The sequence below is a fragment of the Anomaloglossus baeobatrachus genome, chromosome 10, assembly GCF_048569485.1.
Source record: "Anomaloglossus baeobatrachus isolate aAnoBae1 chromosome 10, aAnoBae1.hap1, whole genome shotgun sequence".
NCBI lineage: Eukaryota > Metazoa > Chordata > Amphibia > Anura > Aromobatidae > Anomaloglossus > Anomaloglossus baeobatrachus.
In genome coordinates this window covers 185,585,350-185,729,528 of record NC_134362.1, presented here as the reverse complement: position 1 = coordinate 185,729,528, position 144,179 = coordinate 185,585,350, and the positions used below count along the sequence as shown (strand labels likewise).

The window sequence follows — 144,179 nt, the reverse complement described above, 5'->3', positions numbered from 1 at the left end:
GGCGGAGCAAAGTGCGCCTGCGCAAAGTGGAAATGTGTCTGTACAGGTACGAGAATTTGCCCAGCAACATGGATGGTGCCGGAAGTGTTATCCATGTTGATCATCAAGAGGCCGAGATCAGCGCCGAAAAGTGGGACGAGAACGGCAAAATAAATCGCCAATGGGACCGCACTCAAGGATTTACATACATGGTGGGGGATTTTATAAAGGTATTTGTGGGGCCTGCAGGGAGGTCCGGGCATAAGGTGATTCTTAAGATGCTAGTCTTGGCCAAAATCTGATGACCGGTTCCCTTTAAGCAAAAAACAAAAATATAATTCAGGAGTATTGTTCAGTAGCCATGTTAAGAATCTGAGCCCTGAGAATCTCCTTCTGTCGGTACAACCATGGCATCGTGCTGGACCTACTGATCGGAGGAGATGCAGGTAGGAAGATTGCAGGCCGGGCTTCTGCCCCGTGGCATGGACTAACAACTTGGCCACTGAACCAGGTTGCTGCAAATCTTTTTGCTCAACTATTTAGTCGTCCGGCTCTCCCACCATAGGAGATCCCCAGATTGAAGTGAATGTGAGCGATCGATAAACTCGTTCTGCCTTGTTGATCAGAGCTGTTTTTGTTTTTTCTTGAAGACATGTGTATTAATGAGACAGCAGCATGAAGCGGCAGCCTTGAATGCGGTGCAGAGGATGGAATGGCAATTAAAGATGCAGGAGTTGGACCCAACCAGCCACAAGGCCCTGTGCGTCAATGAAGTTCCCTCTTTCTATGTGCCAATGGTGGACGTTAACGACGACTTTGTGCTCTTGCCAGCATGACAAGGCGGACTCCTGAGGTTTTATTTTATTAATTTTTTTTTTTTCTTAACTCGTAAGTGGCAAGGGCCGGCCCCCTTGGCTTAGAAGAGCTCAGACTTCACTTGCATCTTTTTCGCTTGCTGATGAATCCGCTGCTTTATGAGAGGAGGAAGCATTTTGATAAAACTAATACGGAAAAAAAAACGAGAAAAAAAAAAGAAACCTTTTAGAGGAATTGCACTTTCTTCACAGCTTAAGCCCACCAGTCCTCCAGGTAGCAGGCGGAGTAAGCTACCGTGTGGAAGGAGCATGCACAGGCGGAGTGACGGGGAGGGGGAGCAAGGAGATCAAAGGATACCCCGTGTGTCGCCGTCACACACACGGCTGCGATCTGCTCCATTGTGCTTCAGAGACGTCGCAGAGAAGAGCCAGTGGAAGGAAGGTGCACCCGATCACCATGGCTATTTTTTTTTTTTTTATAATTTTTTTTTTCAGATCTGGTTGTTCAAAAACTTTAAAGAAAAGACTTTCATTTGACTACACCCCCCCCCCCCCACCCCCCCGCGCGCGCCCTTTTACGTTTCGTTCCATCTTGTCAATGTGACGAGAAATAATCGCCTTCAGCCGCTGACTACCTCACGTCAGCCGTTAAATTGCCAGGCCGCCGATGCAAAGTGGGGACGGTCTGTTCCTTTTAAATTTGTATTTTTATTTAAATTTGGTTTATTTTGCAGATTCTGCATGTGATTCTTACTGGTTTAGGATTCCAAAACGTACCCCAATCCCAGTCTATGCTTTGCGTCCAACCACGCCAAGCATCGGAGATCCCCACCCCAAATTTCATTTTTAAGAGACATCGCTCGATTTGTGTCACTTTCTTTTCCCTCCTTTTCTCCCTTCTTAACAAAAATCTTTTAACCTTTTGGGCATTTTGTTTCTCTTGTTGGAGAAAGTTAACTTGAAACACTACAGAGCCAATACTCCTATAATGTATGAAAAAACGCGAAAAAAAGAGAAAAATCTAAAAAAAAAAAAATCTGGTAAATTATGTACAGTTTTTATACACATTACCCTATGTACTTTGCTGCCTTCTAGATAAATTATTTTGCAAACACATTACTGCACAGTTGTAAATAACTTATGTACTGTAACATCACTTTCAGTTTTGTGTAAAGAAATAAATGACTTTAAAAAGAAAAAAAAAAAAACAAACAAAAAAACAACTTTGTAATATAGTTCACCCTAGGCAGCACTTCTCTGATGAGACGGGTTCTGGGAGTGTGGGCGACAGATGGGCCAAAAAAAGAAGAATCCTGTTCAGTATATATTTTTTTTTTATTTTTTTTTTTGTCCCCATATATATATTTTTTGTAGTGTTTTTTTTTTTTTTTTTTTTTAAAGTCCGTACATAATCCGGCAAGAAGGGGCTCGGGTACAACACAAGCAGTGAACCGTTCGATGCTCGGTTGTATGTCTTAGTGATCCGGTGGATCAGTTTTGGGGTTTTTTTTTGTACTCATAGGTGTGATATCTAAGCTGCGGCTGGTTAGTATGATTCGTAAGGTCTGCTTTTAGCACGTTTGTGATCGCACATGTAGTTCTAATAGAGCTTTTTCTACAAGCTCTACCCGGAGGGGGTGTTTGCTTCAGGCTTTTACCCAGATGGGGTCTTGGGACCGGCCGTCTAATCGGAATAGCACAAACTCCCTGAATACAGATCTGGCTTTTCGTGAGACAGATGCACACGATTTACTCTTGGATGTCAATATCCATTGGCCTCGGCATGGACATTCCCACCTCCGTCTTGTCAGTTTGGGCTTCACCTTTTCTTAGCCGAGAGCTCACCATGCCATTTATACAAATAACCTCGTGACGCTGCTTGTTCTGAAGACCTATCAAGACTATGAGATTAATGCAAACAATAGTAAAATGATTTAGTGATTTCTCCCCCCAAGACTTTCCTCTTATTTGACCCCCGCAACTGGCAGGTACAGGTCCACACTATGACCACCACCCCCAAAAAGGAAGACTAATCGCGGCTTTCCTGCTGGCTGAGCTGGTATCAGTAGGCATGCTAAAGCCGGGGATATTTGTTTATTCCCTGCTCCTGTAGTTAGTGGCACGTAGACCTCCAAATATTTTTCATTTGCATTTTTTTTGGGGGGAGCAGGTTATAAGAAGTTTTATTTCCAAAAGTCCATTGCACAAATGACAAAAAAAAGTCTAATGACTAAAGGTCTTTACCAGGAAAAAAAAATGTTCATAATCTGTAGCAACTGTAGTGGAAGCCATTAAAGAAAAATAATGATATAATCCTTTTATGGGGAGGTAAAACTATTTAGGGGGGGCTTCAGCGCACGGAGTGTAGCAACTACTAATCTCATAAAGTACGTCTAAAACTTAAAACAAAAACATCTACATTTTAGAGGGTTTTTTGTTGTTGGTTTTTTTTTTTTTTTTTACATCAATATGAAACCTAAAGGGTTCTCTCGACAGTCTGGTATATTGGGTACGGATGTGGCCCGTGCCAAAAATTTGTCTTTTACATATTGCCTAATCTTGATGGGGAAATGGCAGGTCTACATAAGAAATGCCGAATTGAAGCGTCTGTATATCACACCGGCTGTGGGACATTTCATCGCCGGGCTGTGAAATACGGACGTCTGACGTGGGCCCTAAATTGAGGAATCTGAGGACCTGTGATCCGACTTGGGTTCTTTCTAGCAAGTAAAATTGGATTAAAAAAAAAATGTTCTTTCAAAGATTCTGTAAAAATCCGACTAAAACATCACTATCGTATTAAAAACAAGTCGCACCCAGTATCTTCCTGCAGACGGAGCCGCTTCAATGTGCTGATGAGTATCTCTTGCTACCCTCTTCTTTCCCAATATCCGTCTTCACAAGTTTTGGATTTTTTAATTTTTATTTGCAGCTTCAGACTTTTTATTTTAAATCTACGTATTGGAAATAATTTTTTTTCCCAATTTTCAAATTAACCTTTTCCGATTCCAGGGCACGAGTCTCTTCCACAATCAAAAAGTAAAGTAGCAACTATTATTTATTCTTCTCTCACCTGTGGTATGTTTGATTCATGTCTCAGCAGATTGTAAATTTCCCTCCTGTAATGGTTTCTACGAGACATTGTACATAAGTGTATATATTATATCGAGCTAGCAGGTCGCTCCACACCCTTTGTTACAATTCACGTCCGTACAGTGTGTGGATTGATACAGCAGCCAGAATTGCGTTCTTGATATATGTAACAATGTAATTTTTTTTTTTTTTAAATTCTCTTCTATTTTCCACTTGTTTTGTGTACATATTGTTTTGGCAGTGCTGGTGCTGCCTTTGCACTGCGCTGCCCTTTTTTTGCGGTTCAATCATTCAGCTGTATACAACTTCCTGCAGAATACAACACAGTAAAAGAAAAATTAAAAAGAAAAAATGTTATTTTCTACAATTGCATGTACAGAACGAAGGCCAGAATTACTCTTGTCCCTCAGAGATAATGTTCATAAATAAATTAAACAAAAAAAAAAAAACCTAAGTCTTTTGTTTCATTTATCAGTTGCTTCCATGATATATCTGGAAATTACATATGAGCAAGAATAGTATTGGAAATGCATGTATTTTTGTTTGTGTTTTTTTTTTGTTTTTTTTTTGTTTTTGTTTTTAAAGCTCCGCTTGAATACACATTCACAACTTTTCACATAGTGTCTGAAGTTTTAATTGGGGAGGGAGGGTGTCTTGACTTTTCCTTTTGTTTAGTTGGTTTTGTTTTGGGTGGGTTTTGTTAGTCTTTTTTTTGGGGGTGTTCATTTTTGTTTTAGTGGTTTTTTTTGTTTTTTGTTTTACTTGTTTTTTTTGGTTTGCTTGTATATTCTTTGTTTTATTTTTTTTTTTTTGTTCTCTCATTTTTTGTTCTTTTTTTGATCTTGTAGTTTTCTTTGTTTTTTTTTGTTCTTTTTTTTTTGTTTTTTTTTCTGCTTTTGTTTTTTACTTTTGGGGGTTTTTTTCTTTGGGTTTTGCTTTTTTTTTTTTTTTTTTTTTTTTTTTTTTTCCACTTGGATTTTTTTTGTTTGTTTAGCTTATCCAGTTTTTGAAGAGAGCCGCACTCAGCCAACGATTTGACACTCACATGGGACCGTTGCAATCAATGGGGGGGCTCTTTAAATCCTTCAGTTTTGGCAATCAAAATTTCAGACCTCTCTCAATTGTACGAACACAGTTATTCTTTGCATCTGATAATAACATTTCCTTCCGTGTTTTTTCATGAAAATGTAACCAGTGACCCTCTTCTTTTTCTATATGGCACTCTCTGAATAAGCTATAGAGCCAGAATATACTTCTTAGAGGCGTAATATGAATTTTTGCATTCGTCTTTGCCCGGTAAATTTGGTGTTGTTGCAGTTCCTTTATAGTAACCTGTACAAATACATGAATAGTGAACCCCAAAACATTTCCCTTATACCGAAAACCTCTAGTCACTCTTGACTCTTGTAACAAAGTTCTGTTATTTCACGATTGCAAAACTGGGAGTTTTCACTGCAGAATTAAATACTCTGTAACCACGGCCCTTTGGATTACAGTGTGATCTACAAATACTGGCCCGAATCGAAAAACATTCCATGACCTACAATGGGTCCCCAATTCTGCTCATCTCCTCGGTCATCTGACGGTACAGCAGCATACGGTTTTGGTGCACAGATATTCCAGCTTGGACGGCTGCCGGTTTGTAGAGGTAAAACCTGCTATCCTTTTTTAAGGGAAATTTATTGCGCTTTAATTGTCTCTTAATTGATGGTTCACTTTAATTTAGGGCTGGCTGATACCTGCACTTTACACAGACCCATCCATGCAGGAAAAACCTGCTTGATTTACCTACTGAAAATATTACATGTACTTAGCAAAGTCCGGCTTATGAAGTGTTTACCTTAGGTGTAATGGTATAAGGGTTGCTTTGTAATTGAGAAGTGTGGGGGATTCTCCACCCCGTAAGCTGCTTTTGCAATCATCAATTCACTGAACGATCACAACAATGAAGAACTTACTAACAAAGGAAAAAAAAATTTTTTTTTATTTATTACCTAGAATATAATGCCATATATATGAAGTGCACTAAATTATAGAGATCCTGATGGTTAATCAAGAAATGACTAAGGAACAAATATCCAACATATAGGGTGTCCCTAAAATGAAGAGTAATCTGCACCCACACCACCACGGGTCTCTTGTTACAGCTCTACGTGTCTAGTCATCGCATTCGTCGGTGACTCGTTTGACTTTTATTTGATCTATTAACCTCCTAAAAACATTTAACCCCTTGGTCACCACCAATACGACTTAAGTGACCTGAAATATAACTGATCAGCATCCCTCGTCTGGTGAAAAATATAGCAGCTGTCTGCTGTACACTATGGCGGACACCCTGCTGCATCAGTCACGATCAATGTTGATACCGACCAAGGCTGTTTAACCCCTTTAGATGCTGCTGTTCATAGTTACTATGGCACCTAGATGGTTAAGGGCATCTTAAACCCTATTGGCACCCAGGGATCATGGTTGTATGGTACTGATGGCCGCCGTTACAATTCATGGCCAAATAAAGGCTGTAGAGTCTGATGGCTATAATGACCTGTTTAGATGTTGGGAAAGAATGTTATTTTTACCACCTAAATGTTGCCGTCATGCCATGTTGCATTCATTCCTGAAAAGAAGTTTTGTAAATTAACTTGAAAAATGAGTGCTACAATTTTAAGGCTTCGAACATCCTAATGAAATAAAGGAACATTTTACAGATGGTTCTAATGTAAAGCAGACATGAGTTAAATGTCTTCTTGTGTGTTTTTTGTTGTTGTTTTTGGGTACACCAGTCCTGGAGGTATTGCAATACCAGGTCAATGCATGGGGTGGTCAGAGCGAGCTCTTCTTCCATCTCTCCCTGTTCTAAAAATCCATTTAATATATGGTCCCCAGATAGGGGATGTATCAGATATTAAACTGACAAGACCAGATACTACGGATCTTAGCCAAAAGGCCAAGAAGTTATTTTATTTTTGGGCTGTGACTATCCGGATTAGCATACAGTGATTGTTGGGGTGAATGATGTTAATGTTTTTTGTTTTGTTTTTTTTTTGTTTATGGTGCTGATTAAAAATGTGATTTTACGTTTTGCTAGACTGACTCTAGTTTCTGAGATATTACTTATCGCAACAAGATTGAAAAGCATGCAGAATTGCAAAAATATTTTTGTTACAGCTGGTAAGTAAACAGTCTAAAATAAAAAAATAATTGCAGTGACTGGAAAAAGTTGTGTATGATTGGAGTAATATGTTAAATCTTAAACTCTGCTTATGCAATTTCCTTTTATCTGTGTCATCAGGACAATCACATTGGAGACTCTAGCAGTCATTTGCCGGCGTGTGTGCTTGCGGCCCGTCTGCCGGCGTGTGTGCTTGCGGCCCGTCTGCCGGCGTGTGTGCTTGCGGCCCGTCTGCCGGCGTGTGTGCTTGCGGCCCGTCTGCCGGCGTGTGTGCTTGCGGCCCGTCTGCCGGCGTGTGTGCTTGCGGCCCGTCTGCCGGGGTGGGTGCCTGCGGCCCGTCTGCCGGGGTGGGTGCCTGCGGCCCGTCTGCCGGGGTGGGTGCCTGCGGCCCGTCTGCCGGCGTGGGTGCCTGCGGCCCGTCTGTCTGTGTCTTTCATGGATGTGGTAAAATTGGAATAGTTTGAGTTCTTCCAGCTTTTTAGTGTTTTCATGTTCCGTCCAGGTAATGATCTACAAATTTACTTTAAGCGTTTACCTAATTTGTCCACAGCCCTAATATATTCCTTCATTAATCCTAGCTTAATGTAAAGCGGTGGTAGAAGGATTTTCTTCTTGTCCACCAGCGGCTTGTTGATATTTGGAGCGCCAGTGATAATTTCTTCCCTTGTAAGACATGACACTTTTGTCCAATGCTCTTGCTTTTGCCCTGCTATCCCAGAGGCTCATGCAGCGTTGGATATTTCATGTATCCAGATTGCCTTCCAAGCAAGAAGTTCACCATCTTCAGATCAACCCCTGATGTTAGGCGGTAATTTTAAGGAGGTATCACAGATCATTAATAGGGTTTAGGTCTTTAGACTCTTAGGGTACCTTCACACTTAGCGATGCAGCAGCGATCCGACCAGCGATCTGACCTGGTCAGGATCGCTGCTGCATCGCTACATGGTCGCTGGTGAGCTGTCAAACAGGCAGATCTCACCAGCGACCAGTGAACAGCCCCCAGCCAGCAGCGACGTGCAAGCGACGCTGCGCTTGCACGGAGCCGCCGTCTGGAAGCTGCGGAGACTGGTAACTAAGGTAAACATCGGGTATGGTTACCCGATGTTTACATTAGTTACCAGTGTGAGCAGGGAGCCGCGCACACTGAGCGCTGGCTCCTTGCTCTCCTAGCTGCTGTACACATCGGGTTAATTAACCCGATGTGTAATGCAGCTACATGTGCAGAGAGCAGGGAGCCGCGCACACTGCTTAGCGCTGGCTCCTTGCTCTCCTAGCTGCTGTACACATCGGGTTAATTAACCCGATGTGTACAGCAGCTACATGTGCAGAGAGCCGGAGCCGGCAGCATAGGCAGCGTGAGAGCTGCAGAGGCTGGTAACTAAGGTAAATATCGGGTAACCACCTTGGTTACCCGATGTTTATCTTGGATACAGCTTACCTCAGCTGTCAGACGCCGGCTCCTGCTCCCTGCTCGCTTCATTTGTCGCTCTCTTGCTGTCACACACAGCGATCTGTGTGTCACAGCAGGAGAGCGGCTTTGAAGAAAACGAACCAGGGCTGTGTGTAACGAGCAGCGATCTCGCAGCAGGGGCCAGATCGCTGCTCATTGTCACACACAGCGAGATCGCTAATGAGGTCACTGCTGCGTCACAAAAAGCGTGACTCAGCAGCGATCTCGGCAGCGAGCTCGCTGTGTGTGAAGCACCCCTTACCCTCAGTTTCTTTCGCAAGGCAGTGTTGGTCTTGGAGGTGTATTTGGGATAGTTATGTTACAATATGAAGGGAGGGGGATCCTGCTGATTTTCAGTATCGTAGTACATGTTTTTCATGGTTCCCTCAATGAACTGTAGCTCCCCACAACCAGCATTATTCATGCAGTCACAAACCATGACACTTAACCACCATGCCTGACTGTAGGCAGAACACACTTGCCCAGAGAAGAAATCAAAATTGCTGCATCAGTCTTAACCCCTTGACAACCTAGGACGTGTCTACATCATCCTAGGTCTCCCTCCTTTTGTGGGCTTGTGCGGCGAGCTATGTTTGTGCTACAGGTGGCTACCAGGTACTGTTATACGGTAGTCCCCGGATCTGCAGAAGCTGACAAAAATGCTGATCTTCATAGAAAACCACTGTAGAAGTGGTATGCAAATGATTTTTCAAGTGCTACGTGTGGGACAGAGCACATGTGCTGCCTCATTCTACACCTAACTGCTTGTTGCACCTTACTCTACATTTAGGGACCCTCTATAGCAGGGGTCGGGAACCTATGGCTCGCGAGCCAGATATGGCTCTTTTGATGGCCGTATCTGGCTCGCAGACAGGGCTCCTACCTGTCTATGGGAAGGATGCATGCACCGCGCTCCATCAGGCCGCGGTGCACGCTGATATTGGTAGTTGGGGAGCATGGACTACATTTCCCATAACTCCCCCGCCCGTGCCCCTCCCGTGACGTCACCGGCCGGCAGCTCCTGTGCACTGACTGCACATCTTCCCCCAGGAGGGCGCAGGCTGCCCGGGGAAGGGCTGGCGGGGACGGCCGGCGGGATGAGGCTGAGCTGAGGCGGCGGTGGAATGGAGATTGCTCTGCTGTGCGATGATGACATCTGTAAGTGGCGGCATGGTGCAGGGCGGGTGGGATCCCGGCGTTCCCGGGCGCATCACTGCCCTTCTACCCCGAGTTGTCCGTAGCTTCAGCCTGGCATGTAGCAACTATTCCCCGCTGTCAGGAGGGGCGCATACTGCAGAACGGAGCCGGTGCACGGGGCTGGGATCCGCACCGGCTGCTATGAATTGCAGCAGCTTGATATGAGCAAGTGCATGAGAATTATCCGCAATGACCAATCAGGATGCAGCTCTCACCTTCCAAAGGACCGCTGAGAGATGAGAGCTGGAATCTGATTGGTTGCTGTCAGCTGCCTGTCTCTTCCATTAGTTTTATGAATATGGGGGGCAGGCGGTGTGTCTGCGGCTTTATTCTCAGGGGTCCTTCCTGTCCAAACAGCGGCATCTGGCTGGTCCCCGGTAGTTCCATAGATAATGAATGGAGTGAGAGCACCACATCACTAAAAGCCCCCAAGCATGAAATATAGGTGGCAGAAGTCCTTTAATTCCAGGGGAGTCCTGAGGGAGAGGTTTTATTTGGGGAAATGGCTATGTTCACACTGTAGAACAGATTTTATCTGTCGCTGAATCAGCGGCAGATAACATCTGCCGTAATCAAAATTTTCTCTATGCAGATTTCACTGCATTATGCTGATGCTTATTTATATTTACGGGAATGCAATCTGCAGCCCCGTAGAAGTCTATGGGAGTTCCGCCAAATATAGGACACTGCAATAGGTTGAATCGCAGCAGATTCTGCAACTGTGGCATGGATGCAGAATCCACAAGTCTCCATAGACTTCTATGGATAGCAGATAAAATCAGCGCATATTTAAAAAAAAAATCTGCAGTGTGAAAGCAGCCTAATAGTGTCACAGGCCAATCACCGCTAACTGATGCCTGTATACAGCACTTAAGGCAGTGACACCCCTGTGCTTTCCAGGATTGCGGTGGAGGTGATAGGATGTGACATCTTGCACAATCCTATCACAGCCAGCGCTGCAGCCTCCACTATTCCAGGTAGCGGTATACAGGCAGCGGATAGCAGTGATGGGACTGTGACATCAGTGGTGGTCCTCTACTGTTAGAAGCCCACCGCTTCCACCAGGTGTTTTCAAAGACACCCCACGTTTTTGGGTGACAGTAATATAAGACTGTCTTATTCTCAGAGAAACTAGATTTTTGGCACACTTAGGCTCCTATTCACACTGAGGAATGAAGCACTGAAAATTGTACTTCATTCTTCAGTGTTGGCGCGATGAACATGGGCTGTGTATACTGCCCAATTTGAGTGCAGAAATGCTTCTGCGAGTCCTGTGGGCTCCCATTGACATTGACAATGCGTTGTGTGACATGTCCAATATTCCAGCTTCTTTCTTCTGCGAATGCCTCAAAGCTGGCATTCTCTCAACATCAGGTGGGAAGAATGCCAGCTTCCAGTCATGCGCAGGAAAAAGAAGAAGCCAGACTGCTGGACTGATGTCATGCATCACAATGTAAGTTATTTATTTGATTTTTTTACTGCTAATTACCATTGTTTCAGTCCAGTTGTGGCTTTATACAGCAGGGAGGAGCATTCCTTGCTGTACTAAGTGAACATTGGAGCGATTGATCTGTCAATGGCCCTTTAAACATATTGTACGGCTCTCGCGGAATTATATTTCAAAATATGTGGCGTTTACGGCTCTCTTAGCCAAAAAGGTTCCTGACCCCTGCTCTATAGGTTGGGTGTTTTTGTTCCCTAGTCCTTTCCTGAGTAATCATCAGGATCTGTGCACCTTATGTGATTGGTATTATATTGGAGGTTTGACCCCTCTCCCTACCTTTCTTTGAAGGCCGGAAAAGCCCTTAAGGATTTTTATTTTTTTTTCTTTGTCGCTCCATTGGGAGACCCAGACAATTGGGTGTATAGCTATGCCTCCGGAGGCCACACAAAGTATTACACTAAAAGTGTAAAGCCCCTCCCCTTCTGCCTATACACCCCCCGTGCTCACGGGCTCCTCAGTTTTTATGCTTTGTGCGAAGGAGGCAGACATCCACGCATAGCTCCACAGCTTGGTCAGCAGCAGCTGCTGACTAGGTCGGATGGAAGAAAAGAGGGCCCATAACAGGGCCCCCACCATGCTCCCTTCTCACCCCACTTTGTCGGCGGTGTTGTTAAGGTTGAGGTACCCATTGCGGGTACACAGGCAGGAGCCACATGCTGTTTTCCTTCCCCATCCCTTAATGGGCTCTGGGTGAAGTGGGACCCGGATCGGTCTCCAGGCACTGGGACCGTGCTCCCTCCGCAGCCCCTGGGAATCTGCAGGATAGGAGCTGGGTATCGTCAGGGACAAGGCCCTGCTACTATGAGGTACTCTGTGTCCCCGTGGGGACCGCGCATGGAGCGCTGGTGCCATACACATTACAGCACTGCTGGGTGTGTTAGTGCGCCGGACATGGAGCGCTTGTGCCAGACACTTTCCAGCACTGCTGGGTGTGTTAGTGCGCCGGACATGGAGCGCTTGTGCCAGACACTTTCCAGCACTGCTGGAGGTGTTAGTGCGCCGGGGGACTACCGCGCGGCCGCGCTTATTGCCGGCCGCGCTTATAACTTTAGTCCCCGGCTTCTGCGGCCTAGTGTCGTTTATTCCCGCCCACAGGCCTGCCAGTCAGGGGAGGGGCGGGACGCTGCACGGATCGTCAGCGGAGGGCTGGAGCATACATTAGTATCCTCCTCCCTCCTCACTCAGTACAGTGGGGCACTGGATTCCCGCACTTTTCTTGGGCACGCCCACGGTCTCCTCCTCCCCACAGAACGCCGGCAGCCATTCCTGTCAGCGATTCAGACGCTGGAGAGGAGAGACCCAGGCAGGGAATCTGGTGACCACACAACCGCTCTGAGCGGTCGGTAAGCAGCACCTGTGGTGCTGGCCCCACTGAGTACCGAAGTGTGTGTGTATGTGTGTGTGTGTATATGTATATATATATATATATATATATATATATATATATATATATATATATATATATATATATATATATATATATATATATAATATATGTGCTATACATTGCACTGTACGGTCGCTCTGTTGATTTTTGGCTATATACCCTCCTGGTTGTTCTCAGAGGAGACAACATGTCATCTGCAAAAAGCAAGGGTGCCAAAGCACAGGCGTACTTTGCAACCTGTACCTCATGTACAGCTGTACTACCGGCAGGTTCCACTGACCCTCATTGTGTGCAATGCTCGGCCCCTGTGGCACTTACTCAGCCGGAGCCTCTGCTACAGGTGGCCCAGGTGGATCCACCTGCTACCACTGTCCAGGTGACAGGGACGGAGTTTGCAGCCTTTGCTGACAAACTGTCTGAGACTATGGATAAATGGTCTGCTAAAATACTGGAAGCATTGCAGTTCAGACCGGTGATTCAGGCCCCGGGCTCTATCCAATCCTTGAGCCCTGGTCCCCCTCAATTGGAACAGCAAAGTGCCCCGGGGATAACCCATAGGTCCCAGGGTGAGGTCTCTGACACGGACCGCAGTCCCAGGCCGCCCAAGCGGGGTCGCTGGGAAATTCCCTCCACTTCATCACACTGTTCAGGGTCCCAGCAGGGGGACTCTCTGGAGGATGAAGCGGAGGTATCAGATCAGGATTCTGATCCTGAAGCCGCTCTCAACCTAGATACACCTGAAGGTGACGCAGTAGTGAATGACCTTATAGCGACCATCAATCAGGTGTTGGATATTTCTCCCCCAGCTCCTCCAATTGAGGAGTCTGCTTCTCAGGAGAAATTCCGTTTCAGGTTTCCAAAGCGTACATTAAATATGTTTCTGGATCACTCTGACTTCAGAGAAGCAATCCAGAAAAACCGAGACTGTCCAGACAAGCGTTTTTCCAAGCGCCTTAAGGACACACGTTATCCCTTCCCCCCGAGGTTGTCAAGGGCTGGACTCAGTGTCCTAAGGTGGATCCTCCAATCTCCAGACTGGCGGCTAGATCCATAGTTGCAGTGGAAGATGGGGCTTCACTCAAAGATGCCACTGACAGACAGATGGAACTATGGTTGAAATCCATCTATGAAGCTATAGGCGCGTCTTTTGCCCCAGCATTCGCTGCCGTATGGGCACTCCAAGCTATCTCAGCTTGTCAGGCGCAGATTCATGCAGTAACACGTACGTCTGCCCCGCAAGTGGTGTCCTTAACCAATCAGGCGTCGGCGTTTGCGTCCTACGCCATTAATGCTATCCTGGACTCTGCGAGCCGTACGGCGGTGGCATCCGCCAACTCGGTGGTACTCCGCAGGGCCATGTGGCTACGTGAATGGAAGGCAGACTCTGCTTCCAAAAAGTTCTTAACCGGTTTGCCATTGGCTGGCGACCGCTTGTTTGGTGAGCGATTGGATGAAATCATTAAACAATCCAAGGGAAAGGATTCATCCTTACCCCAGTCCAAACCAAACAGACCTCAACCACGGAAGGTACAATCGAGGTTTCGGTCCTTTCGGACCGCGGGCAGATCTCAATTTTCCTCGTCCAAAAGGCCTCAGAAAGATCAGAGGAACTCCGATGCATGGCGGTCTAAGTCACGTCCTAAAAAGACCGCCGGAGGAACCGCTCCCAAAGCGGCCTCCTCATGACTTTCGGCCTCCTCAAACCGCATCCTCGGTCGGTGGCAGGCTCTCCCGCTTTTGCGACACCTGGCTGCCACAAGTAAAAGACCGATGGGTGAGAGACATTCTATCTCACGGTTACAGGATAGAGTTCAACTCTCGTCCTCCGACTCGTTTCTTCAGAACATCTCCACCCCCCGACAGAGCCGAGGCTCTTATGCAGGCGGTGGGCACCCTGAAGGCGGAAGGAGTGGTGATCCCGGTTCCTCTTCAGCAACGGGGTCACGGTTTTTACTCCAACTTGTTCGTGGTGCCAAAAAAGGACGGATCCTTCCGTCCCGTTCTGGACCTAAAGCTGCTCAACAAGCATGTGAAAACCAGGCGGTTCCGGATGGAATCGCTCCGCTCCGTCATCGCCTCAATGTCCCAAGGAGATTTCCTGGCATCAATAGACATCAAAGATGCTTATCTCCACGTACCGATTGCGCCAGAGCATCAGCGCTTCCTGCGCTTCGCCATAGGGGACGAACACCTTCAGTTCGTGGCACTACCTTTTGGCCTGGCAACAGCCCCACGGGTCTTCACCAAGGTCATGGCAACAGTGGTGGCAATCCTACACTCTCAGGGACACTCGGTGATCCCTTACTTAGACGATCTACTTGTCAAGGCACCCTCTCAAGGGGCATGCCAACACAGCCTGAACATTGCTCTGGAAACTCTCCAGAGTTTCGGGTGGATCATCAATTTTCCAAAGTCAAATCTGACACCGGCCCAATCACTGACATATCTTGCCATGGAGTTTCATACTCTCTCAGCGATAGTGAAGCTTCCGCTGAACAAACAGCGTTCACTACAGACAGGGGTGCAATCTCTCCTTCGTGGTCAGTCACACCCCCTGAGGCGCCTCATGCACTTCCTAGGGAAGATGGTGGCAGCAATGGAGGCAGTTCCTTTTGCGCAGTTTCATCTGCGCCCACTTCAATGGGACATTCTCCGCAAATGGGACAGGAAGTCGACGTCCCTCGACAGGAACGTCTCCCTTTCTCGGGCAGCCAAAGCTTCCCTTCAGTGGTGGCTTCTTCCCACTTCTCTGTCGAAGGGGAAATCCTTCTTGCCCCCATCCTGGGCTGTGGTCACGACGGACACGAGCCTGTCAGGGTGGGGAGCGGTCTTTGTCCACCACAGGGCTCAGGGGACTTGGACTCAGACAGAGTCCTCCCTTCAGATCAATGTTCTGGAGATAAGGGCAGTGTATCTTGCCCTAAAGGCGTTCCAGCCGTGGCTGGAAGGCAAACAGATCCGAATTCAGTCGGACAACTCCACAGCGGTGGCATACATCAACCACCAAGGCGGGACACGCAGTCGGCAAGCCTTCCAGGAAGTTCGGCGGATTCTGCTGTGGGTGGAAGCCACAGCCTCCACCATATCCGCAGTTCACATCCCGGGCGTAGAAAACTGGGAAGCAGACTTTCTCAGTCGCCAGGGCATGGACGCAGGGGAATGGTCCCTTCACCCGGACGTGTTTCAGGAGATCTGTTGCCGCTGGGGCATGCCGGACGTCGACCTAATGGCGTCCCGGCACAACAACAAGGTCCCGACGTTCATGGCACGGTCTCAAGATCACAGAGCTCTGGCGGCAGACGCCTTAGTTCAGGATTGGTCGCAGTTTCAACTCCCTTATGTGTTTCCTCCTCTGGCACTGTTGCCCAGAGTGTTACGCAAGATCAGGGCCGACTGCCGCCGCGCCATCCTCGTCGCTCCAGACTGGCCGAGGAGGTCGTGGTACCCGGATCTGTGGCATCTCACGGTCGGCCAACCGTGGGCACTACCAGACCGGCCAGACTTGCTGTCTCAAGGGCCGTTTTTCCATCTGAATTCTGCGGCCCTCAACCTGACTGTGTGGCCATTGAGTCCTGGATCCTAGCGTCTTCAGGATTATCTCAAGAGGTCATTGCCACCATGAGACAGGCTAGGAAACCAACGTCCGCCAAGATCTACCACAGGACGTGGAAAATATTCCTGTCGTGGTGCTCTGCTCAGGGTGTTTCTCCCTGGCCGTTTACCTTGCCCACTTTTCTGTCCTTCCTTCAATCCGGATTAGAAAAGGGTTTGTCACTAGGCTCCCTTAAGGGACAAGCCTCTGCGCTCTGTCTTTTTTCAGAAGCGCCTAGCCAGACTTCCACAGGTACGCACGTTCCTGCAGGGGGTTTGTCACATCGTACCTCCTTACAAGCGTCCGTTAGAACCCTGGGATCTGAACAGGGTGCTGATGGTTCTTCAGAAACCACCGTTCGAGCCAATGAGGGATATCTCTCTCTCACGCCTTTCGCAGAAGGTGGTTTTCCTAGTAGCAGTCACTTCGCTTCGGAGAGTGTCTGAGCTAGCAGCGCTGTCATGCAAAGCCCCCTTCCTGGTGTTTCACCAGGACAAGGTGGTTCTGCGTCCGGTTCCGGACTTTCTCCCTAAGGTGGTATCACCCTTTCATCTCAATCAGGATATCTCCTTACCCTCTTTTTGTCCTCATCCAGTTCACCAATGTGAAAAGGATTTGCACTTGTTAGATCTGGTGAGAGCACTCCAGATTCTACATTTCTCGTACGGCGCCCCTGCGCCGCTCGGATGCACTCTTTGTCCTTGTCGCTGGCCAGCGTAAAGGGACACAAGCTTCCAAATCAACCCTGGCTCGGTGGATCAAGGAACCAATTCTCGAGACTTATCGTTCCTCGGGGCTTCCGGTTCCATCAGGGCTGAAGGCCCATTCTACCAGGGCCGTGGGAGCGTCCTGGGCTTTGCGGCACCAGGCTACGGCTTAGCAGGTGTGTCAGGCGGCTACCTGGTCGAGCCTGCACACTTTCACAAAACACTATCAGGTGCATACCTATGCTTCGGCAGATGCCAGCCTAGGTAGGCGAGTCCTTCAGGCGGCGGTTGCCCACCTGTAGGACGGAGCCGGTTGCGGCTCTATTATGTGGTATTATTTACCCACCCAGGGACTGCTTTTGGACGTCCCAATTGTCTGGGTCTCCCAATGGAGCGACAAAGAAGAAGGGAATTTTGTTTACTTACCGTAAATTCCTTTTCTTCTAGCTCCAATTGGGAGACCCAGCACCCGCCCCTGTTTTTTGTGTACACATGTTGTTCATGTTGAATGGTTTCAGTTCTCCGATATTCCTTCGGATTGAATTTACTTTAAACCAATTTATAATTTTTTCCTCCTTCTTGCTTTTGCACCAAAACTGAGGAGCCCGTGAGCACGGGGGGTGTATAGGCAGAAGGGGAGGGGCTTTACACTTTTAGTGTAATACTTTGTGTGGCCTCCGGAGGCATAGCTATACACCCAATTGTCTGGGTCTCCCAATTGGAGCTAGAAGAAAAGGAATTTACGGTAAGTAAACAAAATTCCCTTCTTTTCTTATGAAAATGTTATTTAATCTGGCCCCAATCCTACAAATTTTAATGTTTACAATAAATATTTTGCTGCAAACTGGCTCATGAATGGCGGCCACATTTGGTAACACGACCCTCCAGAGCGATAATGCAGTGTCTGCTAGTATTCATGACTGTCAGGTTTTGCAAAATTACATGTGTACAAAGGTGACCATTAGAAAACCTAGACGATAAGGAGTTATCACTATGGACCTGTCTGCACTGCTCCTACCCCCAGACTTCTGCTTCAAGACAAAGAAAGCCCTGCAGAAAAATGGGACTTTACCACTCAAGTTTTCCATCAGTCACTTCTGTGCATAACATGACACTTTACAACATTCCATTGACCTGTAAGCTGCATTAGTAGTTTTGCGCACACTCAGCTATTTTTTATTTAGCTGGACAGATCCCACTTTAAACAAAACTCTGCAAGACAAAGTTTCTGTATTAAAGAAAAAAGTGTTTTTCTCTTCCAAGAACGAAAGTCTTTGTGCTTTGGCGATAATGATTGGCTCAGCACCAGCTGAGGATATCTGCCAAAAGGAAATTTTCAGAATTTCCTTAGTGATCATTTCTGGGTCTAACAAGTATTCTGAGTAATGCAAATCACCAAGACTCGCAGTAAAATGATTCTGTAGTTATATGTTGTCAACCTGATGGGTCATAGAGCAAATGTTGCAAACTTGGTATGTCAGTTGGTGCAGAAGTAAAATTGATAGCATGCTGGCTGTTTTTGTGCCCATGGTCTGTTATTTAATTAAAATATGTTCCTTTTAGCTGGGAGAACTATGGCACCACGAAAAATGATGTGCCAAACTTATGGGCAGAATTTGTAAAATCTGGAAACTGTTTATAACATAATTTCAACACCAGGTGGCAGCAGACTCAAATTCAGTGTCTGGTTAAAGTTTCCAAACTACTAGAAAAAAAAAAACACACCGCATGGAGTACAGTGTGTATGATGATACAAAAAAAAATTAAAAAAATATATTTTTTTAACAAAATGGACCCTGAGACAAGTGACAATAGAAACTGCTCAAATGGCAGTGTGGGGATAACATTTATTGTAGGCTTTTCTGAACATTTCTGAGATAGCGGAGCATCACATTGGAGTGGAAAGTTTAAAAATTAAGGAAAACCGACGTCTTGTAGTTTTTGTTAGCGGTGGACATGAAGAGTGTGAAGGAGATCTTGAGAGGACCTGAAATTATGTGGGTGCAGAGGTATTAGGAGATTATGGTAGAAATGTACGGAGGAGCCGGTATAGGGAGGCATTGAGAATTTAGGGTAAAGTACGACGGACGAGATTATAGAGGGAGGCGTCAGGAAATTAATGTAGCAAAGGATGGAGACTGTAGAGAAGGACAGAGGAGACTGTAGAGGGAGGCATTGGGGAATTAGGGTAGTGAAGGATGGAGGAGACTGTAAAGGGAGGCATTGCGAAATTTGGATAGCGAAGGATGCAGGAGACTGTAGAGAGGCATTTGGAGATTAGGGTACAGAAGGACTGAAAAAACTGTAGAGGAAGGCATTGAAAAATTAGGGTAGAGAAGGATGGAGGAGACAAGAGGGAGGCATTGGGATGGAGGAGACTGTAGAGGAGGGAGGTATTGTGGAATTAGGGTCGGAGTAACAGGAGACTGTAGAAGGGAGGCATTGGGAAATTAGGGTTGTGAAGGACTGAGGAAACTGTAGAAGGGATGCATTGGGAAATTAAGGTAGAGATCTATGGCGGAAACTGCAGAAGGAGGCATTGGGAAGTTAAGGTAGAGGAGGGAGGAGGAGACTTCAGAGGGAGGTATTGGGAAATTCAGGGTGATGAAGGAGGGAGGAGACTGCAGAGGGAGGCATTGGGAAAGCATGGTACAGATCTATGGAGAAGACTATAGCGAGGCATTGGAAAATTTGGGTAGAGATCTATGGAGGAGACTAGGGAGGCATCAGAAAATTAGTGTACAGGTCTATGGAGGACACTGTATAGAGAGGTATTGGGAAATTAGGGTAGAGAAAAATGGAGAGCACAAGATGTGTGGGCACAGAGTAGGAAAATCAGATTATTGAGGGCATAGGTCTGGAGTTTGTGTGGTTGGGTAGCAAAGGATTAAAACAGAAGTATGTAGGACAGGTTGTGAACTGAGAGTTAAATGTATGGAAGAGGAAGGTTATCTGCAACCTTAGAATAGTTCATATTTTGAGCTTTCAGTTTTCCCATTTAATGGACCAGAACACCATAAATTATAAAGGCAGATGTGGTCTGTACCTGGATCATAGGCAGATTATAATGAGAGCCATATGGGCAAACGCCCATGGCCTGAAGGTTCAGGAGCCGTGTGGCCAGATTGTCCTTACTATATTGTGTTTTGCTCCGGTATCGGCAATGCATGTATCTGGCCAGGGAACTTTCCTGAATCTCTGCTGCAGGTATACAGAATGGCAGCGCAGCTCCAGTGGGTGAGCTCCCATCGCTTCTTCCATTAAACAAATGTGCATCCTATGTAGTTTATGTAGTTCCTATTACAGGGTCGGTGTATTTCCATTTTTGTGCTGGAACCACCTTCACTCTCCCATAAAGTAGAAGTAAAAATAATTTGTGTGATAATACATCCTTCAATGTTTAGTTTCATCACCACGCTGGAGCATGGATAGTCTTAGAGTAGATCAGATTAGGCCTCTGGTATTATTAGTTCTTAACGTTGGAGGGTTCAGTAATAACTTGAGTCGGGGAAAAAAAAAAACCTTTAAGTTGAAAAACTTGCTGTACAAGTCTGTGCTCCTCTCTTAAGGTCAGCCTTGCGACAGACACTTGTGGCGCTTTCTGCTAACACTTGTGAGGTCGTCTTTGCCTCCTGAAATCCACAATTACCTATGCTGGGCAAATAATCTTACGCAGATCTAAAAATGCCGCATTGCTATGACGCAGGTGAACATCGAGCACTGGAACTTTTCCTTTTTCGCCACTCTTTTTGGATCACTCAAGTGTCGTTACCATGATCAAACAGAATGAACACTAAAGTCATTGCACATCCCATTCTCGTCATTGAGCCACTAACGCTCATGACTGTCAGTTCTCATCTCAAATTTTCAGGCCAGTATGTAGCTTGAAGTTTATGGGACAGTAGCAGGGCCACCACAATCATCTCCCTCTCTTACGAGACATGAAGGATCCCGGTCTGCAACCTGCATTTTGCCTTTTGTGAAACTACACTTTTTAAGGGTGCTTTCACACTTGCGTTCAGCGCAGTCCGTCACTATGGAGAATAGCGCAGTCCGTTAACGCGCTGCGCTATTCTCCATAGACTTGTATGGATGACGCACTGTAACGCAAGTGTCAGCATTGCATCCGCCGGACGACGCAGCGTCGTTATTTTGACGCTGTGTTGGGCGGAAGGAGCACAGCATATAACGTTTTTTTGAGCAGCGGAATCCTTTGGATTTCACTGCGCATGCTCTCTCTGGCTCCCTGCACCCGTAACCAGGGTACACATCGGGTAACCAAGGAACCCTGGTTACGTGTGCCGGGAGCCCGACACTTCCCCGCTTGGCTCCGCCCCCTCCCGCACTCCGTATGTATACATGCGCACACTCACACTCACCTGTCCCCCAGCGATGCAGTCTCCATGGCACTGACGTCCTCAGCCATGGCCCTGCTCGGCAGCTCCACCCACTTCGCACTCCGCCCACATTGTCGGCGACTGAACGATCAGCTGATCACCCGGCGGCCGGCTACTGTGAGTGATCGGCTGATCACCCGGCGGCCGGCTACTGTGAGTGATCGGCTGATCACCCGGCGGCCGACTACTGTTAGCGATCAGCTGATTGTTCACAATAGTCTGCCGACGGTAAAACTGTAAAAAACCCAAAATGGATTGCGTTGTTTTGCAGCATCCGTTGTGCCACTATATGCAACACATCCGTTGCATCCGTCACACAACGCAATGCAACGGATACTGTTCAACGCAAGTGTGAAAGTAGCCTTAGAAACCTCAAGCACCTGTGCTATGGATTTGAAATTTGCATAAAATAAATTTTATGCTGTCCATGTTGACATGGATTAACCGCATCACGTTTGTAGCGGTCCTTACCACTTCAGATTTTATGTTGGCATTTACCTTTTGGAAATGCCGCCAAGGATTCTGCATTGGTAAGATCCGCTACGTGTGTGGTGTGTTTAATCCAAGATAACTGGAAACCTCTCTGTCTAGTGCCGGATCCAGGAGCATGGCTCTCTCAAACAAGAGGTTTCCATGGCTTAGGGACAAGAAACATGACAAGTCTCCCTTTTTAAATGCAATGTATACTTTCCGTTTTTATATTTTCTTTTTTTTGCAATTTCCTCTTAAGCTTGCATGTGTTTCTATACACTGCAAGCTGCTTTGTCTTCTGACTGTCAAAATCACAGTGAGATACGCTTGGGAGCGTTCACAGCTCTGATTATGGTCATGGTTCTGATCTAAGATCTACATATATTTCTCCATCTGGATAGTGTTCATATTCATAAGACATCACAATAGGTAATGTTTAATGGTGGCAAGCCAGGGTCCTTCTGAAGCTCTCCAGTGTCTCCTTCTTTCTGCGTGGCATGTGACAGTAACAGGTGATGTGGAACATAGGATGCGTGATGCCACTTCCAGTTAGGTTCCTCTGTAAAATACATGGCATTATACTACAGGAAAATGGAAAATCTGCAGGTTTCGACACAACAAGGAGTTGTGGGATTGTATCCTAACCTGTCCTCTACAGGATTCTTGGGTGAATGAAGAAGAGCGGCACGGTGGCTCAGTGGTTAGCACTGCAGTCTTGCAGCGCTGGGGTCCTGGGTTCAAATCCCACCAAGGACAACATCTGCAAGGAGTTTGTATGTTCTCCCTGTGTTTGCGTGGGTTTCCTCCGGGTACTCCGGTTTCCCCCCACACTCCAGAGACATACAGTTAGGGACTCTAGATTGTGAGCCCCATTGGGGACAGTGCTGCCAATGTATGTAAAGCGCTGTGGAATTAATAGCGCTATATAAATGAATAAATATATTATAAGAGGAGTCCCATCCAATTTCATGTCACACGGGGTCTCAGTCACTTGGCTATAAGTGACCCTGACAGAAGACTGTTCTAAGGTTGCGTTTTCCATAAAATCTGTTTCTGCAGAGCTCAGCACGAACCCAGGCCCAGTGAGTATTCCTGCCATGAGTAAGGTCCCACTTTGAAGCACAATCCGAACTTATGATGTTTCTCCTCTTTTAGAGGGCCAAGGATCCTGCGCCTAAAGCTACAAATTGTAAATGTGCCATTTGTAGTAAAAAAAGCTTCCATCTTCCCATAAAAATAAGTTTTATGCCAGGGGTGGACAGAAAATTTGTAAAAAGGAACAGCCCTATATTATGGAAAAAAGTAAGGGTGATGGTGCGTCAGGCGATTGTTTGCCTCTTTCTCTGTCATTTACTTTGGCACCGTTGGGAACAAAAAAAAAAATGTACGTACAACCCGAAGGACAGTTTAGACTCTGAAGCAGATGTATCCATCCCTGAGGATTGGCTTGAAGAATAAGAGCTAACTTCAAGTCGGAGTTTAGAACAGCAAGACGAGAAACATTTTTCTTCCGAAGACCTGGAAAAACTCTTATTGGCAGTAAGAGATACAATGGAAGTTGAAGAAAAAATGACTTCACAGTCTAGGATGAAATGTTCGGAGGGTTAAGGTCAAGGAGGAAAATGGTATTGTGTGTGTGTGTGTGTGTGTCCGGGATTGGCATCTGCACTGTCGCAGCTACAGCCACAAAATTTTGCACACTCACACTTTTGGACCCAGAGAGCGTCATAGGCTATGTTGTGAGGCGAAATTTTAACCCTGCGCGTTCCAATTTACCAATCAATTTTGCCCCTATCTACATAATGGGGGAAAAGTGTATCCACACCGTCGCATTTAAAATCACAAAATTTTGCACAGACACCTCATGTGACCCAGGGAATGTCGTAGACTATGTTTTGACAGGAAAATTTAACCCCGCGCTTTACAGTTACTCTCCATAAAACATGCCTCCATTAAAGTAAATGGAGCCTGAAACTACAGGTTATTAGTAGGAGTTGTGATTGGTTGCTATTGGAACAAAAGACATACATAGTATAAGAAGCTGTTATGTGAGGTAATAAGATGTCGGTGGGGAGACGGATAGAGAGAGACAGAAAGGGAAAGAGACAGACAGACCTGCAGACAGACAGGCAGACAGGGAAGGAGGAAACAACCATAGAGACAGACAAAGATAGATGGGGAAAGATACAGACCTTGATATAGACAGACAAGGAAAGAGACAGGCAGACCGGGAAAGAGATAGACAGGAAAAAACAGACAAAGAGACAGACCTGGAAAGAGACAGATGGGGAAAGAAACAGAGAGATCGAGACATACAAAGAAAGAGACGTATAAAGAGGCAGACGAGGAAAGAGACAGACTGGGAAAGAGACAGACCTGGAAAGAGACAGACGGAGCACATTACTTGGCCAATTTAGTTAAATCTGTGTGGAATATCTGGTGTGGAAATATATGTTGTGAAATGCTTCTATTAGCTTAGTTTTTGCCTTTTAATAATTACATTTCTATCTTTGTTTTGTGGTTTTTGTGTGCACGATACATTTTTGTTAATACATTCTATTTTGTTAACAGCAGTTATTAACCCGGGCGAAGCCGGGTAGTACAGCTAGTTCATGATAACATACAGAGATTAATTTTGGATGAGTGGGAGTCTCCAAATAAATGGCTGATCATTCAAGGAGAACTGAAAGATTTTCCTTTAGAAGAAGACATGGCCAAATGTGGTCCAAAATTCTTTAAGTAGAAAGTTTTCCTTACTGCCTCTCTTACAGAAGGTGACGTGATTCCTAGTAGATCTCAGCAGAATCGTTCAAGATTGCAGCAAGATCTTCAGGCTTATCAAATACCAAAAAGAGAGCACTTTGGTTGAAGACGTAGAGTAAAGCTATTGTATCAAAATCTAAACTTTGTTCTGTCCCTACTGTATGGTCCGGCTGTGGATGATCTGTTGGAGAAAGCTTCTAAGAAATTGCTACCTGAATAAAACCATCTTCAGGAGAAGATTCTTTCGTCCATCACAGACCCAGACCCCACAATACAGGGGGAAGGGGATATCAAGAAGTTGGGGTTACGTCAAAGGGGGAAGAGGAAGAAATATTTTTCTGAACCAGTGGCAAGAAGGACAGTGATGCCAGGCAAGTAGGAGGTATAATTTTTAGAATTTGTCCTTTCTGGCAAAAAATGTCTTTGTATCAAAGAATTCTGCAATCTGTCAGTGGGAACAAAGATTGAGTTCTCCTCCAAACCCCCCTACCCCACACAATGACTATAACATGTCATTTCTGGGATTACCGAAAATCCTGATCTCAGGGCTCCAAGACCTAAAAGTATCAAGATTGAGTTCGCTAGTTCCAGTTTATCAAAAGTTACTACGATTTGTGCTCCCGCAAGGACAAGATGTTCTTTTCCACGTCAATGTTTTTCCCCTCTGGATTTTTTCAGCACCTTGAATGTTCTCAAAGATCATGGCAGAGGTGGTTGCATTAATCAGAAAACATGACATTTCAAGACAATGTAATTCTATCTTGGGACCTAAATATTGTACTAAAGAATTTGACTATGCTTCCCTTCGAACCAATGTCCCAAATTCATATTACCAGTCCTGGAAAGTGGCTTTCTTAGTAGCTAGAAGAGTGTGAGCTCCAGGCTCTCTCTACTAGGAAACCATATCTGAGGATCCTAGAAAATAGGGTGGTGTTCCACCTAGATCCATCGTTCTTGAGACATTCGGATCGCTGTTGCTGCTATGGGCAAGAAATAGTCCTCCTTTTCCAACCATGTAAAAGCCATGATCTGTCTTTTCCTGAAGTGCTGAAAGCTCATTCCACAAGAACCATGTCCGTCACCTAAGCCAAAAAGGCTAGTGCCTCCCATCGTTCAGATCTGCAGAGCCGCCACCTGGTCTTCAGTCAATACCTTCTTCAAGTACTATAGATTAGGTTTTATGACTAATTTAGCTTTTAGAAAGAAAGTTCTCCAGGAAATTGTCTCTCCTGAGCGTTATTCTTTGGTATTCCTCCTGTTTGTTGCCAGGGAGGTGATTAGAGAAAATAGAATTGGTCTTACCGGTAATTCGGTTTCTAAAAACCCTCCACGACAGCACAGGTAGCTTCCCACCCTTTTGTTACTTTGATTCCTTAGTAGAGCTAGTCGAACTCGCAAAAACCTGCTAAATTAAAAAAAAACAAAAACCCGGATCCGCTCCGGAAATTGGTAACCATATAGGTCTATGGGGACCAGAATCCGGAGATTAAGGCTATGTGCGCACATTGCGTACTAGCCCTGCAGAAATTTCTGCAGCGATCTGAAGAGCACATGTGCGCTTCAAATCGCTGCAGAAAATGTCCGTAGAAAAAAAAAAAAAAAGCCGATTCCATGCGCTCTGCCTGCAGCTCCTGCCATAGACAGAGCAGGAGCTGCCGGCAAAGCGCACGGAAGAAGTGACATGTCACTTCTTGAACGCAGCGCTTCGGGCAGCAGCCGAAGCGCTGCGCTCTAAGACGCCACGTGCGCATGGCCCCTGCACAATCTCCATAGATTGTGCAGGGGACGCAGGACGCATGCAGTTACGCTGCGCTACAAAGCGCAGCGTAACTGCATGAATTACGCACACGTGCGCACATAGCCTAAAAATGGTGTTGAAAGGGAGAGGGGGTAGGAGCACACGCAGTGTACTCACTGAGGCTGTGTTATGGCGGCACACTCCTTCCAGGTCACTCTTTTCCTTCCAGATCCGACAATTAACTCAGAATATTCACTGCTTTGTCCGCCCACAGGCACGTGTAATTGGTTGCAGTTAGAGTGCCCCCACCCTCAGTGGCAGTGTGTCCGCTGACTGCAACCAATCACAGGCTCCAGGATGGCCGGTGGGGGGGGGGGGGAAGTAGTGCAAGTGTCTGCGGGTATAAAAATAAATGAATAAATTAAACAATCGGCGCAGTGTCCCCATATTCTGATGCTAGCACAGATAAAGCCCACGGCTGCAGCCCCCAGCTGTTGGGCTTTATCTGTGCGGTGTATCAAAATAAGCCCGGAGTCACACGTACGAGGGACTCGCATCGCATCACCTAGCAATCACACACTCTCATTATAGGAGCGTGTCAGAAGAGTGTGTGGCTTTGCCGGGTGATGCCATACTTGTGCGACTCTGTCAGGACATCACAAGACACAGCCTGCCGCTCTCTGTACATGAGCGTACAGGTACATAGAAACACCACGGCCGATCCGCTCCTTTTAGGAGAGTGTGCGGCTTTGCCGGATGATACGATGTGGGACTCGCACGAGTCCCTCGCAAGTGTCAATCTGGCCTAAGAGAAACCGCATGCGGCTTTCTTTTTTTTATTATTATTTAAATAAATAATTTAAAAAAAAAACAATGTGCGGTTTTCCCCAATTTTGATACCCAGCCAAGATAAAGCCCGCTGAGTCCTGGTATTCTCAGCCCGCAGCCGCCCGGTATTGCCGCATCCATTTGATGTGACAATCCCGGTGCTTTACCGGCTCTTCCTGTTGCCACTGCACCAGACCAATTGGGGTTAATAACAGCGCACAGCTGCTACTAAACCCTAGGTTAGTGATGACACAGGCATCTATGAGATATCTGCATCATAGCCTGTAAATAATTACAAACGCAGAGAAAGAAATCCTTTATTTGGAATAAAATCCAAAAACACACCCTCACCACTTTATTAACCCCAAATACCTTTCCAGGTCTGCTGTAATCCACACGAGGGCCCACGCCGCTTCCAGCTCTGCTACATCTCACAGCGAGTGGCCATAGATCAAGACCGTCGGCTGTGGGTGTAGACAATGACTTCAGGCAGACACTGTCACAGACTGGGGGTGCGTCTGACTGCAACCAATCACAGACAACAGGATGGGCGGGGAAAGCACGGAAAGCTGTGTGTATGCGATGAGCCTAAGGCGCAGTACCGGACATGAATGCGTGACCTGGAAGCTTTTTGCCGCCATGACACCCAGTCACCGTATGAAACTCTTGCTTAATTTTTGGGTTTTTTTTTTTATCTTTCCTTTAATTTTCTCAGTGCCGAATCCGGATTGTACACCCGGAATCCTGGGTCCGGCACCCGGGCATTTTTGAAACCGCGCGGATTTGGACTTTTAGAGTCCAGGTCCGCTAAGCCCTATTTCTTAGGCTCCTTTCACATTGCGTTTTTCTCTACGTCCACAGGTCCCGTCGGGGCATGCGCCCGACAGGGCCATTCACTGCTATGGAGCGCACTGCATTAGCGTGTGCTCTGTTTTGTGCCATTTTGTGCATATATACGTTTCTGCAGACTGACACCCGCAGTGCGCTCCATAGCAGTGAATGGCCCTGTCGGGCGCATGCGTCCGGAGCACGCTTTGCAGAGTGGGGGAGGGGCGGTCCGGACGGATGCTCCGACGGGACCTGTGAGCGGAAGGTGAAATGCAATGTGAAAGGGGCCTAAGTGTTCAATATTTAAAGTATTCATACTAAGGTGATTCTTTAGAAAAACCCTGAGGATGGAGAGTTGGGAGAAGCTATTTAACCCCCTTGTGTGCCCTGACCCTATTAGTATGGGGAGACAACCTCCTGAGGTGCTGTCATGGAGGGTTCTTAGAAACTGAATTCTGTTTTCTTATTGGCCTAAGGGACTTTTTTTTAGGTTGCAAAGCCTGGGTGCGATTTCATCTCCTGCACTTATTATAGTTATGCCCCTGCCGATGAGGGATTGATAGCAGAGGGAAGGGAACAGTAAGGTGAATTGCATACCCAATGATCTGTCACACCTCCAAAGAACGGGAGCAGATGTACATGCACATTCACTGCATGACACGGTGGAGAAAGAAAACGGCGTGATCAAAGCGAGAGAGCACTGATGGCTCTGGACTCCACAAACCAGTTGCCCCATATCTCAGAATGATACACTTGTTTGGAGCTGTGCACACTCCCGATCAGTACGCTCAATTGATCGATTTGGGCTGCAAAGCGACAGAGCAGCTTGTAGTGTATAGAAACACCTGCAAGCTGCGGAAGATAAAAGGATTAGAAAATAAAACCGGTGACAAAACGCATAACCGAAAAAATGTACTACCAGTCTGTGTATACAATGAGGTCATGAATAGCAGTTCCTGATATAAGCGCTCCTTGTATAAGACCTGGTCTCCTAGATGCATATACTGAATACAGGCTGGTGAAAACAAAACTCAATTCAATATGAGTTCACATTCATTTTTGTTTTTTCTGTTTTAATCGTTTCACCTGCTTGAACCTGTTTAAATATCATAGGTGTAAACACAATTGTACAAATCTGCATTGCTCCAGGCGTGTTCGTACCGTGCTCTAGATCATCATCCCCTTGGGCTGGGATTGTGTAACTGGTTTTAACAAGCAAGACGGGTAAAGCTAAAACTCTCCATGATTTATTTTATTGTAATTCTATTATAAAAATGACACAATGTATGTAATATGAATGGCACTGAGCCGCAATACCAGGAGCAGCCTGTGGAGATTGGTGAACCTCTTGCAAAAAGAAAAATAAAATTGGATTTTTTTCTTTTCTAATTTTTAACACTTCGGATGCGATTTTGCTGTGTTCAGTCTGTGACCGCCGTCCTCATAATATGACTGGGACCAGGAATGTAACGCCATGAGTGCTGGAGGTAAAGCTGGCACACATGGACCGATTGTACACTCTGTAGGATCCTCTCTGCCGGCGTAGGAAGCTTCTCTGTAGGAGTGTGGTGGCTGATATACTGTACATACATATACATATACATGGTATTCCAGTCTTTTCTGGATGACGAATAAACTTGAGATATATTGTACTCTCTGAGTAGGAGAATTAGGCTATGTCCGCACGTCGCTTTTTACCTGATTTTTTGCTGCTTTTTCAACTGCAGCGTTTAATGCCAAAATGGTTGTGTTCTGCTTTTCAAGCAAAGTCTATGGGAATTTGGGTTTCTTGTCCGCACTATGCAGTTCAAACTGCTGCCTTTTTGTTGCAGAACTTTGGTCAAAAACTCAGCTTTGCAGTGCAAAACCCAAATGGCAAAAACAATTCACATGTCAGTTGTTTTTGCCATTTGGGTTTTGCACTGCAAAGCTGAGTTTTTGACCAACGTTCTGCAACAAAAAGGCAGCAGTTTGAACTGCATAGTGCGGACAAGAAACCCAAATTCCCATAGACTTTGCTTGAAAAGCAGAACACAACCATTTTGGCATTAAACGCTGCAGTTGAAAAAGCAGCAAAAAAGCAGGTAAAAAGCGACGTGCGGACATAGCCTTAGGGGCCTCCTTGAGGTTCCATAGGCACTACAAAGTCTGTGTGTGAGACATTACAGAGCACCAGGTCAGGGTGGTACCTGCTTCTTTATCTAGAATCTCCTGTGTACCGTATTCCGCCAGTATAGGCTGCCCAATATCAATGCCACTGCTAAACCTGGATAAAGATTTCTCCCGTGCCTCCCCCATACTCTGGAACGCTCTACCTCAGCACATCAGACTCTCCCCTACCGTGGAAAGCTTCAAGAGGAGCCTCAAGACCCACCTCTTCCAACAAGCCTACAACCTACAATAGCCCTCAGTCCAGTAGACCACTGCGCAACCAGCTCTGTCCTCACCTATTGTACCATCACCCATTCCATGTAGACTGTGAGCCCTCGTGGGCAGGGTCCTCTCTCCTCCTGTAGACTGTGAGCCCTCGCGGGCAGGCTCCTCTCTCCTCCTATACCAGTCTGTTTTGTATTGTTAATAATTGTTGTATGTATACCCTCTTTCACTTGTAAAGCGCCATGGAATAAATGGCGCTATAATAATAATAAACAGATTTAGGCAACGACTGAGTAAGGTCCCACACCGACCGCCCTATATAATATGCACATTTCTATATCATCCTCCTTGGCTCGCACATAGCAGTATCCTTTACAATTACATTATAGTGGATGATAGTACTAAAATCGAAGATAGTTTCATTTAGCTTATTGGTGCACGACATAAAGACTCTTGAATTGCTATAGCTCATATAATAAAATAGAACATATGGACGGATAATATCTCTATGTACAGCTGATAACACAGGATCCACTATTCACAATAGGTGATATTACAACTCCCCTCCTCCACCATTCAGAATCTGGTATGTCACAGCTCACCACCTCCCCCTCCTGCACAATGACCTCTATATACAGCAGATAACACTGGATCTACCATTCACAGTAGGTGATATCACAGCTCACCTACTCCTGTACAATGACTCATTACACCTCCTATATATTATTATTATTTATTATTATAGCGCCATTTATTCCATGGCGCTTTACAGTGAAAGAGGGTATACGTACAACAATCATTAACAGTACAAGACAGACTGGTATAGGAGGAGAGAGGACCCTGCCCGCGAGGGCTCACAGTCTACAGGGAATGGGTGATGGTACAATAGGTGAGGACAGAGCTGGTTGCACAGTGGTCTACTGGACTGAGGGTTATTGTAGGTTGTAGGCTTGTTGACAGTAGATAACACAGGAGCCACTATTCACAATAGGTTATATCAGAGCTCACCTCCTCCCTCTTCTGTACAATGACTGATAACCTCTATATACAGTAGGTAACACTGGCTCCACCATTCACAATAGGATATGTCACAGCTCACCTCCTCCCCTTAATGTACAATGACTAATGCCTCTACATACAGAAGATAACGCAGGATTACCATTCACAATAGGTAATGCAACAGTTCACCTCCTCCCCCTCCTGTACAATGACCTAAAACCTCTATATACAGATGACTTTGGATCCACCGTTCACAATAGGTGTCACAGCTCACCTCCTCCTGTATAATTACTGACCACACCTCTATATACGGTAGATAACATAGGATCCACCGTTCACAATAGTTGATGTCACAGCTCAACTCCTCAACCTATACAAACCTTTGAGCATTCTAGTGTGAACCAGTCTATTGGTGCTAATTTCCACGTAAACAACTCGTAGTGAGTATAATATTAGCCTAGTGGCCAATGTGAAAATGTCAATATATATAATTTGATGTGGAAAATGAAAAGAAGAAAAAAAAATGTTTAAAATAATAGTTTTGCTTTAAACAATGTAATTTTCTGATGAAACATTCCTTTGAAAAGCGTTTTGCCATGTGAAAAATTTTGTAATCTAATAAAGAAAAGGTAAAGAAACAAAACTATTTAATAATAAAATATGATTTACTAGCATTAGAAGGTTAATAAAAGCAATAATATTGTGTGTGTCTGTCTGAACCACTATACAATCACAATATTTATCACCTGCGGCTTGTGCTAAAACGGTCAAAAGATGGCAAAATCGTTTTTTGGTCATTTGCCACCTAAAAATAGGGGATAAAAGGAAATGAGAAGATCAAGCGAACTCCAAAAGGGTAACATTACAATCTCCAGCTCGTGCCACAGAGAACAAGCTTCAGATACAGAGGTAGGGAGCAGAAAATAAAGAAAATATAGCTGGTGGAAGGACAGTGGAGCCCCTGGGGCAGTGAGGACCCTATAATAACCCTTATATCGGGGCCCTGGGGCAGTGAGGACCCTATAATAACCCTTATATCGGGGCCCCTGGGGCAGTGAGGACCCTATAATAATCCTTATGTCGGGGCCCCTGGGGCAGTGAGGACCCTATAATAATCCTTATGTCGGGGCCCCTGGGGCAGTGAGGATCCTATAATAACCCTTATGTCGGGGCCCCTGGGGCAGTGAGAACCCTATAATAACCCTTATGTCGGGGCCCCTGGGACATAACGGCCTCATAATAACCATTAGGCTGAGGCCCTAGGACAGTGAGGGTCCTGTAATAACCCTTAGGCCGAGGCCCCTGGGACAGTGAGGGCCTTAAAATAACCCTTAGGCCGAGCCTTTGGGACAATGCGGGCCCTATAATAACCCTTATGTCGGGGCCCTTGGGACAGCGAGGACCCTATAATAACCTTTATGTCAGGGCCCCTGGGACAGTGCGGGCCCTATAATAACCCTTATGTCGGGGCCCTGGGACAGTGAGGGCCCTATAATAATCTTTAGGCTGGGCCCCTGGCACAGTGAGGGCCCTATAATAACCCTTAGGCCGTGGCCCCTGGGACAGCGAGGACCCTATAATAACCCTTATGTCGGGGCCCTTGGGACAGCGAGGACCCTATAATAACCTTTATGTCGGGGCCCTTGGGACAATGCGGGCCCTATAATAACCCTTATGTCGGGGCCCTTGGGACAGCGAGGACCCTATAATAACCCTTATGTCGGGGCCCTTGGGACAGCGAGGACCCTATAATAACCCTTATGTCGTGGCCCCTGGGACAGTGAGGGCCCTATAATAACCCTTAGGCCGTGGCCCCTGGGACAGCGAGGACCCTATAATAACCCTTATGTCGGGGCCCTTGGGACAGCGAGGACCCTATAATAACCTTTATGTCAGGGCCCCTGGTACAGTGAGGGCCCTATAATAATCTTTAGGCTGGGCCCCTGGGACAATGAGGGCCTACCCTTAGGCCGGGGCACCTGGCACACAGAGCTCTATGATAACCCTTAGGCCAGGGCGCTATCTGGTGTAATAGTCTATAACTAACTTTCCTGTGTGATCTTCCCCATTATAGAGCTCTGGGTAATTGGTGACTTTTTATCGTAGCCCTACACTTGCACAGAGGTCAGTAACAACCAATCAGATTGCAGCTTTCATGTGTCGCGAGCAAGTCTGAGGGTGAGAGCTGTGCGATGATTGGCTGCTGGTGTACTATCACTACCAATCAGATTGTAGTTTTCATGTGTAGCGCGCAGGTCTGAGGCTGAGAGCTCCGCTGTGATTGGCTGCAGGTGTATCACTACCAATCAGATTGCAGTTTTCATGTGTAGCGCGCGGGTCTGAGGGTGAGAGCTGTGCGATGATTGGCTGCTGGTGTACTATCACTACTAATCAGATTGTAGTTTTCATGTGTAGCGCGCAGGTCTGAGGCTGAGAGCTCCGCTGTGATTGGCTGCAGGTGTATCACTACCAATCAGATTGCAGTTTTCATGTGTAGCGCGCAGGTCTGAGGGTGAGAGCTGTGCGATGATTGGCTGCTGGTGTATCACTACCAATCAGATTGCAGTTTTCATGTGTAGCGCGCAGGTCTGAGGGTGAGAGCTGCGCTGTGATTGGCTGCTGGTGCATCACTAGAGGACGTGGCGCCGCCCGGCTCCTGCCAGTCAGCCGCAGACTCCCGGAGCCGCAGCTTCTCCGCCTCCTTCTTCGGCTTTTTCCAGTCCCCGCTTCCCGGACTCACATGGACTTTGACGGGAAAGTGTGGCCCTTGGCGGGCGGCTTCGGTCGCTACACCCGGCTGGTGGCCGCCGCCTCCTGGCTGCCCAATGTGTTTGTGTCGCTGGGCTTCTACTCGGACGTCCTGTACACCGGCGCCCCGGAATACCAGTGCCAGGGGGGCCCCTGCGGGGGGGACAACAGCAGCAGCAGCAGCCCGGGGGCCACCCTCCGCAATGACAGCAGCTGCCCCGGGGGCTGGAGACCCCAGACTCAGAGCTGGCTGCAGAGCACCATCATCTCCCAGGTGAGCAGGGCAGAGCACCATCACTAATGAGTCCTCGTTTTTTATGTACTGTCTCTTTAAAAAGAAAAATACTTTGTTGCAATTTTGATTCCATCATGGAACGTTATTAATTTTCCACCATTGAAGGGTTCAAAACTACAGCACCCCCAAATCCTGCAACATGTGCCCCCTGACCATATGACGCCATCCTCCTCACCCATAATGGAAACACTTTACCGAATAATCACTAAAATCCGGCGTTTTCCATAGAAGTTATTGACTATTTTGCTTATTTTCTGTTAATATATTATTTTTTAGCTGTTGATGGATCTATTATCTTTTGCGCCTCCTATTTCTTTTTTTCTTTTTTTTTCTTCAATTTTTATCAAGAATTTCTGACTCATTTTTATCCAAAATTGTTTTTATTTTTTTTTTTAAATTTTAAGAGATAATACAGGAAACATGGGAACAATAGGGAACATGGGAACAATAGGGAACATGGGGACAATAGGGAACATGGGGAGAATAGGGAACATGAGGGAAGGTGAATGTGAATTTTAAAAAGGTCTTAAATTCTATCAAGATATAGATTCTACTAAAATAAAAACATTTGAAGGAATATAAAAACTTCAGCCTAAATAGAATATTATACCAACATGGAGCTTTATTCTGAATAACACATTTCAGTATGCTGCCCATCTGGCGGTCATATTAACCCATTGGCCCCTGTAAGACACATAAGGGCCCTAAAAGAGAAAATCATAGATTTTGCTACACACAAAAAACATTCACAATAGGTGATGTCACAGCTCACCACCTCCTCCTGTACAATGACTGATAACACCACTGTATACAGTAGATAATACAGGAGCCACCATTCATAATAGGTGATGTCACAGCTTACCACCTCCTCCTGTACAATCACTGATACCTGTATATACAGTAGATATCACAGGATCTACCATTCACAATATATAATGTCACAGCTCACCTCCTCCTCCTGTACAATGACTGATAACATCGCTGTATACAATAGATAACACAGGATCCACCATTCACAATACGTAGTCACAGCTCACCTCCTCCTCCTGTACAATGACTGATAACACCGCTGTATACAATAGATAACACAGGATCCACCATTCACAATACGTAGTCACAGCTCACCTCCTCCTCCTGTACAATGACTGATAACACCGCTGTATACAATAGATAACACAGGATCCACCATTCACAATAGGTGGTCACAGCTCACCTCCTCCTCCTGTACAATCACTGCTACCTGTATATACAGTAGATATCACAGGATCTACCATTCACAATATGATGTCACAGCTCACCTCCTCCTCCTGTACAATGACTGATACCTGTATATACAGTAGATAACACCGGATCTACCATTCACAATATGATGTCACAGCTCACCTCCTCTTGTGCAATGACTGATAACACCGCTGTATACAGTTGATAACACAGGATCTAACATTTACAATAGGTGATCACAGCTCACCTCCTCCCCTTTCTAGACAATGACTTATCTATAACACATATATACAGAAAAGAAAACAAGTTCCATCATTCACTATAGGTTATGTCACAGCTCACCTCCTCCTCCTGTACAATGACTGATAACACCTCTCTATGGAAAAGAAGGTCAAATACACATTAGACCAGTTCCAGCTGAGTGCTCCAAATGGGACCAGTTGGCAGCTAATTGTTACGGGGGTGTCCGGACCCCGCCTCAGTGAAAAATGTTGGGAGGGATTGAAGCGTCAGGAACTTGGATTTTCTTGTGTCCGATCCTTTTGGTCTCTGTGGATGAGTTTTCAGCCCACAATTTACTCCCCTCTCCCCAGTGGGAACAAGCACCCTAGCGAAGCTCTACGAGTGTATGGGGAATGGTGACTAAAGTGCAAAGCAAACTGCTGTGCAGTCCTGTCCTTGTTCTTATCTGCAATACATAACCTGCTTGCTGATGGTTTCCAGAATGATTTTAATTGTTTAGGGAACAAAAAATACAAACTGACAAATGAGAAAAAGGGAATGGAGGCTCATAAGTGCTCATTTAGACGTCCAATTTTTATCATGGACCCATAGACTTAATTGTCCAATTAAAATTTGGGTAATAGGGGGCTCTGTGCTCCACGCTGTATATAAGGGGTAATAATAATAGGGGGCTCTGTGCTCCGCGCTGTATATAAGGGGTAATAATAATAGGGGGCACTGTGCTCCACGCAGTATATAAGGGGTGATAATAGGGGGCTCTGTGCTCCATGCTGTATATAAGGGGTAATAATAGGGGGCTCTGTACTCCACGCTGTATATAAGGGGTAATAATAGGGGGCTCTGTGCTCCACGCTGTATATAAGGGGTAATAATAGGGGGCTGTGTGCTCCACGCTGTATATAAGGGGTGATAATAGGGGGCTCTGTGCTCCATGCTGTATATAAGGGGTAATAATAGGGGGCTCTGTGCTCCACGCTGTATATAAGGGGTAATAATAGGGGGCTCTGTGCTCCACGCTGTATATAAGGGGTAATAATAGGGGGCTCTGTGCTCCACGCTGTATATAAGGGGTAATAATAGGGGGCTCTTTGCTCCACGCTGTATATAAAGGGGTATTAATAGGGGGCTCTGTGCTCCACGCTGTATATAAAGGGGTAATAATAGGGGGCTCTGTGCTCCATGCTGTGTATATAAGGGGTAATAATAGGGGGCTGTGTGCTCCACGCTGTATATAAGGGGTAATAATAGGGGGCTCTGTGCTCCACGCTGTATATAAGGGGTAATAATAGGGGGCTGTGTGCTCCACGCTGTATATAAGGGGTAATAGGGGGCTCTGTGCTCCACGCTGTATATAAGGGGTAATAATAGGGGGCTCTGTGCTCCACGCTGTATATAAGGGGTAATAATAGGGGGCTCTGTGCTCCATGCTGTATATAAGGGGTAATAATAGGGGGCTGTGTGCTCCACGCTGTATATAAGGGGTAATAATAGGGGGCTCTGTGCTCCACGCTGTATATAAGGGGAAATAATAGGGGGCTCTGTGCTCCATGCTGTATATAAGGGGTAATAATAGGGGGCTCTGTGCTCCATGCTGTATATAAGGGGTATTAATAGGGGGCTCTGTGCTCCACGCTGTATATAAGGGGTACTAATAGGGGGCTCTGTGCTGCACGCTGTATATAAGGGGTAATAATAGGGGGCTCTGTGCTCCACGCTGTATATAAGGGGTAATAATAGGGGGCTTTGTGCTCCATGCTGTATATAAGGGGTAATAATAGGGGACTCTTTGCTCCACGCTGTATATAAGGGGTAATAATAGGGGGCTCTTCGCTCCACGCTGTATATAAAGGGGTATTAATAGGGGGCTCTGTGCTCCACGCTGTATATAAAGGGGTATTAATAGGGGGTCTGTGCTCGACACTGTATATAAGGGGTACTAATAGGGGGCTGTGTACTGCACGCTGTATATAAGGGATAATAATAGGGGGCTGTGTGCTCCACGCTGTATATAAGGGGTAATAATAGGGGGCTGTGTGCTCCACGCTGTATATAAGGGGTACTAATAGGGGGCTGTGTACTGCACGCTGTATATAAGGGGAAATAATAGAGGGCTCTGCGCTCCACGCTGTATATAAGGGGTAATAATAGGGGGCTCTGTGCTCCATGCTGTATATTAGGGGTGATAATAATAGGGGGCTGTGTGCTCCACGCTGTATATAAGGGGTAATAATAGGGGGCTCTGTGCTCCACGCTGTATATAAGGGGTAATAATAGGGGGCTCTGTGCTCCATGCTGTATATAAGGGGTAATAATAGGGGGCTGTGTACTGCACGCTGTATATAAGGGGTAATAATAGGGGGCTCTGTGCTCCACGCTGTATATAGGGGGTAATAATAGGGGGCTCTGTGCTCCATGCTGTATATAAGGGGTAATAATAGGGGGCTGTGTGCTCCACGCTGTATATAAGGGGTAATAATAGGGGGCTCTGTGCTCCACGCTGTATATAAGGGGTAATAATAGGGGGCTCTGTGCTCCACGCTGTATATAAGGGGTAATAATAGGGGGCTCTGTGCTCCACGCTGTATATAAGGGGTAATAATAGGGGGCTGTGTGCTCCACGCTGTATATAAGGGGTAATAATAGGGGGCTCTGTGCTCCACGCTGTATATAAGGGGTAATAATAGGGGGCTCTGTGCTCCATGCTGTATATAAGGGGTAATAATAGGGGGCTGTGTGCTCCACGCTGTATATAAGGGGTAATAATAGGGGGCTCTGTGCTCCATGCTGTATATAAGGGGTAATAATAGGGGGCTCTGTGCTCCATGCTGTATATAAGGGGTAATAGGGGGCTGTGTGCTCCACGCTGTATATAAGGGGTAATAATAGGGGGCTCTGTGCTCCATGCTGTATATAAGGGGTAATAATAGGGGGCTGTGTGCTCCACGCTGTATATAAGGGGTAATAATAGGGGGCTCTGTGCTCCATGCTGTATATAAGGGGTAATAATAGGGGGCTCTGTGCTCCATGCTGTATATAAGGGGTAATAGGGGGCTGTGTGCTCCACGCTGTATATAAGGGGTAATAATAGGGGGCTCTGTGCTCCATGCTGTATATAAGGGGTAATAATAGGGGGCTGTGTGCTCCACGCTGTATATAAGGGGTAATAATAGGGGGCTCTGTGCTCCACGCTGTATATAAGGGGTAATAATAGGGGGCTCTGTGCTCCACGCTGTATATAAGGGGTAATAATAGGGGGCTCATATTGCAATTCCTGAATAGTATGTGAGTGCAGCTATTATTTGTTTTTCTTGTATTTTTCTTCCCGTCGTCTTCTGCTTTTTTCTTCGTTCCTGAGACTTCGGAGCCCTGGGGCGGTGAGGTGTGGACATACCAGCCACGTGTTTTGTGGCACCTTGACAGGTCTTACTGCCTGGGGGAAAATCGAGGCCGTCTGCAAGTACAGCATTAGAGGTGTAACCCCAGAGTGGTGGGTATATGGGCGCCGGACACTTGTGGACAACTCAAATTGCGCCCCCCCCATCATCCTGAGCTGTGCGGGGTCCTCTCGGGACCACAATTCCCTTCGATTCCTGAACACTTCATTCCGGCAGACGCAGTGCTGTGTTGTCCCTGGCATCACAGGCTCACAATTCGTGGAAATTACCTTAAAAAGCCGACGCTTCTGTACTAGATGTGCAACGTTTCAGGAATGCGGCTAAATGCCAGGAACGGCCGAGATGGACGTCAGATCTCAGCGGGGAGTCATCTTAATGCTGCAGAATTCTTGTCAGAAAATCAATGGAAGGACGCGACGGGGGGCCATGATGGATGACGGGAAACTGGTGAATAAGGCCGTTCTGACAACTTAACGTCTCAGATAAGGGCTTAATATTGGGCACGTGCCCATTGGAGGAAGACGCATGGGCATCATGGCCCAAAATAGTGCTTCGAGCAGTCCATGATCATTGGCCAGATACTGTCATATTATAAATACACAGTGGGTATAACTATACCCCAAAACGTGGGCACTGCTGGTAAAATAAGGGTGTATAATGTCACAGAGTTGGTAATTTTGGAGCATGAATGGTCGGGCAGCACCACAAGTTCCAGAATTATGCTGAGAGCGTGATACCTGTGTGGTGCCAGCTGCACCCAAACCGTGGTACAGTATCTAATCCACCACTGCTTAAGGTACATTGTAGCACAGATCTGCCCGTGGTGTTCCGTTATTAATGTACGCGCCATGTTATGTGTATTCTTTTGTATCGGGGGTCGTGATTGACAGGTTTGCTCCTCCTGATCCCACCGAGGTGAGAGATTCCGGTGTAAATACTTAATGATTCGGTGATTTCTTCTCTTATTAGTGGGACCTCGTTTGCGAGAATGGGTGGAAGGTGCCGCTGGAGCAGATCTGTTATCTGATCGGCTGGTTATGGGGTTACATCATATTCGGATATGTATGTGACAGGTAAGATATGAAGCAAAGGGTCTGATCTGCGCCACCCGGGGGGTCGGGGGGAGCTCATCTCATGATTATAGCCCACACAGCATGGAAATGACCTACCTGACCATAAGACTAGTCCTAGAGGCGGCATCAGCTCAGCCCACACATAGTCCCCACCCATTGCACATAAGACTAGTCCTGGAGGCGGCATCAGCTCAGCCCACACATAGTCCCCAACCATAGCACATAAGACTAGTCCTGGAGGCAGCAACAGCTCTGCCGTCACAAAATAATCGACCATAGCACATAAGACTAGTCCTGGAGGCAGCAACAGCTCTGCCTTCACAAAATAATCGACCGTAGCACATAAGACTAGTCCTAGAGACGGCATCAGCTCAGACGTCACATAATGCCCGACCATAAGACTAGTCCTAGAGGCAGCATCAGCTCAGCCGTCACATAATGTCCGACCATAAGACTAGTCCTGGAGGCGGCATCAGCTCTGCCGTCACATAGTCCCCGACCATAGCACATAAGACTAGTCCTAAAGGCGGACATTAACCTGTAGGGTGGTCGCCTCCAGTAGGTGGCAGTAGTGAGCCGGCTTTCTCTCACCTAGAGGAATGCTTGTCTGCATGGCTTCCCAGGGATCCTCGCCCGGCCTGTGCCTCGCTAGCCCATATTAATTTAAGGACTTGCTTAAATATCAGCTACAAGACAGCAGAGGGTATAGTCTGTTCCCACCGGCAGGATAATGGTGGCTCATGTGTTTAGCAAAGTGCATGGAGGTCATCAGTGTCTTCTATCATTCACTGTCTGATCATTGCTCCTCACATCTGCCTGTGTATTCCAGGTTCGGACGACGCAATGCTTTCATCAGTGCCCTGGTGGTGGCGCTGCCGCTCGGGCTGGCCCTGTGCTTCTGTCCTGGGTTCCTCAGCTTTCTGGCCATCAGGATAGTCTTCGGAGCGGCCCTAGCTGGAATCTTTCTGTCCTTCTACATTGCAAGTGAGTGCAGTATTCCTGCTGCTGGGAGGGATAATAATAATGTCTCCGCCAGACGTCCCACGTCTCTGCCCCTCCTCATGTTGTCTCCTGGTATTTGCTTTGGGTGGTTTCTGTGTTTGCTGGAACTTTGTGACCGAAATGTGAAGTAGCGAGGAGGGGGGTGAGGGGACGGCGTCTCCACCAAGTACACGTCAGTGTAAGGCGCTGTTCACATGTCCAGTAATCATCTATTAGAATGGATCCAGTTGGTAACAAAAAGGTTGTGCACAAGGGATATTTTTGTCCGATTTGATGATTATTGGACGTATAAACTCAACCTAACTCGATGCAGAAAAACCGCAACGTAGTGCAGTCCCAGCTAATGCAATGAGGTCTCTACAAATGTTTTTAAGAATTTTCTGGACAAAAATGGATCTGTGTTATTTAAAAACTGCAGCTCATCAATTCTGTGTGCAGAAGTCATTGAAGTCTTCACTTTTGCAAAATATAGGGTGAAATTGTCCACAAAATTGGCATAAAACTTGTGCCGAATCTGATGCGCCGAGATGCCGCGCGGGCTCTGCGCCGAGATGCCGCGCGGGCTCTGCGCCGAGATGCCGCGCGGGCTCTGCGCCGAGATGCCGCGCGGGCTCTGCGCCGAGATGCCGCGCGGGCTCTGCGCCGAGATGCCGCGCGGGCTCTGCGCCGAGATGCCGCGCGGGCTCTGCGCCGAGATGCCGCGCGGGCTCTGCGCCGAGATGCCGCGCGGGCTCTGCGCCGAGATGCCGCGCGAATCCCAAATGGTAGGATAGGAGCTAGTCTCTTTCTAGGCGAGTATTAAAATGCATGAAAACCATATATTTATATTCTCCCCCATCACGAATAACTCTGTGGAGCACTTGTTGGACAATTTAGACCAATTTTTGGGCCAGATTGTCAGCATGGCAGATCCCTCCTGGTGCCTTCAAGAAGGAAAATACAATATTTTAGGCAGCAGTGCGTCTTTGTGGCTCTTATCCGGGAAGCTGAGATATGAGATCCTGTTTGTTTAGGTGGTGGCACTTTGGAGCTTAGTTTTTGGCGGCCTGTGAGGGCATTGTGGACCTTCCCCTGTGCGTGTGATGTTATTTTTCCAGTTTTAATTCATAAGCGAGTACCTTGAGGCTTCCTGAGTGAAGCTATATATTAACCCACCCATGAGCCTCCCCGGGACCATAGAAAACCTCTCATTGGGAGCCTGTTGTGACTCAATGTCTTGATGTAAATAGAAATTACCGCAGTCGCTGAAACCACAGCCCCCATCTCTGCACAGATGTTTGCCGATAAATACCAGTGTAAATAAGCGCAGAACTCGTCGGGTCGGGTAAAACCAGCCAAATCTGAAGGAAGGCACATCGCACGAAATCTGCCGTTGCGTTCTCATGTAGGGACAGTTTATAGGAACCAGTTATGACTTAGGAATCGATAAACACCTAGGAGGAGACTGACTGTCCTGTCACTTTCTACTTTCTCATTATTCTGCTTTCCCGGATGTCGCAGCCTCTCAGGTAGGCACCATGAACGCTCCCCTACACTTTTATCTGCTCTGACTATTATACTTTTTTTTTTTCGCTAATAATAAAGACTTTTTTTTTGGCCCCCTCAGGGTTAGAGCTTTGCCCCCCTGGTCTCCGGCTCATGATTACAATGATTGGAGGATTTTTCTGGTTGGGGCGGTGAACTGCTCCTGCCGGGGATGGCCGTGCTGTGCGCCGACTGGAAGATCTTACAAGGGGCAATAATGGGAGCATTACTGTTACTGTCTGGATATTGGTGGTAAGTGACTGCAATGTCTGTGGCTCAATCAGGCCTTCCATTTATTGCCCTGAAAAATTGGATTGAGATGGGACCACCCCCGAGGAGCCATTATTAAAATTAGTCACACAGTCACTTTGTATTCCGCCTGGTCTAAAAATATTGATGCCACCGAAACAAAAGATTCCATCTGTCTTATTGTAATGATGATGGGTTCCATCCAAATCTCATTTCTCAGGGCATCAGACGGATACCCTGATGTGACTTGTATTCTGTGCTTCATTGTTTCCCGTATTGATCGCATCTCCCCCTATATGTAGCTGCCATTTACTCTTCCCTGAATCCCCCCGCTGGCTTCTGGCAACACAGCAGTTAAATCGATGCAAAGCCGAACTCTGCGTCTTCTCCAGGGCAAATGGAATTGACACCGGAGAGGATTTTGCCGGCCGGGAGACTCTATTCACAGGTGAGCGGCTCAAATACGATTTTAGCATTTAATAAGATCCAGAAATGACTCCACAGAGACCGGCTTCTCACCCAGACTTGCTGAAAACTACTAATTTTTCTTTACTGAGTGCATTTGTGTCATTCTCTCCCTTACAGAAATAGATTCCCTCTGGGAGGGTTTCCCTCGTCCTCGATATTACAGCTTCTGCAGTGTGTTCAGGACACGGCTTATTTGGCGAAACGCGTTGATCCTCGGGTTTACTACGTAAGTCTGGTCTCTAATCTTTGTAAGTCACGGTTTCTCTTTACAGTAATTTTTTTTGCTATAGAATCAATATTAAGTCCTCGATCAACCAAAATGTACGAGTGTAACTATAGGAACCCTGGTACTAGATGCCGGCACTGATACGGTACGGCTGTGTCTTTAATGGCTGCTGGTCTTTTCATCCAAACTCCATAGCCTTATTGGTGTATGCTTTTGGGTCTGTTCTCCAGTTCTTGTGTGCCACAGTTTCTCTTTACAGAAACGGTAGTTCGGTGATACCTACAGTGAATCATGGTGGTGGCTCGATGATGCCTATAGTGAAACATCATGGTGGCTCAGTAATATCTACAGTAAAGCATGGTGGTGGCTTGGTAATACTTTACAATTTTTGTTTTATAGAATCAATATTAAATCAACATTCAACTAAAATGTACAAGAGTGTAACTACAGGTACTAGATGCCGGCACTGATACGGTACTGGCTGCAGGTCTTTTCATCCAAACTCCATAGCTTCATCGGCTTATGATTTTGGGACCAACATTCATGGTCCAAGTAGGAAAATCTTTTTCCCTGTGTAAGTAATGAATTTGATGTCAGTATTCAGTCCCGTATCTTCTGCCCCTCCCGCAGGTTCATCGGCTGTGGCATCAGACCGTGCTTTGCTCGGAACCTCATGACTCTCGGTGGCTCTTTTCCTTATTTTCTCCAGGCTGGTAGTGAACTCCTTGCTTGTATTTTCCTCTGCATCACTGTGAACCACTGGGGTCGTCGCACAGTCCTGCTCCTGTGCACCATCCTGACCGGATTCTGCTCCCTGCTGCTCCTGGCCCTTACACAGTGTAAGATGCCCACCATCGCCGGCGCTCCTATATCCTGCCCCCTATACTTTTCAGTAATGATGGACTTCTATCTCTCCCATCCAGACCTCTTTACAGCAGTCTCCATAGCCATCTCCGTGCTGGGGTCCCTCTCTGCTCACGCAGTAGTGATGCTGAGTATCTTCTACGCCAGTGAGGTGTTGCCAACAGTAATCAGGTAAGTACACCAATCTCACCTGGGACTGTATATGATCTGCAGCAAGTAGGAGGTGGGGGTCACAACACTTCCATTAGGCCATATTCAGATAACCGTGTGCCTTTATTTTTTAACTGATCCTTATATGTTGCATGGCCAATTCTGATCAGAAAAGGGCATGCCCAGAGTTTAACAGAATGGACACATGGCTCCATAGGGAAAAAAAAGTGCATGTGATCTAGATATCACTGTCTTCTACCCATTTGACAAATGACGTAAGTTTACATTACTGTTGGGGAAGGGGTCCCCGCAAAAGTAAACTTACGTCATGGCAATCATGTGGTCCGGGAGCTCGGCTTAAGTGATGGTCACAGCCAAGGCTGGTGCTTGCGCCACCCTTAGCTGTTAAATCAATATCAATAACGATCACCACATTTAGGGGGTTGAGAGAGGGAGTGCGCTCCCTTTCCTACCCGATTGGGACCCACGCAACATGATCACCAGGGCCTGCAACCTGAGGTCAAATGACCACCTCCTGGTCTGCCAGGTTATGATGGCCTGTTAGACCATGCTACCTGCATAGTCTAACAGATGTTCTGTCAGTGTAACACTGACTGGTATAATCCATTTCAATACTTGTGCATTGCGATACATTATAGCAGCGATCAGAGTAATAAAAGTTAATGTCCCAGATAGGGACTAATTAAAAAGTTTTTTTGTTTTTTTTTTAAATATACAAAATACATAGATCTACTTTTGCTTTTCCATAAGAAGATGTATAATCATTTATATGACACAGTGAACCTCGTAGAAAAAAAAAATCTTCAGTTGCTGTTTTTTTGATTCTGCCTCACAAAAAGCAGAATAGAAAGCGATCAAAAAAATATTATGTGACCCATAATGGTACCAATAAAAACTCCAACTCATCCTGCAAAAAGCAAGCCCTCATGTGACTGTCGGCATAGAAATAAAAAAACAAACAAAAAAAACTATAGACTTTAAAAAATTCCTTTATTTTGTAAAATGTGTTTTTTGTCTGATAGTAGCCAAACTTAAAAAAAATCTGTAAATATGGTATTGCTGTAATCATACTGACCTGAGGAATAAAGCCGCCTAATCCCTTATCCACAAGGCGAACGGCATAAAAATAGCAAAGCCAATTCTTGATCTGCGGTTTGTTTTTTTAATCTGCCTCCCAAAAGATCGCTGTACAGCGCTGCTCACATTTATCCTGCGCTCTACGCTGAACACTTACACAGGGGATTATATGTAAATCTTTGATAAATGTGATTCAGACAAAATTACCAATGGAAAATTTACTTAAATGAATCAGAGGGAGTCCATTTCACGTCCCGTCTGGCCTGTGGTTTGGCGGTGTCCATCTCTAACCCTGCTTTTTAGGCATGCACAAAAGTGCTGTCAACAAGTTTTGTGCGGGACATCCCTGAACAGCGGCCAAATGGAGTCCGAAGTAACTCTACTGCCTCATTAATGAATTGGTCCGTCAAGAGCTTTATCTGAATCACGTATTTCGGAGATGTAGATGGAAATCCCGGTGAAAGTGCTCAGCGTAGAGACAAAATTGTCACTACACCTATAGATGAGTTTCCAGAGGAGTGTAATTTCCAAAATGTGGTCACTTGAGGGGGTTTCTGCTCTTCTAGCACTTAGGGGCTCTGCAAACTATTCTAGGAAAATTTGTGCTGCAAAATTCAAATGGCGCTCCTTCCCTCCCGAGCCCTGCGGTGCGGCTAAATAGGTACTGGACAGTCACATGTGGGGTATTGCTACGTTCAGGAGAAATTGTGTGACACCTTATGGGGCCTGTTTTAAATATTCATCTTGTGGAAATTTGAAATCTGGGGCTGATACAATGTTGTAGTAGTATAAATTGAATTATTTTTTTTTCTTCACTGCCCAATAGTATAAAATTCAGTGACACCCCTGCTCACTGGACCCCTGGATGATTTCATAAAGGGATGCATTTTTGCAAACTGGGGTCACTTGTGAGGGAGTTATGCTGTTCCAGCACTTTATGGGCTCTGCCAATGTGACATGACACCTGCAAACCATTCCAACTAAATCTGATTCCTTCTTGTCAAGCCCTGCCGTGCACCCAAACAGTAGTTTTCCACCACACATGGGTTATCTGTGTACTCAGTAAAAAATGCATCATACAATTTGTTGAGCAATTTCTCTGGTTACCTTTGTGAAACTGAAAAAAAAATGGGGCTAAACAATATTTTTGTGTGTGTGGGGAGGAGAAGTAAAAATGTATTTTTTTATTTTTAACTTCACATTGCTTTAAAGGGATTCTGTCACCAGGTTTTTGCTACCTAATCTGAGAGCAGCATAATGTAAGGGCAGAGATCCTGATTATAGTGATGTTACCTACTGGGCTGCTTAGTGTAGTTTTGATGATAATCGCCTGCTGATTATACAGTGATTTTATCACAGGACTACTTGGCCTGCTGCAGGTAGTCCAGCATATTCATGAGCTCTGTATAACTGCTAGATCTGCAGCAGCGAAAACAGGGATTGTATTAAAACTGCATCAAGCAGCTCAGTAAGTGACACATCGCTGGGATCAGGATCTGTCTCTAAATTATGCTGCTCTCAGATGGGGGCAGTAAAAACCTGGTGACAGATTCCCTTGAATGCTGTTTGGCTAATTAGTCTAAAATTGCACCACATTTATCAAAGTTTACATTGCTTAGTTTACTTTGGGCCAGAAATTTGCGCCCAAATTTTGGCATCATATGACAAGTTCCCTTTTGAAAGTTGTACAGCATGGCTTATATTTATCCTGTGCTGCTCAGCTGTAAAAGGAAATCCTGCCCTTTTGTCAGAGTGTCTAAAATGTATTTTAAATATGATTTAAATCCCAGTTTCTGGTACATGTAGCTTGATAAATCTCCCCATTGACCTCCTGGTGCCCTTAGGTTGTGTAGGATAAGGCTCTGTTCACATCACATAAATGTCCTTTTTTCGACCTATGTATGATCTATACCTTGCACAGTACTGCTTTCTATGGCCAGGAGCTTTCATGTTGTGTATATTTTATACCACTGGCTTACAGGATGTATATTGACCACTTTTCCATCTTCCCTCCAGAGGTTCTGGCCTGGGCGTTATTTTGGGGCTCAGTATGTTGGGCCGCGCTTCTCTTCCAATCATCGCCCTTCAGCAGAGATCCGGTTACTTCTTGCACCACGTTGTCTTATCCTCCTTTTGCATCTTATCGGTCCTGAGTCTTCTCCTACTGCCAGAAACCAAAAGGAAAGGTCTCCCGGACACGCTGAGGCAAGGCGACTGCCTGCGCCGTCCTCCGCTCCTCTTACAAGCCACTCAGGATGCGGTGCCGCTGCTTTCCCATGACAAGCCCCGTGCCGACTACAACCCGGATAACTATGCCCGGCTCGCCAGCGCCACCAAGAAAATGATTAGAACGAAGTCTAAAAATGGGCAAGAGAACAAAGCTCTGACCAACGATTAGACTCCAGTAAGTGGCGCGTACCTTCTACCTGATAGAGGCGCCACGAATCATTCCTTCTCACAGAGCTCTGGCCACGGCCGATAACTGCCACAAAGATGAATTTTATTACATGTATAAAATGTGGAATTATCAGGAAGTTTCCCAAAATGTAACAACCACCAACCCGTTTCCAGCGAGGGGTAACAACGTCCGGCCAAACAGTGACTCTCCATTGTGTATTAGTCCTCAGCGTTAACAGTTCTCTCATTTTTCGGCCCCCAGACCCAGGACCCTCTCACTTTACCAAACTTTCTAGCCGTAGCCGATCACTCCTCCTGGTCCCGCTCTCTTGCCGTTCCGTCTTACATAAACACGTGGATAGGTCATCTGCCTCTGTCTCCAAGAAATAAGACATTACTGGTCCTCACACTTGTGTAGCACGTCCAGCTGAAGAATAAGACAGAGGATTTATAGTCTCTTCATGGAGAGTCCTCATCATAGTCACGGGTTGCCATACATGTCTGCCAGCCGGCGGAAGCGTGGACCCCACTCCTGCAAATGGTCATAATCTTGGTCACTGTCGTCTTCGCTAGAGAAGATGGAGCTCAAGGTCCCAGCTACCGACCCCTCTCCTTCATAATCGTATATCAGTGCGGTGTCATACGGGGGAACACTGGGGTCCGAATCTGCAGTCTGCAATCCCTACAAGAAGACATAAGAAACGTTGGTTACCCCCCATAAATACAAAGGCACCAGAACAAAGAAACGATGATAAAACCCAAGGACTCACATCTTGTATAAAGTCTGCAATGTCAGAAGGTCGGTCCGAGGGTCTCCGGGGATAGCGGGGAAGCGTCTGACTGTACGGAGCGTCTCTCCGGATCGGAGGCTTGAAGCAAGGTGATGGCGGCACTGGCATGGCCGGATTTCTGAGACGGTTCATATCATAGGCATCCTGTGTGATCGGTATAAAGTATTGTTAGATTCTTCTGCACCTGATGGTGGTAGGAGGGTAGGACATTTTTTTGCCAAAACAGCGGTGTTCTTGTTACAGGCATTATAGTTCAGGCTCCTAGACAAGAGGGTGACGCTATTTGTAGAGGAATAGTTACATAGAAAAGTCTATCACCTTCAAACTAAAAGTGTGAACTAAGCCCATCCCTGTGTAGGTGGATATGCGATTTGCAACGTCCGTTTCGGCATACTAGAGTCAGCGATTGAGACACTAAAGCCAGGTCTGTGACGCTGAAAAGCTGCAGTGATTTAGAGGAAAGCATACATTATATCGCCATTTGGGTAATTCCTCCTGAAGACCGGACCCCAGCAGCTTCTCTCTGCACGGCTCTCATATAATAACAGGTCCCTCCATATGTCCACACGTCAGGGATGAAGCTGCGGGCATCCGACCTCTGGGACTAATCAACCAAGCTACTGAAATGGTAACAGGCCACCAGCCTGCTCACTATTTTTGCATGCCCGTCTCCTTCACTGGTGATTGACAGCAGCGAGTTGCCTGGAGTGGATATCATCACCAGTGAAGAAGGTGGACATGCAAAAATAGTGAGCAGACTGGTGTACTGAGCCCCTTAATTAGCATCCTTCTCAGGGGCATGCGTCTCCTTGTGCCTTACCAGAAACACTACTCCAGTCAGTGACTGGAGTAACATTTATGGTATAAAAATACTGCCACTATTAATGAATGTGCTGGGAGGAGGGGGCGCATTGCCCCAGCTCTGCCCATATTAGCAGAGTTGCCAAAAACGTCAAAAGTTTTGTGACTTTTCAAAAGCGTTTTATGCCAAAATATAAATATTTTGATGAATCTGGGTCTTAAGCTGAATGCTATCAAGGGGTTCGGCTAACTGTCAATATGCATGGGGGGACCAGCCAAATGATGGCCAGGTAAGATGTTGGCAGTCCGAAATCTGACATGTAGGATCAATCTTTGTCTCCCCTCAGATAAGCCACCATCTGCTGTGTCAGTGGACCGCTTTCTCATAGAGACCACTGGTGCACTCGGCTGAAAGTCCATTCCTGTGTATGTGAGAATCAACTGAGATGACTGTCAAACTAGCACGCCTGTGGATGGGAGAGTCTGAAAAAGCAGCGCGCCTGTGTATGGGAGAGTCTGAAAAAGCAGCGCGCCTGTGTATGGGAGAGTCTGAAAAAGCAGCGCGCCTGTGTATGGGAGAGTCTGAAAAAGCAGCGCGCCTGTGTATGGGAGAGTCTGAAAAAGCAGCGCGCCTGTGTATGGGAGAGTCTGAAAAAGCAGCGCGCCTGTGTATGGGAGAGTCGGAAACAGGAGCGCGCCTGTGTATGGGAGAGTCGGAAAAAGGAGCGCGCCTGTGTATGGGAGAGTCTGGAAACAGGAGCGCGCCTGTGTATGGGAGAGTCTGGAAACAGGAGCGCGCCTGTGTATGGGAGAGTCTGGAAACAGGAGCGCGCCTGTGTATGGGAGAGTCTGGAAACAGGAGCGCGCCTGTGTATGGGAGAGTCGGAAACAGGAGCGCCCCTGTGTATGGGAGAGTCTGGAAACAGGAGCGTGCCTGTGTATGGGAGAGTCGGAAACAAGAGCGCGCCTGTGTATGGGAGAGTCGGAAAAAGGAGCGCGCCTGTGTATGGGAGAGTCTGGAAACAGGAGCGCGCCTGTGTATGGGAGAGTCTGGAAACAGGAGCGCGCCTGTGTATGGGAGAGTCTGGAAACAGGAGCGCGCCTGTGTATGGGAGAGTCTGGAAACAGGAGCGCGCCTGTGTATGGGAGAGTCTGGAAACAGGAGCGCGCCTGTGTATGGGAGAGTCTGGAAACAGGAGCGCGCCTGTGTATGGGAGAGTCTGGAAACAGGAGCGCCCCTGTGTATGGGAGAGTCTGGAAACAGGAGCGCCCCTGTGTATGGGAGAGTCTGGAAACAGGAGCGCTCCTGTGTATGGGAGAGTCGGAAACAGGAGCGCACCTGTGTATGGGAGAGTCGGAAACAGGAGCGCACCTGTGTATGGGAGAGTTAACCAAACGAGAGGACATGTGTATGGGTGAGATGGCTGTTGGAGGAATGATCGCTCGGCTGACTGCCACCTAGCGTGTATGTCGAGCATTAGTGTTTTAATCTCTACGGACACTGCATGTGCGCTCCTTATACCCCCTACAAGCTGTGTTTAGTTTGCACTCTCAGTTTGGGCTGACACTCCCTTTGACATGTTATAAATGCACTCCGGTACCTGGTCCTCTTCTCCACCGCCTTGCTCATTGTAATTGAAGATATTGTCTCGTACGTCGTCCTCCGACTCGGACAGTAACCCCTTCTGTGCTGTGCCACTTGCCGCGCAGCGAAACAGGAGAAGCAGCAAAGCGAGGACTGCAACAAATAATGTGTGTATTAATGAGACAGATCTGTGCATTATATATATATATATATATATATATATATATATATATATATATATATATATATATATATATATTAGTCTTATTTGGTCTTGGATCTCGTGTACATTTGGAATTTGAGGCTTATACAGGTGAACCCGACTGACGGACGAGCTGCAGAAATGTCTCCTGCGACCAGGTGCAAGGGCCAGAGCCTCAATGTCACTGTGACCGGGCAGAACCTTCCATTGTGCACCATGTTTGCTCCACCAATAAACCCGATATTGTTAGGTCCCATGTGGCACAAGGCGCCTGTCACAGCACAGAGCTGATGGCAAAATAGCATGTGGGGAAAGATTAATGTGGTGTCTGGTACCGGACACTAAATTATCTATTTTTAAAACATAAAGCCCTTTTGTAATTTACTTTATTGGAAAATTCCCTAAAGTGATTTACTAAGTTTCACTTTTGAACACTTAAAGTTTTACAGAAAATCCCCTTATAATTATTGAATAAGTATTGTAAATTTTTAAAGGGGTTTTCCAGGCTTGGACAAATCCTAACAGTGGCAATGGACACAATGTTAGGATTCAGCTCTGTTTTGAGCGCCTTCATGTGACTGCAAGCATATGATAAATATTCTCATCAATGCTCACTGAGAAAAGGAGAAAGAAACGTGTAACCACAATTTATGCAACACTCATACTTGCAGCCACATGACGACCACTCACAGCTGCAATCCAAGTCCAATCCTAACAGTGAGTATGTTGCACACTGATGGCACTTGGCATACTATACTTGCAGAAAATTTTCCCTGCGGTGGAAAACTCCATTAGGGTACTTCTTTCTTGAGATGTTTTGTTTTTGGGTGAACTGGAGACATTTTTGATAAGGAAATTGGCTGAACTCACTATAACTGATTAGGTCTGTTGTGGATTTGTCACGGATTTTCACTCGTGGGATCTGAAGCACGGATCCGTGCAATGAAGTAAATGAGGTTTTACATGTGGAGGGTGGTTGGACACTATTCCCAGAGCTGTGTCATCCACGGCTTAAGCCACGTCAGTATTTTCTATCATGAAAGACGCACACATTTTTCCATTCTAGATTCCTCTCTATACGTTCCACTCCACATTACAATACAGATAACTGGATGTAAAGTAGTTGTTATTTTTGTTTGGTTTTTTTTTTTGTTTTAACTTGTTTTTAGTGAGTTTATATTTTTGTTTATAGGGTAGTATTCATTTTTGGGAAAAAAACCCCAAACCTCAGCTATGGCCGTGCCCTTTGTGACGGGGGGCAATAGTTGGGGGTGGGGGGGTGGGAAGGTTTTCTATTATACAGTGTTTTAATAACTATATTAGTTCCCATTGACTTGAATGAAGGAAATGCTAAAAATTAAAAAAAAAATAAATGCACTTTAATTTTACAAAGAAATAATTCTACAAGCAACGTCACAACGGCAGTAAACGTGGCGGCTCCTTTGATTCCATCCAGAGGAGGAGCCGATTTTCTGCTGCCGGAACAAAGATGCATATAATTGGGGTGGGGGACTGAGGACGCCTCAACTGAAGGCCCCCATACACATTAGACGGCGGTCTGCTGAACCTGCTGACATTGACGGGATCGGCCGACACGCTATGTGTCTGTGGTCCGGAGAGATGATGATTGGACATGTCCAATTTCGGACTGCTGAACATATTGTTGTGAGACTAGCCGCCGACCAACGTGTCAGTCAGTGGCTTTCTCATAATAAACACAGGCACATCGTCCGACAGCCATCTAAACTGCATGAGCCGACCAACTTCTCATGTGCAAGGCCCGACGGACGCCTATTGTGCATGGCCCGACGGTCGTCTACTGTGCATGGCTGACCGCCGTCTAATGTGCATGGCTGACCGCAGTCTACTGGGCATGGCCCGACCGCCGTCTACTGGGCATGGCCCGACCGCCGTCTACTGGGCATGGCCCGACCGCCGTCTACTGGGCATGGCCCGACCGCCGTCTACTGGGCATGGCCCGACCGCCGTCTACTGGGCATGGCCCGACCGCCGTCTACTGGGCATGGCCCGACCGCCGTCTAATGTGCATGGCCGATCGCCTGCCTAATATGAATGGCCAACCGCTGACTAAAGTGCATGACCGGCCTTAGACAAGTGTCCTTGTATCCAATGAATTCCTATGGTGCTGCGCTATGACCTGCACTACTACAACAAGGCGTCACAAGTGTGCTCCATCTCCCAACACGATTCGGCCATTTTTCCGCAACAAAGTCACAGCACTAAAATAGTCCAGTAACAGCAATAAGTGTTTTTTTGGGGTCATGAACATAAATTTTGGAATTGGCCCTCACTTTTCTTTGTTAATGTGCTGTGTTGTTTCGAATGGAGGACGCCCTTCCTTTCTGACACTGCCGTATATACCGTATCATACTGATTGGTATTGATCCGACATGACTTATTGTGTCCTATTAATGTAGGCGGACACATGATCTTTTTTGTTATGAAGGATTCCCATCTATGTATAATAATCCTCAGCAGCCTGAATGAACCACTTTAAATTATTAAATAAAATGGATTGTGCCGTACTTTGTCTGTGTTTGTATCTTATGAGTTTGGGGAAATTCTGTTTATGCACCGAGAAAATGCAATCGGCTTTCTGGTGAAAATGCAGCCTCCTGACACTGAGCTTCATCAATCCTTACACTTCAATAGTAATGGAATGAAAATGGCCCCCGTCCAGACCCTGACGTCACTTGAGAGGGGGCAGAGAGTTATTGCAGCTCTATATTTAGTGTTGGCTTAATGTGAAGTGTGCAGGACGTGTTTATTCAGACTTACCCAATAACAAGGCCACGCTGCTCAGTATAATGATGAGTGCACTTAGGCTGATCCCCGCGCCGGAGCTGAAGAGAGCGGCCGCGCTGCCACTACAGATGCCGACAGCGTCACATCGACATATAGACACATTCAGCATGTGCAGCTGTGCCAAGGGTGGGTCACCGGAGTCCGATACCAGCAAGGGCAGCGTGTACGCCCCTTCCTCCACCTCGCTGAGCAGTTCCAGCATCGCGTGGGTACCTAAGGAGCGGGGAGGAAGGACATGCTATACTAAGCAAATCTTAAGTATTTTGCAGGACTCTTTTTCTGGAGCACTGACCTCTGAAGTGGCACGCTGCCTTGCCAACTCCGAGAAATCACTATACAAATATTCACATTTCCATAGCGGCCTCTACCTAAACATTAAAGCCAGGGCAGTGCCATCTGGTCTCCATTTGCAAAGCTTCACAATGAGGTTTCATATCACAGACATTGATTTATACCTTCATTAAAATCACATGTGCATGATCCGATAAAAGCTCCCTCCTTACGCGTTTCGGTCATATGTCCTCATTCTTGGGTATGGCCGAAACGCATAAGCAGGAGCTTTTATCGGCTCATGCACATGTGCTTTTATTGAAAGCAAAGTGCTGGATCCTCCACTCATTTTTCTTCTCTGCTCCTGTGGACACCAGCTTCAGGGATCCAACAAACACTATTTTTTTTACTCACCATTGACCTCGCTGATGCTCCAATTAAGGGTCAGGGCGAAGAAGGATTGATCCAGCTGGAAGTGGAATGGGTGGGACTGGGGTGGCATGTCCTCATCGGTGGCACTCAGCAGTATTCCCTGCCCGTGGTGCGGACTGCTGCACAGCTCCGCAGAATGCTGCCACAGCACAGGAGCGTGGTCGTTAAGCTCTATCACCTCCACGGACAGCGTCCCTGTGGAGCTCAGGGGGGGCACAGCTGAAATACAAAATGAATGGGAGCCCTGAGGACCACCTCTGATTTGACGATCTCCCAGCCTGGCACAACGACACACTGCGACGTAATCAAAAGAAGAGCTAGGGACAGCGTCGGGCAATTGACCTGGCCGATGAAACGATTCACACTAACTCTATAAAATATACTTAAAACCACTTTACTGGTTTTGATCTGCAGATCCCAGTTAGGAGTGAAGCGATCCAGCATATTATAACCCAGTATAGGAAGTCTATCCGCTCTTACCATTATCAGAAGCCGCGATCAGCGCCGTGTACCACCCCCTCTCTAGATACGGGGACTTCCGGTCCATGCTGTATCTGGTCCCTATTTGTCCGGACTGAGCATCTACCAGCAGCCAGTTTGCAGGATCAGAAACCAACAAATATCTGGAAAAATAGAAAAGTAGATCACCACATCTGACGATTCCCAAGTGCTCAGACGTGTGCCATATTGTATAGTTAGGCAGGTTTGCCATTCAGGATCCTAGGAAAGTTGAGGTCATTTCAGTGTTCGTTGTTGCATCCACCTCTGCACAGTGGCTCCCGGTGTAGGGCGGCACCATTGAAATAAATGGGGCTACCTACAGCTCCCTCCAGAGACAGCATGAACAGTTATACTTACCTGTCTCCAGCGCTGCTGTTACTTCTGGGTCCTCAGTGAGTGCAGTGAATATTCATGAGCATAATGAGCGGGACCGGAAGTAACAGCAGCACCGGAGACAGGTAAGTATAAAAAAAAATTATTTTTATGTGACGTGTTTTCTCCAGTAAGTGTCACACTGATCATATCAATGTGCACTCCATGTGACACCCATACCACTGGAGAAAAATGGACGTCACTGTGCTTTTTTTTTTGGAAGTAAGCAGCCATGTTTTTCTAACACGGATACTGCTCAGTTCCATATTAAAGCGACTGTAATGTGAGGATGATCGGTCACATCTGCAAGTCCCTCTCTCTTTTGTTGGAGTGAATATGGAGAGGAGCACGTTACAAGTGTCCGCTCACCGAACGTCCTGGGACAGACTGACGTCTGGATCCTTTGCCGTTAAGACGCCGATGACGCTTCCTGGGTTAATCCTTTCCTTCACTCTCACCATCATGGGGTCCTCTGTAAACACGGGGGGTTCATTTAGGTTTTTTACATTGACCTTTATCCGGGATCGAGAGCGCGATGTGTGGGGGACGGAGGAGAGAAGAGGAGCTTCATTCTCGGCAAACACCGTCAGGTTATGCAAGGCGTTGGCTTCGTGATCTAGAGGCTTAAGGAGACAAGGCAGAGAATTATTTACTATGTTTTTTGACATAACTCCAGATCAGATAAATACAGGAGACATTTGCTGTCAGACTCATCACTTCACTGACGCGAGCTCCCATAATTGCACATTTGTACAGGGAGGTTTTACCCACAGGACACTACAGATGATTACTGTACATCTCCTGCAATGCAGGTGACCCTGAGGCCACACAGGGCTTTTCTATGCATTTCTGTGTGTGTCGACGGGAAGGAATTGTCCAACAGTGAGGATCTTTTTTTTTTTTTTTTTTTAATTTTAAATTTTAATTTTATTTTGTTCAATGAATGTATTTGAGGCTAAAAATCTAATTTTTTTATCAATTTTTTAAAAATATTTTGCACTATTTAGCTTCTACAGAATTTATTTTTCTATATGGTCTTAGATAAAAAAAAAAAGTATAAACTCTCCACCAGGTTCATCAAAATTAGCTTACGGATTGATCTCAGTTAACTCATTCGGCAACCAACAATAATGACTATAGAAGACGAACGGTGCAATATTTTTAATCAAACCCAAATTGCAAAAATAAGTTAAAAAATTAATTTTTAATAAGACTCAATTAAAGAAAGGAGTAAAAAAAAATATCTATTTTTAATCAGATCCAATTGCACAAAATAAATAAAATATTTTTAAATCAGACCTAATTGCAAAAATAAGTAAAAAAATATTTTAATCAGAACCAATTGCAAAAGTAAAAAAAAAAAATTATTTTTAATCAGCACCAATTGCAAAAAATAAGTAAAAAAAATCTATCTTTAATCAGATCCAATTGCAAAAAAATAAGTTCCAAAAACTATTTTTAATCAAGTCCCAATTGCAAAAATAAAAAAAAATCTATTTTAAATCACACCCAATTGCAAATAAATATATATATTTTTAATCAGACCCTATTGCAAAAAAATAAGTAAAAATTATATCTATTTTTAATCAAACCCAATGAGAAAAATAAGTAAAAGAAATATCTATTTTTAATCAGATCCAATTGCAAACAAAAAGGTTAAAAAATATGTATTATTAATCAGACTCAATTGCAAAAAATAAGTAAAAAAATATAAATATACGGTATATTAAGTCAGACCTAATTGCTAAAATAAGTAAAAAAAAAAACAACCCTATTTTTAAATCAGACGCAATTGCAAAAATAAGTAAAAAATATACTATTAATCAGATCCAACTGCAAAAAAAAACTAAAAATTATGTATATTTTTAATCAGACCCAATTGCAAAAATAAGTAAAAAAAAAATATCTATTTTTAATCAGATCCAATTGCAAACAAAAAGGTTAAAAAAAAAGTATTATTAATCAGACTCAATTGCAAAAAATAAGTACAAAAAAAATATATATACAGTGCCTACAAGTAGTATTCAACCCCCTGCAGATATAGCAGGTTTACACATTCGGAATTAACTTGGCATTGTGACATTTGGACTGTAGATCAGCCTGGAAGTGTGAAATGCAGCAAAAAAGAATGTTATTTCTTTTTTTCTTTTTTTTTTAAATTGTGAAAAGTTTATTCAGAGGGTCATTTATTATTCAACCCCTCAAACCACCAGAATTCTGTTTGGTTCCCCTAAAGTATTAAGAAGTATTTCAGGCACAAAGAACAATGAGCTTCACATGTTTGGATTAATTATCTCTTTTTCCAGCCTTTTCTGACTAATTAAGACCCTCCCCAAACTTGTGAACAGCACTCATACATGGTCAACATGGGAAAGACAAAGGAGCATTCCAAGGCCATCAGAGACAAGATCGTGGAGGGTCACAAGGCTGGCAAGGGGTACAAAACCCTTTCCAAGGAGTTGGGCCTACCTGTCTCCACTGTTGGGAGCATCATCCGGAAGTGGAAGGCTTATGGAACTACTGTTAGCCTTCCACGGCCTGGACAGCCTTTGAAAGTTTCCACCCGTGCCGAGGCCAGGCTTGTCCGAAGAGTCAAGGCTAACCCAAGGACAACAAGGAAGGAGCTCCGGGAAGATCTCATGGCAGTGGGGACATTGGTTTCAGTCAATACCATAAGTAACGTACTCCACCGCAATGGTCTCCGTTCCAGAAGAGCCCGTAAGGTACCTTTACTTTCAAAGCGTCATGTCAAGGCTCGTCTACAGTTTGCTCATGATCACTTGGAAGACTCTGAGACAGACTGGTTCAAGGTTCTCTGGTCTGATGAGACCAAGATCGAGATCTTTGGTGCCAACCAAACACGTGACGTTTGGAGACTGGATGGCACTGCATACGACCCCAAGAATACCATCCCTACAGTCAAGCATGGTGGTGGCAGCATCATGCTGTGGGGCTGTTTCTCAGCCAAGGGGCCTGGCCATCTGGTCCGCATCCATGGGAAGATGGATAGCACGGCCTACCTGGAGATTTTGGCCAAGAACCTCCGCTCCTCCATCAAGGATCTTAAGATGGGTCGTCATTTCATCTTCCAACAAGACAACGACCCAAAGCACACAGCCAAGAAAACCAAGGCCTGGTTCAAGAGGGAAAAAATCAAGGTGTTGCAGTGGCCTAGTCAGTCTCCTGACCTTAACCCAATTGAAAACTTGTGGAAGGAGCTCAAGATTAAAGTCCACATGAGACACCCAAAGAACCTAGATAACTTGGAGAAGATCTGCATGGAGGAGTGGGCCAAGATAACTCCAGAGACCTGTGCCGGCCTGATCAGGTCTTATAAAAGACGATTATTAGCTGTAATTGCAAACAAGGGTTATTCCACAAAATATTAAACCTAGGGGTTGAATAATAATTGACCCACACTTTTATGTTGAAAATGTATTAAAATTTAACTGAGCAACATAACTTGTTGGTTTGTAAGATTTATGCATCTGTTAATAAATCCTGCTCTTGTTTGAAGTTTGCAGGCTCTAACTTATTTGCATCTTATCAAACCTGCTAAATCTGCAGGGGGTTGAATACTACTTGTAGGCACTGTACATATTTAGTCAGACCTAATTGCTAAAATAAGTTAAAAAACCCCTATTTTTAAATCAGACGAAATTGCAAAAATAAAGTAAAAAAAAAAAGTTTTAATTAGACCCAATTGCAAAAAAAAAAGAATCATCATTATACCTGTCAAATAATTTAGATTTTACGAAGTCCCTTGTAAAAAAAAAGACAATGTTTTTCAAATTGGGCCCTAAACTCGTGTATTGTGCAACTGATCCTGATATTCTGTGGAGGAAAAGTCATAAACCCCACTCTTCTGGATAATTATGGTGCACACACCCCACCTAGAGACTATCATAGGGCACTACAAGTCCAATATAATTGTATCAGAATCTCATCTACCAGTGATCATCTGTTTATCATAGCAATGTTAATCTTTGCACCCGTTTTGGAGTGTTTTCTATATGTGTGGAAGTTGTTGTTACCTTCACAAGGGACAGAACACCCTCGTTGGTCTGCGGGTCTGTGCGAATGGCGAATGCGCCTTGGGGGTCTCCGCTGATGATTGAGTATTTGACCATCCAGTTTGGGGAGCCGCGGAGGTCTCGATCTGTCACGCTCACTCTGCCGATGTCTAATCCGCTGCTTTCCTCTGGGACGTCCATGACAAACTGCAATAACGAAAGATAAAGGAATACAAAAAATAAATAAAAATATAACGCAATAATACATATTATTATATAGGAGGCAGAGCAACAAAACCCAAAATATGTCCAACCAAACTGATGGATCCCAATATGTATGGGGGTCTCCCCGACTGTTCCCCGATGGATGATGTTCAGCATGCCGGACATTTGGGGTGTCTGCAAACGCGCTATGTCTCTGCTTCATATACAGATTATACTAATGGACCCCCCCAGTGTAATCTATATAAATACACAAATAAGCACAAAATCTAATCTCATATAATATATATATATATATATATATATATATACACATACATATATATATACATATATATAACAGTATAATATATATATTATACTGAGTGTATATGTGTGTGTATATATATATATATATATATATATATATATATATACATATACACTCAGTATAATATATATATATCTATCTATATATGTAATTGCCTTATTCTGTGTCTGTCTGTCTGTCTTGCTCCAAAATTGTGTCCTTACGGTGACACAAAGCTGATTGGCCGCTGGGCTCGCCATGGCCCCGCCCCCCCGCATGGATTGGCCGCTCGCCCAGGCTGCGCCCCCACACGGATTGGCCGGCCGCTCGCCCAGGCTCCGCCCCCCCACAGATTGGCCTCTCGCCCCGGCACCCTGCAGGCATTGGCAACTCGGCCACACCCCGCCCCCTCACGCAATGCAAGCTAGCTCTAGCCCCGCCCCCCCACGCATTCCCCGAACCGACACGGTCACGGAGCCACGACTACCAGGTGAGTACTGTACCCCTGGGAGCCCACATCAGCGTACGCCGCCAACCCAGCCGACACATACCCTCGCATTGCTGGGGTTGCCGCCGTATGCTGGTGTGGGCTCCCGTGCGAGCGGGGGACGAGGTACGCTGGTAACCATGGTAGCATAGTTACCAGCGCATCAAGGTCCTGCAGCGGCGGAACATACACACACGCACATAACAGCACACACACACACACACATACACACACACACATCAGATCACACTCACTTTCACACACACCTCACACACACATCACATCGCATCCACACACTCACAACATCCTGGGATATCGCTTGCTTCTCGGCGGCGATACTGTGCTGTGACCTTCCAGGACCTGCCGGAGGATCACATGGCCAGAAGCATGTGGTATCTCCGGATGTTGTGAGTGTGAGCGCGTATGTGTAATATCGTCAATGTGTGTGTGTGCGTGAGTGTATGCGATCGTGTGTGTGTGTGTGAGTGTATGCGATCGTGTGTGTGTGTGAGTGTATGCGATCGGGTGTGTGTGTGAGTGTGTGCGATTGGATCTGTGAGTGTCGGCAGAGGAGCACGGCGTTCTGGAGGAGGCTGATCCTGGGGAAGGCTGAGATGGGGAGGCTGGGAGGGGGGAGGCTGAGAGAAGAGAGGCTGATGCTGGGGGAGGCTGAGGCTGGGGTAGGCTGGGAGGAGAGAGGCTGATGCTGGGGACCGAAAAGGCTGATGCTGGGAGGAGAGAGGCTGATGCTGGGAGGAGAGAGGCTGATGCTGGGAGGAGAGAGGCTGATGCTGGGGGAGGCTGAGGCTGGGGTAGGCTGGGAAGAGAGAGGCTGATGCTGGGAGGAGAGAGGCTGATGCTGGGGGAGGCTGAGGCTGGGGTAGGCTGGGAGGAGAGAGGCTGATGCTGGGAGGAGAGAGGCTGATGCCGGGAGGAGAGAGGCTGATGCCGGGAGGAGAGAGGCTGATGCCGGGAGGAGAGAGGCTGATGCCGGGAGGAGAGAGGCTGATGCCGGGAGGAGAGAGGCTGATGCCGGGAGGAGAGAGGCTGATGCCGGGAGGAGAGAGGCTGATGCCGGGAGGAGAGAGGCTGATGCCGGGAGGAGAGAGGCTGATGCCGCGGGCAGAGAGGCTGATGCTGCGGGTAGAGAGGCTGATGCTGGTGTAGCATGGGGGATGGAGCACGATGGGGGGGTGCGCAGCATGGGAGATGGAGCACGATGGGGAGTGCGCAGCATGGGGGATGGAGCACGTTTGGGAGTGCGCAGCATGGCGGATGGAGCACGTTTGGGAGTGTGCAGCATGGCGGATGGAGCACGTTTGGGAGTGCGCAGCATGGGGGATGCAGCACGATGGGGAGTGCGCAGTATGGCGGATGGAGCACGTTTGGGAGTGTGCAGCATGGCAGATGGAGCACATTTGGGAGTGCGCAGCATGGCGGATGGAGCACGTTTGGGAGTGCGCAGCATGGCGGATGGAGCACGTTTGGGAGTGTGCAGCATGGCGGATGGAGCACGTTTGGGAGTGCGCAGCATGGGGGATGCAGCACGATGGGGAGTGCGCAGTATGGCGGATGGAGCACGTTTGGGAGTGTGCAGCATGGCAGATGGAGCACATTTGGGAGTGCGCAGCATGGCGGATGGAGCACGTTTGGGAGTGCGCAGCATGGCGGATGGAGCACGTTTGGGAGTGCGCAGCATGGGGGATGCAGCACGATGGGGAGTGCGGAGTATGGCGGATGGAGCACGTTTGCGAGTGCGCAGCATGGCGGATGGACCACGTTTGGGAGTGCGCAGCATGGTGGATGGAGCACATTTGGGAGTGCGCAGCATGGCGGATGGACCATGTTTGGGAGTGCGCAGCACTTTTGGGAGTGCGCAGCATGGCGGATGGACCACGTTTGGGAGTGCGCAGCATGGGGGATGCAGCACGATGGGGAGTGCGGAGTATGGCGGATGGAGCACGTTTGCGAGTGCGCAGCATGGCGGATGGACCACGTTTGGGAGTGCGCAGCATGGTGGATGGAGCACATTTGGGAGTGCGCAGCATGGCGGATGGACCATGTTTGGGAGTGCGCAGCATGGGAGATGGAGCACGATGGGGAGTGCGCAGCATGGCGGATGGAGCACGATGGGAAGTGCACACCTCCCCCCAACACACACACACACACACACACACGCGCGCACTGCACAACACACCACACTCACACACTGGGAACCACAAACAACTGCCCTACACAGACACCCACACACAACAGACAACGCTGCACACACACAATACCCAACACACAAACACCGCGGCACACATAAATATACGCACATACCGCACAACACACACATTGCACAAAACATACCTCCCCCCAAAACACACCACACACACACAAACCGCGCAACACACACACACACACAACGCTACAGACACACAGTGCTCCACAAACAACGCAACACACGCAACACACATACAACACCGCTCTCACCCCCCGTCACACCCAGACAACACCCAGAACATGTACAGCGCCTACACAAACACTTGGTAACTACACACAACAACATCTATATATATATATATATATATATAACAAAAATCATACATGAACTACACAATACGTAAATTCTAGAATACCCGATGCGTAGAATCGGGCCACCTTCTAGTATATATATATATATATATATGACCGGGACTATTACAGGCAATTCTGATTTGCGCCTTTACCTCTTCTTGGGTGAACACGGGAGCGTTATCGTTGAGGTCACCTATGGATATGACTGCACTGGCGGTGTTGGATAGCCCGTCTCCCATCATATCGGCCACCTGTACAGTCAGGTTGTATGATCCCACCGACTGTATGGACAAAGAAAGGAAAATTATTTAATATTCCATTAAAATCTCCCCAATTTTCGCCCATGTAGCCTGGAGGTTGCGTTACCTCTCTGTCCAGCCCCACTTGGACGGTGCGGATTTCTCCGGTGTCCTGGTGGATACTGAACATCTCCGGACTGTCCTGGTGGAGGATAGAGTACTTCAGCTGAGCGTTGTCGGTGTTGGCATCATCAGCATCGGTGGCGATCACCCTCATTACTAGTGTTCCTAATGAGGAGGGGGTACACCAGATGATTACAACATATACACTCCGGTTCTTTTCAGGGCAGCAGCGGGGAACCATGCACCTTTCATCAGCCAGAATACCTGGAATCGCGTTCTCCAGCACGTATCCTTTGAACAGCGCCTGTGAGAACACTGGACGGTTGTCATTTTGATCCAGAACGACTATCTCTAAATCAGTGGGGTCTTCGAGGGGCGCTCCATCACTGTCCAGTGCGAAAGCCTTAAGCTAAGGAAGAGGAGAAAGGTGGCCATGAAGCCTCAGTAATGAGGATACCATATAACGGTATTGGTGTACGATCTACCTTGAAGCGGTCGATCTTCTCCCGATCCAGCACCGCGTTCAGATACACAATCCCAGTTGTCTTATTAATGGTGAAGATTCCTTTGGGCTCCTCGTCCACCCCTGGCCCCTTGATGCTGTATATAACGCTGCTCTGGTATTGCTTATCTGACTTAATCTGAAAAAAAGGACACACAAATAATAACTTTACAGATGACTCTCCTATACACAGAGGACCTATTGCTACCTCAATTTTTAGCTTTAGTCATGTAGCAGAGCTGAGAGAGCTCTCTTGTCCACACTGGGCTCTTTATAGACATTGTACATTGAGAGTGAGGTGTCAACCACAGCATGGGGAGTGTACACATGACACTGTAGACCTGCAATGATAAGGGTCCTGCTGCTTAAACAAAAAAAATAAAAATAAACAACAGATCAGACTGTGACAAGACAGGCAGCCCTGAATATTCTGTCTTAACCCTTACAGCATGCTATCTTTAGCTTTACATAACAAAAACCTACTGACAGATTCCATTTAATTTAGTAAGGCATATTCTGTGCCATATAATTCCAAATGTGTACAACAGAGGGCAGCATTATACATATATTTATATATATTTAGTGGGTAGAGGGTGAATGCTGCCATCTGTTGTACACAATTGGAATTACATGGCACGGAATATGCCTTGCTAAATTAAAGGGAATCTGTCGGCAGGTTTTTGCTATGTAAGCTGAAGCTAGCATGCTGTAAGGGTTAACACAAAAAATTCAGGGCTGCCAGTCTTGTCACAGTTTGAGCTGTTGTTTATTTGCTATGTTTGTTTAAGCAGCAGGACCCTTATCATTGCAGGACTACAATGTTACATGCTTGCCAGTCCAACACGCCCCCTGCTAAATTACAACTATTGCAATTGGGCCTAGATGTACGGTAATATCTGTACACGACTCCCCACATAAAGGTATGGCCTTCCTTACCTGCACTACTTGCGAGGGGATGCTTTTAAGATTCTCCGAGACTGAAATTGTAGGAATCACCCAGGCTCTTTTAGATCTTTGCATTCCACTGATCGCCTTAAATCGCTGGTGCCATAGGTGCAGGACACTGACGTCTTCATCTTGTGTTGCGCTGACGACCTGCAGGACAAGATGGACACTTGTATAATCAGAAAACGTTATATGGAAAAAAGTGTTGCACCATTTTCCAGGAGGTTAATGCCAACAATCCACTTTGCTGTGGTAGAGAGATACAGCGCTGGGGCAGAGAACTGAATGTTTGCCCCCCGGTGGAGTAAAGTCTGATTATCACTCTGAGGAGTAGTGTAATGTCAACCATAATGCTCAGTTATGGCCATATGGCTCCTCACACAGCTATGGCCATATGGCTCCTCACACAGCTATGGTCATATTGCTCCTCACACAGCTATGGCCATATTGCTCCTCACACAGCTATGGACATATTGCTCCTCACACAGCTATGGACATATTGCTCCTCACACAGCTATAGCCATGTTGCTCCACACACAGCTATGGCCATATTGCTCCTCACACAGCTATGGCCATATTGCTCCTCACACAGCTATGGCCATATTGCTCCTCACACACCTATGGCCATATTGCTCCTCACACACACCTATGGCCATGTTGCTCCTCACACAGCTATGGCCATGTTGCTCCACACACAGCTATGGCCATATTGCTCCACACACAGCTATGGCCATATTGCTCCTCACACACCTATGGCCATATTGCTCCTCACACAGCTATGGACATATTGCTCCTCACACAGCTATGGCCATGTTGCTCCACACACAGCTATGGCCATATTGCTCCTCACACAGCTATGGCCATATTGCTCCTCACACAGCTATGGCCATATTGCTCCTCACACAGCTATGGCCATATTGCTCCTCACACAGCTATGGCCATGTTGCTCCACACACAGCTATGGCCATATTGCTCCTCACACAGCTATGGCCATATTGCTCCTCACACAGCTATGGCCATATTGCTCCTCACACAGCTATGGCCATATTGCTCCTCACACAGCTATGGCCATATTGCTCCTCACACAGCTATGGCCATATTGCTCCTCACACAGCTATGGCCATATTGCTTCTCACACAGCTATGGCCATATTGCTCCTCACACAGCTATGGCCATATTGCTCCTCACACACACCTATGGCCATATTGCTCCTCACACAGCTATGGCCATGTTGCTCCACACACAGCTATGGCCATATTGCTCCACACACAGCTATAGCCATATTGCTCCTCACAGAGCTATGGCCATATTGCTCCTCACACAGCTATGGCCATATTGCTCCTCCCACACCTATGGCCATATTGCTCCTCACACAGCTATGGCCATATTGCTCCTCACACACCTATGGCCATATTGCTCCTCACACAGCTATGGACATATTGCTCCTCACACAGCTATGGCCATATTGCTCCACACACAGCTATGGCCATATTGCTCCTCACACAGCTATGGCCATATTGCTCCTCACACAGCTATGGCCATATTGCTCCTCACACAGCTATGGCCATATTGCTCCTCCCACACCTATGGCCATATTTCTCCTCACACAGCTATGGCCATATTGCTCCTCACACACCTATGGCCATATTGCTCCTCACACAGCTATGGACATATTGCTCCTCACACAGCTATGGCCATATTGCTCCACACACAGCTATGGCCATATTGCTCCACACACAGCTATGGCCATATTGCTCCTCACACAGCTATGGCCATATTGCTCCTCACACAGCTATGGCCATATTGCTCCTCACACACCTATGGCCATATTGCTCCTCACACACCTATGGCCATATACTGCTCCTCACACAGCTATGGACATATTGCTCCTCACACAGCTATGGCCATGTTGCTCCACACACAGCTATGGCCATATTGCTCCTCACACAGCTATGGCCATATTGCTCCTCACACAGCTATGGCCATATTGCTCCTCACACAGCTATGGCCATATTGCTCCTCACACAGCTATGGCCATATTGCTCCTCACACAGCTATGGCCATATTGTTCCTCACACAGCTATGGTCATATTGCTCCTCACACAGCTATGACCATATTGCTCCTCACACAGCTATGGCCATATTGCTCCTCACACAGCTATGGCCATATTGCTCCTCACACACCTATGGCCATATTGCTCCTCACACAGCTATGGCCATATTGCTCCTAACACACCTATGGCCATATTTCTCCTCACACAGCTATGGCCATATTGCTCCACACACAGCTATGGCCATATTGCTCCTCACACACCTATGGCCATATTGCTCCTCACACAGCTATGGACATATTGCTCCTCACACAGCTATGGCCATGTTGCTCCACACACAGCTATGGCCATATTGCTCCTCACACAGCTATGGCCATATTGCTCCTCACACACCTATGGCCATATTGCTCCTCACACAGCTATGGCCATATTGCTCCTCACACACCTATGGCCATATTGCTCCTCACACAGCTATGGCCATATTGCTCCTCACACAGCTATGGCCATATTGCTCCTCACACAGCTATGGACATATTGCTCCTCACACAGCTATGGCCATGTTGCTCCACACACAGCTATGGCCATATTGCTCCTCACACAGCTATGGCCATATTGCTCCTCACACAGCTATGGTCATATTGCTCCTCACACAGCTATGACCATATTGCTCCTCACGCAGCTATGGCCATATTGCTCCTCACACAGCTATGGCCATATTGCTCCTCACACACCTATGGCCATATTGCTCCTCACACAGCTATGGCCATATTGCTCCTAACACACCTATGGCCATATTGCTCCTCACACAGCTATGGCCATGTTGCTCCACACACAGCTATGGCCATACTGCTCCACACACAGCTATGGCCATATTGCTCCTCACACACCTATGGCCATATTGCTCCTCACACAGCTATGGAGATATTGCTCCTCACACAGCTATGGCCATGTTGCTCCACACACAGCTATGGCCATATTGCTCCTCACACAGCTATGGCCATATTGCTCCTCACACACCCATGGCCATATTGCTCCTCACACAGCTATGGCCATATTGCTCCTCACACACCTATGGCCATATTGCTCCTCACACAGCTATGGCCATATTGCTCCTCACACACCTATGGCCATATTGCTCCTCACACAGCTATGGACATATTGCTCCTCACACAGCTATGGCCATGTTGCTCCACACACAGCTATGGCCATATTGCTCCTCACACAGCTATGGCCATATTGCTCCTCACACAGCTATGGTCATATTGCTCCTCACACAGCTATGACCATATTGCTCCTCACACAGCTATGGCCATATTGCTCCTCACACAGCTATGGCCATATTGCTCCTCACACACCTATGGCCATATTGCTCCTCACACACACCTATGGCCATATTGCTCCTCACACAGCTATGGCCATGTTGCTCCACACACAGCTATGGCCATATTGCTCCACACACAGCTATGGCCATATTGCTCCTCACACACCTATGGCCATATTGCTCCTCACACAGCTATGGACATATTGCTCCTCACACAGCTATGGCCATATTGCTCCTCACACAGCTATGGCCATATTGCTCCTCACACAGCTATGGCCATATTGCTCCTCACACAGCTATGGACATATTGCTCCACACACAGCTATAGCCATATTGCTCCTCACACAGCTATGGACATATTGCTCCTCACACAGCTATGGACATATTGCTCCTCACACAGCTATGGCCATATTGCTCCTCACACAGCTATGGACATATTGCTCCTCACACAGCTATGGCCACATTGCTTATCATACAGCTTTGTTATACACTCGAGGAGCACACAGAGCCACAAAACGAAACTCCAACCATGTCAGATCTGAGAATAAAAATAAAAAATGGACAGGGAATTTTACATTGACTTCTATCAGAAAAAAAAAATTCTGGCAAATGTCAATAGGTCGCTTCAGATAAACACCAAAATAGCAATAGTGGATGATATATAGTGCTATGGTTCCCACTAGATCCCGGTTGGCACCGCCCCAAAGTTTTGTGACTGTAAAGATACACGTGTCTGTAGTATAGAGGTACCTTTGAACAAAGATTAAAAAGGAGCTCTTAATATGGGAGCAAAGCCTGATCCTCCCCTCTCCATGACCCTCGATGAACGTCCGCCATTATCAGCCAACCATCTAATGTGTATGGTGCCACTTCTCCCCCAATAGCAGATATTGGGGAGAAGGATCAGGCTGTTGGATTTCATCATGCCCAATCCTTTTTCTAGCAGGAGAAAAGTCACCACCAGACATTCGAGTGAACCCTTACTCCCCTCTCCCCATCACGTTGGCTGAACTGAGCGTACAGGGGATAGAAAGGGTCAACAAGCCTGCAGCCAATAGATTTCTCCATCCTATGACCTCTTCGCTTTGTTTAGGGTCTGGTAGAACTAGTATCGGACACCTTCTAAACAAGGCCCTATCATTTTGGAATGATTTGCTCCTGTAGTATATTACACGTTTCCCTTGATAAAGACGGCGAAACGCGCGTTGGGAAGCCTCCCAGTGGTCTCCTGTTTGTAAGTAATTTATTGATTGCTTTCTTTGCATTTGTATGTGTATATTCCAGTATACTCCAGGTGTAATATCTTCAGCAGCTCAACTGTTCTATTGTGTCCTCAGGGATATATCTACAAACTGGAAATTATAGCCCCTACATTGTAGCATTTATTGCACAGGGTACTATATATCTTTCATCTCTAGATATACCAACTTGGTTATAAATACTTCTATTCCTGAATGGTATTTTTCCCTCTATCTGGTCAAATAGACATGTTGAATATACTTTTTTTCTGCAACTATTGAATGATGCTGTATTTAATGGACTAATGGATAATTAATAGAATCCTTCTATATATATATACATCTAATAACAGGTTAACAATTATGCTAAATGACTATATCATTGCTGGTTGATGTGGTTCCTCCAGTCTGATGGAGCACATATGGAGTGTTTCATGAACACATGTATTTTCCTATATTGCTTATATATATGTTGGTTTGATTCAGTACTCACATGTTAAAGTACCATTCTTTTAGGCACTAGCCTATCTATGTAAGGTGCGCTCCATGTCTGCTCCACCTGGTGGGGGTTGCATATAGTCCTCTATATATTATTAAAATCTAAAAACTGTTTTGATGTTATCCTACGCACTAGCCCAGCCTGAATGTAGGAATATGAGGAACCTTTTCCACAGTCCCAGCACCTTGAGCATCTATTGTATAAAATTGTCATTGTATACGTATGGTCTCATGTAAACTGAATTTATCCTCCTAAAATAGCCCTCTTGTTACAGTTAGGAGCACCTACTAGATCTTCTAGAGATTTATTTATGGTAACTTTGACCTTTTAATATCAACTATTTATGCTCCTTACTTTCCATACACCTACGGCTTTATATGATCTTTTGACTACATGGACTAATTCGGTTTCATTACTCCATAAGTATACCTAACATTATTTGCATTGATTGTAACTCTATGTATCTATATCCTGATTACAAGCGTTGGGAGACCACTGGGGGTCATCTTGTATTATCACTGTTCTGCATCCCCTCCCCCTCTCCTTCTTTCTAATCCCCGCATTTTAACCTTTCTACTTATTTGAATCAATAATAAATATTATTGTTTATATAACATGTGTTTCAGTGTTTTTTCTGTAGGTTTTCAGGGGATAGAAAGGGTCAACAAGCCTGCAGCCAATAGATTTCTCCATCCTATGACCTCTTCGCTTTGTTTAGGGTCTGGTAGAACTAGTATCGGACACCTTCTAAACAAGGCCCTATCATTTTGGAATGATTTGCTCCTGTAGTATATTCGCTCTTGTTGTTGCCCAGGTTGTAGGTCACATTGAGATGAGGAATGGCACAGGAATGATAAAATCGCCATCTTGTGTCACCACTATGTGCAAAACCCACACTCACTCCCCCCATGTTACTGTGTCTGATCCTTATCCCTATTCCCTAAGGAGTCTGGATGTCTATGGTTACCTAAATGTCAATACCATGGAGAACCCCCCGACACTGCCAATCATCACCTCCAAGAGCAGGTGCCACAACACTGGTGCCAAGAGGTCTATCCAGCAGCTCCTGGTGGATCTCCTTCTAGAGAGATCACATACAGGATTCTGGGAATGTAGAGAACGGAGCTGATCCCATATAATCCCCCAAAGACAAGTGTGAAGGCCAACAAGACCCAGGAGACCTTACAAGACACCATATCAGTATGTCTGCGATTCCTCACATCAATGAGGCCTTCACCAGCTTCACCAGTCGTGGTCCTGACCCCTCCATGTTTTCTTCCTTACCCAAAGTCTTCACTTTGAGGACAGATAGCCTCTGTGTTGATCGTGTATATTATAGTCATTTTCCAAAATTGAAAGGTGGCCCCAATGTGCACTTGCTGATCACATGGTGGTCCGAACACGGGAAAACCCAACAATCCTGAGAAGGGGGCACCAGAGCATGCTCAATACATCCCCCCGAGGGGCTCCGATCTATAAATCCTGAATCGCTTGTAAGGTGACAATCCCCATCATCCCTACTACTACCCACACTATACGTTCAAGAGTTATTGATTACCTATATCAGGTTTTTTTAACTCTTGCTCTGCCACTATACAATTCATATCAATGACTCCGGTGGTTCTCGTGCCCCCTTCTCAGTAACACATTGAGTAATTTGTCCCCGATTTCAGGATATCCAAGCTGCTGCCGTCTGCCAGAAAAGCCAAATGGTGCCTGTCACAGAGGGGTCAGCAATTAACGAAAAAGCCATCTGTCGAGGTTACTCACCCTCCTCCGCGCTGGACACTCATTACTGTCGCCAGAAGCCATTTAATTATGTAATAAATACGATATAATGAGATTGATTGTTTGCACGTGAGGCGGCATACAGTAATGGGACAAAATTATATACACCCCCTTTTAATAGATTATTGGGGGGGGGTCTATAATTAGTAGAGACTGAACATACCATTACTTCCAGTGTATATCCAGGACTATATAATCAGGATGAGGACAATGTACCGTCAATAGTGGGGGAGAAGTAGAATAATACCGTAAAACCAAACTTGATCAGTATTCTTTGAGGGGTAATCTTGTATACTATATAATGGAACAGAAAATCGGAGAGTTTTAAGGTGCTCAAAAACGGTGAGGTTTTCCAAGCGGAAATTGTTCTCCGTTTTTGGAGAAGTTTTCTTTTGTTGATGCGTTTTGAAAGAGTTTTTTTTTTTGCAAAACTGATAAGTATTCTTTTACGGGTAAACTTCTCTAAGAAGACAAGAAGTATTATATACAGTATAGTAGATCACAAAATAGGAGAGTTTTTAAGCGTTGAAAAAAGGTTTTCCAAGCGGAAATCGTTCTCCGTTTTTGGAGAAGTTTTCTTTTGTTGATGCGTTTTGAAAGGTTTTTTTTTTTCTTTGCAAAACTGATAAGTATTCTTTTACGGGTAAACTTCTCTAAGAAAACAAGAACTATTATATACAGTATAGTAGATCACAAAATAGGAGAGTTTTTAAGCGTTGAAAAAAGGTTTTCCAAGCGGAAATCGTTCTCCGTTTTTGGAGAAGTTTTCTTTTGTTGATGCGTTTTGAAAGGTTTTTTTTTTTCTTTGCAAAACTGATAAGTATTCTTTTACGGGTAAACTTCTCTAAGAAAACAAGAACTATTATATACAGTATAGTAGATCACAAAATAGGAGAGTTTTTAAGCGATGAAAAAAGGTTTTCTATGAGGAAATCATTCTCTGTTTTTGGAGTTTTCTTTTCCTGGTGAGTTTTCAAAGAGGTATTTGTTGTTTTTACAAAATTGATAAGTATTCTTTTACGAGTAATCTTCTCAAAGAAACAATAAGCATAATATATAGTGGAACAGAAAATAAAAGTTTTTAAGTAGTGAAAAATGATGAGGTTTTCTATGTGGAAATCGTTCTAGGTTTTTAGAGGAGTTTTCTTTTCCTGACGAGTTTTGAAAGAGTTTTTTTTAAAAAAATGTTTTTGCAGCATTGTATTGTGCCTGGTTCGGACTAGATTCCATCAGGATCCAATTCAAGGAAGTGACATCATAATAATAATATTTATTCACTTATATTGCGCCATTTATTCCAGAACTCTTTACATAAATCATCATCACTGTCCCCAATGGGGCTCACAATATAGGGTCCCTATCTGAATGTCTTTGTAGTTTAGTAGGAAACCGAAGAACCCACGCAAACACGGGGAGAACATACAAACTCCTTAGAAATGTTGTCCATAGTGGGATTTGAACCAGGACTCCAGCGCCGCAAGACTGCAGTGCTAACCACTGAGCCACCGTGCAGTGCTAGCTACTGAGTCATCGTGCAGTGCTAACCACTGAGCCACAGTGTAGTGTTAACTACTGAGTTACCATGAAGTACTATACACTGAGCCACCGTGCAGTGTTAACCACTGAGTCACCCTGCAGTATTATCCACTGAGCCACAGTGCGGTGTTAACCACTGAGTCACCCTGCAGTGCTAACCACTGTGCACAAAGCGTTTTAATGAACTTCTTCAAGGGAAAAAAAAAAGTCTTAAAAGCTTTTATAAAGTGCAAGATTTTGGAGAGAATAAGCTGCAAAAAAAAAAAAAAAGAAAAAACCTGAAAAAGCTACTTGGGAACATAGCGAAACAGGAAATCTGGTTTGGATAAAGGGTGTTTGTGTTTGCACAACTTTTGAGAAAGTTGCAATTGATGAATCAGCCGCAGACATCTGGAAACTCCAACCGCAATGACAAGCATATAAAAAACAGAGGCAAACACATAACCTGGGCTTCAAAAAGGCAGAAATTAAAAGAAAAATAAGGATAAAAATGCAAAAAGTGAAAAAAAAATGGCAAAAACTAGACAAAGGCTATGTGCGCACTAGAAAGTGCATTTTTCTTGAGAAAAAAAACGGACCCTATGAAAGAATCCCGCACCCACGGTAAAAACTGCAGTAAAACCGCACCCATGTTTTTGCCGCGATTTCCTGCAGTTTCGCCGCGGATTTACCGCGGATTTTCTACAAGTTGGTCCCCGCAGATTTTACCATTATCTATGGCAAAAACCGCAGGTACCTGCGGAAAAGAGGTGACATGCACATTAATTCCGCAGCGGAAAATCCGCGGGTATAAAAAAACCGCAGTGTGCGCACAGTATTTTTTAAAACCCATAGGATTTGCTGGGGAATGACTGCAGCAATGTTAGACACATTTTCTGCAGCAATTCCACGGCAAATCTGCGGCTAAATTCGCAGCGTGCGCACAGGGCAAAAAGGAGTAAACGCAATAATGAATCAGGCCCAGAGTGTGTTGTAGTGACCCATTTTACCCATAAAGGGGCACTCTACTGTTACTAGATTCCCATATGGAAGGATCACATCCGATTGCTTTCTGCTGATTAAGGCTGTGTGTGCACGCTGAGTTTTTGGATGCAGACATTTTCAGCAGCAAAACCAGCACCTTGTGGCAGAAAAAAGCACCAAGAAACGTACAAGTTTTTGGTGCGTTTTTTGGGTGAGCTTTTGTGCCATGTGTTTTTACATAGTTACATAGTTACATAGTTACTTAGGTTGAAAAAAGCCCTAGGTCCATCTAGTTCCCCCTTCCTCCACCAGTTGTACATTTAGTCACTAAGTCATTTATAACCAACAATGTTGTGTACTGAGGAAATCATCCAGCCCTGATATAAAGCTGTTATAGTATCTGCCATTACTACCTCTTGTGGTCGGCATTCCACAGTCTGACCGCTCTAACTGTAAAGAACCCTTCCTATTTAGCTGCCGGAATCGCTTTTCTTCCACTCACAGTGAGTGCCCTCTGGTCCTTAGTATTGTCTTTGGAAGAAATAAGTCATGTGCCAGTCCTTTATATTGACCACACATGTATTTATACATATAAATGAGATCTCCTCTGAGACGTCTTTTTTCTAAGCTAAACATATCTAACTTTTTCAACCTGTCATCATACGGGCGGCCTCCATTCCTTGTAATAGTCTAGTTGCCGCCTTTGAACTGACTCTAACTTCTGAATGTCCTTTTTAAAATGTGGAGCCCAAAACTGGATCCCGTATTCCAGATGTGGCCTTACAAGTGATTTATAGAGGGGTAACAATACGTTGGGATCAAGGGATCTACGGTAATCTCTCGTTTTATACAACCTAAAATCTTGTTTGCTTTAGCAGCTGCTGCTTGACATTGAGTGCTGCTGCTCAGCTTATTTGTAATGAGAATTTTAGTGAATTCAATGGCTAAAAGGGATACAAAATTCAGGGAAAAAAAAAACACCAAGAAACAACCACTCTAAGCTCTGGCGGCGGCCATATGTAACCACTCTAAGCTCTGGCGGCGGCCATATGTAACCACTCTAAGCTCTGGCGGCGGCCATATGTAACCACTCTAAGCTCTGGCGGCGGCCATATGTAACCACTCTAAGCTCTGGTGGCGGCCATATGTAACCACTCTAAGCTCTGGTGGCGGCCATATGTAAACCACTCTAAGCTCTGGTGGCGGCCATATGTAACCACTCTAAGCTCTGGTGGCGGCCATATATAAACCACTCTAAGCTCTGGTGGCGGCCATATGTAACCACTCTAAGCTCTGGTGGCGACCATATGTAAACCACTCTAAGCTCTGGTGGCGGCCATATGTAACCACTCTAAGCTCTGGTGGCGGCCATATATAAACCACTGCAAGCTCTGGCGGCGGCCATATGTAAACCACTGCAAGCTCTGGCGGCGGCCATATGTAAACCACTGCAAGCTCTGGCGGCGGCCATATATAAACCACTCTAAGCTCTGGTGGCGACCATATGTAAACCACTCAAAGCTCTGGCGGCAGCCATATATAAACCACTCAAAGCTCTGGCGGCGGCCATATATAAACCATTCTAAGCTCTGGTGGCGACCATATGTAAACCACTCTAAGCTCTGGGGGCGGCCATATGTAAACCACTCTAAGCTCTGGTGGCGACCATATGTAACCACTCTAAGCTCTGGGGGCGGCCATATATAAACCACTCTAAGCTCTGGTGGCGACCATATGTAACCACTCTAAGCTCTGGGGGCGGCCATATATAAACCACTCTAAGCTCTGGGGGCGGCCATATATAAACCACTCTAAGCTCTGGTGGCGACCATATATAAACCACTCTAAGCTCTGGGGGCGGCCATATATAAACCACTCTAAGCTCTGGGGGCGGCCATATATAAACCACTCTAAGCTCTGGGGGCGGCCATATATAAACCACTCTAAGCTCTGGTGGCGACCATATATAAACCACTCTAAGCTCTGGGGGCGGCCATATATAAACCACTCTAAGCTCTGGGGGCGGCCATATATAAACCACTCTAAGCTCTGGTGGCGACCATATGTAAACCACTCCAAGCTCTGGCGACGGCCATATGTAACCACTCTAAGCTCTGGCGACGGCCATATGTAACCACTCTAAGCTCTGGTGGCGGCCATATATAAACCACTCTAAGCTCTGGTGGCGACCATATGTAAACCACCCTAAGCTCTGGTGGCGGCCATATATAAACCACTCCAAGCTCTGGCGGCGGCCATATGTAACCACTCTAAGCTCTGGTGGCGGCCTATGTAAACCACTCCAAGCTCTGGCGGCGGCCATATGTAACCACTCTAAGCTCTGGTGGCGGCCATATATAAACCACTCTAAGCTCTGGTGGCGGCCATATATAAACCACGCTAAGCTCTGGTGGCGGCCATATATAAACCACGCTAAGCTCTGGTGGCAGCCACATATAAACCACGCTAATCTCTGGTGGCGGCCATATGTAAACCTTTCCAAGCTCTGGCGGCGGCCATATATAAACCACTCTAAGCTCTGGTGGCGACCATATGTAAACCACTCTAAGCTCTGGTGGCGGCCATATGTAAACCACTCTAAGCTTTGGTGGCGGCCACATATAAACCACTCTAAGCTCTGGTGGCGGCCACATGTAAACTACTCTAAGCACTGGTGGCGGCCATATGTAACCACTCTAAGCTCTGGTGGCGGCCACATATAAACCACTCTGAGCTCTGGTGGCGACCATATGTAAACCACTCTAAGCTCTGGTGGCGGCCATATGTTAACGACTCCAAGCTCTGGCGGCGGCCATATGTAACCACTCTAAGCTCTGGTGGTGGCCACATATAAACCACTCTAAGCTCTGGTGGCGACCATATGTAAACCACTCTAAGCTCTGGTGGCGGCCACATATAAACCACTCTAAGCTCTGGGGGCGGCCATATGTAACCACTCTAAGCTCTGGTGGCGGCCATATGTAAACCACTCCAAGCTCTGGTGGCGGCCATATGTAAACCTTTCCAAGCTCTGGCGGCGGCCATATATAAACCACTCTAAGCTCTGGTGGCGGCCATATGTAAACCTTTCCAAGCTCTGGCGGCGGCCATATATAAACCACTCTAAGCTTTAGTGGCGACCATATATAAACCACTCTAAGCTCTGGTGGTGGCCACATATAAACCACTCTAAGCTCTGGTGGCGGCCATATGTAAACCTTTCCAAGCTCTGGCGGCGGCCATATATAAACCACTCTAAGCTCTGGTGGTGGCCACATATAAACCACTCTAAGCTCTGGTGGCGGCCACATATAAACCACTCTAAGCTCTGGTGGCGGCCATATGTAAACGACTCCAAGCTCTGGTGGCGGCCATATGTAACCACTCTAAGCTCTGGTGGCGGCCACATATAAACCACTCTAAGCTCTGGTGGCGGCCATATATAAACCACTCTAAGCTCTGGTGGCGGACACATATAAACCACTCTAAGCTCTGGTGGCGGCCATATATAAACCACTCTAAGCTCTGGTGGCGGCCATATGTAAACGACTCCAAGCTCTGGCGGCGGCCATATGTAACCACTCTAAGCTCTGGTGGCGGCCATATATAAACCACTCTAAGCTCTGGTGGCGACCATATGTAAACCACTCTAAGCTCTGGTGGCGGCCATATGTAACCACTCTAAGCTCTGGTGGCGGCCATATGTAAACCACTCCAAGCTCTGGCGACGGCCATATGTAACCACTCTAAGCTCTGGTGGCGGCCATATATAAACCACTCGAAGCTCTGGTGGCGGCCATATATAAACCACTCCAAGCTCTGGCGGCGGCCATATGTAACCACTCTAAGCTCTGGTGGCGGCCATATATAAACCACTCTAAGCTCTGGTGGCGGCCATATGTAAACCACTCTAATATCTGGTGGCGGCCACATATAAACCACTCTAAGCTGTGGTGGTGGCCATATAGAAACCACTCTAAGCTCTGGTGGCGACCATATGTAAACCACTCTAAGCTCTGGTGGCGGCCATATGTAAACCACTCTAAGCTTTGGTGGCGGCCACATATAAACCACTCTAAGCTCTGGTGGCGGCCACATGTAAACTACTCTAAGCACTGTTGGCGGCCATATATAAACCACTCTAAGCTCTGGTGGCGGCCACATATAAACCACTCTAAGCTCTGGTGGCGACCATATGTAAACCACTCTAAGCTCTGGTGGCGGCCATATATAAACCACTCTAAGCTCTGGTGGCGGCCATATGTAAACGACTCCAAGCTCTATCGGCGGCCATATGTAACCACTCTAAGCTCTGGTGGTGGCCACATATAAACCACTCTAAGCTCTGGTGGCGACCATATGTAAACCACTCTAAGCTCTGGGGGCGGCCATATATAAACCACTCTAAGCTCTGGGGGCGGCCATATATAAACCACTCTAAGCTCTGGTGGCGACCATATATAAACCACTCTAAGCTCTGGCGGCGACCATATATAAACCACTCTAAGCTCTGGTGGCGACCATATGTAAACCACCCTAAGCTCTGGTGGCGGCCATATATAAACCACTCCAAGCTCTGGCGGCGGCCATATGTAACCACTCTAAGCTCTGGTGGCGGCCATATGTAAACCACTCCAAGCTCTGGCGGCGGCCATATATAACCACTCTAAGCTCTGGAGGCGGCCATATGTAACCACTCTAAGCTCTGGTGGCGGCCATATATAAACCACTCTAAGCTCTGGTGGCGATCATATGTAAACCACTCTAAGCTCTGGTGGCGGCCATATGTAACCACTCTAAGCTCTGGTGGCGGCCTATGTAAACCACTCCAAGCTCTGGCGGCGGCCATATGTAACCACTCTAAGCTCTGGTGGCGGCCTATGTAAACCACTCCAAGCTCTGGCGGCGGCCATATGTAACCACTCCAAGCTCTGGTGGCGGCCATATATAAACCACTCTAAGCTCTGGTGGCGGCCATATATAAACCATGCTAAGCTCTGGTGGCGGCCATATATAAACCACGCTAAGCTCTGGTGGCAGCCACATATAAACCACGCTAAGCTCTGGTGGTGGCCATATGTAAACCTTTCCAAGCTCTGGCGGCGGCCATATATAAACCACTCTAAGCTCTGGTGGCGACCATATGTAAACCACTCTAAGCTCTGGTGGCGGCCATATGTAAACCACTCTAAGCTTTGGTGGCGGCCACATATAAACCACTCTAAGCTCTGGTGGCGGCCACATGTAAACTACTCTAAGCACTGGTGGCGGCCATATATAAACCACTCTAAGCTCTGGTGGCGACCATATGTAAACCACTCTAAGCTCTGGTGGCGGCCATATGTTAACGACTCCAAGCTCTGGCGGCGGCCATATGTAACCACTCTAAGCTCTGGTGGTGGCCACATATAAACCACTCTAAGCTCTGGTGGCGACCATATGTAAACCACTCTAAGCTCTGGTGGCGGCCTATGTAAACCACTCCAAGCTCTGGCGGCGGCCATATGTAACCACTCTAAGCTCTGGTGGCGACCATATGTAAACCACTCTAAGCTCTGGTGGCGGCCACATATAAACCACTCTAAGCTCTGGGGGCGGCCATATGTAACCACTCTAAGCTCTGGTGGCGGCCATATGTAAACCACTCCAAGCTCTGGTGGCGGCCAAATGTAAACCTTTCCAAGCTCTGGCGGCGGCCATATATAAACCACTCTAAGCTCTGGTGGCGGCCATATGTAAACCTTTCCAAGCTCTGGCGGCGGCCATATATAAACCACTCTAAGCTTTGGTGGCGACCATATATAAACCACTCTAAGCTCTGGTGGTGGCCACATATAAACCACTCTAAGCTCTGGTGGCGGCCATATGTAAACGACTCCAAGCTCTGGTGGCGGCCATATGTAACCACTCTAAGCTCTGGTGGCGGCCACATATAAACCACTCTAAGCTCTGGTGGCGGCCATATATAAACCACTCTAAGCTCTGGTGGCGGCCACATATAAACCACTCTAAGCTCTGGTGGTGGCCACATATAAACCACTCTAAGCTCTGGTGGCGGCCATATGTAAACGACTCCAAGCTCTGGTGGCGGCCATATGTAACCACTCTAAGCTCTGGTGGCGGCCACATATAAACCACTCTAAGCTCTGGTGGCGGCCATATATAAACCACTCTAAGCTCTGGTGGCGGCCACATATAAACCACTCTAAGCTCTGGTGGCGGCCATATATAAACCACTCTAAGCTCTGGTGGCGTCCATATGTAAACGACTCCAAGCTCTGGTGGCGGCCATATATAAACCACTCTAAGCTCTGGTGGTGGCCACATATAAACCACTCTAAGCTCTGGTGGCGGCCACATATAAACCACTCTAAGCTCTGGTGGCGACCATATGTAAACCACTCTAAGCTCTGGTGGCGGCCATATGTAACCACTCTAAGCTCTGGTGGCGGCCATATGTAAACCACTCCAAGCTCTGGCGGCGGCCATATGTAACCACTCTAATCTCTGGCGACGGCCATATGTAACCACTCTAAGCTCTGGTGGCGGCCATATATAAACCACTCGAAGCTCTGGTGGCGGCCATATATAAACCACTCCAAGCTCTGGCGGCGGCCATATGTAACCACTCTAAGCTCTGGTGGCGGCCATATATAAACCACTCTAAGCTCTGGTGGCGGCCACATATAAACCACTCTAAGCTCTGGTGGCGGCCACATATAAACCACTCTAAGCTGTGGTGGTGGCCATATAGAAACCACTCTAAGCTCTGGTGGCGACCATATGTAAACCACTCTAAGCTCTGGTGGCGGCCATATGTAAACCACTCTAAGCTTTGGTGGCGGCCACATATAAACCACTCTAAGCTCTGGTGGCGGCCACATGTAAACTACTCTAAGCACTGGTGGCGGCCATATATAAACCACTCTAAGCTCTGGTGGCGGCCACATATAAACCACTCTAAGCTCTGGTGGCGGCCACATATAAACCACTCTAAGCTCTGGTGGCGACCATATGTAAACCACTCTAAGCTCTGGTGGCGGCCATATGTAAACGACTCCAAGCTCTGGCGGCGGCCATATGTAACCACTCTAAGCTCTGGTGGTGGCCACATATAAACCACTCTAAGCTCTGGTGGCGACCATATGTAAACCACTCTAAGCTCTGGGGGCGGCCATATATAAACCACTCTAAGCTCTGGGGGCGGCCATATATAAACCACTCTAAGCTCTGGTGGCGGCCATATATAAACCACTCTAAGCTCTGGGGGCGGCCATATATAAACCACTCTAAGCTCTGGTGGCGACCATATATAAACCACTCTAAGCTCTGGGGGCGGCCATATGTAACCACTCTAAGCTCTGGTGGCGGCCATATGTAAACCACTCCAAGCTCTGGCGGCGGCCATATGTAACCACTCTAAGCTCTGGTGGCGGCCATATGTAACCACTCTCTAAGCTCTGGTGGCGGCCATATATAAACCACTCTAAGCTCTGGTGGCGACCATATGTAAACCACTCTAAGCTCTGGTGGCGGCCATATGTAACCACTCTAAGCTCTGGTGGCGGCCTATGTAAACCACTCCAAGCTCTGGCGGCGGCCATATGTAACCACTCTAAGCTCTGGTGGCGGCCTATGTAAACCACTCCAAGCTCTGGCGGCGGCCATATGTAACCACTCTAAGCTCTGGTGGCGGCCATATATAAACCACTCTAAGCTCTGGTGGCGGCCATATATAAACCACGCTAAGCTCTGGTGGCGGCCATATATAAACCACGCTAAGCTCTGGTGGCAGCCACATATAAACCACGCTAAGCTCTGGTGGCGGCCATATGTAAACCTTTCCAAGCTCTGGCGGCGGCCATATATAAACCACTCTAAGCTCTGGTGGCGACCATATGTAAACCACTCTAAGCTCTGGTGGCGGTCATATGTAAACGACTCCAAGCTCTGGCAGCGGCCATATGTAACCACTCTAAGCTCTGGTGGCGGCCATATGTAACCACTCTAAGCTCTGGTGGCGACCATATGTAAACCACTCTAAGCTCTGGTGGCGGCCACATATAAACCACTCCAAGCTCTGGTGGCGGCCATATGTAACCACTCTAAGCTCTGGTGGCGACCATATGTAACCACTCTAAGCTCTGGTGGCGACCATATGTAACCACTCCAAGCTCTGGTGGCGACCATATGTAAACCACTCCAAGCTCTGGTGGCGGCCATATGTAAACCTTTCCAAGCTCTGGCGGCGGCCATATATAAACCACTCTAAGCTCTGGTGGCGGCCATATGTAAACCTTTCCAAGCTCTGGCGGCGGCCATATATAAACCACTCTAAGCTTTGGTGGCGACCATATATAAACCACTCTAAGCTCTGGTGGCGGCCACATATAAACCACTCTAAGCTCTGGTGGCGGCCATATGTAAACGACTCCAAGCTCTGGTGGCGGCCATATGTAACCACTCTAAGCTCTGGTGGCGGCCACATATAAACCACTCTAAGCTCTGGTGGCGGCCATATATAAACCACTCTAAGCTCTGGTGGCGGCCACATATAAACCACTCTAAGCTCTGGTGGCGGCCATATATAAACCACTCTAAGCTCTGGTGGCGGCCATATGTAAACGACTCCAAGCTCTGGCGGCGGCCATATGTAACCACTCTAAGCTCTGGTGGCGGCCATATATAAACCACTCTAAGCTCTGGTGGTGGCCACATATAAACCACTCTAAGCTCTGGTGGCGGCCACATATAAACCACTCTAAGCTCTGGTGGCGACCATATGTAAACCACTCTAAGCTCTGGTGGCGGCCATATATAAACCACTCTAAGCTCTGGTGGCGGCCATATGTAAACCACTCTAAGCTCTGGCGACGGCCATATGTAACCACTCTAAGCTCTGGTGGCGGCCATATATAAACCACTCGAAGCTCTGGTGGCGGCCATATATAAACGACTCCAAGCTCTGGCGGCGGCCATATGTAACCACTCTAAGCTCTGGTGGCGGCCATATATAAACCACTCTAAGCTCTGGTGGCGGCCATATGTAACCACTCTAAGCTCTGGTGGCGGCCATATGTAAACCACTCCAAGCTCTGGCGACGGCCATATGTAACCACTCTAAGCTCTGGTGGCGGCCATATATAAACCACTCGAAGCTCTGGTGGCGGCCATATATAAACCACTCCAAGCTCTGGCGGCGGCCATATGTAACCACTCTAAGCTCTGGTGGCGGCCATATATAAACCACTCTAAGCTCTGGTGGCGGCCATATGTAAACCACTCTAAGCTCTGGTGGCGGCCACATATAAACCACTCTAAGCTCTGGTGGCGGCCACATATAAACCACTCTAAGCTGTGGTGGTGGCCATATAGAAACCACTCTAAGCTCTGGTGGCGACCATATGTAAACCACTCTAAGCTCTGGTGGCGGCCATATGTAAACCACTCTAAGCTTTGGTGGCGGCCACATATAAACCACTCTAAGCTCTGGTGGCGGCCACATGTAAACTACTCTAAGCACTGGTGGCGGCCATATATAAACCACTCTAAGCTCTGGTGGCGACCATATGTAAACCACTCTAAGCTCTGGTGGCGGCCATATATAAACCACTCTAAGCTCTGGTGGCGGCCATATGCAAACGACTCCAAGCTCTGGCGGCGGCCATATGTAACCACTCTAAGCTCTGGTGGTGGCCACATATAAACCACTCTAAGCTCTGGTGGCGACCATATGTAAACCACTCTAAGCTCTGGGGGCGGCCATATATAAACCACTCTAAGCTCTGGGGGCGGCCATATATAAACCACTCTAAGCTCTGGGGGCGGCCATATATAAACCACTCTAAGCTCTGGTGGCGACCATATATAAACCACTCTAAGCTCTGGCGGCGACCATATATAAACCACTCTAAGCTCTGGTGGCGACCATATGTAAACCACCCTAAGCTCTGGTGGCGGCCATATATAAACCACTCCAAGCTCTGGCGGCGGCCATATGTAACCACTCTAAGCTCTGGTGGCGGCCATATGTAAACCACTCCAAGCTCTGGCGGCGGCCATATGTAACCACTCTAAGCTCTGGTGGCGGCCATATGTAACCACTCTAAGCTCTGGTGGCGGCCATATATAAACCACTCTAAGCTCTGGTGGCGATCATATGTAAACCACTCTAAGCTCTGGTGGCGGCCATATGTAACCACTCTAAGCTCTGGTGGCGGCCTATGTAAACCACTCCAAGCTCTGGCGGCGGCCATATGTAACCACTCTAAGCTCTGGTGGCGGCCTATGTAAACCACTCCAAGCTCTGGCGGCGGCCATATGTAACCACTCCAAGCTCTGGTGGCGGCCATATATAAACCACTCTAAGCTCTGGTGGCGACCATATGTAAACCACTCTAAGCTCTGGTGGCAGCCACATATAAACCACGCTAAGCTCTGGTGGCGGCCATATGTAAACCTTTCCAAGCTCTGGCGGCGGCCATATATAAACCACTCTAAGCTCTGGTGGCGACCATATGTAAACCACTCTAAGCTCTGGTGGCGGCCATATGTAAACCACTCTAAGCTTTGGTGGCGGCCACATATAAACCACTCTAAGCTCTGGTGGCGGCCACATGTAAACTACTCTAAGCACTGGTGGCGGCCATATATAAACCACTCTAAGCTCTGGTGGCGACCATATGTAAACCACTCTAAGCTCTGGTGGCGGCCTATGTAAACCACTCTAAGCTCTGGTGGCGGCCACATGTAAACTACTCTAAGCACTGGTGGCGGCCATATATAAACCACTCTAAGCTCTGGTGGCGGCCATATGTTAACGACTCCAAGCTCTGGCGGCGGCCATATGTAACCACTCTAAGCTCTGGTGGTGGCCACATATAAACCACTCTAAGCTCTGGTGGCGACCATATGTAAACCACTCTAAGCTCTGGTGGCGGCCTATGTAAACCACTCCAAGCTCTGGCGGCGGCCATATGTAACCACTCTAAGCTCTGGTGGCGACCATATGTAAACCACTCTAAGCTCTGGTGGCGGCCACATATAAACCACTCTAAGCTCTGGGGGCGGCCATATGTAACCACTCTAAGCTCTGGTGGCGGCCATATGTAAACCACTCCAAGCTCTGGTGGCGGCCATATGTAAACCTTTCCAAGCTCTGGCGGCGGCCATATATAAACCACTCTAAGCTCTGGTGGCGGCCATATGTAAACCTTTCCAAGCTCTGGCGGCGGCCATATATAAACCACTCTAAGCTGTGGTGGCGACCATATATAAACCACTCTAAGCTCTGGTGGTGGCCACATATAAACCACTCTAAGCTCTGGTGGCGGCCATATGTAAACGACTCCAAGCTCTGGTGGCGGCCATATGTAACCACTCTAAGCTCTGGTGGCGGCCACATATAAACCACTCTAAGCTCTGGTGGCGGCCATATATAAACCACTCTAAGCTCTGGTGGCGGCCACATATAAACCACTCTAAGCTCTGGTGGTGGCCACATATAAACCACTCTAAGCTCTGGTGGCGGCCATATGTAAACGACTCCAAGCTCTGGTGGCGGCCATATGTAACCACTCTAAGCTCTGGTGGCGGCCACATATAAACCACTCTAAGCTCTGGTGGCGGCCATATATAAACCACTCTAAGCTCTGGTGGCGGCCATATGTAAACGACTCCAAGCTCTGGTGGCGGCCATATATAAACCACTCTAAGCTCTGGTGGTGGCCACATATAAACCACTCTAAGCTCTGGTGGCGGCCACATATAAACCACTCTAAGCTCTGGTGGCGACCATATGTAAACCACTCTAAGCTCTGGTGGCGGCCATATGTAACCACTCTAAGCTCTGGTGGCGGCCATATGTAAACCACTCCAAGCTCTGGCGGCGGCCATATGTAACCACTCTAATCTCTGGCGACGGCCATATGTAACCACTCTAAGCTCTGGTGGCGGCCATATATAAACCACTCGAAGCTCTGGTGGCGGCCATATATAAACCACTCCAAGCTCTGGGGCGGCCATATGTAACCACTCTAAGCTCTGGTGGCGGCCATATATAAACCACTCTAAGCTCTGGTGGCGGCCACATATAAACCACTCTAAGCTCTGGTGGCGGCCACATATAAACCACTCTAAGCTGTGGTGGTGGCCATATAGAAACCACTCTAAGCTCTGGTGGCGACCATATGTAAACCACTCTAAGCTCTGGTGGCGGCCATATGTAAACCACTCTAAGCTTTGGTGGCGGCCACATATAAACCACTCTAAGCTCTGGTGGCGGCCACATGTAAACTACTCTAAGCACTGGTGGCGGCCATATATAAACCACTCTAAGCTCTGGTGGCGGCCACATATAAACCACTCTAAGCTCTGGTGGCGGCCACATATAAACCACTCTAAGCTCTGGTGGCGACCATATGTAAACCACTCTAAGCTCTGGTGGCGGCCATATGTAAACGACTCCAAGCTCTGGCGGCGGCCATATGTAACCACTCTAAGCTCTGGTGGTGGCCACATATAAACCACTCTAAGCTCTGGTGGCGACCATATGTAAACCACTCTAAGCTCTGGGGGCGGCCATATATAAACCACTCTAAGCTCTGGGGGCGGCCATATATAAACCACTCTAAGCTCTGGTGGCGACCATATATAAACCACTCTAAGCTCTGGCGGCGACCATATATAAACCACTCTAAGCTCTGGTGGCGGCCATATATAAACCACTCTAAGCTCTGGGGGCGGCCATATATAAACCACTCTAAGCTCTGGTGGCGACCATATATAAACCACTCTAAGCTCTGGGGGCGGCCATATGTAACCACTCTAAGCTCTGGTGGCGGCCATATGTAAACCACTCTAAGCTCTGGTGGCGGCCATATGTAACCACTCTCTAAGCTCTGGTGGCGGCCATATATAAACCACTCTAAGCTCTGGTGGCGACCATATGTAAACCACTCTAAGCTCTGGTGGCGGCCATATGTAACCACTCTAAGCTCTGGTGGCGGCCTATGTAAACCACTCCAAGCTCTGGCGGCGGCCATATGTAACCACTCTAAGCTCTGGTGGCGGCCATATATAAACCACTCTAAGCTCTGGTCGCGGCCATATATAAACCACGCTAAGCTCTGGTGGCGGCCATATATAAACCACGCTAAGCTCTGGTGGCAGCCACATATAAACCACGCTAAGCTCTGGTGGCGGCCATATGTAAACCTTTCCAAGCTCTGGCGGCGGCCATATATAAACCACTCTAAGCTCTGGTGGCGACCATATGTAAACCACTCTAAGCTCTGGTGGCGGTCATATGTAAACGACTCCAAGCTCTGGCAGCGGCCATATGTAACCACTCTAAGCTCTGGTGGCGGCCATATGTAACCACTCTAAGCTCTGGTGGCGACCATATGTAAACCACTCTAAGCTCTGGTGGCGGCCACATATAAACCACTCCAAGCTCTGGTGGCGGCCATATGTAACCACTCTAAGCTCTGGTGGCGACCATATGTAACCACTCTAAGCTCTGGTGGCGACCATATGTAACCACTCTAAGCTCTGGTGGCGACCATATGTAAACCACTCCAAGCTCTGGTGGCGGCCATATGTAAACCTTTCCAAGCTCTGGCGGCGGCCATATATAAACCACTCTAAGCTCTGGTGGCGGCCATATGTAAACCTTTCCAAGCTCTGGCGGCGGCCATATATAAACCACTCTAAGCTTTGGTGGCGACCATATATAAACCACTCTAAGCTCTGGTGGTGGCCACATATAAACCACTCTAAGCTCTGGTGGCGGCCACATATAAACCACTCTAAGCTGTGGTGGTGGCCATATAGAAACCACTCTAAGCTCTGGTGGCGACCATATGTAAACCACTCTAAGCTCTGGTGGCGGCCATATGTAAACCACTCTAAGCTTTGGTGGCGGCCACATATAAACCACTCTAAGCTCTGGTGGCGGCCACATGTAAACTACTCTAAGCACTGGTGGCGGCCATATATAAACCACTCTAAGCTCTGGTGGCGGCCACATATAAACCACTCTAAGCTCTGGTGGCGGCCACATATAAACCACTCTAAGCTCTGGTGGCGACCATATGTAAACCACTCTAAGCTCTGGTGGCGGCCATATGTAAACGACTCCAAGCTCTGGCGGCGGCCATATGTAACCACTCTAAGCTCTGGTGGTGGCCACATATAAACCACTCTAAGCTCTGGTGGCGACCATATGTAAACCACTCTAAGCTCTGGGGGCGGCCATATATAAACCACTCTAAGCTCTGGGGGCGGCCATATATAAACCACTCTAAGCTCTGGTGGCGACCATATATAAACCACTCTAAGCTCTGGCGGCGACCATATATAAACCACTCTAAGCTCTGGTGGCGGCCATATATAAACCACTCTAAGCTCTGGGGGCGGCCATATATAAACCACTCTAAGCTCTGGTGGCGACCATATATAAACCACTCCAAGCTCTGGCGGCGGCCATATGTAACCACTCTAAGCTCTGGTGGCGGCCATATATAAACCACTCTAAGCTCTGGGGGCGGCCATATGTAACCACTCTAAGCTCTGGTGGCGGCCATATGTAAACCACTCCAAGCTCTGGCGGCGGCCATATGTAACCACTCTAAGCTCTGGTGGCGGCCATATGTAACCACTCTCTAAGCTCTGGTGGCGGCCATATATAAACCACTCTAAGCTCTGGTGGCGGCCATATGTAACCACTCTAAGCTCTGGTGGCGGCCACATATAAACCACTCTAAGCTCTGGTGGCGGCCATATATAAACCACTCTAAGCTCTGGTGGCGGCCACATATAAACCACTCTAAGCTCTGGTGGCGGCCATATATAAACCACTCTAAGCTCTGGTGGCGGCCATATGTAAACGACTCCAAGCTCTGGCGGCGGCCATATGTAACCACTCTAAGCTCTGGTGGCGGCCATATATAAACCACTCTAAGCTCTGGTGGTGGCCACATATAAACCACTCTAAGCTCTGGTGGCGGCCACATATAAACCACTCTAAGCTCTGGTGGCGACCATATGTAAACCACTCTAAGCTCTGGTGGCGGCCATATGTAAACCACTCTAAGCTCTGGCGACGGCCATATGTAACCACTCTAAGCTCTGGTGGCGGCCATATATAAACCACTCGAAGCTCTGGTGGCGGCCATATATAAACCACTCCAAGCTCTGGTGGCGGCCATATGTAAACCACTCTAAGCTCTGGTGGCGGCCACATATAAACCACTCTAAGCTGTGGTGGCGACCATATGTAAACCACTCTAAGCTCTGGTGGCGGCCATATGTAAACGACTCCAAGCTCTGGCGGCGGCCATATGTAACCACTCTAAGCTCTGGTGGTGGCCACATATAAACCACTCTAAGCTCTGGTGGCGACCATATGTAAACCACTCTAAGCTCTGGTGGCGGCCATATGTAAACGACTCCAAGCTCTGGCAGCGGCCATATGTAACCACTCTAAGCTCTGGTGGCGGCCATATGTAACCACTCTAAGCTCTGGTGGCGACCATATGTAAACCACTCTAAGCTCTGGTGGCGGCCACATATAAACCACTCTAAGCTCTGGGGGCGGCCATATGTAACCACTCTAAGCTCTGGTGGCGGCCATATGTAAACCACTCCAAGCTCTGGTGGCGGCCATATGTAAACCTTTCCAAGCTCTGGCGGCGGCCATATATAAACCACTCTAAGCTCTGGTGGCGGCCATATGTAAACCTTTCCAAGCTCTGGCGGCGGCCATATATAAACCACTCTAAGCTCTGGTGGTGGCCACATATAAACCACTCTAAGCTCTGGTGGCGGCCACATATAAACCACTCTAAGCTCTGGTGGCGGCCATATATAAACCACTCTAAGCTCTGGTGGTGGCCACATATAAACCACTCTAAGCTCTGGTGGCGGCCATATGTAAACGACTCCAAGCTCTGGTGGCGGCCATATATAAACCACTCTAAGCTCTGGTGGTGGCCACATATAAACCACTCTAAGCTCTGGTGGCGGCCACATATAAACCACTCTAAGCTCTGGTGGCGACCATATGTAAACCACTCTAAGCTCTGGTGGCGGCCATATATAAACCACTCTAAGCTCTGGTGGCGGCCATATGTAACCACTCTAAGCTCTGGTGGCGACCATATGTAACCACTCTAAGCTCTGGTGGCGACCATATGTAACCACTCTAAGCTCTGGTGGCGACCATATGTAAACCACTCCAAGCTCTGGTGGCGGCCATATGTAAACCTTTCCAAGCTCTGGCGGCGGCCATATATAAACCACTCTAAGCTCTGGTGGCGGCCATATGTAAACCTTTCCAAGCTCTGGCGGCGGCCATATATAAACCACTCTAAGCTTTGGTGGCGACCATATATAAACCACTCTAAGCTCTGGTGGTGGCCACATATAAACCACTCTAAGCTCTGGTGGCGGCCATATGTAAACCTTTCCAAGCTCTGGCGGCGGCCATATATAAACCACTCTAAGCTCTGGTGGTGGCCACATATAAACCACTCTAAGCTCTGGTGGCGGCCACATATAAACCACTCTAAGCTGTGGTGGTGGCCATATAGAAACCACTCTAAGCTCTGGTGGCGACCATATGTAAACCACTCTAAGCTCTGGTGGCGGCCATATGTAAACCACTCTAAGCTTTGGTGGCGGCCACATATAAACCACTCTAAGCTCTGGTGGCGGCCACATGTAAACTACTCTAAGCACTGGTGGCGGCCATATATAAACCACTCTAAGCTCTGGTGGCGGCCACATATAAACCACTCTAAGCTCTGGTGGCGGCCACATATAAACCACTCTAAGCTCTGGTGGCGACCATATGTAAACCACTCTAAGCTCTGGTGGCGGCCATATGTAAACGACTCCAAGCTCTGGCGGCGGCCATATGTAACCACTCTAAGCTCTGGTGGTGGCCACATATAAACCACTCTAAGCTCTGGTGGCGACCATATGTAAACCACTCTAAGCTCTGGGGGCGGCCATATATAAACCACTCTAAGCTCTGGGGGCGGCCATATATAAACCACTCTAAGCTCTGGTGGCGACCATATATAAACCACTCTAAGCTCTGGCGGCGACCATATATAAACCACTCTAAGCTCTGGTGGCGGCCATATATAAACCACTCTAAGCTCTGGGGGCGGCCATATATAAACCACTCTAAGCTCTGGTGGCGACCATATATAAACCACTCCAAGCTCTGGCGGCGGCCATATGTAACCACTCTAAGCTCTGGTGGCGGCCATATATAAACCACTCTAAGCTCTGGGGGCGGCCATATGTAACCACTCTAAGCTCTGGTGGCGGCCATATGTAAACCACTCCAAGCTCTGGCGGCGGCCATATGTAACCACTCTAAGCTCTGGTGGCGGCCATATGTAACCACTCTCTAAGCTCTGGTGGCGGCCATATATAAACCACTCTAAGCTCTGGTGGCGGCCATATGTAACCACTCTAAGCTCTGGTGGCGGCCACATATAAACCACTCTAAGCTCTGGTGGCGGCCATATATAAACCACTCTAAGCTCTGGTGGCGGCCACATATAAACCACTCTAAGCTCTGGTGGCGGCCATATATAAACCACTCTAAGCTCTGGTGGCGGCCATATGTAAACGACTCCAAGCTCTGGCGGCGGCCATATGTAACCACTCTAAGCTCTGGTGGCGGCCATATATAAACCACTCTAAGCTCTGGTGGTGGCCACATATAAACCACTCTAAGCTCTGGTGGCGGCCACATATAAACCACTCTAAGCTCTGGTGGCGACCATATGTAAACCACTCTAAGCTCTGGTGGCGGCCATATATAAACCACTCTAAGCTCTGGTGGCGGCCATATGTAAACCACTCTAAGCTCTGGCGACGGCCATATGTAACCACTCTAAGCTCTGGTGGCGGCCATATATAAACCACTCGAAGCTCTGGTGGCGGCCATATATAAACCACTCCAAGCTCTGGTGGCGGCCATATGTAAACCACTCTAAGCTCTGGTGGCGGCCACATATAAACCACTCTAAGCTGTGGTGGCGACCATATGTAAACCACTCTAAGCTCTGGTGGCGGCCATATGTAAACGACTCCAAGCTCTGGCGGCGGCCATATGTAACCACTCTAAGCTCTGGTGGTGGCCACATATAAACCACTCTAAGCTCTGGTGGCGACCATATGTAAACCACTCTAAGCTCTGGTGGCGGCCATATGTAAACGACTCCAAGCTCTGGCAGCGGCCATATGTAACCACTCTAAGCTCTGGTGGCGGCCATATGTAACCACTCTAAGCTCTGGTGGCGACCATATGTAAACCACTCTAAGCTCTGGTGGCGGCCACATATAAACCACTCTAAGCTCTGGGGGCGGCCATATGTAACCACTCTAAGCTCTGGTGGCGGCCATATGTAAACCACTCCAAGCTCTGGTGGCGGCCATATGTAAACCTTTCCAAGCTCTGGCGGCGGCCATATATAAACCACTCTAAGCTCTGGTGGCGGCCATATGTAAACCTTTCCAAGCTCTGGCGGCGGCCATATATAAACCACTCTAAGCTCTGGTGGTGGCCACATATAAACCACTCTAAGCTCTGGTGGCGGCCACATATAAACCACTCTAAGCTCTGGTGGCGGCCATATATAAACCACTCTAAGCTCTGGTGGTGGCCACATATAAACCACTCTAAGCTCTGGTGGCGGCCATATGTAAACGACTCCAAGCTCTGGTGGCGGCCATATATAAACCACTCTAAGCTCTGGTGGTGGCCACATATAAACCACTCTAAGCTCTGGTGGCGGCCACATATAAACCACTCTAAGCTCTGGTGGCGACCATATGTAAACCACTCTAAGCTCTGGTGGCGGCCATATATAAACCACTCTAAGCTCTGGTGGCGGCCATATGTAAACCACTCTAAGCTCTGGCGACGGCCATATGTAACCACTCTAAGCTCTGGTGGCGGCCATATATAAACCACTCGAAGCTCTGGTGGCGGCCATATATAAACCACTCCAAGCTCTGGTGGCGGCCATATGTAAACCACTCTAAGCTCTGGTGGCGGCCACATATAAACCACTCTAAGCTGTGGTGGCGACCATATGTAAACCACTCTAAGCTCTGGTGGCGGCCATATGTAAACGACTCCAAGCTCTGGCGGCGGCCATATGTAACCACTCTAAGCTCTGGTGGTGGCCACATATAAACCACTCTAAGCTCTGGTGGCGACCATATGTAAACCACTCTAAGCTCTGGTGGCGGCCATATGTAAACGACTCCAAGCTCTGGCAGCGGCCATATGTAACCACTCTAAGCTCTGGTGGCGGCCATATGTAACCACTCTAAGCTCTGGTGGCGACCATATGTAAACCACTCTAAGCTCTGGTGGCGGCCACATATAAACCACTCTAAGCTCTGGGGGCGGCCATATGTAACCACTCTAAGCTCTGGTGGCGGCCATATGTAAACCACTCCAAGCTCTGGTGGCGGCCATATGTAAACCTTTCCAAGCTCTGGCGGCGGCCATATATAAACCACTCTAAGCTCTGGTGGCGGCCATATGTAAACCTTTCCAAGCTCTGGCGGCGGCCATATATAAACCACTCTAAGCTCTGGTGGTGGCCACATATAAACCACTCTAAGCTCTGGTGGCGGCCACATATAAACCACTCTAAGCTCTGGTGGCGGCCATATATAAACCACTCTAAGCTCTGGTGGTGGCCACATATAAACCACTCTAAGCTCTGGTGGCGGCCATATGTAAACGACTCCAAGCTCTGGTGGCGGCCATATATAAACCACTCTAAGCTCTGGTGGTGGCCACATATAAACCACTCTAAGCTCTGGTGGCGGCCACATATAAACCACTCTAAGCTCTGGTGGCGACCATATGTAAACCACTCTAAGCTCTGGTGGCGGCCATATATAAACCACTCTAAGCTCTGGTGGCGACCATATGTAAACCACTCTAAGCTCTGGCGACGGCCATATGTAACCACTCTAAGCTCTGGTGGCGGCCATATATAAACCACTCTAAGCTCTGGTGGCGGTCATATATAAACCACTCCAAGCTCTGGCGGCGGCCATATGTAACCACTCTAAGCTCTGGTGGCGGCCATATATAAACCACTCTAAGCTCTGGGGGCGGCCATATGTAAACCACTCTAAGCTCTGGTGGCGGCCATATGTAAACCACTCTAAGCTCTGGTGGCGGCCACATATAAACCACTCTAAGCTCTGGTGGCGGCCACATATAAACCACTCTAAGCTGTGGTGGTGGCCATATATAAACCACTCTAAGCTCTGGTGGCGGCCATATGTAAACCACTCTAAGCTCTGGTGGCGGCCACATATAAACCACTCTAAGCTCTGGTGGCGGCCATATATAAACCACTCTAAGCTCTGGTGGCAGCCATCTGTAAACCACTCTAAGCTCTGGCGGCGGCTATATGTAAACCACTCTAAGCTCTGGCGGCGGCCATATGTAAACCACGCTAAGCTCTGGCGACGGCCATATGTAAACCATGTTAAGCTCTGGCGACGGCCATATGTAAACCACTCTAAGCTCTGGGGCAGCCATATGTAACTACTCTAAGCTCTGGCGGCGGCCATATGTAAACCACGCTAAGCTCTGGCGGCGGTCATATGTAACCACTCTAAAACAGCGGATCACTGGAGAGTCGGGTGCAGGACTCACACCCATCTGATACAAATTACTTATTTTGAGCTATGGAAAACCCCTTTAAGTAATGCAATATAGGAATGGACTAAACAGCGCTACTAGATGTGACCCCAACATTTCCCATACATGTTTGCATGCATAAAGCCCAGTAGACGCCCCAAGGCAAAATCTATAATAGAGCCCCTAGTGGCCACCTCTGCACCCGTTCTAGCAACACCTATGTCGATAGCAGTGGTGTAATCTGGAACTTGGGCCCCAAATATCACCTGTTGTTAATAGTATTGTTCTTGTCATATGGTCCCCCCCTAGGCTCCAGGAGTGACCGTAGCCCCTGCACCCACTATACGCCCCTGTCCAGTATAAAGGAGAGGACATTACTTGTACCCAGCTTCTTGTAGATGAAAGCAAATACACACTTATCCCCGTATTTCCGGTCACACGACATATCTGTAGCCCTATTAAACTGTAGTCGTATTTCCGGATACGATGGACACGTCTGGCGTCCGCTATGTAATATTAGCTTCTCCCTCAATAAAACGTGCGAAGGAGAAAATACAGATGATGCTGTTTCTTTTTTGACTATATGGCGCAACATTTAACCCTTCGCCCACCGAGCAGGTGTGAAAGCATTAATGTGCCCCCCCCAACCCCCCTGCCGAGTGCAGTAACTGATTATCCAGCTGCCCAGAAAACAAATGTGGGATTAACTGGAGTATAGCTGTCCCCGGGGGCCCAGAAAGTGCCAGCTGCTGCCCCTGACCCCCCTGGATTTCAAGGGCGGCATCACATTACAGGCGTCCAAGGAATTTACCTCATTCCTACACAAAATTGGGAATGAGGCCTACCCAGCACCTACTGTCTGACTGAGGGATTTATGTCCCCTTTCATCATGTCCCAGCCAACCCTCATATCTATAATTATTTATTTACATGGCCCTAAAAATGTACAAGGGCGGCAAGATATAGAAATTCTGAGGAAAACTTGAGGTTTCGACCCTAGCAACCAATATGCAGAGGAAAACCTGAGGTGTTTTCCCTAGCAACCAATCAGATTTCAGTTTACGTTTCTCCAAAGCAGATTAGCACATGAAACCAGTGCTGTGATTGGTTGTCCCAAGGACCTAAATTAGCTATAAACCTACATGGCTGCTATTACAGCCCACAGTTTTTAAAGAGATGTAAATAGCACCTGTCTAGGTTTACAACTCCTGCTCAGAAATCTGGGTGAAATTAGTGCCATATTCTCTGTAATGGCTGCCACCCTGCTTTCCTGGGGGCATAATGACATAACTATCAGGTTGCTATGGGCAACATCACTGTATTACACCAATTTCTGAAAGCATGTAGAATAAAATGTACTAATACGTAAAGAAGGAGGCCTAAAAAAATATAGGAATAACAAGCTGGTAGATTTAGAGCATGAACGGCGTTATAAGCGTCTATAGACACAACACATCAAGAAAAAATAATAAAGTGGCGTTAGCAAAAATGGAATCTTTTATGGAGATGTAATAGAAAGCCATATACATGGCCGATCTATACGACTGCGAATGGATATCACAGAGGATATTGGCGACAGATATTGTACAGATCGGCTGTAACAGCCAATCAGATTGTAGCATTTTAGTTTTAATCTGATCAACAAGGCGTTATTACCAGGGGTGTAGGGGTCACAGGCTCACAAGGGAGCAAACAGTTCCCATGGAGTATGTGCGAAAACCAAAGCTATTAAAGACCCTTAAGAGTTGAAGGGTATTGGAAACTCCTAAGAAGAGCTCAGTGTGAACATGGCCAAAGGAGTCCTGGATTTTGTCTTGGCCAATCAGCTGAGGCGAACGCACTTTCTTGCATAGTATGTATGCTTCTTTTTTCAACTCCTATATGGAAGATTAGGGGGGAAAAAAAGTCCAGTTTACCCTCAAACCAGCACTCCGGAGCAAAGGAACCAATGGTGCATGTGGAGAAAGGACTAAAATCCAGCTTCACGGTGTGTGGATGAAATAGAAATTTATTGAAAATCCATCCAAGAGTAATTATATAGACATCAATGTCCATAGAAAGATTAGAAAAGACCTACGCATTTCGAATTACCCTATATACTCGAGTATAAGCCAAGTTTTTCAGCCCTTTTTTTATGCTGAAAACACCCCCTTAGCTTATACTCGAGTGAGGGTTCCACAAAAAATTATTCTCACCTGTCCTCAGTTCCTGCGGTGTCCTTTTATTGCAGCGCCGCAAAGCATTCAACTAAAGTAAAGTGCTGATGACCTCAGCAGCGGCCCAATGTACCGGCCACAATCATTGAGGGGTCTATGTGCCTTCGCAGGTAAGAGGACACCACAGGACCGGAGGACACGTGAGAATAATTTTTGCGTGTGTATATGTGAACAATGGCATAATAGGGGATAATAAGGGGACCATAATGAGGACATTACTAAAGGATGGGCACATTACTAGAGAGCTCATTACTACAAGGGACAATATGGGCACATTACTGTAGGGAACAATACGGGCTCATTACTACAGGGGATAATATAGGCATATTACTACAGGAGAAAAGATGGGCACATTACAACAGGGGAAAATATGGGCATATTACTACAGGGGACAATATGGGCACATTACTACAGGGGACAAGATGGGCACATTACAATAGGGGACAATATGGGCACATTACTACAGGGGACAATATGGGCACATTACTACAGGAGACAAGATGGGCACATTACAATAGGGGACAATATGGGCACATTACTACAGGGGACAAGATGGGCACATTACTACAGGGGACAAGATGGGCACATTACTACAGGGGACAAGATGGGCACATTACTACTGGGGACAAGATGGGCACATTACTACAGGAGACAATATGGGCACATTACTACAAGTAGCTACTGCATTTCCCAATATAGGCTTATACTCGAGTCAATAAGTCTTCCCAGTAGTTTTTTGTGGTAAATTAAGATGCTTTTGGCTTATACTCGAGTGTATACAGTATATACAAGATTAAGAATATTTATCATTCAAAACACGTTCTTTTTTAATCTATTAACCTTGATGTCTATATTTTATCTTTGGATGGACTTTCAATAAATTTCTATTTTATCAACTTATCGTGAAACTGGATTTTCATCCTTTCAAGACTTTTCTCACATTTGGACATCAGCAGATCTTTTGGTGGGGTAACATAAAGGCACCAACTAGGTTAGGTCTTGGCAATTCCAATTGAGACTACATCAGAAGACGACCCATGGAGGACTTTATTCATTAACGTTTTTTGCTTAAGAAAGAAATGAGGATATTAACTAAAGAGGCAGACAAGTATAATAAACATTCCAGCTGTCTACTTAACTGAGAAAGAAGATGGTAAGGCTAGAAGCCTGAGGGACCTTTACAGGAGCTCACACAGACATACGAAATGTCCACCATAAGTATTTAGGTCAAACACAAGTTTTTGTAGACCAGGCTCCTGAGATGTATTCAGTCCTAGGGCAGAGGAATGCCGGATTTATCAGTCCTTAAAGGGTTATTTCTCAAAAAAGTAAGTTACCCCCTATTATCATTCATTGAATAGGGGATAACTTGCTGATCAAAGGGAGTTCAACCGCTAAGATCCACAGGGACTTTGGAAGCCAGACAATGGTGCTCTGCACCTGAAAGGAGCAGAGATGTATATGTATGGCCTTCGTGCCGTTCATTGTCTATGGGGCCAACGAGTGCTTTGCTCAATTGTTTCCGGCAGCTCCTAAGATGACTAATGAAGCAGCGGTCGAGCATGTGCTCTATTCGGGACAGGATTGCAGAGCCCTAATCTTCGGGTTGCAAAGGCCAGATCTCGGCATCTCTGGGGGAACCTGCTGCGATCAGTACATTATTCCCCATCCAATAAATAGAGGATAACTTGACTTTTTGGGAAAAACGCTAAGCATTTTAATGAATTTTCCAACTTACCGTAGTTACAAAGAGTATTCTTCATTAATCCATCTATATCAAGTTGACCAAGAAAATTCTAATTCAGCCAATTCCTAGTAATATTCATTTTTCTGAAAAGATGTGTGACAACCAATAGGACGACCATTAAAACGTTTATAAGGAACGCCCCAGCTCTACACTACAGTTCAAAAGTTTAGGGTCACTTAGATATTTCCTTATTTTTTAAAGAAAAGCACACTTTTTTTGATGATGATAACATTAAATTAAACAGAAATACACTCTATACATTGTTAATGTTGTAAATGACTATTCTAGCTTCAAACGTCTGGTTTTTAATGCAATATCTACATAGTGTTTGCTAACTGTGTTAGAAGGCTAATGGATGTTTAGCAATCTCTTGAAAACCCTTTTGCAAGTATGTTAGCACAGCTGAAAACAGTTTTGCTGATTAGAGAATCTATAAAACTGACCTTCCTTTGAGCTAGTTGAGAATCTGGGGCATTACATTTGTTGGTTCTATTAAACTCTCAAAATGGCCAGAAAAAGAGAACTTTCATGTGAACCTCGACAGTCTATTCTTGTTCTTAGAAATGAAGGATATTCCATGAGAGAAATTGCCAAGAAACTGAAGATTTCCTACAACGGTGTGTACTACTCCCTTCAGAGGAGAGCACAAACAGGCTCTAACCAGAGTAGAAAGAGAAGTGGGAGGCCGCGCTGCACAACTGAGCAACAAGACAGGTACATTAGAGTCTCTAGATGCCTTGCAAGTCCTTAACTGGCAGCTTCATTAAATAGTACCCACAAAATGCCAATGTCAACGTCTACAGTGGAGAGGCAACTCCGGAATGCTGGCCTTCAGGGCAGAGTGGCGAAGACCTAGCCATATCTGAGACTGGCTAATAAAAGGAAAAGATTAATATGGGCAAAAGAACACAGACATTGGACAGAGGAAGATTGGAAAAAAGTGTTATGGACAGACTAATTGAACTTTGAGATGTTTGGATCACACAGAAGAATATTTGTGAGACGCAGAACTACTGAAAAGATGCTGGAAGACTGCCTGATGCCATCTGTCAAGCATGGTGGAGGTAATGTGATGGTCTGGAGTTGCTTTGGTGCTGGTAAAGTGAGTGGGAGATTTGTACAAGAAAAAAGGGAATTTGAATAAGAAAGGCTAACTCCATTTTGCAACGCCATGCCATACCCTGTGGAAAGCGCTTGATTGGAGCCAATTTCATCCTACAACAGGACAATGACCCAAAGCACACCTCCAAATTATGCATGAACTATTTAGGGAAGAAGTCGGCAGCTGGTATTCTATCTGTAATGGAGTGGCCAGCCCAGTCACCAGATCTCAACCCTATAGAGCTGTTGTGGGAGCAGCTTGACCATATGGTACCAAAAAGTGCCCATCAAGCCAATCCAACTTGTAGGGGGGGAGGGGAGCATGGGGTGAAATATCTCCAGATTACCTCTGCAAATTAACAGCCAGAATGCCAAAGGTCTGCAAAGCTGGAATTGCTGCAAAGGAGCATTCTGTGCCGAAAGCAAAGTGTGAAGAGCAAATTATTATTTCAAGTAAAAATCAATATTTCTCACCTCGTCACTGTCTGGACGATATTCTCTATTCATTATGCAACTCATTTGATAAATAAAAGTAGGATTTTTCATGGAAAAGACAAAATTTTCTGGGTGACCCCAAACGTTTGAAATGTAGTGTATGTATTGATCCATCTCTTGACCTCAGAAGGTGAGCATTAGTTTGTTTTGGAAAATGGTAAAAGAAGAATTTCCATATGATACAATAGCATTAAAAAAGCATCTGAAATTGGTCCAACATAGAACGGGATGAAAAAAATTACAGAACGCCAGCCCTATTGGTCAGAAATTGTTTTAATTACTGACACATTTATAATAATAATAATATTTATTCATTTATATAGCGCTATTAATTCCACAGCGCTTTACCTACAATGGCAACACTGTCCCCATTGGGGCTCACAATCTAAATTCCCTATCTGTATGTCTTTGGAGTGTGGGAGGAAACTGGAGAACCCGGAGGACACCCACGCAAACACGGGGAGAACATACAAACTCCTTGCAGATGTTGTCCTTGGTGGGAATCGAACCCAGGACCCGAGCTCTGCAAGGCTGCAGTGCTAACCACTGAGCCACCGTGCCAGCCATTCCATTGGGAACTTGGCAAATGGCGGCCATAGACAAGAATTGCTGTATTTTGCAGCCCCTATTCTCTATCCACAAGTAGCAGAACATTTCCGCATGGAAATTAAAGCATCCTATGGAGACGCATCTTACAGGCTGTAATATCATTGTAGCCGTCCTCCCGTCCACTGTCCCTGGCCAGGTACACATGGAGGACAGGCAGACGGGCACTGGTAATCTGATTACCTGCCAACTGCATTTTTTCCAAGGTTGGTGCCAAGATGTCCAATAAGGTCTAACTTCTAATATCCAACTCTCATGAGGTTATGTGCGCTGTCTGGGAATGAGAATATTCAAACAGACCAGAGGACCTTCCAGATGGAAAATCAGTTGCGTTGTACAGTTCCAGCATTGTGAATAAGATTTTACCAAAAATATCCACAAAATTGACCTGAAATGCAGCTTTCACAGTGTGTCAATTTATCCTGTTGATGTCAGTCCACTGCAAAAAAGTATGAACTGTCCAGCTTACCCGCACGTGCGACAAAAGGGATTACATTTACACCTGAGCAATTGCAAGCCAATATTGTGCCATGTGAGCATTGTGGGCATGAAGTGGGTGGATGTGACTCTTCTCTCCGCTCCCATAGAGTATTACAAATATGTCCAGCTGTCTGACCATGATATTTCCAGGACATGGTAGGAAGGCCACAGTGATGAGTGGAACAATGTAGGAATGGGGCTTATGGTGAATCGTAAACCAAAACTTTATTTATGACCTGATCCAGGGTCCGATCACAGACTACGGCCCCTTTTATAGAATAGCAGATCACCGTGTCACTTACGTAGAACTATGACTTATACTTACCCTATTAAAAAATATATCTAAAAAAAAATGCATACGGCTTCCCACTTTAGAAAGTTTTATTATCAATATCCCCAACCCTGTCTTTGCAGCAGCCTAAAATATCTTGTTGTACCTAAATCAATGTAAAACCTTATATATATTCTAAAATTATTGACGAGTGGAACATACAGCCAGGCCATATGTGATCATTTCCCATGACCATGTGTCTAAGCCATCCTCTCCGTGACCCAGATATACGAGGCATCCGCACCATGGCTAAATGGAGAAACATTTGGTCCTCACTGAGTCACAGATACAAGACATTCCTGACATTTCATGGCTGTCACAGATTCCTCCACCGTGTCCTTATGGCTGTTGGGTCAGATTGGAAAAACAGTGGCACGTAGGGTGCGGTCACGCATCCGTATTTTAGGTTCATGCTTTGTTTTCAAATAGTAGGATGCATATGGCACTATTCTCAACCTTCAAAATGATTGATACCGATGCAAACCCCATTAAAAGTCCTCTTTTCCATTAATGTGCATACTGGCACTGCCAATAGGAACATCATTTTATAAGTGGCCAAATCCTCCCAAGTATTTTCTTGGCTGATACTCTTACTTCCGTTCTGAGATAGCACTAAGTATCTGGCAGCTGTTCCCTATACTTTCCACCACTGAATTTTAAAGGCCTTGCTCAATTGTCCTCTGCAACCACTCACAAAGATGGCCACACGTTGGATCTCATCTTCACCTGCCTATGTTCACTATCTAACCCTTCTAACTCACCTCTCCCTCGTCTATCCACCGCCTACTCCCATTCTCCTTTCTAAGATCACAATTCCCATCCACAAACTTATACACCACCGTAGAAATCTCAAACACCTTGATTTTCACTTGCTTACTGAATGCCATCTCCCACTTGAAGAAATAGGTTCCTTATAAGATGTAGATGCTGCTGCCACTTTATATAATACTCCAATAGTTGCAGCTCTAGAATCCGTTCCCCCTTTCACATATACAAAAAAAAAATTAAAAAAAAAATCGCACAATAACAGGCAGCCCTGGCACACCAGCCTGACAAAATAACAGACGGGCTTCCAGGGTTGCTGAGCGGAGATGGAAGAGATCCCATTCCAACGAGCACTTCATCACATACAGTCTCACACCAAAACAAACCTACTTCTCACCTCTCATATCCTCCCGGTCTTACAACCGTAAACTGCTATTCAACAATTTAAATTCTTTCCACCATCTCCCAGAAACCTTACCTCTCCTCTCATTTCACCTGAAGACTTTGCCTCATCTTCAAACAAAAGATTGAAATCAGAGAAAGCTTTGGCCTATGGTCCCCACAGCAACTCCTCATGAAAACGTAGCCCTCTTTCACCAAAACCCGCTTCTCCGCCTATACACAAGATAAACTTTCCTCTCTACTCTCCAGATCACATCTGACCACCTTTGCACTAGACCTAATCCCATCCCACTTCATCCCCAACCTCATTACAGTCTTCATCCAAGCCCTAACCCATCTTTTCAACCTAATCACTAACAACTGGTGTCTTACCATAATGCTTTAAACATGCCTTTATCGCACCCATCCTCAAAAAGCTCTCCCTTGACCCATCCTCTGAGTCTAGCAATTGCCCCATAACACTTCTACCCTGTGACTCCAAACTACTGGAACAGCATGTCCATCTTGAACTGTCCTCTCTCCTTTCATCCTGCTCCCTCTTAGGCCGGTTACAATCTGGCTTCCGACCACATCACTCAACCAAAACTGCCCTAACTAAAGTCACCAATGACCTACGAACTGCCACAGCCATGCGATGCTGCTTTGTCCTCCTCCTCCTCCTGAACCTGTCCTCTGCATTTGACACAGTGAACCATTCTCACCAACGACAGATTCTCTCATCCTTCGGCATCACAGACTTGGTCCTACCTTGGGTCTCTCCATACCAAATAGACCAGACATTTAGTGTCTCCCACTGTCACACCACCTCCTCATCTCGCCCCTTATCTGTCTGTGTCCCCTAAGGTTCTGCTCTTGGAACCCTCCTCTTTTCCATCTACACCTTCGACCAGGAACAGCTCATAGTCTCATGGCTTTAAGTATCATCCCTATGCTAATGAAATGCAGATCTACCTCTCTGGACCTGATATCACCTCCTTACTAACAAGAATCCCAAAATATCTATCCGCTATTTCATCCTTCTTCTCTGCTTGATTTCCAAAACTTAACATGGACAAAACAGAATTCGTTATCTTTCCCCCATTTCACTCAACCCCCCAACAGACCTATCCATCCAAGCCAATGGATGCTCACTCACCCAGAGGAAGCGAGCTTGAGGGACTGATGAAACCCTTACCTCTGCTCTCTCCTTCAAACCACATATCTAAGCCCTTTCCACCTCCTGCCAACTCCAACGCAAAACTATTTCCATGATCCATACATTCCTTAACTTAAAATCGGCAAAAACACTAGTGCACGCCCTCATCATCTCCTGCCTCAACTACTACAACCTCCTGCTCTGTGGCCAATTTTCTAACACTCTTGCCCACTCCAATCTATCCTAAACACTGCCGTCCAAATAATCCACATCTCCCTCTGCTTTCCTGCCTCTCATCTCTGCCAATTCCTTCACTGGCTGCCCAGAGACTCCAGTTCAAAACCCTAACCATGTCATCCAAAGCCATCCACGACCTGTCTCCTCCATACATCTGTGACCTAGTCTCCCGGTACCTACCTGCAGGCAACCTCTGATTTTCACCTCCTCTTTCTCAAATCGCATTCAAGATTTCTCCTGTGCTTCCCAGAATACTCTGGAATGCTCTGCCCCAACATATCAGACTCTCCTCTACTGTGGAAACCTTCAGAAGGAACCTGGAGACCCACCTCTTCCGACAAGCCTACAATCTGCAGTAACCCTCGATGCACTATACCGCTGCAGAACCAGCTCTCTCCTCACCAACTGTATAGCACACCTGGTGAAAAAGACATGAATCGCACATCCCAATATCATACTTTGATCTAATGCTGCTAGGCTAAAATTAAATACCTGAAGATGAGATTCTTGGTTTAACATTCTGATCAGACTGTATGAAGCCCACTGCCACATCATGGTGAACCTTTGAGTGGGTCCCTAATCTATGCGCCTTAACGGTGTGGCGCTGTGCACCAACCACTGCAGCAGCGGCAATGCACCAGCAGGGAAGGTGACCTGGTGCCTAACACCCATGCTGCAAGGCAGAGCTCCCCATGACTCCAGGCCACACCGCCCCACAACCACAACAATGATTATTGCACTTGTCTCGATTACGTACACCCCTTTGCAAATGTAAAGCGCCATGGAATAAATGGCGCTATAATACCGACCAAAGATCACTTTATATCGCTGCTACTGCAAGTGAAAGGGTAACGCATCTGCAACAAGCCACAAAAAGTCAGAACCACTTGTATTTTTGCAATGGGGCACCATTCATTTACACTATCTGAAATATTGTACAGGCACCGCTGGCTCCTAATTAGTGGAAGGGCGATGCCACAATTGATTTGGATCACCTAATTGTGCTGAAGTATTGATAATAAAGATTGGCTAGTGTCTCAAATAACCGAATGTTTGGTGTGATTATTAGATGACTCTCTAGTAGTGCGGCACACAGCATTCTTTGGATGTGTCGTGACTTCTGTCCTGGCCAAAGTCACCATGTTGACCCAGCCTTATTTATCTCATATGTACGTCCAGCTTAAGAACTTGTAAGATAGATGTCAAGAATATTATGAATTGTTGGATGTTATATCTGTAAAATATGGAAGCTCCACACCTGAAGTGTTAGGACAGCTTTCAGGAGAAGAGATGACCTACAAGTGAGAGACGCAAGTGGAGAAGAAGACTTGGCCCACACGAGAAGCTTTGTGAAAAAAAGCCAGGGCCAAAAAGGGATGGCAAGGAAGAACGTTGGAGGCTGAACCTATGGGTGGTGCAGAAAGAAACCCGGGTATCCATTGGCAGGTGGACTAAAGGATATTATAAGTTGCTGGATATTATTTAATACATGGAAGCCCCATCCTTAAGTGTTAGGGCAGCTTTCAGAGAAAGAGATGACCGACAAGTGAGAGATGTAAGTGGAGAAGAAGACTTGGCCCACAAGAGGAGCTTTGTGAAAGAAGCCAGGGCCAGAGAAGGATGGCGTGGGATAAAGCTGAAGGCTGAACCTATGGGTGGTGAAGCAAGAGACCCAGGTGTCCATGGGCGGGCGGAATAATTTGCTGGATGTTATTGAATATATCGGGAAAATATGGAAGCCCCTGTCCTGAAGTGTTGGGGCAGCTTTCAGGGGAAGAGATGACCTACAAGTGAGAGACACAAGTAGAGAGGAAGACTTGGCCCACAAGAGAAGCTTTGTGAAAAAAGTCAGGGTCAGAGAAGGATGGCGTGGGATAAAGCTGAAGGCTGAACTTATGGGTGGTGAAGCAAGAGACCCAGGTGTCCATGGGCAGGCGGAATAATTTGCTGGATGTTATTGAATATATCTGGAAAATATGGAAGCCCCTGTCCTGAAGTGTTGGGGCAGCTTTCAGGGGAAGAGATGACCTACAAGTGAGAGACACAAGTAGAGAGGAAGACTTGGCCCACAAGAGAAGCTTTGTGAAAAAAGTCAGGACCAGAGGAGGATGCAGTGATGGAAATCTGAAGAATAAACCTAAGGGTGGTAAAGTCGTAAGTGGAATAAAGGAGGCATCCCATCCATACAGCCAGCTCTTGGCCGCATGTAGCCTACAAGTTGGTTTGGAGCATATGACGTTTATGTGTCAAGCCTTGGAAAACAAGCTTCAAGAGAGAGACCCCAAACATATGGATGTAAAATAAAAAAATTGAATTATGTGAATAAAGGGTCCCTCTCCAAAGACCAACCCCTTACCCTGACCAGATGTCCTTTAACAGATTTTCAGCTTCAGCCATCATCTTTGATAAGACCACTCCCAAAGAAGACCACTTTTCAATGAATTTTTGGATGGTCACCTCAAGTCTACATTGTGGGTGAATGTCCGTCACACGTTGCCAATATTCTAACTGTGCCGCGGCCCTTTCACTCGACAAAGCACAAGCTATCATAACGTCCGGGAAGACCCCTAATCCGGAGACATCTGTGTGGCATTCGTCATGGCATGATAGAGATATAATGATCAGAGCGGAGAGGCTTTGATCTTCTATGTGGACGAGGCTGGGAAATACCAAATATCCATTACTAGGATACTTTTGGACGTTACCCCTGTGTATATAGTGATCAGCTTACTGACAGACAACAGAGAACAGCAGCTTCGATTGTTTTTCTTTTTCCCAGAGGCGACCTCCATGATCCCAACACACCAGCCTGAGTGTTTGGCCTTATCCTGGACATTGCATAACCATTATTCCCAGTTAGCTAGTACCGGCCATTGCTCAGGTGCTTATCTCGCGGCTTCCTCCATCCGTCCGGCGCCTGGGACCATTTAATAGCCCATCTGTTGCTCATAAGCCAAATTCCCACCGGCCCAGAGTCTGGTCCTGTATCTTTTCTCGCAATTATGTCTTCTTTCTGCATTCTCTATAATGCGCCTTTAATCACGGGAATAAAAGAGCGGTGCAGTCATTTCATCATTACGCTGATTTTAACTGTACGAGGGCTGCGAGCACGTGCTGGGTCCTCGTCTGCTGATTGTATAATCATGAAGAGGTATCATTAATCTCCCCAGACAGATAAAAGCTCAGATACACATGTTTCAGTTCACAGGCTGCTGAGACAGAGATACCAAAATTATCATAAAGATTGCCATTAATCAAACCGCTGCCGCGAGGGGTGGAGGCGTTCTCCGCCAAAGGTGTTATTTTTTCCGCCGCTGTCTCTTTAACTGGGAATTATAATGACACTGTCTGAAATGTGTCGAGGAATTATTATGGGGGACATCTGGATATAATGAGTGCGCCCGCACTAATATATATGCAAAATTCCAGAAATGTCAAATAGAAACAGTCTGTCCTGATCATGTGCAAATGGCTCGGGTCACTGTGGGAGAGACCACCGAAACACTACGACGAGGCGAGCATCACTGTGGGAGAGACCACCGAAACACTGCGACGAGGCGAGCATCACTGCGGGAGAGACCACCGAAACACTGCGACGAGGCGAGCATCACTGCGGGAGAGACCACCGAAACACTGCGACGAGGCGAGCATCACTGCGGGAGAGACCACCGAAACACTGCGACGAGGCGAGCATCACTGCGGTCATCAGATCTCACAATACAATCTGCATACAATACTAAATAGATCTCTTAGGCCAGATGAGGCTGGTGTACTTACAACAGAATTGGCTGTACATTCCCTGTACATCCATTCTGCCATGGATTTTCACAGTAAGTACACCAGTCTCAACAGTTCGAATAGATTTTATATTTAAAGAGTTATTCAACACCCCAACAAAAAAAAAACAACAGGTTAACCCCTGCTGATCGCTGGGAGTCCGACTGCTGTGCACCCCCAATCTGAAAAGAGTGGAGATGCGCATGCTAGGCCTCCATGCCATTAATATCCATGGGACTGCTAAGTAGAGCTCTCAGAAATATCAGTCAGTCCAATAGACAATGAATGGAGTTGAGGCGGTGCATGAGCTCCTGTGCTCCATTCACGACAGGGCTGATAGTAGCTTTGATATTAGTGTCAATGGGGGTCCCAAGGGTTGGACCAACAACAATAAATCAGTAAGTTATCCCCTGTTATGAACAGGTGATAACTTAATCTTTTGGGAAATAATTAGTGATGAGCGGGCACTACCATGCTCGGGTGCTCAGTACTCGTAACTAGTGATGAGCGGGCACTACCATGCTCAGGTGCTCTGTACTCGTAACTAGTGATGAGCGGGCACTACCATGCTCAGGAGCTCTGTACTCGTAACTAGTGATGAGCGGGCACTACCATGCTCGGGTGCTCGGTACTCGTAACTAGTGATGAGCGGGCACTACCATGCTCGGGTGCTCTGTACTCGTAACTAGTAATGAGCGGGCACTACCATGCTCGGGTGCTCAGTACTCGTAACTAGTGATGAGTGGGTACTACCATGCTCAGGTGGTCAGTACTCGTAACTAGTGATGAGCGGGCACTACCATGCTTGGGTGCTCAGTACTCGTAACTAGTGATGAGCGGGCACTACCATGCTCAGGTGCTCGGTACTCGTAACTAGTGATGAGCGGGCACTACCATGCTCGGGTACTCAGTACTCGTAACTAGTGATGAGTGAGCACCCGAGCATGGTAGTGCCCACTCATCACTAGTTATGAGTACTGAGCACCCGAGCATGGTAGTGCCCGCTCATCACTAGTTACTAGTACAGAGCCCCCGAGCATGGTAGTGCCCGCTCATCACTAGTTACGAGTACTGAGCACCCGAGCATGGTAGTGCCAACTCATCACTAGTTACTAGTACAGAGCCCCCGAGCATGGTAGTGCCCGCTCATCACTAGTTACAAGTACTGAGCACCTGAGCATGGTAGTGCCCGCTCATCACTAGTTACAAGTACTGAGCACCTGAGCATGGTAGTGCCCACTCATCACTAGTTACGAGTACTGAGCACCTGAGCATGGTAGTGCCCACTCATCACTAGAAATAATCCTTCAATAATGTATGCAGTTTACATTGTGACAGGGAACACAGAACCTCTTTAAAAAGAGCAAGAAATCAAATCAAAATGTACATCGAAATGTTGCAGAACTTGCAATTATATAATGAAATGTTTATTTACAAACAACTGGAGGGAAAAAACTTTGAAAGAGAACTCTACTTAGTCGGTTTCACACATCATGGTCTGAATATGGAGCATGGTGTCCGTACAGGCCGTGATTCTCTGGACCCCAATTTAGCAGCCTCATAGGAGCAGATAACTTCAGGACAGGAGCCCTGTGGCCGGTCCGGCGATTGAAACTCTGAACGTTGTATGTGTGAAATGTCACATAATATAAATATATAAATCACACCCTCCATCACAATTATATTAACATGTAAAAGTGAATATTCCACATCTAATACACAGTTATTACATCGTTCCCTGCAGGTTACGCCGGAGACCCTCCAGTCACATTCATGTAGATCCATCACACTGTGTGTATATTATATTATAATATTATATATATATATATATATATACACACACACACACACACACACACCGTATGTATATATATATATATGTATATATATTATATATAAATAATATGTTATACATATACAACACACACACTCATATCTATATGCACTATATATCTGAGTATGTGTGTGTATGTATATATATTATTTATATATATATATATATATATATATATATATATATATATATATATATATAAATAATATATTATATATACACATACACACACACACACACACACACACACATACACACTTATACAGTATAGAAAAAAACCAAAAAGCATATATATATATATATATATATATATATATATATATATATATATATATCCAAAGACATACAGGTAGGGACTCTAGATTGTGAGCCCCAATGGGGACAGTGTTGCCAATGTATGTACAGCGCTGTGGAATTAATAGCACTATATAAATGAATACAATTATTATTATTATTATATATATTGTGAGAAGGTGACGTTGGTTGGGGGTCTGTGCCCTGAACAGAACTGGCCATGTCCTCCGCAGCCCACCAACCCACTTGAGGTCACGCTACGCCATGGGGGGGTCGGAGAAAAACTTTAGAGATCACTTTTAGGGTTTCGCCGCTACCCCAAATTGCTGTAAGAATGGAGATCCTATGGGTGTGAGTCCGCACAGGTGCTCCCTGCCGGAGGGGGTCTCTTACCTGGCCGCAGGCGGTCATCAGGCAGCACATGGCCAGGAGGATCCGTCTTCCCATCCTGCTTGGGATGAAGTTGTCTCTGTGGGAAGAGGACGAGGGTCTGTGTGTGCCTGGCTGTGTGACGGATTCCCTTTCCCCGGGGGTGACTGACAGCACAAGTGTTGTGAGTTGTAACTTTACTCCAGTGGGTGGGGTGGGAGGGGGAATCACTGGGGTGTCGGGGGTGTACGCTGTGTGTTTGTACAGGGGGGAGAATGGGGTCTGCAGCTGTGCCCATTACAGACTCTGCTCTGTTCAAGGTCACTTCCCGGCTCTCGGACCCCTGTATTCTTGGGGGGAAATCATACGTATGTGCAATGTAACACGTGCCACCTGTCTCCAGATCAACAATATCACCATCACAGGGCGAGAAAGCCAAGGGGTTAAAAGGGTCCGGTGGGGAACAGTGGCCGCTTGTTACGCCAAATCTCTCCAAACAATGCACTTAGGGGGGATAAAAAAAGTATCCGCTAAACCAAGACGCTCATCCAATTAACTCCGAGCGATCCCCACTTTCCAAGAAGGCGCCCAGAAAAATAAGCCAAGTGTCCGTCGTCCGTCTTCTCTGGCCAGTTGTGACTCGCACCCATAGTGACCGCTGCCGCTCCTCCATCTGGTGTCTGCAGCGCTGATGACAATACCTGATCTACCGGCTTCGGCCAACAAACTCCATTACACTAATGAAGAGCTGACTTAAGAGATTCGCATGATCCCCAAGACATTTAAGACGATGTCTGCTGCGAGTCCAGACTTCCCATGTTCAGACACTAATCATTTCCCCTTTAAAAAAAAGACAAAAAAATAACAAAAAACTAGCTTAGGGAGCGATGCAAGAGAATAAACTTTAAAAGGAGGAAATCTATCAGCAGGTTTTTGCTATGTAATCTGAGAGCAGCATGATGTAGGGGCAGAGACCCCAATTCCAGTGATGTGTCACTTACTAGGCTCTTTAGTACAATGAGTGTTTTATCAGCAGGAGATTATCACTACAGGATTAGGTATCTTGTTCCTCCAGCTCTGTATAACTCCACCCCCACCACTGATTACCAGTTTTCCACCTATGCACAGTATACATAGAAAGTTGCCAATCAGTGCGGTGGGTGTGGTTATATACAAGGGTGTGAGTGGGGTTATGCAGTCATTGGTGTGGGCGTGGTTAGACAGTCATTGGTTTGGGCGTGGTTAGACAGTCAGTGGTGTGGGCGGTGTTATACACAGTGGTGTGGGCGGTGTTATACACAGTGGTGTGGGCGGTGTTATACACAGTGGTGTGGGCGGTGTTATACACAGTGGTGTGGGCGGTGTTATACACAGTGGTGTGGGCGGTGTTATACACAGTGGTGTGGGCGGTGTTATACACAGTGGTGTGGGCAGGGTTATACACAGAGGTGTGGGCAGGGTTATACACAGAGGTGTGGGCAGGGTTATACACAGAGGTGTGGGCGGGGTTATGCACAGAGGTGTGGGCGGGGTTATAGTCAGTGGTGTGGGCGGGGTTATACAGCCAGTGGTGTGGGCGGGGTTACACAGACAGTGGTGTGGGTTGGGTTATACAGACAGTGGTGTGGGTTGGGTTATACAGACAGTGGTGTGGGCGGGGTTATACAGACAGTGGTGTGGGCGGGGTTATACAGACAGTGGTGTGGGTGGGGTTATACAGACAATGGTGTGGGTGGGGTTATACAGACAGTGGTGTGGGTGGGGTTATACACAGTGGTGTGGGCGGGGTTATACAGACAGTGGTGTGGGCGAGGTTATACAGACAGTGGTGTGGGCGGGGTTATACAGACAGTGGTGTGGGCGAGGTTATACAGACAGTGGTGTGGGCGGGGTTATACACAGTGGTGTGGGCGGGGTTATACACAGTGGTGTAGGAGGGGGTTATACAGTGGTGTGGGCTGGGTTAACCACAGTGGTGTGGGCAGGGTTAACCACAGTGGTGTGGGCAGGGTTATACAGACAGTGGTGTGGGCGGGGTTATACAGACAGTGGTGTGGGCGGGGTTATACAGACAGTGGTGTGGGTGGGGTTATACAGACAATGGTGTGGGTGGGGTTATACAGACAGTGGTGTGGGTGGGGTTATACACAGTGGTGTGGGCGGGGTTATACAGACAGTGGTGTGGGCGAGGTTATACAGACAGTGGTGTGGGCGGGGTTATACAGACAGTGGTGTGGGCGAGGTTATACAGACAGTGGTGTGGGCGGGGTTATACACAGTGGTGTGGGCGTGGTTATACACAGTGGTGTGGGCGGGGTTATACACAGTGGTGTGGGCGGGGTTATACAGACAGTGGTGTGGGTGGGGTTAAACACAGTGGTGTGGTTATACAGTCAGTGGTGTGGGCGGGGTTATACACAGTGGTGTGGGCGGGGTTATACACAGTGGTGTGGGCGGGGTTATACACAGTGGTGTGGGCGGGGTTATACAGACAGTGGTGTGGGTGGGGTTAAACACAGTGGTGTGGTTATACAGTCAGTGGTGTGGGCGGGGTTATACACAGTGGTGTGGGCGGGGTTATACACAGTGGTGTGGGTGGAGTTATACACAGTGGTGTGGGCGGGGTTATACACAGTGGTGTGGGCGGGGTTATACAGTCAGTGGTGTGGGAGGGGTTATACAGACAGTGGTGTGGGCGGGGATTATACAGACAGTGGTGTGGTTATACAGTCAGTGGTGTGGGCTGGGTTATACACAGTGGTGTGGGCGGTGTTATACAGAGTAGTGTGGGCGGGATTATACACAGTGACGTGGGCGGGGTTATACACAGTGGTGTGGGCGGGGTTATACACAGTGGTGTGGTGTATAACTTAGTATAAGAAGTATCCTCCCCAGTATAAGACGCTGCGCTCCCATCATTACCGGACAGACGGAGCCTCCTTGCCCCTTAAAGTGTTAACATCCTGTTACTTAAGTTTAAAGGGAGAATTGGAATTTCAGACGTTATCCAGAACAAACTCCGGATTTTGCCGATGTTCGGATGATATCACCCTGGATGTTAATTTCCAGTCCGTTAACCCCGTCAAGTCCAGATGGACGATGATGGTGCACAGCACTAGCAGGGGGAGCATATTATTGTGTGGTCATCAAAAGGGTGACACAAAACTTATACAAATTGAATGAGGAGCATGGGGGCACTGACACCTCTCAGCCATGGCTGGCACATCGTCTGCCCACGCTAGCAATGAGAGAGTTACGGATGAAAGGAGATGGGTGAGGCCAAGACAGCTGCGCTCCGTGACTCACTCTTACCAGGCACCGAGATTGTCAGGGACAAACCGGGGAGAGACACAAAACTTTTCAGAACTTTGGATGCAGAGCTGGAATATCGGGAGGGCATCACTACAGTGGCATTTTAAAAATTACAAAAAAGAAAATGGGCTAATACAAAAGTTTGGGCACCCTTGTAGATTTGTGTACTCAGATAACTTTGCCCAAGGTTTCAGACCTTCATTAGCCTGTTTTGGTTAAGGATTCTTCACCATCATTGCTAGGAAAGGCCAGGCGATGCAAGTGTCACATCTTTATAAAAACCCAGCCTCCTCTAACCTTGTGCCAAAGAACAGCAGCCATGAGATATTCTAAGCAGCTGCCTAGCACTCTGAAAATGAAAATGGTGGAGGCCCAACAAAGCAGAAGGCTATAAGAAGACAGCAAAGCTTTTCCATGTTGCCCGTTCCTCAGTTTGAAATGTAATTAAGAAATGACAGCTAACAGAAACTGTGGAGGTCAAGATAAGGTCTGGAAGACCAAGCAATATTTCTGTGAGAGCTGCTTGTAGGATTCCTAGAACCCCTGTCTGACTGCAAAAGACCTTCAGGAAGATTTAACAGACTCTGGAGTTATGGCTTGTTCACTGTCATCGTTAGGAAAGGCCGGGTGATGCAAATTTCACAGCTTGATAAAAACCCAGCCTCCTCTAACCTTGTGCCAAAGAACAGCAGCTATGAGATATTCTAAGCAGCTGCCTAGCACTCTGAAAATGAAAATGGTGGAGGCCCAACAAATTAGAAGGCTATATGAATACAGAAAAGTGTTTCCATGTTGACCTTTTCTCAGTTTGAAATGTAATTAAGAAATGGCAGCTAACAGGAACAGTGGAGGTCAAGATAAGGTCTTGAAGACCAAGCAACATTTCTGTGAGAGCTGCTCGTAGGATTCCTAGAACCCCTGTCTGCCTGCAAAAGACCTTCAGGAAGATTTAACAGACTCTGGAGTTGTGGCTTGCTCACTATTATCATTAGGAAAGAACAGGTGATGCCAATTTCATAGCTTTATAAAGACCCAGCCTCCTCTAACCTTGTGTCAAAAACCAGCAGCCATGGGTTCTTCTAAGCAGCTGCCTAGCACTCTGAAAATGAAAATGATGGAGGCCCACAAAGCAGGAGAAGGCTATAAGAAAATGGCAAAGCGTTATCAAGTTGATCTTGAAAATGTAAGTATGAAATGGCAGTTACCAGGAACAGTTTAGGTCAAGATAAGGTCTGGAAGACCAAACAAAATTTCTGTGAGAGCTGCTTGTAGGATTGCTAGAGAGGTCAATCAGAACCCCTGCCTCACTGCAAAAGACCTTCAGGGAAATTTAGCAGACTCTGTAGTTGTGGTACATTGCTCTACTGTTCAGAGATGCCTGTACAAATATGGCCTTCATGGAAGAGGCATCAGAAGAAACCCTCTCCTCCTGCTGCATCATCACCATAAAATTCAGCGTCAGAAGTGTGCAAAAGAACATCTAAACAAGCCTGAAGAAATGTAGATACAAGTCCTGTGGACTAAAAAGATTAAGATACAATTGCTTGGTCACAATGATCAAAAGGTATGTGTGGAGAAAAAAGGGCACAGAATTTCAGGAAAATAATATCTCGCCAACCATTAAGCATGAGGGTGGATCAATCATGCTTTGAGGTTGTGTTACAGCCAAAAGGCACCGGGAACATTTCACAGGTAAAGGGATGAATGGATTCAATGAAATTTAAACAAATTCTTGATGCAAACATAACACCATCTGTAAAAAAGCTAAAGATAAAAAGAAGAGAGAAGAATAGAGGTGAAAAGAGGAGAAAAGGGCAGTGGATGGCTTCTACGAAAGGATAATGATCCTAAACACACGCTAAAATCCACAATAGATGATCTAAAAAGGCGCAAGCTGAAGGTTTCACAATGGCCCGCACAGCTCCCTAATCTGAATATCATTAAAATCTGTGACTGGACCTCAAAAGAACAGTGCATTCAAGACGAGCCAGGAATCTCACAGAACTGGAAGATTTTTCCAAGAAAGAGCAGTTCATGCAAGACGAGCCAGGAAACTCACACAACGGGAAGACTTTTCCAAGGAAGAGCAGTGCATGCAAGACGAGCCATGAACCTCACAGAATGGGAATACTTTTCCAAGGAAGAACAGTGCATGCATGACGAGCCATGAACCTCACAGAACTTGGAAGACTTTTCCAAGGAAGAGCAGTGCATGCAAGACGAGCCAGGAATCTCACAGAACTGGAAGACTTTTCCAAGGAAGAGCAGTGCAAGCAAGACGAGTCAGGAATTTCACAGAACAGGAAAAAACTTTTCCAAGGAAAAGCAGTGCATGCAAGACAAGCCAGGAATCTCACAGAATGTGAAGACTTTTCCAAGGAAGAGCAGTGCATGTAAGATGAGCCATGAACCTCACAGAACTGGAAGACTTTTCCAAGGAAGCGCAGTGCATGCAAGACAAGCCAGGAATCTCACAGAACTGGAAGACTTTTCCAAGGAAGAGCAGTGCATGCAAGACGAGCCAGGAATCTCACAGAACTGGAAGACTTTTCCAAGGAAGAGCAGTGCATGCAAGACGAGCCAGGAATCTCACAGAACTGGAAGACTTTTCCAAGGAAGAGCAGTGCATGCAAGACGAGTCAGGAATTTCACAGAACAGGAAAAAACTTTTCCAAGGAAGAGCAGTGCATGTAAGACAAGCCAGGAATCTCACAGAATGTGAAGACTTTTCCAAGGAAGCGCAGTGCATGCAAGACAAGCCATGAACCTCACAGAACTGGAAGACTTTTCCAAGGAAGCGCAGTGCATGCAAGACAAGCCAGGAATCTCACAGAACTGGAAGACTTTTCCAAGGAAGAGCAGTGCATGCAAGACGAGCCAGGAATCTCACAGAACTGGAAGACTTTTCCAAGGAAGAGCAGTGCATGCAAGACGAGCCAGGAATCTCACAGAACTGGAAGACTTTTCCAAGGAAGAGCAGTGCATGCAAGACGAGTCAGGAATTTCACAGAACAGGAAAAAACTTTTCCAAGGAAGAGCAGTGCATGTAAGACAAGCCAGGAATCTCACAGAATGTGAAGACTTTTCCAAGGAAGAGCAGTGCATGCAAGACGAGCCAGGAATCTCACAGAACTGGAAGACTTTTCCAAGGAAGAGCAGTGCATGCAAGACGAGCCAGGAATCTCACAGAACTGGAAGACTTTTCCAAGGAAGAGCAGTGCATGCAAGACGAGTCAGGAATTTCACAGAACAGGAAAAAACTTTTCCAAGGAAGAGCAGTGCATGTAAGACAAGCCAGGAATCTCACAGAATGTGAAGACTTTTCCAAGGAAGAGCAGTGCATGCAAGACGAGCCAGGAATCTCACAGAACGGGAAGACTTTATGCCTTTTAAAGATAATTTAATCTTCAACTTGCTTAACTGTTCACAATAACAGTAATTTATTACCAGGGGTGCACAAATATTTGCATATCACTGTATCTTGACAACTTTGGGGCCTCAATCACCCGCCCTCCACCAGAGGGGCGATATACCAATGTGGCTCTCTTCTTAAATCTAAAGCTGGCCATACAGATCAGATTTTCTTGGTTTATTCGTCAACGATCTAACGTTTTTGGGGGCATCTCCCCAACAGATGAGAACGATTGGGCACGTGCAAGGAGATAATGCGTCTGATTTAACACTTGCGGGTTTTTTTTTTGTTTTTTTTTTTAAGTAATGAAGAGATTTATTTTTTTTTTATCCTCATTTGAAATAGGAGAAGCAATGACTTTTCTTACAGGTTTTCACAATCCGCAGTGGTTCCTCCGTCATGGCTTCCATTCATCTCTGGAGCTGATTATAACAGCAGCTGGCAGCGGTCAGGTCTGGATTGTGTACAATCACTATCACCCCTCTACCCGCATTAGTCAGCGATCAGCCGACCATTACTTCTACAGGATGCAATTAGGGTCACATTCAGGTGAGAGAAAGCAGAGGGTGTAAATACCGGATCTACAGACATTTATACTGACGGTCATGGATAATTCCGACTGCAGGCGGTCTTAAGATGCTGCGGAACCTTTTGAGGCCAATTGGCGCCCTTTATTGCACCTTCTTCCAACCTATAAACAGGAGAAGATACGTCAGATGGAAGGGAATAACATAACTGCAGGATCAGACTACAAAAAAGCAACTGTTTGTAGTCTGTTGCCATGGAGACACATCAGTCTGTATATGAGCTGCATACAAATAACTGTAGATTAGTTCTGGTAGTAATACCAAACACAAGCAGAAGGTGGCGACAGAGTCCATTGTATGTTGTACCTGAAACTTTGGCCAAAAAGTGAAGTCTTCTTCATTCACAAATGCTAAATGCAGCGGCAGAACCAGGAGCAGTAGAAGGTTATGGCTGGCTCAGATCCCTGCTTTGTGGGGCCAAATCACAACAGTGGGTCCTGATCAGGCCCAACCTCACCGCATCCAGCCGAAACTTCGCCCTCTGCTGGCGTTTTTGTTTTTCAATCATGCCCCTATTGGTACACACTGCTTCTGAATAGGTGACATAGGTAACACTAATTATCTCATCGGAGTGTGCTTGGTACTTGTAACGACTAGTGATGCGCGGGCACTACTAGGTGCTGCATCCTGACAAAGATGCAGGGCCTACCCCCAGGGACCTGGAAGACCACTGCCAGTACCACCAAAACACATAATATCCCCAGTTTCCCACTCCCAAGAAGGGATGACTGACTAGTCCGGGACCCAATGGATGGCCACCCAGAGGCAGAGCCAGTCAAGTCCATTAGATGGCAACCCGGAGGGAGGGGACAGACACTAAGACAGTAGAGAGAGTCCGGTAGTGACAGTTGAAAGGGACGGATGTGTCTCCAGACGGACCCCGGTGGCGTAGGAGAGTGGTTGCCAGGGAGGATAAAGCCAGGTACCTCTGGAACCAGAGCACCGACTAGGCACAGGGCCCTAGGTCAGGCGACAGCTTCAGGCAACCTGACAAATTCTGCACAGTGAGGGGACCTTCACGGACCTCAATGACCCAAGAATCTGAGGGCACCTTCACGGATCTCAATGACCCAAGAATCTGAGGGCACCTTCACGGATCTCAATGACCCAAGAATCTGAGGGCACCTTCACGGACCTCACTGACCCAAGAATCTGAGGGCACCTTCACGGACCTCACTGACCCAAGAATCTGAGGGCACCTTCACGGATCTCAATGACCCAAGAATCTGAGGGCACCTTCACGGATCTCAATGACCCAAGAATCTGAGGGCACCTTCACGGACCTCAATGACCCAAGAATCTGAGGGCACCAGCAGTAAAGATTAACCCAGGGACCGGAACAGAACACGACCCTACAGGGTGTGCACTGCCCGCCATACGGACGAGAGACTGCCGACAGACAGTAAGGAAGCCACAAACGCTCCAAGCTACGGGGTTCCACCAACCAGTGAGAGGTGTCGGGGAAAGAGACTACCAGGTCACCACACCGGCACTGGGACAAAAGGGACCAGGGGTCAGAACCAGCCGTCCTCAGTACCTCAACTCAACACCACAGTGAGTAAAAACAGAAGTTGCACTCCATCCCCACCGTGTGGTCTCCCTTCTTTCTGCGCCGGATCCCACCATCCACTCCCCAGGGCCCGGCCCTACTTGCAGAGGGCCTACCATCCAGGCTGCCACCACCATCAGCCCCAGAGGTAATAGACTGTGCATCGGCGGTTCCATCACCATAACCACAACCCGCAAGTGGCGTCACAATACAAACTCTTTCATCTCCCCTGTACATATTCACCATTAAAAAGCGACCCCAAGGGTCACAGAACCAGGCATCGGCCGTTTCACAACCGTGACACAGCATCCCCGTACATATACGGCCCGGGACCGGGTACCCCATAGCTCTGGAGCATCACACAACCACCACCCCATTCACACAGGGCTCTTCAGAGGATCATTGGGGGTCCCAGCACTTGGACCCCTAGCGAACAGGAAGTTATCCTCTGCTGTTGTGACATTTAGAAGTCCAATGGTTTTTCAACAGACTCAATATACTGCTTGGAGTGCCCGCCGTAGAGCCCCTTATGTATCAAAAGGGTTAACGAGAGGATTTTTTCACCTCTGCTTGTGAGTGTGTCTGTCAGCGAGACTTACTTCAAATAACTTATTTAATCAGTATGTATTGTGCGAATAAACACACCGAGGCGGGAGAGATGCTGCCGCAGGCTGTGGCGCTGTAGAGGCCCTCCTGGCTCCTGCTGTCACTGCTCATATAGTCACAGAAGCTGTGCCACCCAGGATACCCGCAGGCCGTGCCATCTTGTCAGCCCACATATGCTCAGCTGGTATGACAGCAGCTGGAGGTAAGAGGAGGTGTCTGATACAGCGTATATGATCATCCCACCTGACCAAACCCCCCCCGACCGCGCCGCCTCGGCCAGCGACAAAGCCAGAGACGTCCTCAGAGCCACAGCTGGGCAGGAGACTGGCACCACGACCTGTTGTACATACATATAATGATATAAAGCATATTAAAGGAACCGTAACCATAATGTATGCATAAAAATGTGACAAACGTGTTCACTACGACTACAAAAGGTTTAGTTCTCACTTCTCATATTTATTTATATTCTTTTTTTTTGCATTAGTTTTCCATTGTCCTGGATGGGAAAAATTATGCATACTAATGCAAAAATAATATGAGAAAAAATAAAATATGCCGTAAAAATATGCAGAAAATTTATTATTTTTAGTATTTTTTGCATGAGTTTGCATCATTTTTCCCATCCAGAAATATGGAAAACTTATGCAAAAAAAAATACTGAAATAAAATATGTTGAATGTATATATATATAAAAAAAATATATATATGTATATATATACAGACACACACATATATATATATATCTATATACACACACATACATATATATATACACACACACACACACACATACATACATTATACACACATACATACATTATATATATATATATATTATATGGGTACAGAAGTATTAAGACCCCTTCAGATTTTTCACTTTTTGTTTCATTGCAGCCATTTGGTAAATTCAAAAAAGTTCATTTTTTTCTCATTAATGTACACTCTGCCCCCCTATCCCCCATCTTATTAGAAATGTAGAAAGTTTTGCAAATTTGTTAAAACAAGACAAACTGAAATGTCACATGGTCATAAGTATTCAGACCCTTTGCTCAGTATTGAGTAGAAGTGCCCTCCTTTTGAGCTAGTACAGCCATGAGTCTTCTTGGGATCCTGGATTTGGGGATCCTCTGCCATTCTTCCTTGCAGATCCTCTCCAGTTCCGTCAGGTTGGATGGTGAACATTGGTGGACGCCATTTTCTGGTCTCTCCAGAAATACTCAATTGGGTTTAGGTCAGGGCTCTGACTGGGTTGGTCAAGAATGGTCACAGAGTTGATCTGAAGACACTCCTTTGTTATTTTAGTTGTGTGCTTAGGGTCATTGTCTTGTTGGAAGGTGAACCTTCGGCCAAGTCTGAGGTCCAGAGCACACTGGAAGAGGTTTTCTTCCAGGATATCTCTGTACATGGCCGCATTCATCTTTCCTTCAATTGTAATCAGTCGTCCTGTCCCGGCCCCAAAAAGCATGATGCTGCCACCACCATCTTTCACTGTGGGGATTGTATTGGGCAGGTGATGAGCAGTGTCTGGTTTTCTCTACACATACCGCTTAGAATTATCACCAAAAAGTTCTATCTTCATCTCATCCGACGAGAGAATCTTACTTCTCATAGTCTGGGAGTCCTTCATGTGTTTTTTGCAAACTCTATGTGGGCTTTCATATGTCTTGCACTGAGGAGAGGCTTCCGTCATGCCACTCTGCCATAAAGGCCCAACTGGTAGAGGGCTGCAGTGATAGTTGACTTTGTAGAACTTTCTCCCATCTCCTTACTGCATCTCTGGGGCTCAGCCACAGTGATCTTGGGGTTCTTCTTTACCTTTCTCACCAAGGCTTTTCTCACACGATTGCTCAGTTTGGCTGGACGGCCAGGTCTAGGAAGAGTTCTGCTGGTCCCAAACGTTTTCCATTTAAGGATTATAGAGGTCACTGTGCTCTTAGGAATCTTTAGTACTGCAGAAATTCTTTAGTAACATTGGCCAGATCTGTGCCTTGACACAATTCTGTCTCTGAGCTCCTTGAGCAGTTCCTTTGACCTCATAATTCTCATTTGGTGTGACCTGCACTGTGAACTGTGAGGTCTTATATAGACAGGTGTGCACCTTTCCAAATCAAGTCCCATCAGTTTAATTACACACAGCTGGACTCCAATGAATGAGTAGAACCATCTCAAGGAGGATCACAAGGAAATGGACAGCATGGGAGTTACATATGAGTGTCTGAGCAAAGGGGCTGAATACTTATGACCATGGGATATTTCAGTTTTTCTTGTTAATATATTTGCAAAACTTCTACATTTCTGTTTTTTGTCTGTCAAGATGGGGGATGGGGAGCAGAGTGCACATTAATGAGGAAAAAAATGAACTTTTTTGAATTTATCAAATGGCTGCAATGAAATAAACAGCGAAAAACTTAAAAGGGGTTTGAATACTTTACTTTCCATACCCACTATAATATAATATAACAGTGCTGTGGGGGGATAAAAACAAAAAGCAGAAGAAAATTAACTACATATACATATATACATATATATATACATATATATACACACATATATATATATATATATATATATATATACATACATGCAGTGCTGGCCAAAAATATTGGCACCCCTGCAATTCTGTCAGATAATACTCCGTTTCCTCCTGAAAATGATTGCAATCACACATTCTTTGGTATTATTATCTTCATTTAATTTGTCTTCAATGAATAAAAATAAAAAAAAACTGTCATAAAGCCAAATTGGATATAATTCCACACCAAACATAAAAAAGGGGGTGGACAAAAGTATTGGCCCTGTTTGAAAAATCCTGTGATGCTTCTGTAATTTGTGTAATTAACAGCCCCTGTAACTTACCTGTGGCACCTAACAGGTGCTGGCAATAACTAAATCACACTTGCAGCAGGTGACATGGATTAAAGTTGACTCAACCTCTGTCCTGTGTCCTTGTGTGCACCACATTGAGCATGGAGAAAAGAAAGAAGACCAAAGAACTGTCTGAGGACTGGAGAATCCAAATTGCGAGGAAGCATGAGCAATCTCAAGGCTACAAGTCCATCTCCAAAGACCTGAAAGTTCCTGTGTCTACGGTGCGCAGTGTCATCAAGAAGTGTAAAGCCCATGGCACTGTGGCTAACCTCCCTAGATGTGGAAGGAAAAGAAAAATTGACGAGAGATTTCAACGCAAGATTGTGCGGATGGTGGATAAAGAACCTCGACTAACATCCAAACAAGTTCAAGCTGCCCTGCAGTCCGAGGGTGCAACAGTGTCACCCCGTACTATCCGTCAGCGTCTGAATGAAAAGGGACTGTATGGTAGGATACCCAGGAAGACCCCACTTCTTACCCCGAGACATTAAAAAGCCAGGCTGGAGTTTGCCAAAACTTACCTGAAAAAGCCTAAAACGTTTTGGAAGAATGTTCTGTGGTCAGATGAGACAAAAGTAGAGCTTTTTGGGAAAAGCCATCAACATAGAGTTTACAGGAAAAAAAAAAAAAGAGGCATTCAAAGAAAAGAACACGGCCCCTACAGTCAAACATGGCGGAGGTTCCCTGATGTTTTGGGGTTGCTTTGCTGCCTCTGGCACTGGACTGCTTGACCGTGGGCATGGCATTATGAAGTCTGAAGACTACCAACAAATTTTGCAGCATAATGTAGGGCCCAGTGTGAGAAAGCTGGGTCTCCCTCAGAGGTCATGGGTCTTCCAGCAGAACAATAACCCAAAACACACTTCAAAAAGCAATAGAAAATGGTTTCAAAGAAAGCACTGGAGACTACTAAAGTGGCCAGCAATGAGCCCAGACCTGAACCCCATAGAAGACCTGTGGAGAGATCTCACAATGGCAGTTTGGAGAAGGCACCTTCACATCTCAGGGACCTGGAGCAGTTTGCCAAAGAAGAATGGTCTAAAATTCCAGAAGAATTGTAAGAAACTCATTGATGGTTACCGGAAGCGGTTGTTCGCAGTTGTTTTGGCTAAAGGTTGTGCAATCAAGTATTAGGCTAAGGGTGCCAATACTTTTGTCTGGCCCATTTTTGGAGTTTTGTGTGAAATGATCAATGATTTGATTTTTGTTTCATTTTCTTTTGTGTTTTTTTCATTGCAAGCAAAATAAATGAAGATAATAATACCAAAGAATGTGTGATTGCAATCATTGTCAGGAAGAAACTGAGTATTATCTGACAGAATTGCAGGGGTGCCAATACTTTTGGCCAGCACTGTATATATAGATTATATATATATATATATATATATTTATATTTATATATGAAGCATGCTACTGGGGCTAAAAAAAAAAGCAGAATAAATGTATATATATATTAAATAAATTATATATATATGTAAAAATATACTTTATATGTATATATACACCTACATATATATATACAGTACATATAAATTATTTTTCTGTGACATATATATAATGGGATGGGTCATATTTTTATATATATATATATATATATATATATATATATAAAAAATATATAGATATATATATATATATATATATATATATATTTTATATATATAAATAAATATATATATATATATATTTATTTATATATGTAAAAATATACTTTATATGTATATATACACCTACACATATATACAGTACATATAAATTATTTTTCCATGACATATATATAATGGGATGGGTCATCAATATCAGATCCTGGATATCCACCGATCAGATTTTATAATCTCCAGCAGTGGCCACGACATGTTGACCTCACTCCGGGTGCGACATAACAGCAGAGAGGGTATATTCTCAAGAAAAAAAAAATGTTGAGTATAAAAAAATCCACATAAAAATATGAAAACGTGGTTTTGGCACGGATTTGTAAGAACAGTTTATGGTTTTCAACACTTTTTCTTCCGAGTGGTTCTTGGTGCCTTTTTAATATAATATGGTTTGCTTTTACCATATTTTCATGGCAAAAATGCATTAAAAAATGAAAAAAAAAAAGTGTGTTTTTTCATGATTTACGGACAGAACACACGTAAAAAGTAATTACACGATGCAGCGTAAAATAAAAAAAATGCAATGTGACCTTTAGGCGTTTTTTCCGATGAGATATGCGGAAAGGTGGAAGCGTTTTTAGGAGTTTTTATTCCTTTATAATGTAGATTTTTGGGTGGATTCTGCATCTGAAATGGTATCAAATTACACAACACAATAGCTCACAAAAGAAAAAGTCGAATCCGCCGTCGATTTTGTCGTCATTCTTGCAGTGGCTTAGTCTTTCGGAGGCCGATCGTGCTACTTTTAACCTTAAATCCAAGGTGTGTGAATCCTGAAGCGGTTGAAAGAAACAATAAAAGCCTGAACATGTGAACAGTGAGTTATTTTTTCATAGACATCGTACATATGTTCTTTTTTTTTTTTGGGCAAGTAAAAAATACATTGTGTGCAGACTGCCGGCTTCTGTTCACAGTGCCCATCGGTGGCACTCTCGCCTAATAAGAAAGCCATGCCCCCAGCAGAGGGAGTACAGGAGCTGGCACTCTGTTGGGTAAAGACTGCCAGCTGTTGGTACTTCATTGCCGTACAGAATTGGGAAAGTCGCCCTCGCAGACCCCGGCCGCCTCCCTCTGGGGACGTCAGCTCCGCACAGTCAGCCTTATCTCCAGACATGGCTGAGAACACACAAGGGCTTCTGCGATACAATAATGCGGGCAGCAGAGAGCTTGGCACTAACGTTATGCCACCGCTGGGGATAATATGCCGTGTGTACGGATTGGAATTAGATGCTGAGTGTATTAAAGCGTTAATGGTCGGGGAAATGCTGAGTGCGGAGAAGTGTTAATTTTTATGGTGCGGATGATGGGGGTGAGCGCAGGATGCCGCGGACAAAGGTGTTAACTGCATAGGATGAGTTATGCGCGGATGCGGCTGCATAGATGGATGCACCGTGTATTAGGCTGTTCCATACTGGTATATACGGTGCTACTGGTTTACCGACGGCCATTAGTGGCTGGGGTATATGGGAAAATGTGCGCTTCTTCCTTCTAATATCAGGACCCATCCTGTGATATTATGTAAAGTAATGCACTGCATTAACATGTCCCGGGACCGTGGCTTGGCTTTTATAGCTGGTTTGTACATTAGCAGTATATGATGAGCGGACTCGCAGATATTCGGGACCGGCCGACCTAACCGGATTTTTTAAAAATATCCTGTTCCGGCCCGGAATTGATCCCGGTAATCTGGCAGGACGCCGCTCCACATACAGTGCTGGCCAAAAGTATTGGCACCCCTGCAATTCTGTCAGATAATACTCAGTTTCTTCCTGAAAATGATTGCAATCACACATTCTTTGGTATTATCTTCATTTATTTTGTTTGCAATGAAAAAAACACAAAAGAGAATGAAACAAAAATCAAATCATTGATCATTTCACACAAAACTCCAAAAATGGGACAGACAAAAGTATTGGCACCCTTAGCCTAATGCTTGGTTGCACAACCTTTAGCCAAAATAACTGCGCACAACCGCTTCCGGTAACCATCAATGAGTTTCTTACAAGGCTCTGCTGGAATGTTAGACCATTCTTCTTTGGGAAACTGCTCCAGGTCCCTGAGATGTGAAGGGGCCTTCTCCAAACTGCCATTGTGAGATCTCTCCACAGGTCTTCTATGGGGTTCAGGTCTGGACTCATTGCTGGCCACTTTAGTAGTCTCCAGTGCTTTCTCTCAAACCATTTTCTAGTGCATTTTGAAGTGTGTTTTGGGTCATTGTCCTGATGAAAGACCCATGACCTCTGAGGGAGACCCAGCTTTCTCACACTGGGCCCTACATTATGCTGCAAAATTTGTTGGCAGTCTTCAGATTTCATAATGCCATGCACACGGTCAAGCAGTCCAGTGCCAGAGGCAGCAAAGCAACCCCAAAACATCAGGGAACCTCCGCCATGTTTGACTGTAGGGGCCGTGTTCTTTTCTTTGAATGCCTCTTTTTTTCCTGTAAACTCTATGTTGATGGCTTTTCCCAAAAAGCTCTACTTTTGTCTCATCTGACCAGAGAACATTCTTCCAAAACGTTTTAGGCTTTCTCAGGTACGTTTTGGCAAACTCCAGCCTGGCTTTTTTTATGTCTCGGGGTAAGAAGTGGGGTCTTCCTGGGCATCCTACCATACAGTCCCTTTTCATTCAGACGCTGACGGATAGTACGGGGTGACACTGTTGTACCCTCGGACTGCAGGGCAGCTTGAACTTGTTTGGATGTTAGTCGAGGTTCTTTATCCACCATCCGCACAATCTTGTGTTGAAATCTCTCGTCAGTTTTTACTTTTCCTTCCACATCTACAGTAGGGAGGTTAGCCACAGTGCCATGGGCTTTACACTTCTTGATGACACTGCGCACCGTAGACACAGGAACTTTCAAGTCTTTGGAGATGGACTTGTAGCCTTGAGATTGCTCATGCTTCCTCACAATTTGGATTCTCAAGTCCTCAGACAGTTCTTTGGTCTTCTTTCTTTTCTCCATGGTCAATGTGGTGCACACAAGGACACAGGACAGAGGCTGAGGCAACTTTACTCCATGTCACCTGCTGCAAGTGTGATTTATTATAGCCAGCACCTGTTAGGTGCCACAGGTAAGTTACAGGCGCTGTTATTACACAAATTACAGAAGCATCACAGGATTTTTCAAACAGTGCCAATACTTTTGTCCATCCCCTTTTTATGTTTGGTGTGGAATTATATCTCATTTGGCTTTATGACAATTTTTTTTTCATTGAAGACAAAATAAATGAAGTTAATAATACCAAAGAATTTGTGATTGCAATCATTTTCAGTAAGAAACTGAGTATTATCTGACAGAATTGCAGGGGTGCCAATACTTTTGGCCAGCACTGTATACGTTTATGGGGACCAAAATACGGCGCCTAAAAATGGTGATAGAAGGGATAGCGCTTCATACTTACCGAGCCTCCGGCGCGGCTGTAACTGCTCCAGGAGCAGCTCATTCACTTCTGCGTCTGCTCATTACATTCATTGCATATGCACTGCTTCCCCCACCCACTGGTGCCTGTGATGGGTTGAAGTCAGACACACCCCCACCCTGAGTGACTGCATGTCTGATGCTTCCAATCACACACACTGAGCGTGTCTATCGGGATATAAAAATAAATAAAACATTTGGCGTGCGGTCCCCCCCATATTATGATACTCAGCCCAGATAAAGCATATGGCTACAGGCTGCAGCCCTCAACCCTGCGCTTACCTTAGCTGTTTATCAAAATAGGAGGAACCGCATGCAGATTTTATTAATGATTTAAAAAAAATAATTTAGAAAAAAAGACATGCGGTCCCTCCCAATTTAGATACTCAGCCATAGTAAAGACGACAGCTGGGGCTGGTATTCTCAGGCTGGGGAGACCCAAGGTTATTGAGCCCCCGCCGGCCTAAAAGTAGCAGCCTGCAGCCTCCCTAGGATTGGCGCAGCCATTAGATGTGACAATCCCAGCACATTACCAGGCTTTTCCCGTTGCCCTGGTGCGGTGACAATCGAGGTAATAAGTGGTTATTAACAGCCCACAGCTGCCACTAAGCCCTAGATTAGTAATGGCAGGTATCTATGAGACCACCCCATTACTAATCTGTAAGTGCAAGTAAATAAACATAAACACTGGAAAAATCCTTTAATTGAAATAAAATACAAAAATCACCCTCTTTGACCACTTTATTAACCCCAAAACACCCCTGCAGGTCCAACGTACTCCACACTAGGTCCCATGACGATTCTAGCTCTGCTACATTTGAATTCACAGTGTGCGATCATGGCACATGACTTCCCACTGTGAGCTTAAGGCAGAGACTGAGTGAGCTGCGCGATCAGTGGTGACATCACTCAGGTTAGTTGCGGGCACACCTGGAGGTTCCCACGGCCCTCCACCTGTGACTGCAGGTAACCTGACCTCAGAGTAAAGAGTAGTCACTGACAGCACTGATGATCTGAGCTCATAGCTTAGATAAAAGGAAGGAAAGCAATGGATGCCCAAAGTAGGAACCAGACTGTGATAGTGGTAGTGCCCACTCATCACTAGTTACGAGTACAGAGCACCCGAGCATGGTAGTGCCCGCTCATCACTAGTTACGAGTACTGAGCACCCGAGCATGGTAGTGCCCGCTCATCACTAGTTACGAGAACTGAGCACCCGAGCATGGTAGTGCCCACTCATCACTAGTTACAAGTACTGAGCACCCGAGCATGGTAGTGCCCGCTCATCACTAGTTACGAGTACCGAGCACCCGAGCATGGTAGTGCCCGCTCATCACTAGTTACGAGTACTGAGCACCTGAGCATGGTAGTGCCCGCTCATCACTAGTTACCAGTACTGAGCACCTGAGCATGGTAGTGTTTGCTCATCACTAGTTACGAGTACCGAGCACCCGAGCATGGTAGTGCTCACTCATCACTAGTTACGAGTACAGAGCACCTGAGCATGGTAGTGCCCGCTCATCACTAGTTACGAGTACTGAGTACCCGAGCATGGTATTGTTTGCTCATCACTAGTTACGAGTACAGAGCACCCGAGCATGGTAGTGCTCACTCATCACTAGTTACGAGTACAGAGCACCCGAGCATGGTAGTGCCCGCTCATCACTAGTTACGAGTACAGAGCACCTGAGCATGGTAGTGCCCGCTCATCACTAGTTACGAGTATCGAGCACCCGAGCATGGTAGTGCCCGCTCATCACTAGTTACGAGTACTGAGCACCCGAGCATGGTAGTGCCCGCTCATCACTAATTACGAGTACTGAGTACCCGAGCATGGTAGTGCTCGCTCATCACTAGTTACGAGTACAGAGCACCTGAGCATGGTAGTGCCCGCTCACCATTAGTTATGAGTACCAAGCATGGTAGTGCCCGCTCATCACTAGTCATCACCTATCCAAAAGAATGGGTAATAATGTGGGAAGCAGGAAGCCCCACCGATCCCGAGAATGGGGCTCGGATATGCCCTCTCGGATAGAGCTGGGGCCGAAACTCAATTTTTCCTCTTAAGTCGTACGCTGTTCTCAGCAACCTCATAGCCATCCCATAGATAATGAATGTAGCAGTGAGGCGCATGTGTTGTTTCAGACCCTTTCTTGGTATCGGTGGGGGGCTTTCAGCAGTCGGAAAACCCGACGATCTGTAACTTAGCACCTATCCTTGTAATTTTAAACCTTGAACCATTAAAAGGGTCAGACACTGACTTGTGGAGTAGATACGTCTCCTAGATGATACTTGCGAGGTTTCTTTTTCGTGAGATATAAAACGCAGGCGTGATATTTTATGTATATAAATTCTTACAAAAAAAATGGTATATGGAAAGGAAACGGTGACAGAAACGCATAAGAAAAAAAAGAAAGTGAGTCCCGAAACTCTTGGTGCTGGTCACCTTCACTTCCCGCCTGTCACCATCGCTGTCGCTCTTCCCGCTGTCGGTACGTCTATCTTTTTAATGTCTCCCTGCCCTTGACTAATGTCACTGACGGATATTGTTTATCGTGTTAATGGACTAGACAGTTCAACAAGAGCGCAGTCCGCCCCCACCGCGCCGTCCACATGAGCGCACATCCTATACCCATAGGCACCACCCTTCTTCCCCTCTGTGACCTGCCTGCTGCCACGCAGGGCAGGGGCAGCTGAGCAGATGTTGCCTGCCACTGGCATTCTCCAGCCTGGGCATAGCCACATCACATCACATTATGCCAGAGCAGCACTAAGCATATTCTGTCTGTCCTCCACACCAGCTGAAGGATTCACATTGCCCTGGGCACTAATACTACAAAGGGAGAGACGGCGGAAAAATCCGTGCAACCCCCACTGTCGTAAAATAGTAAAAAACACTGCATTAACTCACCTAATCTACATAACCGCGATATAGGAGGATGGTATTAAGTAGTGATTGTGCAGGGCGCATTCATGGCCGGGTGTGCGCTCACAAGTATATACCAAATGTGCACAGGATCGAGCACCCCTAAGTTCTTGGTGGAGCGGTCATGTGCCAGTTCTTCTGGTATTTTCAGCCCATTGTTCTTTACTAGTGATGAGCGGGCACTACCATGCTCGGGTGCTCTGTACTCGTAACTAGTGATGAGCGGGCACTACCATGCTCGGGTGCTCAGTACTCGTAACTAGTGATGAGCGGGCACTACCATGCTCAGGTGCTCTGTACTCGTAACTAGTGATGAGCGGGCACTACCATGCTCGGGTGCTCTGTACTCGTAACTAGTGATGAGCGGGCACTACCATGCTCAGGTGCTCTGTACTCGTAACTAGTGATGAGCGAGCACTACCATGCTCGGGTGCTCTGTACTCGTAACTAGTGATGAGCGGGCACTACCATGCTCAGGTGCTCTGTACTCGTAACTAGTGATGAGTGGGCACTACCATGCTCTGGTGCTCAGTACTCATAACTAGTGATGAGCGGGCACTACCATGCTCAGGTGCTCAGTACTCGTAACTAGTGATGAGCGGGCACTACCATGCTCGGGTGCTCAGTACTCGTAACTAGTGATGAGCGGGCACTACCATGCTCAGGTGCTCAGTACTCGTAACTAGTGATGAGTGGGCACTACCATGCTCGGGTACTCAGTACTCGTAACTAGTGATGAGCGGGCACGACCATGCTCGGTTGCTCAGTACTGGTAACTAGTGATGAGTGGGCACTACCATGCTCTGGTGCTCAGTACTCATAACTAGTGATGAGCGGGCACTACCATGCTCGGGTGCTCAGTACTCGTAACTAGTGATGAGTGGGCACTACCATGCTCGGGTGCTCAGTACTCATAACTAGTGATGAGCGGGCACTACCATGCTCGGGTACTCAGTACTCGTAACTAGTGATGAGCGGGCACTACCATGCTCGGGTGCTCAGTACTCATAACTAGTGATGAGCGGGCACTACCATGCTCGGGTGCTCAGTACTCGTAACTAGTGATGAGCGGGCACTACCATGATCGGGTACTCAGTACTCGTAACTAGTGATGAGCGGGCACTACCATGCTCGGGTGCTCAGTACTGGTAACTAGTGATGAGCGGGCACTACCATGCTCTGGTGCTCAGTACTCATAACTAGTGATGAGCGGGCACTACCATGCTCGGGTGCTCAGTACTCATAACTAGTGATGAGCGGGCACTACCATGCTCGGGTGCTCAGTACTCATAACTAGTGATGAGCGGGCACAACCATGCTCGGATGCTCAGTACTCATAACTAGTGATGAGCGGGCACTACCATGCTCGGGTGCTCAGTACTCATAACTAGTGATGAGCGGGCACTACCATGCTCGGGTGCTCAGTACTCATAACTAGTGATGAGCGGGCACTACCATGCTCAGGTGCTCAGTACTCATAACTAGTGATGAGCGGGCACTACCATGCTCGGGTGCTCAGTACTCATAACTAGTGATGAGCGGGCACTACCATGCCGTAATGAGCAGTTTGGTGCTCAGACATACTCGACTTGTTTTTCAAGTATAACAGAGGCACGGAGAGGCGCAGGTAGAAAAGAAAAGCAATGCTGGATTTAGGAGAGGAGAGGAGCATTGACACCAGGTAGAAAAAATAAATAGTTATGGTAAGTGACAGGTCTCCTTTAAATCTATATGGCAGGCATGGTTACAAAATAGTAAATTATGGACAATTCACCAACACCTGAGGGCACATACTCCACAGACTGGAAAGTATTATATATGATCTGAGCCTGTTGGGCCTTAGGCGGGCTTTGCACGTTGCGACATCACAGGCCGATGCTGCGATGTCGCACGCGATAGTGTCCGCCCCCGTCGCAGGTACGATATCGTGTGATAGCTGGCGTAGCGAAAACTATCGCTACGCCAACTTCACATGCACTCACCTGCCCTGCGACCGTCGCTCTGGCCGGCGACCCGCCTCCTTCCTAAGGGGGCGGGTCGTGCGGCGTCACACGGCAGGCGGCCAATAGGAGCAGAGGGGCGGAGATGAGCGGGATGTAAACATCCCGCCCACCTCCTTCCTTCCGCATATCCTACGGAAGCCGCAGTGACGCCGGTAGGAGATGTTCCTCGCTCCTGCGGCTTCACACACAGCGATGTGTGCTGCCGCAGGAGCGAGGAACAACATCGGACCGTCGCGTCAGCGTAATTATGAATTACGCCGACGCTGCAACGATGATACGATTACGACGATTTTGCGCTCGTAAATCGTATCATCTAGGCTTTACACACTACGATGTCGCATGTGATGCTGGATGTGCGTCACTTTCAATTTGACCCCACCGACATCGCACCTGCGATGTCGTAGTGTGCAAAGCCGCCCTTAGTCTCACTGCTCTCACAGTAAACAATTCTAATGCGGGCGTCACATGGTACGATATATCGGGTGATCTGTCGTCGGGGGTCAAGTCGTTAGTGACGCACATCCGGCATCGTGTGACATATCGTACCGTGTGACACCTCGGGAACGACTGTAAACGAGCAAAAATACTCACCTTAGCGTTGCTCGTTGACACGTGGCTCATTTTCAAAAAGTCGATCGTCCTTCTGTGCTCCGGTTGTTCATCGTTCCCCTCCGCTTCTATTGGCCGGCCACTGTGTGACGTCACTGTGACGCCGAACGTCCCTCCCACTTCAGGAAGAGGATGTTCGCCGCCCACAGTGAGGTCGTCCGGGAGGTAAGTACGTGTGACTGGGGGTTACCGACTTTGTGCGCCACGGGCAACTAATTGCCCGTGACGCACAAACGACGGGGGAGGGGGTGCAATCGCACGATAGATCGTCCCATGTGACGCCAGCATTAGTCTCACTGCTCTCACAGTAAAGAATCCATAGTCTCACTGCTAGCACAATAAAGAATATTTAGTCTCACTGCTCTCACCGTAAAGAATATTTAGTCTCACTGCTCTCACCGTAAAGAATATTTAGTCTCACTGCTCTCACAGTAAAGAATATTTAGTCTCACTGCTCTCACCGTAAAGAATATTTAGTCTCACTGCTCTCACCGTAAAGAATATTTAGTCTCACTGCTCTCACAGTAAAGAATATTTAGTCTCACTGCTCTCACCGTAAAGAATATTTAGTCTCACTGCTCTCACCGTAAAGAATATTTAGTCTCACTGCTCTCACAGTAAAGAATCTTTAGTCTCACTGCTCTCACAGTAAAGAATCCATAGTCTCACTGCTCTCACCGTAAAGAATATTTAGTCTCACTGCTCTCACCGTAAATAATATTTAGTCTCACTGCTCTCACCGTAAAGAATATTTAGTCTCACTGCTCTCACCGTAAAGAATATTTAGTCTCACTGCTCTCACCGTAAAGAATCCTTAAGCCTGCTTTACACGTTTCAATTTCTCGTGCAATCGCATTTACGATCGTACCCGCCCCCATCGTTTGTGCTGCATGGGCAATTTGTTGCCTGTGTCGCACAATGCTGTAACCCCCCGTCACACGTACTTACCTTCCAAACGACGTCACTGTGGGCGGCGAACATCCACTTCCTGAAGGGGGAGGGACGTGCGGCATCACAGTGACGTCACACAGTGGCCGCCCAATAGAAGCGGAGGGGCGGAGATGAGAGGGACGTAACATCCCGCTCACCTCCTTCCTTCCGCATTGCCGGCAGTCACAGGTAAGATGTGTTCATCGTTCCCGGGGTGTCACACGGAGCGATGTGTGCTGCCTCGGGAACAATGAACAACAGGACGTTCGATTTTTAGAAAATGAGCGACGTGTCAACGATGAACGAGAAGGTGAGTATTTCTGCTTGTTCACCGTTATCACACACTACGATATCACTAACGAGGCCGGATGTGCGTCACTTACGACGTGACCCCAACAACATCTCGTTAGATATATCGTAGCGTGTAAAGCCTGCTTTAGTCTCACTGCTCTCACAGTAAAGAATCCATAGTCTTACTGCTCTCACAGTAAAGAATCCATAGTCTCACTGCTCTCACAGTAAAGAATGCATAGTCTCACTGCTCTCACAGTAAAGAATCCTTAGTCTCACTGCTCTCACAGTAAAGAATCCATAGTCTCACTGCTCTCAGTAAAGAATCCATAGTCTCACTGCTCTCACAGTAAAGAATCCATAGTCTCACTGCTCTCACAGTAAAGAATGCATAGTCTCACTGCTCTCAAAGTAAAGAATCCTTAGTCTCACTGCTCTCACAGTAAAGAATCCTTAGTCTCACTGCTCTCACAGTAAAGAATCCATAGTCTCACTGCTCTCACAGTAAAGAATCCTTAGTCTCACTGCTCTCACAGTAAAGAATCCATAGTCTCACTGCTCTCACAGTAAAGAATCCTTAGTCTCACTGCTCTCACAGTAAAGAATCCATAGTCTCACTGCTCTCACAGTAAAGAATCCTTAGTCTCACTGCTCTCACAGTAAAGAATCCTTAGTCTTACTGCTCTCACAGTAAAGAATCCTTAGTCTCACTGCTCTCACAGTAAAGAATCCATAGTCTTACTGCTCTCACAGTAAAGAATCCTTAGTCTCACTGCTCTCACAGTAAAGAATCCTTAGTCTTACTGCTCTCACAGTAAAGAATCCTTAGTCTCACTTCTCATCTGTGATGATGATAAATCCTTCTTTCCTCCCCATCACAAGCCCAGTTAGGCGTTATAGCTCATTATAGCGGTCTCTGTACTGTCCCCTTGTATATATGTACATTCTAATATGCCCCTATGGGAGTGCCGTCGCTGCCACTTCTTTCAAGAGGGCCTATAGTGATAGGCATCATTCCAAAATCATTAAAAATTGCTTTATAGACCCCAAAAAATTCATGTAAAATGTTGCGTAATGTAGAGAATATCTTTTCCTTGAGAAACACACATAGAAGTGTCCATCCAACCAGTCCGGTCCCCGAAAGGAGGACTCCTAACACCTTCTGAAAGATGGGTACCTGTTCCAATACAAAGGTCGTGGCGGTTTAAGGAACCAAGGCTTGGCTTGGCTGTGCCGTACAGACGTATAGATGGGGACTTTGTCCTAAGAAAATGAAGCAGAGGGGCCTTAATTCCCCCCCACCCGCCCCCCGTCGCACAGTACCAGAAGTGTACCGTGTGTTGTCAGGGGAGAGAATCCTGCGAGGACGGGATGAGCTGCACATATAGCAGTAATAAAACCAGCCGAGCCTGGAATTTTTATCTGGCAATAAAAGATAATGTCAGCTATAAAGAAACTTGGAAGCCCAGCACCCCCCGGGCACACATTCCACCGTCTGCTGATTGCTGCAAACACAGCACGGGCCGAGCGCAGGGAGCTGGCAGAATACAGGGAGCGGATACACACCGGGCACACGGGACAGAGGGCAAAAAGCCACAGAGAAAGGATGGCGTAACCTCCGAGAGAGGCGAGCGCAATGGACGCGGAATAGCGCCAAGAGTGCAGAGCGCAATGCCCAAAAGAAGCTCTGCAGCGCAAAACACCAATCACCTCCACAGCTAAAGAAAAGCATCACCAGCCTAAAGCACAATACACAAGGACAGAAAAATGGCAATAATCAAGGCAGGAAGAGCACAGTATAAATGAGGGTGCCAGGACAAGGAAAGGGGGCCAGGATTACAGGACACCGTGCCCCCCACACTCAATAAAAGGGGCTGTACAGTGCAGTGTACCCCTATACAAGTCACACATACACGGGGTATAGAAGGACCGAGCCACCAGGATATCAGGGGAAGGGGACTGCAGGGGACGGTTATCAGTTCTGAAAACAAAGGCTATGGGGTTCATTACAATGTACAAATATATAAGGGGACAGTACAGAGACCGCTATAATGAGCTAGAACGCCTATCTGGGCCTGCCATGGCGAGGAAAGAAGGATTCATCATCATCATCATCATCATCATCACAGAAGGAGATTCTTACTGTGAGAGCAGTGAGACTATGCATTCTTTACTGTGAGAGCAGTGAGACTATGGATTCTTTACTGTGAGAGTAGTGAGACTATGGATTCTTTACTGTGAGAGCAGTGAGACTATGGATTCTTTACTGTGAGAGCAGTGAGACTAGGGATTCTTTACTGTGAGAGCAGTGAGACTAGGGATTCTTTACTGTGAGAGCAGTGAGACTATGGATTCTTTACTGTGAGAGCAGTGAGACTATGGATTCTTTACTGTGAGGGCAATGAGACTATGGATTCTTTACTGTGAGAGCAGTGAGACTATGGATTCTTTACTGTGAGAGCAGTGAGACTAGGGATTCTTTACTGTGAGAGCAGTGAGACTATGGATTCTTTACTGTGAGAGCAGTGAGACTATGGATTCTTTACTGTGAGGGCAATGAGACTATGGATTCTTTACTGTGAGAGCAGCGAGACTATGGATTCTTTACTGTGAGAGCAGCGAGACTATGGATTCTTTACTGTGAGAGCAGCGAGACTATGCATTCTTTACTGTGAGAGCAGCGAGACTATGCATTCTTTACTGTGAGAGCAGCGAGACTGGATTCTTTACTGTGAGAGCAGTGAGACTATGGATTCTTTACTGTGAGAGCAGTGAGACTATGGATTCTTTACTGTGAGAGCAGTGAGACTATGGATTCTTTACTGTGAGAGCAGTGAGACTATGGATTCTTTACTGTGAGAGCAGTGAGACTAGGGATTCTTTACTGTGAGAGCAGTGAGACTAGGGATTCTTTACTGTGAGAGCAGTGAGACTAGGGATTCTTTACTGTGAGAGCAGTGAGACTATGGATTCTTTACTGTGAGAGCAGTGAGACTATGGATTCTTTACTGTGAGAGCAGTGAGACTATGGATTCTTTACTGTGAGAGCAGTGAGACTATGGATTCTTTACTGTGAGAGCAGTGAGACTATGGATTCTTTACTGTGAGGGCAATGAGACTATGGATTCTTTACTGTGAGATTATGGATTCTTTACTGTGAGAGCAGTGAGACTATGGATTATTTACTGTGAGAGCAGTGAGACTATGGATTCTTTACTGTGAGAGCAGTGAGACTATGGATTCTTTACTGTGAGAGCAGTGAGACTATGGATTCTTTACTGTGAGAGCAGTGAGACTAGGGATTCTTTACTGTGAGAGCAGTGAGACTAGGGATTCTTTACTGTGAGAGCAGTGAGACTATGGATTCTTTACTGTGAGAGCAGTGAGACTATGGATTCTTTACTGTGAGAGCAGTGAGACTATGGATTCTTTACTGTGAGAGCAGTGAGACTATGGATTCTTTACTGTGAGAGCAGTGAGACTATGGATTCTTTACTGTGAGGGCAATGAGACTATGGATTCTTTACTGTGAGAGCAGTGAGACTATGGATTCTTTACTGTGAGGGCAATGAGACTATAGGCCCCTTTACACACTGAAACTTTCTAGCGATCCCACCAGCGATCCCAACCTGGCCGGGATCGCTACAAAGTCTCTGGTGAGCTGTCAAACAGGTAAACCTGGCCAACGACGCAACAGCGATCCGGACCTGCAGAACGACCTAGCTAGTCATTGGGGACGTTGTAAAGCAGCTTTTTGAAAGGGAAGTCGCTAACGAAATCGCTGTAAAGTCCCCTTTACACACTAAAACTTTGCTGCACAGCGGGAAACAAAGGACCAAAGAATGGTCCTGAACGATTTGTAGCGATCACAACTTCACAGCAGGGGCCAGGTCGCTGATGTGTTTCACACACTGCAATGTCGCTGGGGAGGTCGCTGTAACGTCACAAAACCGGTGACGTTACAGCGATGTCGTTTGCGATGTTGCAGTGTGTAAAGCCACCTTAAGGATTCTTTACTGTGCGAGCAGTGAGACTATGGATTATTTACTGTGAGGGCAATGAGGCTATGGATTCTTTACTGAGAGAGCAGTGAGACTATGGATTCTTTACTGTGAGAGCAGTGAGACTATGGATTCTTTACTGTGAGAGCAGTGAGACTATGAATATTTTCCTGTATAAGAAGAGAGACTAGGGAGTCTTTACTGTGCAAAAAGTGAGACCAAGGATTCTTTACTGCTTGAGTAGTGAGACTATGGATTCTTTACTGTATGTGTTGTGAGACTATGGATTCTTTACTGTATGTGTTGTGAGACTATGGATTCTTTACTGTGAGGGCAGTGTGGCTATAGATATCTTACTGTATGAGAAAAGAGACTATAGAGTCTTAACTGTGCGAAAAGTGACACTATGGATTCTTTACCGTATGGGTAATGAGACTATGGATTCTTTACTATATGGGTAGTGTGACTATGGATTCTTTTCTGTAAAAGCAGTAACACTATGGATTGTTTACTGTATGAGCATTGAGACTATAGATTCTCTACTGTATGAGCAGTGTGACTATGTAGTCAACTGTCATGTTCCTCAGTGGGATGGAAACATAAAAAACATGTGTTCGACCCCCCATGATTGGTACGGATGACGGTCTGACCCCAAACAGCACATGTGCATAATACTTGCTGATCATGGACTCGTTTCGGCAGGAGTGCAGGACCGGAACGTCATCGGTGACGGTCACTTCCGCTCCGGATAAATCGGGATTTTTGGGGGGCTTTGGATGGGTCACATGTGCACTAGTGAAAGTTAGAATTGGTTTTTTTTTTGCTGCTTTCTCAATTGAGGATCTGATAGCAATATCCAGAATGAAAATTTAAAGGGACAGTGATACTTTTTGGACAGGGGTTGAGTATGAGTGGGATTCTCTCCTGTGCCGCCCCTTGAGGCATGATGATGCTATACGTGTGCCCCCTTTTTGTAGGGTTCGTTGGCCCTGGACGGTGCATGTCATTACTCTTGCAGGAATTAGTCCTGTCACTAGTCCTGTGGCTAGGTCGGGAGGTTAATTGTTGCGTGGCGAGCCAAATAGTCCCATTTTAGATCCAATCTATCAGGACGGATTCCTGTGGAATTATACTAATGATTCCTCCCCCACCTTCTCCACACACAAAGCATCAGGCATATTCCCCTTCATTACCTACGGCTGAACTGGCCGAGAGATGGATCGTTAGCGGCCGGCCTGCTATTTATTCCCTGCTGGGCCCTGCCTGTCACCGGAGCAGTTATGAATGAGCCTCTGCTGCTCTGTATTGATCGGGCTGCCAAGTCCGAGAGATGTCACCAAAACCAGGCCCACACTGGGGACCGGCGCCGGGGATTAACCCTTCATGGGGCTAGGGAAAGCAGAATGGGTATTAGCGGACAAATATAATCACAAAGCGCCCGCGATCCGTGTTCTATGTTACATGATTTGCAAGGATAGGATAGTTCAATGGAATCTGAGACATGAGAGCTCGCTGACTGATTCCAGGGAGTCCGGGATCATTACAGTACCGCAATGCTCTGCACATAATGAGGGTATAATGTACTCCATGTTGCATGACAGGTAATTACGGTTTAATGTGCCCCATGTTATAGGACTGGTTTTAAGGTAATTACGGTATAACGCCCTCCGTGCTATGTAAATGCTCTGCAGGTAATTACGGTATCACGCCCTCCGTGCTATGTAAATGCTCTGCAGGTAATTACGGTATCACGCCCTCCGTGTTATGTAAATGCTCCTCAGGTAATTACGGTATCACGCCCTCCGTGCTATGTAAATGCTCTGCAGGTAATTACGGTATCACGCCCTCCGTGCTATGTAAATGCTCTGCAGGTAATTACGGTATAATGCCCTCCGTGCTATATAAATGCTCCTCAGGTAATTACGGTATAAAGCCCTCCGTGCTATGTAAATGCGCCTCAGGTAATTACGGTATAACGCCCTCCGCGCTATGTAAATGCTCCTCAGGTAATTACGGTATAAAGCCCTCCGTGCTATATAAATGCTCCTCAGGTAATTACGGTATAAAGCCCTCCGTGCTATGTAAATGCTCCTCAGGTAATTACGGTATAAAGCCCTCCGTGCTATATAAATGCTCCTCAGGTAATTACGGTATAAAGCCCTCCGTGCTATGTAAATGCTCCTCAGGTAATTACGGTATAACGCCCTCCGCGCTATGTAAATGCTCCTCAGGTAATTACGGTATAAAGCCCTCCGTGCTATATAAATGCTCCTCAGGTAATTACGGTATAAAGCCCTCCGTGCTATGTAAATGCTCCTCAGGTAATTACGGTATAACGCCCTCCGCGCTATGTAAATGCTCCTCAGGTAATTACGGTATAAAGCCCTCCGTGCTATATAAATGCTCCTCAGGTAATTACGGTATAACGCCCTCCGTGCTATATAAATGCTCCTCAGGAAATTACGGTATAACGCCCTCCGCGCTATGTAAATGCTCTGCAGGTAATTACGGTATAGCGCCCTCCGTGCTATGTAAATGCTCTGCAGGTAATTACGGTATAACGCCCTCCGTGCTATGTAAATGCTCTGCAGGTAATTACGGTATAAAGCCCTCCACGCTATGTAAATGCTCTGCAGGTAATTACGGTATAACGCCCTCCACGCTATGTAAATGCTCTGCAGGTAATTACGGTATAGCGCCCTCCGTGCTATGTAAATGCTCTGCAGGTAATTACGGTATAACGCCCTCCGTGCTATGTAAATGCTCTGCAGGTAATTACGGTATAGCGCCCTCCGTGCTATGTAAATGCTCCTCAGGTAATTACGGTATAACGCCCTCCGTGCTATGTAAATGCTCCTCAGGTAATTACGGTATAGCGCCCTCCATGCTATATAAATGCTCCTCAGGTAATTACGGTATAAAGCCCTCCGTGCTATGTAAATGCTCCTCAGGTAATTACGGTATAGCGCCCTCCATGCTATATAAATGCTCCTCAGGTAATTACGGTATAAAGCCCTCCGTGCTATATAAATGCTCCATAGGTAATTACGCTATAACGCCCTCCGCGCTATGTAAATGCTCCTCAGGTAATTACGGTATAAAGCCCTCCGTGCTATATAAATGCTCCTCAGGTAATTACGGTATAAAGCCCTCCGTGCTATATAAATGCTCCTCAGGTAATTACGGTATAAAGCCCTCCGTGCTATATAAATGCTCCTCAGGTAATTACGGTATAACGCCCTCCGTGCTATATAAATGCTCCTCAGGAAATTACGGTATAACGCCCTCCGCGCTATGTAAATGCTCTGCAGGTAATTACGGTATAGCGCCCTCCGTGCTATGTAAATGCTCTGCAGGTAATTACGGTATAGCGACCTCCGTGCTATGTAAATGCTCTGTAGGTAATTACGGTATAACGCCCTCCGTGCTATGTAAATGCTCTGTAGGTAATTACGGTATAACCCCCTCCGTGCTATGTAAATGCTCCGCAGGTAATTACGGTATAACGCCCTCCGTGCTATGTAAATGCTCTGCAGGTAATTACGGTATAACGCCCTCCATGCTATGTAAATGCTCTGCAGGTAATTACGGTATAACGCCCTCCGTGCTATGTAAATGCTCTGCAGGTAATTACGGTATAACGCCCTCCGTGCTATGTAAATGCTCTGCAGGTAATTACGGTATAACGCCCTCCGTGCTATGTAAATGCTCTGCAGGTAATTACGGTATACCGCCCTCCGTGCTATGTAAATGCTCTGCAGGTAATTACGGTATACCGCCCTCCGTGCTATGTAAATGCTCTGCAGGTAATTACGGTATAACGCCCTCCGTGCAATGTAAATGCTCCTCAGGAAATTACGGTATAACGCCCTCCGTGCTATGTAAATGCTCCGTAGGTAATTACGGTATAACGCCCTCCGTGCTATGTAAATGCTCAGCAGGTAATTACGGTATAACGCCCTCTATGCTATGTAAATGCTCAGCAGGCAATTACGGTATAAAGCCCTCTGTGCTATATAAATGCTCCTCAGGAAATTACGGTATAGCGCCCTCCGTGCTATGTAAATGCTCTGCAGGTAATTACGGTATAACGCTCTCCGCGCTATGTAAATGCTCTGCAGGTAATTACGGTATAACGCTCTCCGCGCTATGTAAATGCTCTGCAGGTAATTACGGTATAGCGCCCTCCGTGCTATGTAAATGCTCCTCAGGTAATTACGGTATAACGCCCTCCGTGCTATGTAAATGCTCCTCAGGTAATTACGGTATAGCGCCCTCCATGCTATATAAATGCTCCTCAGGTAATTACGGTATAAAGCCCTCCGTGCTATATAAATGCTCTGTAGGTAATTACGGTATAACCCCCTCCGTGCTATGTAAATGCTCCTCAGGTAATTACGGTATAAAGCCCTCCGTGCTATATAAATGCTCCATAGGTAATTACGGTATAACGCCCTCCACGCTATGTAAATGCTCCTCAGGTAATTACGGTATAAAGCCCTCCGTGCTATATAAATGCTCCTCAGGTAATTACGGTATAAAGCCCTCCGTGCTATATAAATGCTCCTCAGGTAATTACGGTATAAAGCCCTCCGTGCTATATAAATGCTCCTCAGGTAATTACGGTATAACGCCCTCCGTGCTATATAAATGCTCCTCAGGAAATTACGGTATAACGCCCTCCGCGCTATGTAAATGCTCTGCAGGTAATTACGGTAT

The 144,179-nt window shown here is 46.5% G+C and overlaps 3 protein-coding genes and 1 non-coding gene across 5 annotated transcripts in view; 2 read left to right on the top strand and 2 right to left on the bottom strand.

Annotated features, from left to right (window-relative positions):
• Positions 1-3,256, top strand: part of ANKRD11 (ankyrin repeat domain containing 11) — a 240,009-nt gene extending 236,753 nt beyond the window's left edge. Inside the window, exon 13 of the mRNA XM_075325946.1 lies at positions 630-3,256. Coding sequence (XP_075182061.1) covers positions 630-815 — 186 coding nt within the window. The 3' untranslated portion in view covers positions 816-3,256. The remainder of the gene's footprint in view (positions 1-629) is intronic.
• A 3,397-nt stretch (positions 3,257-6,653) lies between these two features.
• Positions 6,654-6,843, bottom strand: LOC142255528 (U2 spliceosomal RNA). Its single transcript, XR_012727452.1, has one exon. It is a non-coding gene; the product is annotated as a U2 spliceosomal RNA (small nuclear RNA).
• Positions 6,844-33,965: 27,122 nt separating this feature from the next.
• On the top strand, positions 33,966-54,171 carry SLC22A31 (solute carrier family 22 member 31). Its single transcript, XM_075325944.1, is given in 10 exon segments — positions 33,966-34,315; positions 40,165-40,268; positions 41,098-41,252; positions 42,877-42,941; positions 42,943-43,046; positions 43,346-43,491; positions 43,629-43,737; positions 44,368-44,576; positions 44,661-44,772; positions 47,866-54,171. Coding segments are annotated over 10 exon segments (1,668 nt in total). The 5' UTR covers positions 33,966-34,033; the 3' UTR covers positions 48,248-54,171.
• Positions 48,234-111,434, bottom strand: CDH15 (cadherin 15). Of its 2 annotated transcripts, XM_075325942.1 has the most exons (14): positions 111,312-111,434; positions 65,397-65,555; positions 64,444-64,599; positions 64,223-64,367; positions 63,963-64,123; positions 63,749-63,877; positions 60,061-60,246; positions 56,396-56,649; positions 55,634-55,776; positions 55,136-55,372; positions 54,425-54,664; positions 51,440-51,576; positions 49,017-49,181; positions 48,234-48,928 (listed from the first exon to the last, which is right to left on the bottom strand). In XM_075325942.1, exons 1-14 carry the CDS (start codon positions 111,363-111,365, stop codon positions 48,728-48,730), a joined length of 2,367 nt encoding a protein of 788 aa, XP_075182057.1. In that variant the 5' UTR covers positions 111,366-111,434; the 3' UTR covers positions 48,234-48,727. The 2 variants fall into 2 exon arrangements, with proteins under 2 accessions (XP_075182057.1, XP_075182058.1); XM_075325943.1 differs by lacking the exon at positions 55,136-55,372.
• Positions 111,435-144,179: the final 32,745 nt, after the last annotated feature.

What these genes read in the sequence shown, in the direction of transcription:
- CDH15 (XM_075325942.1), bottom strand. Translation starts at nt 111,365, where the DNA reads ATGGGAAGACGGATCCTCCTGGCCATGTGCTGCCTGATGACCGCCTGC. An exon ending in CAGCGTGGCCTTGTTATTGG is followed by an intron (nt 51,577 to 54,424) that starts GTAAGTCTGAAT and finishes TATTTGTTGCAG; the next exon opens with TCCTCGCTTTGCTGCTTCTC. An exon ending in GCGGTGGAGAAGAGGACCAG is followed by an intron (nt 49,182 to 51,439) that starts GTACCGGAGTGC and finishes CCGATCACACAG; the next exon opens with GATGCCTATGATATGAACCG.